This window comes from Pelophylax lessonae (genome assembly GCF_965119305.1).
Source record: "Pelophylax lessonae genome assembly, chromosome: 5".
In the NCBI taxonomy this organism is placed as follows: Eukaryota; Metazoa; Chordata; class Amphibia; order Anura; family Ranidae; genus Pelophylax; species Pelophylax lessonae.
Window position 1 is genome coordinate 466,757,275 of NC_138772.1, and position 121,896 is coordinate 466,879,170.

Here is a 121,896-nt window from a genome sequence, read left to right on the forward strand (position 1 = left end):
GAGGCCATGATGTCGGCCCTGCAGTCACTTGTGTCAAAGTTTGATATGGCTCTCCAAAGGGCGGCCTAGCAAGAAGCATCTCCCGCCTTCACCTGTATCCTCTGCCGCCTCAGAGTCTGAGGTGGATTTGGCCCCCGCCGACGTGAGTCAGCCCACTGGGTCTGCATCCACTCACCCTGAGTGCTCTAACAGTGAGGATGAATCCCCCTCCTCTGCAACCGCGCATGAAAAAGCGCTGGTGGAGGCATTGATTGTGTCAGTGCGGGAAACATTAAAGTTGGAGGACTTAGCTGATACTAAGTCGGCGTCGCAGGTGCAGTTTGGCACCGCAGATTTTTCAAGGTGACTAAGGTGTTCCCCTTTCCTGCCTATTTTGACGAGATTGTAACTAGTCAGTGGGGTTCCCCGAAACACATTGTTGGAATACCTAAGCGTTTCGCTTGGAGATATCCTTTTGAGGAGTCTCTCCTGAAGAAACTGACGGTTTTGCCATCCTTTAGGGTCCTGTGGACAAGGCAGCTGAGGCTCTGGACCTTTTCACTGTGGCAGTTTCAATGTTGAGGTTGGTGTTTGCTATCTCCTTGGTATCTCAGACCTTAACGGAATGGGCAAAAATTTTACACCAGGATCTGGCAGGGGGTCAACACCCTCCTGAGCTGGTGGATCAGTTGATTCAGGGGCTACAGTACATCTGTGATGTACTTTGGATGCAGCCCTCTTGGCCTGGCAGGGTATCCGTGACGGCCTTGATTCTTCGCCGCATAATTTGGTTGAAGAACTGGTCGGCTGACCAGGCTTCTAAAAAGGTGTTGACTGTTCTACCTTTTGTAGGTGACCATTTGGTCGATGCCTCTATGGAAGAGATCATCAAGGGCCTTATGGGAGGTAAGAGTACTTTACTTCTGCAGGTGGCTAAGTCAAGGAACCTCGTCGTAAAACATAGTCCTTTTTTCTCAGCTCATAAGCGGCCTTTTTGTCCACCTGGATCGCAGGAAAAGGGCTCGAGAGCCACCCGTAACTTCACAGGAGGCTCCAAGAGACCCTGGAATGGTAAGTCAAAAGCGGGCACTACTGGTTCCGCAGACAAGCCTTCTCCAGCCTGAAGGGGCGCCCTCACAGGCAAGGTTCTGAACCAAATTTGTTCCCGTCCAAAAGCTTTGTAGCGTGGCAGCGGTCGGCGTGCGTTCCACTGCCTGACAGGAAATGGCGTCGCTGGTTTAGGATGTCTGGGCAATGCTTAGACAACATTGCATTTCGCACTAATGCGTCATCCGGAAGTCTAGGCATCTACCCGCCCGGCGAATTGATATACAGCTCCCGCTAATCTGATTGGCTGGATAATCACAGTTTATCCTCTAGCGGGCATAGATGTAGTTTAATCACCACTCCATGACACAAATTCAAAATTCTATGTTAATGTATAGCAATACGGGTAAGTGGATGGAAAGGTGGTTACCGCCCCCCAGCGTCATCACGGGCATGCGGCCCTCCAGTGACTATGCGCTTCACCGCTGCCTCGATCAGAAGTGAGTCCCTGATTGGTTCTATAGTGTCATCTCTCGGCTGCTGCTCTCCAGAGTCAGGGAAAAACCGCGGACCTGGAAGGACGCCTACCTCTTATGCAGATAGACGCTTACACCATGTAAAAGGTGTCAATAAAATTATTAAGCATCTGCTCCACAGTGGCACCTTTCTGTCTTTTCTGCCTGGCTTCGGCCTACAAAGAGTAAGCGCCGCATATTTGTGCAATCTGTGCCATCCACCAGTCTGGCTGCACCTTCATGACTGCCTGAACTGAAGCTTTATCCCCAAGCAGGAGCGCCCATTAATCTTCTTTCTCCAGTATATTGGTCAACTTACAATAGTTAACTTTATGGGGGTAACGCAGTTTCAGCTAATGTTAGTGTGTAGCAATGCCAGGGAAATTCAGCTTTAGGCCCCTTTCACACATTACGGTCCGCCGCCGGACTCCGTTTATCTCAGCGGAGGGATCGATCCGCCGATCCCCCGCTGAGCAGGCAGATGGCAGCTGTGTCTCCACGCTGTGTGCGGAGACAGAGCTGTCAGGTCCCGCTGTTCTCTATGGGGAAATCGGATGGGAACGGACCGTCTGTCCGTTCTCATCTGATCCGCTGGACGGATGGAAAATAGGGTTTCCATCCATCAAGATTTGACGGATCGTATCGGATCGGATGTCAGCGGACATGTCTCCGACTAACATCCGATGCCCTATAGAGATGCATGGGGCATCTCTTCAGATCCGCCAAAAAAACGGACAGGAGGTCTGAACGGTCCGCCTGTCTGAAAGGTGCCTTAAAAATGTATAGCTTCATGATGAAAAGTATGAGAGTGGCTGGAGAAAGATCAGGACCCGGGACGGGCTAAATGTACACTGTCGTAAAACGTTTGACATTTCGAAAAAGGGAGAGGCAGCGCTGTCTAGCCGAGCTAAAGGTGCAAAGCACCAGTCTGCAGCTGCGTGCTCGACAGCTTCCAATCCGATTGCTGGCTTTTTCGCCCGTGCGCCTGAAGTGACACCGTCTCCCAGCTTACTTAAAGTCATGGAAGAGTCATGGAATTTTATTAGTAAAAATGTGTATGAACCCTGGTATTTGCGTTGGTTGCAAAGTGAAGGATCTGTGTATTTGCTCTGATTGCACAGTGAAGAATGTGTGTTTGCACTAATTACACAGTGAAGGATCTGTGTATTTGTGGTGGTTGCACTTTGAAGGAACTGTGTACTTGCACTGATTTCACAGTGAAGGAACTGTATAAGACCTCATTCACACCTTTGTGCATGTAATCGGCTCTGAATGCAGACAGAATGCGTTCAGGGCTGTGCCTGCACGCCTGTCAACTTAGGACAAGCAACTGTGTCCGTGGAGCCCCTGCGTCCTTTATGACCTGAATGGGCTGCCTGCGCACAGCATCTGGCTGCTTCAGCTGCATAAACAAATGGCTGATTCATGGTGTAAAGTAATTGAGGCCTGATTGTGCTGGTTAAACAGTAAAGGAGACTGTACTATTGCGCTTGTTTAGTGGCAAAGAAACAGTGTCATTGTTTTTGTCACACTATTATCATACAATATAAAATAGTATTTACCAATGTGCAAGTGTACATTGGGAAAAGAAGGGAGGGCTTACTATTTTATATGATAACCGGGATGGAGGTATCAATGAAATAACTTTTTAAACACAACCTTTCGATAATATATTATCATACAATAGTTAAAATAATTTGTGATCTTAGAATTTTTAGCACACCAGCCCAGCATGGGTTATATTTGAAAAAATGCTAAAACTAACTTTTTTTTCTGTTTATCTCTTCTAGAACTAAGGGACCTCAGATTGCCTATGAACGCAGTTTTCGGTGGAAGCTTGCCCACTTTCGTTATTTGTGTCAGGTAATCATTTTTTTAAAGTCTGTTGAGGATTACAAATCTTAAGAAGTTTGATTGACAGAATTGTGCTTCTTTCTGAAATGTGCTGCTGCTGGAAGGTGCTGGCACTGATAAGGAAGATGTCTTCCTTGTAATCCTCTCTGTTAGGTTATTTAAATATGTTCTTCTGTCTGCATCCATCTTACCAAACCTGCTCATACTGACTTGACTGTGCATTTATTTGCAGTCGAATGCATTGCCGAGCCATGTCAAGATAACTGTGTCCAGGCAGACGCTATTTGAAGACTCCTTTCAACAGGTATATCAGCATTTCCTTTTATAAATTGGGCATTAACAAAGAAATCTGTCTGTTTTTTGTAAGATTCAGTGGGAAGCAATAAAACCTCACTCAGGAAATTACTGCATCTGTTCACTGACCATAACTTACCCTAACCTCCTGTCCTGGTGACAGAGACAGAGAAAAAAGTAATATCATGAAAAGCATAACAAGCTACTTAAAGCAGTTCTCCACTCTGGAAAAAAAAAAAATTAAAAGTAGGGAACAACCGATATAGTTTTCTGAGGGCCAATACCGATTTTCTGGCTACCTTTCAGGCCGATAGCCGGTATTAGGTGATGATATTCTGCACATTTAAAGTTTTTATTTTTACACTGTCCTTTAAATTTTTTTTTTTTGATCGTTTTTATTGCTGTAACAAGGAATGGAAACATCCCTTGTGACAAGTACTCTTTATGGACGGATCTGGGGTCTTAGACCCCAAACCTCTCCTCTGCACTAAAAAGCTTTCAAAACGCCAAGTGGTTTTAGGGCTCCAGTAACCGGAAGTGATGTGATGACATTGCTTCTGGGTTACTACATCGGAGACCCCAATCGAAGCTGATTCCGGCTTTGTTCGGGTCTTCTGCCAGCTGGCTGGTTGCTCGGGCCTCCCGGAGGAAGGGAGACCCGGACGGAGTGTCAGGAGGAGGGGGGCGTCCCCTCCCGCTGCTTGTAATAACAGTCGAGCTGCTGCTTGGCTGCGTCGGTTGTTATTACAAGAAAGCTGACCATCCGCTCTAAAAAACTGTACCAGTAGTTGCAGACATCGCTCTGGTACAACCACTTGAAGCAATATCGGCCATATCGGAAAGTTTGTGGCCGATACCAATACTTAAAAAAAAAAGTGAACATCGGCCTCACTGATAATCGTTCGATCTCTAATTAAAAGTCAGCAGCTTGTAGCTGCTTACTTTAAATACCAGGACACTTACCTGTCCAGGGATCCAGCGCCGCCCTCTCTCTCGGGCTAGGTCAACATTAGCCTTCGGATTCCCGGCGCTGGCATCCTAATTGTGTGCAGCTTGCTGTCACAGCCGCCTGCCCACTTCACAAGCCATGCTGTGCATTGTGAATGGTCCCATAGTTTTCTGGGACCTGTGATGTGTCCCAAAAGACGGAGAGGAGAACTGTTTGACGGAGAACGGGCTCAGGTAAGTTATAAGGGAGGGCGGGGAGCTGCAGATGTTTTTTTTTTTTTTTTTTTTTTTTACCTTAATGCAAAGAATCCTCTTACCTTTACAACCACTTCAACATTTCCCCACTTGCCCTATTTTAGTGGCAACTGTGAAGACAAATGGGGTGAATCTCCTCAGCGGGGATGCAGACAGCAATAAAAACCTGACAGGGGTTTGATCGATTCATCAACTTGGGTATAACCAGCCTGTTGGATATTACCTGTGATGTTTGCTAGCAGCTAGCGGCAATCACTGTGACACTGCAGGAGAGAGAATTGTTGATGGGGGAATCAAGCGACTTTCTTTCCTGTAACCTGTGGTTTCAGGTATGTTGTTGGTATGACCAGCTTACATGTCTATACAAACACAAGCCTATGTATGATAAAGATCATGTAATTCATAAAAACTTCATTACCAATTAATGAAGGTCTGATGGTTCGTTAACTGCAGTTTGGTGCTATTTCTGGAAATAATACTCTGAGGAAAGCTGGTGCTTTGTGACAAAGGATTGCTGTTCACATCATGTCCCGGGGAGGGTAGCACTTAATGGGATTGTTGTCTGTCATTAAGCAGCAGAAGTCTATTTACAGTAAATATGAATAGATAAATGTCCTTGGTACTGATTAAACATGGATATTTTCTCCCTGGTTTATGAATAATTGTCCCCTTGATTAGCATTGATAGCTAGGATTGTTTGTAGTGTGTGACACAGAGGTCATTGACATGTAAAGTGACCCAAAGTGCAGTGTAGCAAGGATATCACTTAATTTCTCTTTGTATGCTTGTGTTGTAGTTAACGGCATTCCAGGGACTTGTCCACATTTGAAAATGAGCTAATATTTTTCTTAAAACGCTAACATACAGAAGATATTGAACTATGTCCAGATTGAACGCTGTAAGTTCTTTGATGTGTATGGAGGAGAGTTTACCACAAAAGTTTATCTCACTTTACAGACTTGAAACTTTTTATGGTTTAGAGCATCAGATGCAGCCAACAAATTTCGGGGGGAGAAGGCCTCTCCCTTCTTCAGGGCTTAAGCAGTCGATGTTAATAAAATCATGACAGAATGCACTGAGGGACCTGTGTTCAGGCTTGATGAAAACTAGTGTCTTTTGACAGCTCTAAAGACTGACTTTAGCACTGTCAGTAGCCTCAACATGGGCTTTCCTGTAGAAATGATCTGAGCGGCCCTATAGCTGCACCATCACGTCTAAAGGGTGCAGAAGAAACCCTCCCCCGTCCAGTTGGCTGAACACAGAGGAAAGGCAGCTACGTCCGTCCGTACCCATCCCCCATCTGTTACGTCGGAAACCAAAAGCGACTAGGATTTCATCACTCCCGGTTTCGGTTTGTTTACAAGCTGTTATCAGCTTGTAAAGCATCTGTTCCAACCAATCTAATTTTCATCAGATACTTTTGAGGGCAAAGGAGACATCTGGGGTCTAACAGACCTCCGATCTCTCAGTAAAGACTACCTGTTACTGCCCATACTATCACAAGTAAAATACAACCATTAAAAAAATAAAAGTAAAGCTCTCCCCCCCTTCTCCGTGCATGCACAGAAATGTAACACCTATATAGGGACCACGTCACACCACACGTGAGGTATTGCCACAAATGTCAGTGTGAGAGCAATAATTCTAGCGCTAGACATCCTGCGAACTCTAACTGGCAAACCTGTAAAGACCTTTAAAGTGTCGCCTTGTAATGATTTACTGTGGCTTGGTTTGTCGCCATTCAACAGGGATTCAATTTTAAAGTGTGACATGTTAGGTATCTCTTTATTCAGTGTAAAGTCATCTTTTAGATTTTACTGAAAATTTGGCATTATTTTGTGTTTGTATTCACTAAAATTTAACATGTATTTTTCCACAAAAATGTATATTTGATAAATGGCTTTGCAAATATTTTTTAACATAAAATATGTTTGGGGATTCAAAGTAATTGTTTAGCAAAAAATGGGGGGGGGGGGGGGTAGTGCTCTGTCTCCTTTCTACATCAGGTGTAGGGTACTTACAGGTTGCTCTGGGAACTGTGTTAAAAAATAATAAATCCTTTTGCATTTAAATTCACGTGACTGCATCTGTGATTGTATAGTACTTCTGGCCATGTTCCATATTTCTGTCATTTTAATTGAGGCCTCCAGTTTTAACTTTAACCATGCAGTGGTGCTTCGGCTGTGGCAGATGGTGGCTTTACTGAGAGGCTCCTTTTTAATTTCCTGGGTGTAAGCTTCTTAAAGTATCTGAACCCAAAATACAAATTTCAACATGTTGCAGCTTACCAGTCCTTATATGTTGTGGCCGCATTTGTTTTATTTTTTTCAGGCTTTTTTTTCTCCTTTATTTTCACCCTTGTAATATTACAAATACCACACGTAATGTTCTTTTGCACACTCATTTTTTCCACTGTATCTATGGAAGAAGGTCAAACAGCCTGTAGTAGTTTACACAAAGAAGATAATGTTTTATGTGCTTTTTTTTTTCAACTCACAGGAGGTGACAGACGATGGCGAAGGCAAGATCAACATGTATTTTCTGTACTTGCTGAAAATGTTCTTACCCTTAAAAAAGAAAGCAAATGCACCCATTGCATCTAAGGACTAATGAGCTGTAGTAATTTAGTTTTAGGTTTAGATATGCTTTAAAGCGGAGTTCCACCCTGGAATTTTTTTTTTTTTTTAAACACCCCCGGGACAGTCAGGGCTAGTGCATTCCACAATGGCTAGCCTCTGATCTGTCCCGGGTTGCACTTACCTGTTAGGACAAATACTTACCCTGAAAAAGTCTTGTCCAGCGCTGCCATCTCGGATGTGGGCAGCTTGAAGCCAGCGCGATCCTCTTCGGAGTCCTCTTCCGCCGCCTTCGGCTCCACGATGCCCTGCGCCGGCCCCGCCGTCACTTCCGGGCGCACGGCCCAGAAACTGTTTAGAAGGGGATGACGCGCGCGCCCCGGAACTGACGTCGGGGCCGGTGCAGGCGCAATGATTCCTGGGAGCTATGACGTTCAGCTCCCAGGAATCATTGCAGAGCCAGGAAGTGATGACGGTCCGCGGCCGAGGAAGAAGGAAGTAAGGTAAGTATATTTTCTTCGCTACGAGGTAAGTAAAAAAAAAAAAAAATGCGATTAGCCATTTGTTTTTCAGGTGACTCGGAGCGGGAAGATGGAGGTAAGTATAAAATTAGGGTGGAACTCCACTTTAAAGGCACAAAAGGAGTTTTTGTTGCCTAGTTTCTGGCCAGTGCTAGAGCCTCCTGCTCCTACAGTTCTCCTCTCCGTCTTTTGGGACACATCACAGGTCCCAGAAAACTATGGGACTCCACTTAGCATTGCTCAGTACAGGTTAAGGCCTGTACACACTTGGTGGAAATCGGACTAAATATCCTCCGATTTTTCTCTTTTGTTCAGCGTTCATACCTGTTTTTAGTTGACAGTGCATAAATGTTCACGAAATTTCTCGTCTGATTTTTTTTTTTTTTTTGGGACATTTGTTCCTAGACTTCCGGGTCGTCGGCAACTTCAGATCATGCGCGGTCTTTCGTATCTGATTTTTGAAAGTTGTGTACACACTAGCCCAAAATCGTACGATTTTACCTCGGATGGGAATTTTCGGCGGATTTTATACTAGTGTGTACCCCACTTTAGTCATGTCATTGTTGGCAGGAATGCAGAGATGTGCCCTTTCCTGGACCTAGTACCACTCTTCGGATGCAGACGGTGGTGCCTTGTCTGTGGCAGATGAGAGCTATGCCCTGAGGCTCCTCTTTAATTACCTTGTTGTAATCTTCCCAATAAGCAAAAATGTGTTCATATCGGTGAATACTTTGTATGACAACAAGTCTTCTGTGAGAGTGTGAACATATAGTGGGAAAAGCTTAATCCACTTTTTTTTTTCACTGTATAGATTATGGCATTGAAGCCTTATGATTTAAGAAGACGATTGTATGTGATGTTCAGAGGGGAAGAAGGCTTGGATTATGGAGGCTTGGCCAGGTAATCATTTTCCTTTTATCTTCTACGTAAAAAGCAGCTTCACTTTCCTGGGAAGTTAGTAAACTCTTGTTGGAGGAATTTATTTGGAGGATGGGGGGGGGGGGGGTGTCAAATGTGCTTGAAGGTCCTCCTGCCTTCACCAAGACAGACATTGAAACATTGGACAGAACAAACTTCTCTTTTTTGAACACATACTCCTGCTCAAGACCCGTAGGAGCCTCCACTACTTTATTATATCTTTATCTACCTATGATACTTTGCTGCTGAGCACCCAAACAGATACTCTCTGAACAGTGTACAGGGACTTCCAGTAGATTTTATGCTGCAAACACTTTGTATTTCTTGACACAGAATTCATGACCAAAAAAATCTCCATGCACTGCAAACTACTAAATGCTTGTTTTGTTGGATTGTCTTATAGCTCTGGGTATTCAGTATACCTAGTTTACCAAACCAGATAATAAAGTGGTGATCTGTTATTGTTGTGATTTGAAATAAACTTTATAATTAAACTGGATTATTCTGTACTTATGCTGTACTGCCACGCCCAACTATATTGGCCCTAAAATCCCAATCAATCATTCATTTTAAATGCATTCCAGGGGCTTACAAACAAGAGGCATACAAAGTTTGTTTTCTTTAGAAAGCAGTCATAGTCTGAGTAGAAAAGCTTGCCCCCCTGCCAGCATGTTAAATGCTAAAAAAAAAGAAGTCTTGCTCTCTGTGTGGAAGCAGCCGTCTCTCTGCATAGATCTGAGACATACACCCCGTACTGAGTTATGGGTCATGCTCCAAATAGCAAAGCTTGGGAAGGAGAAGGAAGAGTAATAATAATTAAAAAAAAAAAACAACCAGTAACTTTGGCGCCTTGGTTGTTGAAGCCTAAGTCCTGAGGGACAAGGGTTTTGCGGACTCCATAATTTGTACATTTGCTGAAGTCCAGAAAGCCCTCTTCTCTGTTAACCAATGCACATGGAAAGCAAACTTTGCTGCCTTGTTTGTGTTGCCTCCTGAAAGGGATGGGCTGCCCTCCCAATCCACAATTTCTAGGTAGATTCAACAGATCATCACAGGCGTGCAACCTGGTCCTCTACTTATATACACGCTTTAGGTATTTCTAAGTGAATGTTCAGGCCATGGCGGATGCCAACCTCAGTTGGAAGGCGTACTTGTAGGTGCCTTCTCAGTTATTCTTCTTCTTGTCTTGGTAATTTGATAGTTCCTGTTGGCCTGTTAGCCTTTGTTTGCTATTGCCTGCCCCTCATGAGATTGCCTTTGGACATCCCAATAGGAAGAAACTCAAGTATTAACTCTCCTAAATCATGTGGTGTATGATTAAGAAAATGGAAAATTTTACTTCCCTGTAAAACCTCTTTTTTGGAGTACATCACAGGACAAAGGGCCCTCCTCTCTGGTTTCACTCCAAGGTTGCTTGCTATAAGAAAAGCTGAGGCAATGCTGGGAAAAGGAGGGTTTGTGTTGGGTGCTGTCAAGCTTTCTGCTATATTTCCAATTTACAATCATCTGGAGTTGGAGCATAACATGGAGATCTTAGAACGAACTCCTCTTTGTCCAGTGATGGATTCCAAGAAAGCGATTTGTAAACTGAATACTGAATAGAAGTTGAGGGGAATTAATTTGTGGGGACACCTGTTCTGGTAACCAGTATCAGAGGATTTCCCCCCGATTTGAATAGATTGCCTTAGTATGGTGTCGTGTCCCAAGGACAGTAAGGTGCAAGGAAATCTCCCCAATTTGACGCAAATTCATAAAAATACAAGGTGTCTCCTGAATGGCATTCAGGACGACTCAACGGGAAGTGTCTTGTACTGCTGCGGGAAACATCATATCTAGTAGCTAATGTTACTACAGTATAATACAGCACACAAAAAGGCTACGTCCCTTGGGCCGGTTTGGCCTTAACAAAACTTTGTAAGGTGAAAGTGACATGCAAAAATCCAGGATATTGCTGCACTCCTTGGTAGCTTTTTTTTGAAGCATTAAAATCTCATCACAGGTATGACAGGAACATAAAAGTTAACGCGTTTCGCGCTAAAGCCAGTGCTTACTCAAACCTTATGTACACATACATTGCGTGAAATATATATATGTATGATACAAGTGAGCATAATAAATTAAAGATGCACTCCCACTACACTGAGAGCCTATGCTCCTTGCCTTCCCATATTAACATGTTATATAACACACAAATCAAAAAAGAAAAAAATCACAATCTCCTCCAACCCATCACTCACCAACACAGGCCCAGCGGTAACCACTGCTTGATGACCGTGCAGGAGAGCACATGGAAGGAGATAGCCAGCCAACTATGTAGGGTGACACGAAACATGGAATTCGGCAACAATCATTTCCTACTCTTATCTGAGTAATAAAAAAAAATGTTTTTGCCTTAGATAAAATTTAAAATATTTCCACAGGCTTCCACTTTATGCATCCTGATCATAAAAAGGTAACTGCAAAGGTGATGTGGAATTCACGTATGCAGTGATTATAGGGGGCAAATTCCAACACTCCAGTAATTTTTTTGATCTTCAAACTAAAAATGTTGCGGTGCCAAATGTAGCTGCTTCACTTTTTGTGATCCTGGACAATCTGCAGTTAGTTACAGAACACCATTGTATCTCTTGTGTCTCTGGGTAAACAGACACCCCAAGCTGGTCTTTTTCTGGGGAATTGGTGATTAGTCTGCCTGGAATTTCTTTAAATTGCTATTTCCCTATAGATCATATCAAGGTTGGGGATGTCTGCCAGCCCCCCCTCCTCTAAAGGTGTACTCTCATTTAATCCAAGTGCACATGGTTTAGATCTTCAGGGCATCTACAACTAAAATACACTCATTCTTTTCATTCCTCCTTTCAGAGAATGGTTCTTCCTGCTCTCTCATGAAGTGCTCAATCCAATGTACTGTTTGTTTGAATATGCTGGCAAAAGCAATTATTGTCTACAGATTAACCCAGCTTCTACTATTAACCCTGATCACCTGTCATATTTCTGCTTCATCGGACGCTTCATTGCTATGGTGAGTTTTCATGTTTCCAATGTGGTACTGTCAGACTGGGATGTACAGAAAATAAAATAAGCTTTACGCTATACAATATATGCATAAAAATGTCTTACTAGCCCAAGGTTACCCTCCAGTGTGGTGGTAATTTTTTTGTAATGTAGTCTTTTATAAAATGTTAATGAAACACTGAACAGACTGAAATGCCATTTAGAAAATTACCTATATACAGTGCCTTGAAAAAGTATTCACACTCCTTGAAATTTTCCACATTTTGTCGTGGTACAGCCAAAAATGTAAATATATTTTATTGGGATTTTATGTAAAAAACCAACACAAAGTGGCATGTAACTGTAAAGTAGAAGGAAAATTATAAATGGTTTTCACATTTTTACAAATATCTGAAAAGTGTGGCATGCATTTGTATTCAGCCCCTTTTACTCTTATACCCCTAACTAAAATCTAGTGGAACCAATTGCCTTCAGAAGTCACCTAATTAGTAAATAGAGTCCACCTGTGTGTAATTTAATCTCAGTATAAAAACATCTGTTCTGTGAAGCCCTCAGAGCTTTGTTAGAGAACCTTAGTGAACAAACAGCATCATGAATGCCAAGGAACACCCCCCGGACAGGTAAGGGATAAAGTTTTGGAGAAGTTTAAAGCAGGGTTAGGTTATAAAAAAAAAATATCCCAAGCTTGAAACATCTCAGAGCACTGTTCAATCCATCATCCGAAAATGGAAAGAGTATGGCACAACTGCAAACCTACCAAGACATGGCCGTCCACCTAAACTGACAGGCCGGGCAAGGAGAGCATTATTCGGGGAAGCCCTTAGTAACTCTGGAGGAGCTGCAGCGATCCACAGATCAGGTGGGAGAATCTGTCCATAGGACAACTATTACTCCACACTCCACAAATCTGGCCTTTATGGAAGAGTGGCAAGAAGAAAGCCATTATTAAAAGAATGCAATAAGAAGTCCTGTTTGCAGTTTGTGAGAAGCCATGTGGGGGACACAGCAAACATGTGGAAGATGGTGCTCTGGTCAGATGAGACCAAATTTGAACTTTTGCCTAAAAGCAAAACGCTATGTGTGGCTGAAAACAAACACTGCATATCACCCTGAATACACCATCCCCACTGTGAAACGTGGTGGTGGCAGCAGCATGTTGTGGGGATGCTTTTCTTCAGCAGGGACAGGGAAGCTGGTCAGAGTTGATGGGAAGATGAATGGAACCAAATACAGGGCAATCTTAGAAGAAAACCTGTTAGATTCTGCAAAAGATTTGAGACTGAGGCAGGGTTCACCTTCCAGCGGGACAATGACCCTAAACATACAGTCAGAGTTACAATAGAATGGGTTAAATCAAAGCGTATTCATGTGTTAAAATGGCCCAGTCAAAGTCCAGACCTAAATCCAATTGAGAATCTGTGGCAAGACTTGAAAATTGCTGTTCAGACGTTCTTCATCCCATCTGACAGAGCTTGAGCTATTGATACAGGGGACTGAATATAAATGCACGCCACACTTTTCACAAATTTTTTTTGTAAAAAATGTTGAAACCATTTATCATTTTCCTTTCACTTCACAATTATGTGCCACTTTGTGCTGGTTTATCACATAAAAGCCCAATAAAATAAATTTTTGTATTTGATTGTAACATGACAAAATGTGGAAAATTTCAAGGAGTATGAATACTTTTTCAAGGCACTGTACTACTGTGTTTATGAAAAAGGCTGTGTTATGTGTGAACATCTGTGAGTAAAAGGGTGTGAAGCCTTATCTTCTACACCCAGACTCACATACAGTACAGTACTGCTGCTGTCAGCGAGGAGCAAATATACTGCTAGTGAGTCATAAAAACAATTGGCTGTTGTACTGGAGGTACAGTGGGTACGGAAAGTATTCAGACCCCCTTAAATTTTTCACTCTTTGTTATATTGCAGCCATTTGCTAAAATCATTTAAGTTCATTCTTCTTCCTCATGAATGTACACATAGCACCCCATACTGACAGAAAAACACAGAATTGTTGACATTGTTGATTTATTAAAAAAGAAAAACTGAAATATCACATGGTCCTAAGTATTCAGACCCTTTGCTCAGTATTTAGTAGAAGCCCCCTTTTGATCTAATACAGCCAGGAGTCTTTTTGGGAAAGATGCAACAAGTCTTTCACACCTGGATTTGGGGATCCTCTGCCATTCCTCCTTGCAGATCCTCTCCAGTTCTGTCAGGTTGGATGGTAAACGTTGGTGGACAGCCATTTTTAGGTCTCTCCAGAGATGCTCAATTGGGTTTAAGTCAGGGCTCTGGCTGGGCCATTCAAGAACAGTCACGGAGTTGTTGTGAAGCCACTCCTTCATTATTTTAGCTGTGTGCTTAGGGTCATTGTCTTGTTGGAAGGTAAACCTTCGGCCCAGTCTGAGGTCCAGAGCACTCTGGAGAAGGTTTTTGTCCAGGATATCCCTGTACTTGGCCGCATTCATCTTTCCCTCGATTGCAACCAGTCGTCCTGTCCCTGCAGCTGAAAAACACCCCCACAGCATGATGCTGCCACCACCATGCTTCACTGTTGGGACTGTATTGGACAGGTGATGAGCAGTGCCTGGTTTTCTCCACACATACCGCTTAGAATTAAGGCCAAAAAGTTCTATTTTGGTCTCATCAGACCAGAGAATCTTATTTCTCACCATCTTGGAGTCCTTCAGGTGTTTTTTTTAGCAAACTCCATGCGGGCTTTCATGTGTCTTACACTGAGGAGAGGCTTCCGTCGGGCCACTCTGCCATAAAGCCCCGACTGGTGGAGGGCTGCAGTGATGGTTGACTTTCTACAACTTTCTCCCATCTCCTGACTGCATCTCTGGAGCTCAGCCACAGTGATCTTTGGGTTCTTCTTTACCTCTCTCACCAAGGCTCTTCTCCCCCGATAGCTCAGTTTGGCCGGACGGCCAGCTCTAGGAAGGGTTCTGGTCGTCCCAAACGTCTTCCATTTGAGGATTATGGAGGCCACTGTGCTCTTAGGAACCTTAAGTGCAGCAGAAATCTTTTTGTAACCTTGGCCAGATCTGTGCCTTGCCACAATTCTGTCTCTGAGCTCTTCAGGCAGTTCCTTTGACCTCATGATTCTCATTTGCTCTGACATGCATTGTGATCTGGAAGGTCTTATATAGACAGGTGTGTGGCTTTCCTAAACGAGTCCAATCAGTATAATCAAACACAGCTGGACTCAAATGAAGGTGTAGAACCATCTCAAGGATGATCAGAAGAAATGGAAAGCACCTGAGTTAAATATATGAGTGTCACAGCAAAGGGTCTGAATACTTAGGACCATGTGATATTTCAGTTTTTCTTTTTTAATAAATCTGCAACAATGTCAACAATTCTGTGTTTTTCTGTCAGTATGGGGTGCTGTGTGTACATTCATGAGGAAGAAGAATGAACTTAAATGATTTTAGCAAATGGCTGCAATATAACAAAGAGTGAAAAATTTAAGGGGGTCTGAATACTTTCCGTACCCACTGTATGTGGTTGGGCACAAGATGATCTCTCTATGGCTGGTAACATGCAGCCATGGACAGTAAAGTGGGGTTTTCCTCCAGCCTCTGCACTGCAGTGATGCTATATAATAAAATTGGCTTATCAGGGTGACACATAAATACTTGAGCAAAGGAAGGACTATTGCATAGTAATCAATCAGATTTCACTTGTCATTCTCTCAATTTCTAAAGTAAGAGTTAATAGAGGTTTTCTCTGATAACAGTGGATGTAGGGATCTCCCCCGCCGTGCCACTGTGATCTGACAGCAGGGACTCCCCCTTCAGAATACACAGATCAGTGTTGTAGCCATTGGCTGCATGTGCTGATCAAATTATGTTTTTCAAGAAGGACCGTTGGTTTTTAGATTGGCCTCTGTTGAACAGATAGCAGTACACATGTATTGAAATTTGGCCGGTTCCTGCTGAACCAGCCAAATTTTGGTATGTATACCCAGCCCAGCTTTAGTTTGCCAGAAATCCCCATGGTATATGTGTGAGTAGAGATGACAGCTAAGTGTTTCCTTTCCAGGCTTTATTCCACGGTAAATTCATTGATACCGGCTTTTCTCTGCCATTCTACAAGCGCATGTTGAGCAAAAAACTCACCATCAAAGACCTGGAGTCTATTGATCCTGAATTCTATAACTCACTAATATGGATCCGGTAAGTGAAATTTGTGCTCAACTGCTTTACAAAAATGTCATCAAAAGCACTTTAATCACCTGAGTAAAGTGTTGATCACAGCATCCAATAAATGTACTAATGTGTCAGATTGTAAGGTAATGCCTACTCCACCAGATTCTCACACTTTCAGATCTGGGGGGGGGGGGGGGGGGGGGTGATGAATGCTTTAAATAAATTGCTTATTCCAAGAGTAGATAAGGGTGGTGATAAATGGCAGGTATACAGTGCATGGGGGAACACCCACATCAGCAGCATTCCTAATTGTGCTCAATAGAGAATAATCATAGTTAAGAGGTTTGTGCTATTTCTTTTATACACTGAACAACTGTTTAGAAAGCTTACACTTTGGAGACTCAGTTCATTCCCATGCAGCTGCTGCAAATAGTGAATTTTAATACCAAAAACAGGCACTAGGAACTGTATCTGCATAGGGGGACCACAACTAAGTATATTGTAGTTTAATTTAATGCACCGGTATTCCTTCTCCTTTAAGAAGAGAGAGCTGCATATGCTACAATTTTATTTCTCTAATTCTCAAGTTAACATAAGTAAACTGACAGGAGGAATAAGTATTAGGAAGTCAGCAAATGACGTAAACTGTGTTGCATGAAGTACACACTGCATTTTAAACCAAAAAAAGAAAACATTTATTATATTGCAGGTTACTAATTCTTAGGCTGCATTTGTTTTCTTTTTAAGGCTTTCTTTCCCTTATTTTCACCTAGTATTCTTGTTAGCAAGTTTGTTTACAAAAGAGCAAGCTCTCTTGTAGAGGGCTGAGACAAACCATTAACCCCTGACAGGAGTGCTTACAATGATCAGCTTTTATTTATGTAAAACCTTTATCCCAAAAGGAAAACTGTAACTGCTTATAGAGTGTGAGCTGGAATTCGGCTTCAATTTGTTAGTGTATCTAAATCTGCTAGTATATTTATCACTGCCCTCCCCTCAGATAACAATGCTGCTGTCCAAAAATTCCCCCTGTGCTCCTTCATCCAAAGTGAAGGCACTCTGGTAATACAGGAGCTGTGTTATTGACCAGATCATCAGGTGAAAACCGGGAAAAAGCCCAAAAATGAAAACAAATGCAGCCACCACATCTAATGATTAGTAAGCTGCAATACTGTATCTTACATTTTTTGATTTTGCGTTTAATACAGCTTTAAGCTTGTAGTTCTTGGTTTGATATTTTAAATCGAAGAGTGCCAATTCTAGCAACATTCATATTTCTCTTTCGTCCACCGACGGACATAGCTGCTGCTTTAAATCATAGACGGATGGGTAATAAGCCCCTCCCACTAGCAGTGTCCAGGTTGAGCCAAAGGCTTTGACACACCCGGGGGGGGGGGGGGGGGCGCAGGGTCCCTGGGTTATTACCCCTGGCCTCACCGTTGCATCTTCAGTTTTAGCTGCCTGGTCTTAGGAGCACTCTACCTAGGCATTTGTCTGTACGTACATTCACAGAGTGGATGTGTTAGCATCCTAGGATGCGTCCTTTGGCCGCAAAGTTTTGCAGGCCGCCATTTAAGGAGCAGTCTACTTTTCCTTCTCCTTTATGGTTTTGCTACAATTGAGCCCCAGTTGTTGCTTATTGGGCTCCATGTTATATAGTTGGCTATGTTAGCTGTGGGAATTGCATTCTTTTAAGTTTGTTCTTTCCCCACACCTCAGTGGTTACTGCTTTTGGACGTCCCATCCGTCTATGATTTAAAGCAGAAGCTACGTCCGTCGGTGGACAAAAGAGAAAATTGGGTTTCTTACTTACCGTAAAATCCATTTCTCTGAGTCCACCGACGGACGTAGTTCCCACCCCTCTTTTCTCTGAAGAGTTTGGTTTTGGTAACCCAGGTACCCCTCCCCCCTGGGCATATCAAAGCCTTTGGCTCTACCTGATCACTCCTAGTGGGAGGGGCTTATTACCCATCCGTCTATGATTTAAAGCAGCAGCTATGTTCTGTCGGTGGACTCGGAGAAATGGATTTTACGGTAAATAAAAAATCCAATTTTTTCATGTAATCAATCATCCTGAATATCTTCAGCTCCCTTAATTACCTTTGATTTCTCAAATGGATTGTGTAAGGATGTGTACCCCACCGTGTGTGTGTGTGTGTAGGACTGCACTTCCCAGAATTCTTTGTGCCTAACTCCTTTTAAAAATGGTACCAGTAGACTTCATACTGTCTACGGATGTAACTTGTCCTCCATCAATATGGTTCATGGTTTACAATTACACAAACTGCCAAAAATGCAGTGTCCCAAAGCAGGCCAGGAGGGCAGACATGATTTTATCCAAATTCCATTGTATACAGTATGTTCTCTAAGAGACGTACGAGTTGTATAAAAAAAAAAAAAACTTGCATACTCATTACGATGCTGCATCTGTCCCCCGCTGCCTCTAACACAAAACTGAGCGATCACATGACCGCTTGATAGCTCAGACTTCAGTGGATGGATTTCGATTTTTTTCATGTGTTTAGATACATTTTAATATGTCTTATGAAGAAAAACTTTTTTTTTTTTATTTCTTTGTGAATTTAGAAGTGCAAACAAATTCTTTGTGAATTTAGAAGTGCAAACAAATTATGTGTTCATGTGTACTTTACGGATGCTTTTCTTGTGGTGTCTTTTTCCAGAGATAATAACATTGAAGAATGTAACTTGGAGATGTACTTTTCTGTTGACATGGAGATACTGGGAAAAGTCACATCCCATGACCTCAAACCTGAAGGATCTAACATTCTTGTTACTGAGGAGAACAAGGAAGAATACATTGGGTAAGACCACTATACAAATGAGCTTAATACATACTGAAGGGAAAACAATAGTGTGTTTCATTGTGTCACTGACATCTTGTTGTATCATATTTCTGTTACAGATTTTGTAGATTCTGCCTTTTGTCATTATATGTAAGCATGACTGGTAGACTTGCAGGGAGACAGAGAAACTATAGAGCACAATCATTGCGCAGGACTACTAAGCAGCAAGCAGAGCCTGCATACAACTGCAAACTATATGTATAAAGTAGTGTTTAAAAAAATAGACATAATCATTACAGGTTTCTCCATTAAACTGATCACTTTGGCTATAGCTGCTAGCAATAATCACTGTGATCTCCCGGCAGGGACAGCTTCCCATGCGCCACAACCCCCTCCACTGGAACAGCACAATAGCTCCACGGGGGAGAATCAGTCATTGTTGATAGGGGAATCAAGCAATTTTCTTTTCTGCAACTCATTGTTCCCGGAAAAAAGATTGCATCATCTATGGCCAGATTTATAGCATATATCTGTAAAGTTTCTCATTTATTCAGGTCATGGTATAGCTAGTAGTTGTTGGTCAAATCTAGTTTCATCTTTGTTATATTCCTCCTCCTTTATGAAGGCATATGTTGTGATTTTGTTCTGTAATGTTTAAATAGAGTTGTAGGTTATCCAAACCAGAATCTACCATCTCTGAACAGGGGGTGGGAAATTCAACGCTATACGTCTTCCACATATAATGCTGTTTTAACATCTCTTCCTCAGTGATTTGACAACTATTTACACCTTTAGTCATGTAGAAGAAATTAACATCTATTCAGACTTCCGACACCAAGGATAGGATTATGCAATTATAAGAGGGTGGTTCCTTGTCTTTCACTCCTCCCATCCCACCTCCATTGTATTCTGACAGCTCAACTGACAATTTTCCAACTGGCTCCTTAGGTGGGCCACTGATCTATGGCCTGCCCTTAATTTTTCAGTTGAAGGATTTGGGGCAGAGTGATCCTGACAGGGCCACCCACTAATCAATTTCCAGCTGGTTCATTGGAAATTAGTGTATAGCCAGCCTCATAACCCTTTTTTGGAGATTACATGGTCATTTTCAAATATATATATATATATATATATATATACTGAAAGGTACAGTATCTCACAAAAGTGAGTGCACGCCTCATTTTTTTTGTAAATGTTTTCTTATTTTTTTTCATGTGACAACACTGAAGAAATTACACTTTGCTACAATGCAAAGTAGTGAGTGTACAGCTTGTATAGCAGTGTAAATTTGCTGTCACCTCAAAATAACTCAACACACAGCCATTAATGTCTAAACCGCTGGCAACAAAAGTGAGTACACCCCTAAGTGAAAATGTCCAAATTGGGCCCAATTAGCCATTTTCCCTCCCCAGTGTCATGTGACTCGTTAGTGTTAAAAGATCTCAGGTGTAAATGGGGAGCAGGTGTGTTAAATTTGGTGTTATCGCTCTCACTCTCTCACACTGGTCACTTGAAGATTAACATGGCACCTCATGGCAAAGATCTCTCTGAAGATCTGGAAAAAAAAATTGTTGCTCTACATAAAGATGGCCTACGCTATAAGAAGATTGCCAAGACCCTGAAACTGAGCTGCAGAACAGTGTCCAAGACCATACAGCGGCTTACCAGGAGAGTTTCTTCGCAATGGTTGACCCAAGAAGTTGAGTGCACATGCTCAGCGTCATATCCAGAGGTTGTCTTTGGGAAATAGACATATGAGTGCTGCCAGCATTGCTGCAGAGGTTGAAGGGGTGGGGGGGGGGGGGGTCAGCCCGTCAGTGCTTAGACCATATGCCGCACACTGCATCAAATTGGTCTGCATGGCTGTCATCCCAGAAGGAAGCCTCTTCTAAAGAAGATGCACAAGAAAACCCGCAAACAGTTTGCTGAAGGCAAGCAGACTAAGGACATGGATTACTGGAACCATGTCCTGTGGGTTGATGAGACCAAGATAACGTATTTGGTTCAGATAGTGTCAAGCGTTTTTGGCGGCAACCAGGTGAGGAGTACAAAGACGAGTGTGTATTACCTACAGCCAAGCATGGTGGTGGGAGTGTCATGGTCTGGGGCTGCATGAGTGCTGCCGGCACTGGGGAACTAAATTTCATTGAGGGAACCATGAATGCCAACATGCACTGTTACATACTGAATCAGAGCATGATCCCCTCCCTTCGGAGACTGGGCTGCAGGGCAGTATTCCAACATAACGACCCCAAGCACACTTCCAAGACGACCACTGCCTTGCTAAAGAAGCTGAGGGTAAAGGTGATGGACTTTTCCAAGCATGTCTCCAGACCTAAACCCTATTGAGCATCTGTGGGGCATCCTTAACCACTTTACCACCGGAGGATTTTGCGGTCTTACTTCTGGGCCACTTTTTGCGATTCGGCACTGTGCGACTTTAACTGACAATTGCGCGGTCATGCAACGCCGTACCCAAACAAAATTTACGTCCTTTTTTCCCACAAACAAAGCTTTCTTTTGGTGGTATTTGATCACCTGTGCGATTTTTACTTTTTGCGCTATAAACAAAAAAATAGCGTAAATTTTGAAAAAATAACAATATTTTTCACATTTTTTTTATATGAAATTCCCCCCCAAAAAAATCAAAATATTTTACATTTTTGGCCAATTTGTTTTCTGCTACCTATGTTTGGTAAGAAAAAAATCACAATAAGTGTATTTTGATGGGTTTGCGCGAAAGTTATTGCGTTTACTAACTAAGGGAAAGATTTCTGTCCTTTTTGGTGTTTTTTTTTTTTAACGAGTAATAGCGGCGATCTGCGTTTTTTTTTTTTTTTTGCGGGACTGCGACATTGCGGCGGACAGATCGGACCCTTGACTGACATTTTTTACACTTTTGGGGGTACCAGTGACATTACTACAGTAATCAGTGCTATACATATGCACTGTTACTGTAAAAATGACACTGGCAGGGAAGCGGTTAATTTTATTGGAGAGGGAGGGGTTAATGTATGCCTGGTGCTTACTGACGTGTGGGGGGAGGTGACTTAGTGACACAAGGACAGATCGCAGGTTCAGCTATGCTGAACCCTGCAATCTGACCCTGCCTGTCACTTAGGAGATCCGCCCGCTCTGTTTACACAAGCGGGCGGATCTCCAGACTCGATTCCCCGACGATCGGGGAAGAGCAGCAGCGATTGCCGCTGCTCCTTTCCTGGCCCGACTCCCGCTGTGACTGAATACAGCGGGAGCGAGCCTCCGGCGGCGCGCGTGCCGCCGAGAAAGGGGAGTGTCTGGCGACGTAGGTCTACGTCGCCAGACGATAACGAACCACTTTGCCGCAGTAGAGCTCTAGTGAGAAGACAGCAAGTGGTTAAACGGAAAGTGGAGAATACACCAGCTTCGTGATGTAGTAATGGAGGAATGGAAGAGGACTCCAGTGGCAACCTGTGAAGCTCTGGTGAACTCCATGCCCAAGAGGGTTAAGGCAATGCTGGAAAATAATGGTGGCCACACAAAATATTGACTCTTTGGTCCCAATTTGTACATGTTCACTTAGGGGTGTACTCACTTTTGTTGCCAGCGGTTTAGACAGTAATGGTAGTGTGTTCAGTTATTTTGAGGGGACAGCAAATTTACACTGTTATACAAGCTGTACACTCATTACTTTACATTGTAGCATAGTGTAATTTCTGTAAAGATATAATAAAATATTTACAAAAATGTGAGGGGTGTACTCACTTTTGTGAGATACTGTAAATGCAGGTGTTAAACATGTAAACCACAAGCTAGGAGCAAATGATTTTTAATAAAGTGTATATATTGAGTGTATTGCAGTTTATTTCTTATAGATCTTGTGAGCAGCATGCTAACCATCGATTAGATTTTTAGTGTTGCTATCAATACCAGCTCCTACTGTTCACCAGTTAGATAGTGGCAAGTTCAGGTTATCTCTGCAGACAAGCTTGCACTTGTCCAGTAAAGGGAGCCTGCCCTAATACCTCACTAATCCAGTACTTTGATAGGGAACGAACGTTTAGTTTACCGTCCTTATTAAGCTGGCCATACATTATACAATTTTCTTCGATTTCCTTTATATTGACCTTAAATTATATGGGGCAGGGGCCTACCTGATTGCATACAAATTGAACGTGTTTAGATTTGATTTCATTTTGTGGTTTTGGCAAATGTAGAGGAAAATTGTATGATGGATGCAGTCTGCCCTGTTACTGGTTACTGATGAGCAGCACACGGTTATCTTAGATTTGTGCTGAATCTGTAGTTTCTGCTTCCACTGTTAAGCCGGCCATAGACGGCTCGCTTTTCTTTCCTGCAACCACGGGTTGCTTGATTCCCTCCCGCGGAGTCATTGTGCTCTCCTGGTGACGGGGCTGGGGAAGCCATCCCTGCCCAGGAAAACACAGTGATTTTTGCTAGCAGCTATAACAGCAGCTTGCAATAATTGAATGCACAATCTGACAGGCTAGTTCTACTCAAGCTGATTAATCAACTTGTGTACGTTTAGTCTGTCCATACATGGTTCGAATCTTTGCCGGTTCCTGCTACATTCGCAAACAAATGAAATTGTGGCCTCATGCAAGCTATGGATCTGCAAATGCTCCTGGTTTATAAGTGTTGACAAATGATGTTACTGAGCTCATGGACAGCTGTCTGCGACAGTTTACCAAATATCTGTAGCAAATAGTTAGGCACATTTTTATGGTGGCACAGGCCGGATGAGCTTTGCTATTTAAGTTGTGATCTTTTATATTTCTCCTCCTGTTTTATTCTCCCTTGCTGTTACAAACTGAGAAATCTCTCCCAGTGTATTTACTGATCCTCCATCCTTCTCCTTATAGGCTGATGGCCGAATGGAGATTTTCACGAGGGGTAGAAGAACAAACCAAAGCATTTCTGGATGGCTTTAATGCAGTTGTCCCTCTCCAATGGCTGCAGTATTTTGATGAAAAAGAGTTAGAGGTTCGACTTGTACAAATGTACATATTTAAATATATACTTGTGTTACTGTGGCCTGAATTGTTTAATGTCAATGAAATTTATGTTTTGTTTTTTTTTTTTTTTTTACTTTTGATGTGCTTAGCAATGTTAGTCCAGATTAATAGTTTGAAATTCTCAGATAGTAATTTCAGGGCCCCTGAAGCAGCGAATGGGATGTGCTTTAGACCTGAAAATTTTTGTCAGTCCTCATTAAAACAGATACATCTTAAATGGATTTTCTCTTTTGTTCATTTACACACAGCTTCAGATCTTCATAACCGTTGGGTTATAATGCCCCTACAGGAGTAGGACACTAAGCAGAAAAAAAAAGTCTGGCTTCGCCCATGGGCAGTCTCAAGGGGTATACTCCCTCTCTCTGCTATAGGCACTTTTTCTGCCTAGTCAGGAGTAAGGACCTAGTTCCTTGCTGGGATCTTTGGTCCTGGCAATTTTTTCTTTTTAGATAGAAATGGTTTCTCCTGGATTTTTTCATGTGAGATCTACAATCAACTGTCAGACTGGGCGACGGGCTGGATAATCTAGATCCAGTGGTCACCCCAGTCTGGCCAGCCAGCGCGTGCAGACCTCAGCTCCGCACTAGGTTGGCCGCGACATTGCCCCACTGGACGGGGGCTGGCCTGCGAGTTAAACGCCTCGTGAGATTGCATAAGATTGGGTCTCAGCTCGAGTTGCAGCGTTCCTCCTGGCCGACAGCCCCCTATTTCGATAGAGAGGGGTTTTGTCTAGAGCGGTGCCCGTCTGATTCCTAGTATGGTGAGTAGCTGTCCCCCCTCTCCCCCGGAGGGTTTTGGGCTGGACGTGGGCCCCTTCTTGGAATGGTCAGACCCCCGGGTTCCCCTCCTTCCCGTCAGGCACCCAACCCCCTGTCATCTGTCCCCCATCCTACCCCCCTCCCCCTCCACATATGTTGGCACTGTTTGGTCCATATTTCTGGGGTGGGGGCAGGGCATTATGCTGGCGATAGGGGGGTGCGGGGGAGTGCACCGCTGGTGACTGGACGATTGACTGGGCGGGGGGGGGACTGTACCTAGTGGGAGCTCTTGCCAGGGCCCCCCGTCCTGCTTGGGTCTGTCCTTGAGACCTGGGTTGCCTCCCAGGTCCCTGTAAGCCTCATGGTGCCGCACTGGGCTGCCATTTTGTTGTAGCCTGTGTGTTTCTATACAAGACAGCCATGTTTGTGTAGTCCGGTTGCCATTTTGCGGGGGTTTGCCATTGAAAACAGCGGTGGCCATGCCAGTGGAGCCCTGTGGATGGCAATTTCCCCTCCTCATCCCCTGGTGCGGACTCTTGGGTCCTTTCACTTCCTGATCGCCATACGTGGATTGGAGATTATCCTGGTAGCTGTAGATGCCTGTTTCTGCTGGGTGATGAATCTGGTGGGGTTCTCTCCCTCTCTGCTGAGGATCGCTTGGTGCTTGTGTCTTGCGACCGGACGGTGCTGCCAGCGCGATGGGGGTTGTCCCTTGCAGTGTTTTACATTTTTTCTGGGGTCCCCCTGGTGACTCATGGAGTCTTTGGAGCACATCACCCACCCGATCCCCTCTCTAAAGGGGCCCTCCGGATCCCAGCCATCCATCGATGCACTGACAGTGGTCCTGGAGTCCTTTGTGTCCCGGGTGGAGGTGGTCTTCGAGCGACGGGCTAGCAAAAAGCGCCCCCTGCTTCATCTGTCTCATCAGATCCTGAATCTGATTTGGCCACCACGGTCGTGGGTCACCCTGCTGGGTCTGTAACCACACGCCTGGAATCCTCTGATAGTGAGGATGATTCCTCCATGCCTGCAACCGTGCATGAAAAGTCACTGGTGGAAGCACTGGTTGTATGTGTGTGTGAGACCTTGAAGATGGAGGATGCAGCTGCGACGGAGGCGCAGATTCCCTTTTGGCACTCACAAGCCATTCAGAGCAGTAAAGGTTGTTCCTTTCCCCGCCTATTTTGACAGAATTGTCACTAAAGAGTGGGGCAACCAAAGCGTCCCCTTGGGGTTCCTAATTGATTTTCTAGACGATACCCCTATGAGGAGTCCCTTATTAAGAAGTGGACTGTTCCACCAGTGGTGGATCTTCCGGTTTCCAGATTGAGCAAGGCAACCATGATTCCGTGTGAAGAGTCCCCGGCCTTTAAAGATCCGGCTGACAGGAAGGCGGCGGCTGTGGCCACAATATGTACACTCTGGCTGGTTCGGCACTGTGGCTGGCATTCACCATTGCCCTGGTGTCGCAAACTCTGACCGAGCGGGCTAAGCTTTTACGCCGTGACCTGGAGGGGGAACAGCCCCCCCCTGCTTTTGCTGAGCTGGTGGACCAGCTGGTCCGGGGGCTGCAGTTTTTCTGTGATCCCTCTTTTGGATGTGGCTTCCCTAGTGGCTCGGCTCTCTGTTTTGGCAGTGGTCCTTTGGTGTGTCTTTTGGCTCAAATGCTGGCCTGTGGACCAGACTTCCAAAAAGGCAATGACTGATCTTCCCTTTCTAGGAGATTGCCTGTTTGGAGCTACCCTGAATGACATCATAAAAGGTCTCACAGGGGGAAGAGTACCTTTCTTCCGCAGGCTACTAAGGGCTAGCAACCTTGTCGTAGACGTGGGCCTTCCATTTCGGCTCGAAGCCTTTTATGGCCTCCTCTGTAGGATCCAAAAAAACCTGGTCTGGCAAGCCAAGAGCGGGCTTCTCCAGACCTGCGGACAAGGCTCCGCCCTCACCCATACCTGGGGTGGGGGGGTGTGTCTTCGCTTGTTTCCAGACCTCTGAGCTTCCTTGGTGCAAGACAAGTGGGTCCACAAAGTCATTCAGTCCGGCTACAAAATCGAGTTTCACCCTTGCCCCCTGGCAGGGTTCTTTCCTTCCAACTTGTGTCTGTTCCTGGACTGCTTAAAGGGTCTGTTTGGAGGGTACAAGACCTGTTATATTAAGGGGTGATTGTTCCGGTTCTGACTTCGGAACATTTTCAGGGTTTTTACTTAAACCTGTTTACAGTTCCCAGGAAGGAAGGCAAAGCACGTCCAATCCTGGACCTCAAGGCGCTGAACTGCTTTGTGTGGTGCAGAAGTTCAGAATGGAGTCTATTCGCACAGTGGTGGCATCCCTCTGTCAGGAGAATTTACTCGCCTCTTTGGACATCAGGGATGCTTTCCTTCATATTCCAATATGTGCCAGTCACCAGCGCTTCCTCAGCTTTGCTGTGGGAGAGGAGCATTATCAGTTTGTGGCATTACAAGAGAAAGGTGCAGAGGTTTGTGGCTCGGTCAAGGGATTCTCTGGCTGATGCCACAGATGCGCTGGTGGCCCCATGATGTCAGTATCGTCTGATTTACGCCTTCCCTCCTCTCAAGCTTCTGTCCATACTTTTACGCAGGATCGAGGCAGAAGGGATTCCGGTCATCTGGACTGGCCTTGCCGGGCTTGGTACGCCGATCTGATGCGGCTGGTCACCAACGTTTTTTGGAGGCTTCCTCTCAAGGAGGATCTGCTGTCCCAAGGAGCAATCTTCCATCCTGCTTTACAGTCGCTGGCTTTGACGGCTTGGCTGTTGAACACCAGGTGCTGAAGAATAGGGGTTTATCTGAGTCTGTGATTCTTACACTGTTCAAAAGCTAGGAAATTTACTTCTAGGTGGATCTACCATCATACGTGGAAGATGTACATTGTGTGGTGTAAGTCTCTTGGGGCTCATCCTCGCTGCTGCTCTGTGGCTCGGATCTTGACCTTCCTTAAATGGGGGGGGGGGGGGGGTTGAATACAAATTGGGCTTGAGTACCATCAAGGGCCAGGTGTCGGCTTTGGTGGTCTCCTTTCCCTGTTAAGGCACACTCTACTCGGCGCTTAGTCTCTCCTGGGCTTTCGGTCATCAGTGGCACAGGTTTGCAAGGCAGCCACTTGGTCGTGGGTGCACACTTTCACAAAGTTTTATAAAGTGGATGTGTGGGCATCTGCGGATGCTTCTTCGGGCGGCAAGGTTTTGCAGTCTGCGGTTGTGAGCACCTGATCCTCTTCGAGGGTGTATTGTTTTTTTTCAGGTGGGCTCTAGTTGTTTTGGTTAAGCTCCTGTTGCCTGGTTGGCTATTGTTTAGCCTTGGGAATTTCTTTACTGTTCCCACCCCTCATGTTTAACACTGCTTTGGGACGTCCCAACAGTTATGAAGACCGGAAGCACGGACAGACACAGCACCCACCCCTCTATGGAGTTGTAATACTTCTGACACTGCTTGTAATAAACTGAGTGCCTATAGCAGAGAGAGGAAGTATACACCATGGGCGTAGCCAGACTTTTTTTTTGCCTAGTGTCCTACTCTTGTAGGGGGCAGTATAACCCAACGGTTATGAAGATCTGAAGCTGTGTCCGTCAATGAACATCAGAGAGATGGATTTTATGGTAAGTCAAAAATCCAATTTTTCGATTATTTTATCTTATTGGTACAGTACACTGCACAGGAGTTGATTCTTAGATCATGCCGCTACCTATGTGATTGGACACTGGCAAAAGTTTTGCTGGGAACCCACTCCCCCTCCCCTTTTTTTTATTTTTCTTTTCACATTAGGATTTGCCCTTGTGCGGGGGGGAGAGGGAGGACATATATTAACATTTGCTCTATATTAGGCAGACATCCTGGCCTTTTTATTAACTCTTCCGGTATAAAAAGAAGCTCTATTGCTGCCTCTCTGCTGTTTTTCTGTGCTAAATGTTTTTTTGCTGTTTCACAAGGCAGACTTTTTTTTTTTTTTTTCTTAAACCTCTTTGCAGCTTATGTTTACAAGGGGGTAGTTCTCTCCTTCCCTCTTGAGGAGGATATAAAGGATTTTACAAATATTGCACAGTGACCCCTATCTACTCAACAATACAAGCCCCATCATGCCCCCAAGATTATAATTTACTGCAGTAACCAGCCTCCTGGCTGGTTTTCTGTACACTTGCCTCTATAGACTGCACACTGCCTGGTCTTCTATAGACATACCACAGTGTCCCTCTAAGATCTTCTAACTTTATAGCAACCATAATAGGATGAGGTTCTACTCTCTTCATACTTCAATGTAGTTTATATATTCACCACATCATGTGGTGCAATATCATTAGACTCTTAACCAGACCCTGAGCCTTCATGTGGCAGGGTGTCTTGGAGTCTTTTTTTTTTTTTTTTTTTTTTTTGTTTTAGGAAAAAAAATTATAAAAAAAATTAGATAAAAAAAAAAAAGGTCCTGAGCCAGCTCTTTGCCAATAGGCCCAAACACTGATGCTCTTACTTCCCCCTGCAGGTGACTGCACACCCTTCTGGTCTTGACTCCGGTTTACTTCTTCGCCGACCTAGTGTTATAAAAGGATGCAATGTTGTTGTCCTCAAAACTATTAACATATTCTACATGTGGTCTGTAGATACCTGGGCATTTGTCTGCCCATCTCACCAACCACAATCAGTTATGTGACTCTTGTTTAGAGATAGCATCTCTATTATTTGTTAATAAGGGGATTCAAGATTTGAACCGCATATTTCTACGGTGCATAGATGCCAGGTTTCTTTGCTACCCTAGGGCTGACATGTCAAAAACTTACCATAAACTTTATGGAAGGGACCTGTTGCTACAATTGTCGCTGCTTTGTTGCACACCCTTCAATTCTTTGCTTGGGATCGTCCCATGGTTTAAAAATTAATACCCATGTCCTGTACTGTACGATTAAGATAATAGGAATTTTGACATACTAGTAAATTCCATATCTTGGCATACAGTACAGGACACAGGTACCTCCCCCCTTTTTCTGTGCTCTTCCTATTGCTTGCTAAAATTAACCTCGCTACTCATGAAATAGGCAGGGTTATATGGGTACACAGGTGCGGTTTCCAGAAAGGCTTTTGACGGTGTCCAATCACCAGCAGGAGAAAGTACACGTTTTTTTTTTTTTTTTTTTATTCTAAGCCAGAAAAAAAAGAGGTGCAGGAGTGCCTGACAAATAATATTTAAAGGCACATAATTTTAAAATTGTTACTGGTTTAATTGTAATCAGAGAAGCCAGTGCATCTTGGGTGTTTATAGATGAACCACCATCTTTGTGACCTTGAAAAGCTACATCCTCTCTATATAGAAAGTGTGCTATCAAAACTGAAAAAAAGAAATAAAACTACTGCAGGTATAGAGTGCAGAAAACTTCAGGAGCATACACATACCCGCGCCACCCTCCCAAACTCCTGTCCTGGATAAATCCCTGTCTGCTGGGACAGTCAAATCTTGGGAACTTACTGATGGCACCAAAGCTTGTCCCACCACTTACTGCCTTCTGCACATTCCTTTCGGCAAATGAGACAGTCCATCTTAGTTTTGGGACTTAATGGCAAACTTTGCCTGTCAGAACAGGTTGATTCAGCAGTGATGCAGCGGGGGTTTAGGCTAATGCAGGTTCCGCTAGGTAGCCACAGTAGTTTCCATTTTGGCATTTTTGACCGTTTCTTTAAGAAGGTGCTGTAGCAAAGTGGAATTCCACTTATCAGGCTGGTTCAAAGTAGAGGTAAGGAAGGTTGCTGTGTTGAATGACAAACTGGTGCTCAAGTTTTTTGATCATATTGTTTGCACTTTTGAGGCTAATCTGGCTTTTGGTAGGGAAGCACTGATCAGTACACAGGAGGATGGACAGAAATGTACATTATAGAGGATCGGGATATCTGACTAAACAAGCTGCTGTCTTGGATTCACCTACAGGTGATGTTAGATTGCAGCTCCGGGTCTTTTGAAAGTCTGACAGCCCCAGGAAGGAGTGATGCTCCATTTCTCACGTTCCTACACTTGGGCATTACTAATAAAGTACTGTTCTTTATGCTGTTTAATCTATCAACTAATATAACTATCGGAATCTTTACATACTGAATGTTGGGGATCTTACAGAAGTAAACCTGAGCCCAAAAAAATACACTTTTATACAGTCACCCAAAACTATTGGTGTTCTAAGTTCAGGATGATCACATGCATGCATTTTACATGGGAAATGAAACCACTGCTTATATAAGGTACTTTATTTAAAGAGGAAGTAAACCCTCCTCGGGAAGTTGTACCTATAGGTAAGCCTATGATAAGGCTTACCTATAGGTACTGTAAATATCTCCTAAACTTGTACCGTTTAGGAGATATTTACCTTTAATGCAGCCAGTGACGTCACTGGCGCATGCGCTCTGAAGGAACGGCTGATCGTGCCGTTCCTTCAGAGCCCCGTGCCGTGACCGTCGGCTCCCGCGCGCGTGCGCGGGAGTGACGTCACCGCGGCTCCGGCCAATCAGATGGCCGGATGCCACGATCCCGGAAGACTGGCGACTGAACATGTCGCTCGTCATACAGGTGAGTGAGCGGCACGGCGAGGGCTCGTTCTAAGGTAAGTATTGCATAATGAGCTAGTATGCGATGCATACTAGCTCATTATGTCTTTCTCTTGCAGGTTGTAAAAAAAAAAAAAAAATTTATACGAGTTTACAACCTCTTTAATGATGCCCTGTTTTGATTTTTCTGTAATATGTGTAGCTATCAGTGGATTGTGGTATCTGTATCTGCCAATTAATGAAATACCAGAACTTAATAACACCGTGTTCATTAAAGATGCTCCTGGCCACTTTACTAGAATCTGAAGTTGTCATTGCTAAGTGGCCTTTTACTGTAGAAAATTGTCAGGCAAGACCCTCAAATGTGATTTAGCATGAGGTGTGTATGGGGAGGTCCTGCTCTTGCCTATTTTTACTAGATGTCATTGTAGGATAGCTTTCTGCACCCATACCTAAACATAGTATCTGTCAAAAAGATAAGGATTTTGGTACTCTGACCAATTACCACATGTATGAAACTAACTTGGTGTACAGAAAGAAAAATTTTTTAAAAAATATGCAGGATATCTTTGCAGTACTTTATTATCTCTTTAAAAACAAGTACGGAAAAATCCCATTGATCTGCCAGAAATGCACTCCGCTCCTAATTTCTTGTGTGCTGAATACACACCATTTTTGTGGACTAAGTAGTGCCAGCCCTGTCCAGTTTTCCCTTGATAAACTACTGCAACCCTCCTGCGCTCCATCTCTACAATATAGACATATTCTTTAGTCCAAGATAAGAACTAGGAAGCTTCTTGAGATAACAAAGTATGTGCTCACAAGACATAGGACAGCTTTACATTTCTGGCTGGTTCACAGATTTTTTATTTTTGTGTACCTGTAACAAAACAATTTCAGTGGTATTTAGAAAGTTGAACTCCAGGTGTGGCCTTTATTGCATACTTACCAATGTAAATATGCATAAAGAATTATATATATAAATGAATGAGAGCTGCCGCTGGTACCAGAACCTTTATACCTGATAGTAGCTTTTTCTTTTGTCAGACTTGCTACAAAGTAATACTTTGGAATTAAAATACCTAGTCAGATTAGATGGAAGACATATTTATTGGTGCCCCTCTTGCAGTGCTCATGCCATAACCTTCTGAAATAGCTAAATATTTTTTGGCATGCTGAAAGGGGAATTAAGGCTAGTACTGGCTTTATCTGTTAGGTGCAAGTGTTACAAATAAGCAGGAAAATCCTGCCTGTAGCTGTGATTATCCACTGAGAACAGTAACTTTAGTGGCTCCAGGAGTTGGAAATGTAGGATATAAGAGCTAAGCTTGGTGTCCCAATGTTTCTGAAGTCCATTGTTAGAGGTTACTGTCTGTTTTGCAGGTGATGCTCTGTGGGATGCAGGAAGTGGACCTGTCAGACTGGCAGCGGAACACCGTTTATCGCCATTACACAAGAAACAGCAAGCAGATCATCTGGTTCTGGCAGGTAATTTACACTCTCCTCTTGGAAATGAAAGCTGAAATGGTAGAATAGCATTGCTTTGTTCAGTAGTCCTCTAATTTTATTAATAGATCCATACAGATGTTTAGTAATCATTTATTTATTACAGGTATTTATATGGTGCTGACAATTTACACATCTCTTTACATATTGTTCATTTATCTTATTCCCTGCCCCTAAGACGCTTGCAATCTAAGATATTTACCTGACATGCATATATCCAGTTACTAAAGGCCAATTTAACCCCTTCTCACCGCCTTCTAGCCCTTTAAGAGGTTTTAAATGCCGGGGGGTGGGCGTTTCGATTATGTGACCGCGGTGATTTGCTGTCAAAGCGGTCACATGATTGAAAAGCTGCCGATCACAAGTATGCATCAGGAGCTTTCCAGTACCCGCCAGTTACCATGCAGGGTAAATTGTTTACACAGGCTCCTATATATACGGCTGCTCACCTTTGTAGGGGCATAGGAGAAAAACGATGTACTCTGAGCAAACCCACACAAGCTCAGGAAAAGCATACAAACTCTAGGAAGTTAGTGTTCAGGTTGGGAAGTGAACACATTAGCCTTGCACTGCAAGGCAGAAGTGGTGACCACTAAGCCACTGTGTAATTAAAGGTTCACCCTAATAAGACTTGACAGCTGCTTATGCACACAATGCATCTGTGAACGCATGCGTGGTTCATTTTTGTAATTTATTGTGGGGCATTTCACGTGTTGGATTTTGGGGGGGTTTGCCTTGATTTTCCTTGCAGTGTGTTGCGTTTATTTGCATTTGTGTGCATTTGAACACATTGTGTTGCACTGAAAAAAAGTAGTGCATGCCTTTTTTTTTTTTGCGCTGGGCAAATGAAACGCAACATAACCTGCAGATTTGAACTGCATTCATAGGGAGCCACTATTTATTAATTTTGTTGCCATGCGTTGGGAATGCGCTCACAAACACACCCCAGTGCATCTGGTGAGAAAGAACCCTGCAAATGTAGCATGCAGGCGATTATGTTGGGTTCATGCGAGCTACACAGAGCTTTTGTTTTGCTTTAAACAGACTCCTGACATCTCTCCTTTGAGACAGAGAAAGTAATTGAGGACACAGATTCTTCAATTCCTTTCTCTGCAGCCTTAGTTGCACTGAAGATGAATGAACAGAAACGGAGGCTTCTATTCATTCATAAGCTGAAGCATAGTAAACTGTTATAGTTTACTATGCTCAGTTATTAATAGTCACAGGGGCGATCGGTACCGGATTGCTCAATGTGTCCAATTCAGAAAAGGAAGGGGCCGGTAAATTACATATTTACTGGCCCCTTCCCCCCACTCCATCCCTGTGTGTACCCACAGCAGCTGGCAGGAGAGGGAATCCGGAAGCGGTGCGGGGGTCGGGTCAGTGCACACAGTGGAATCAGACGTGGGCAGCACATGAAGGAGGATTGGTTCGGCGGGACACAAGGACAATTACAGAACGATGCACTGTGCCTGTGTGAAAGCCAGCTGGAGGGGGAGACACAGACACAATGCATTGTTCTGTAATTGTCCTTTCCCACCACTCTGGGGCCCTGTGTGCCCGGGCCCACTACAGGAGGCCCAGTGGTACCCCTCTGTCGGCAGCCCTGCCCCTGATCATTTAGAGTGTGCTCATCTGCCCTCCTCTGCAGAGACGTGAAGGGTTTAGAGAGGCAGAATGCAGAAAATGATTGTCAAGAGACTGCGGTACAGAAAACATAAAGACAAACCGCATTCAATTGCAACTTAGAATAACTTCTACTTCCTAGTTTTTTGGATAGCATTAACAGCATAATGAAGATTTTTGTAAAGTTGGGACCATTGTGTTATCTGCAGCCCTCAGCAAGGTACCATCCTTTAAAACAGTTGTAGAATCAGCTTTGCTAAGAAGAACTGGTTTGTTTGTAGCCCCACTCCTAATACCCATCAATGTATTTGTATCAGTACTTCCCCTAACAGCCACTCCACCTCACCATTGCCGATATCAGAGCCAGACTCATACCTCACACAGCCCTCAAATGATCTGAAAGATGCAAATTACGGAATTGTCTCCACCCCTCCTGGACAACCACCCATACTCCTGTTAGTAATTTAGGTACACAGCCCAGCTGTCATACCTTCCATCTGTATTGTAAAACTCACTATCCTTTATTTTGTTGCAGTTTGTGAAGGAGATGGACAATGAAGTGCGGCTGCGTTTGCTGCAGTTTGTGACCGGGACCTGCAGATTACCACTTGGCGGATTTGCAGAACTAATGGGTAATTGTCTATTGCCACAACCCTGCCAAAAGTATCACATGTACAGAAACACATATTAACGTTTATTGTTTTTGCAGGAAGTAACGGTCCTCAGAAGTTCTGCATTGAGAAAGTCGGTAAAGAGACCTGGCTGCCTAGAAGTCATACATGGTAAGTATAAAACATATAATGCCAGCTGACAACAGGGACATTCTAGTTCTCTCTCACTCCTCTCCTCCCAACCACACACACTTTTCTGTCCTCCCTTTTTTTTTTTCTCCGCCTGGCTTGCTATCCCATCACTTCTACTGACTGAATGTATAAGGAGATTTGTGTTACTGCATAGATCAAGGAAAACCCTTTAGAAAGACACACAGCATAAGGAAAGGGTTCCTGATGGCTTGTCAGGTCCTTCTGGGGTTCCAATCCTTTTAGATGTAAAGTCATGAAAGTAGCAGAGTTGCACTAGAAGCAGGCTGGCTGACAGGAGATCAGTGGGAGCTTGCTTTCATCCCAGCAGCAGAAGCCACACCGAGTACTGCAATGCAGCTGAATAATCCTCACCCCATGGCACACCTTTCTTCCACAGCTTCAATCGTCTGGATTTACCACCATACAAAAGCTACGAACAGTTAAAAGAGAAGCTGCTTTTTGCCATTGAAGAAACAGAAGGATTTGGCCAAGAATGAGAAATCTGCCGTACGCGGAAGAGAAAAGAGCTATTATGGACATCTGTTTAATGCCCAGCCAAGTAAAATTGCACACTCAAATTGTATATATGCTGTTTAGTCTGTACAGTGATCTTTCTGAAACTAATGCGTAGATATTTCTGTTCTTCCACATAGATATGCAAAACACTTTAGCCTTTTCTATTTTTATTTATTTTCCCTTCAAATGACTGAATAGAAAAACAAAATAACTTTAATTTTAAATGCTGACTGAAGACTTTATTTTAAAATTTATATATCTATGTGTATGTATGGAGAACTCTAGTTTTATAGAGTTTCATGTATACAGATCATCACAGAGCCATTTAAGGAGGCCTGGACATTGCTTTATTCAGTAAAATCCTCTTCACAAACGGTGGAAGTTCCATATAACATCTTTGACCTCAAATGTTTGTTGCATGGCTGCCAACCAAGCTGTTGAAGGCTAATGCCAAAAAATATAAGATGTACAAGAAAAAAAAAAACTGCTGCTGGCTTTTTAAAAATGGCAGAATCTGCACAGTTCTCTGCCAGTTTCATTTATTTCAGTGTGGTAGCCAATAAATCTTTTTATTTTTTTCTGAATGGTGAAATTGTAGCCAAGGCAGAGACTGGAGCCTCTACTTGCATAGTTAGTTTTGTTATGATTCTTAACCTTTAATACAGGGGGGGTGTCATTGGCACGTTGTTCAGCAGCGTTCAGTAATTGGCACCTGGAGCTGAAAGTATTAGACAGAGAACAATCAGTGTGTGCCGCCACAGGCAGGCTTTTAGACAGAAACATTTCTTGCGTGAAGATTCGAAGTACATTGCATAATTTTCAAAACGAAATGAATAAATTTTTAACCTAACGTCATTCTTTGTGTTTTTTTTATGATGTGGTTTTACGATTTCTGACATTATAGTATGCATAATACAAGGTGGTACTATTGGGCTGAGCTGCTTAAATAGGTAATAAATTGTGTGAATTTTTCCTTCAATTATCCAATTATGTGAAAAGTAAAGTCCTATTCACTTTGAATACCCAGTCATGTGCAGATGAAATAAGTAAACCAGAATTTGCTTTTCGCAATTGGATTTAAACTGAATATTCATATAGTGTGATGGAAAACCACTGCTTACAGAGCAGGTTAAAGAGTGTTATATACCTTTGTGAATGAAGCATTTAGAGATATGTAAGATACAGATATCAAGAAACGAATAGCGAAGCAAGGAAAAAACTGATTTGTGAATTGAGCTTTTGATCATCTAGCCCACTGGTCTCCAAACTGTGTCCCTTTTCTTGATTTTTTTTTCTAGCCCTTGGGACACTATGCCTCCCCACTGACACCACCAGTGTTGGGGCACTATGCCTGCCCACTGACACCACCAGTGTTGGGGCACTCTGCCTCCCCACTGACACCACCAGTGTTGGGGCACTCTGCCTCCCCACTGACACCAGTGTTGGGGCACTCTGCCTCCCCACTGACACCAGTGTTGGGGCACTCTGCCTCCCCACTGACACCAGTGTTGGGGCACTGTGCCTCCCCACAGACACCAGTGTTGGGGCACTGTGCCTCCCCACAGACACCAGTGTTGGGGCACTGTGCCTCCCCACAGACACCAGTGTTGGGGCACTGTGCCTCCCCACAGACACCAGTGTTGGGGCACTGTGCCTCCCCACAGACACCAGTGTTGGGGCACTGTGCCTCCCCACAGACACCAGTGTTGGGGCACTGTGCCTCCCCACAGACACCAGTGTTGGGGCACTGTGCCTCCCCACAGACACCAGCCTGAAGGACAGTAAACTGGCACTTTGTTTAGAAAGTTTGGAGACCTAGCCCATTTACAAATATAAACGTTCTTGTCAAGCCACACAGGAAGTTTTTAACCTTCAGGTTAAAGACTTCCATAGGCTGTTGCTGCTGTTTGCAGAGAGCCACATGGAACTTAGATCTGTTTCTGCTGCCCACCTACAGTGCTGTTGATCATCTCCAGCCATCTGTTCCTCAGCTGCTACCAGCGGTTTTGAGTTTGTGAGCACCTAAGGCCCCCTAGCCCTGGACCTAGCCATTGCCTTACCACATGGGTGCAACATGTCTGACTCTGTAAACTGGGTCACCAAGTTCCACAGGACTGTCCTCTGTGTCTATTCTACCAATGGTGCTGGGAGCTGCTTGCAGTGTGCCTTCTGATGGTGCCAGTGTCTTTTAGCCTGCAATCATGTTATCCTCTGCTCTTAGAGTTTCATCTTCAGAGTCCTCCTTAGCTCTGTCAGGTGAGACTAGGCCATCTCCTCTCTCAGCTGAAGTTTACTATGCTCATGCCAGGTTTTATTGACCCAAATTACCAATTTATTTAAACTGGAGAATGCAAAATCTGGTGCAGCCTTCAATTTTAGTAAATCACTCCTACTGTGTCTATCTAGTCTTTGGCTGAGGACCTTGCCCTGAGGGGTCACAGTCTACTGCTATTACTCCCAAATGCCCAGAAACAGCTCGGAGTACTAACAATACGTCACTTCTGGTTTTGGGGAGAGTGCATAGGCACAGCTAGTGACGGGACTTAGCTTCTTGTTTCACATTGCAATTGGACTTGTAACCTCACAGAGCCTCCCCAGCAGGATTGGCCACCTGACGAGGGGGTCCTTGGGCTCATCTCAGCACTAGGGAGCTGCCAGAAGGATATGTAAGAGTGCCTAATTTCTGTTCACACATAAGTGATTTCATGCTTGTCAATAAAGTGGACGCCTTTATTTAATCTATTGAAACTCTGTGGCCCTTCTTTGTTGGAGCACACTTGTAGATGCATGATTGTTGTAGGCATCATAGACTGTGTACATTCAGAAGCTTTCACTTGTTACATTAGCTGATGCTTTTGGAGACCTTGTCATTGCTTATATCAAATCTGTGTGCAAGAATTATCCTTTTTGGAGTTTTATATTACCTACATCCTAGGACGAGAAGCCCTTTTCTCTATCGCTCATTGACAGACGTAGTCCTCGGTGATACAGCACCTTCGGGTTATGTTGCCTCCACAGGAGCAGGACTAGACAGGAAATTAAAATGCTCTGGCCACACCCTAATGGCAGTCCCAGAGGGTATATCCTCTCTCTCTCTGCCTCAGCAAATCAGTTATTTTCTGTCTAGTTAGGAGTAAGGACCTAGATACCTTGCTGGGATCTTCGGTCCTGGCAAGATTTTTTTCTTAAAAAGATTTTTTAGACCGCTTTTTTCTCCAGTGTTCCTGTGAGATCTTCAAGCAAGAAAGCTGAACTGGGCGACGGGCTGGATGTTGAGATCCGGTGGTCACCCCAGTTCAGCCTACGAGCGCGTGCAGGCCATAGCTCCGCGCTGGGTCGGCCGCGACAAAGTCCCATTAACCACTTGCCGACCGCCGCACGACTATCTACGGCGGCGGTCAGCCCCTCACAGGCAAAGTGACGTAGGTCTACGTCGCTCGCCTGTGAGGGTTTAGGGAGCGAGCGCGCGCCGCCGGAGGCGCGCTCCCGCTCCCGCGTGGTCACGGACCCCCCCGCGCGTGTGACCGGCGGACCCGATCGCCGCCGGCCACTCTGCGATCGGCGGGGGAGAGGGAGAAAGTCAGGCAGCTTGTGTAAACAAGCTGCCTGTCATTCTCCTCTCTGTATGAGAGCTGATCACATGGATCTACTATGTAGATCCATTGATCACTCTGCATACAGTTGAAGCCACAGCCAATCACAGTTAGAATCACGCCCCTAGGGACACACACAGCCCCTCCCTCTCAAATAAAGTTAACCCCTTCACTACCAGTGTATTTTTACAGTAACAGTGCATATATATAGCACTGATTACTGTAGAAATGTCACTGGTAACCCCAAAAGTGTCAAAAATGTCAGTCAAGGGTCCGATCTTTCCGCCGCAATGTCGCAGTACCGCAAAAAAAATCGCAGATCGCCGCCATTACGCGTTAAAAAAAAAAAAACAACAAAAATGACAAAAATCTTTCCCTTTGTTAGTAAACGCAATAACTTTTGCGCAAACCAATCAAAATACGCTTTTTGCGATTTTTTTTTACCAAACATAGGTAGCATAAAACAAATTGGCCGAAAATATTAAAAAATTTTGATTTTTACATTTTTTTTTGGGGGAATTTCATATAAAAAAAAGGGAAAAATATTGCTATTTTTGCAAAATTTACGCTCTTTTTTTGTTTATAGCGCGTGATCAAAAAATCGCACAAGTGATCAAATACCGCCAAAAGAAAGCTCTGTTTGTGGGAAAAAAAGGACGCCAAATTCGTTTAGGTACAGCGTCGCACGACCGCGCAATTGTCCGTTAAAGTCACGCAGTGCCGAATCGCAAAATACCCTCTGGTCGTTTAGCAGCCAAATCCTCCGGGGCTTAAGTGGTTAAGGGACTGACCCCGCGAGTTAAACGTCTCGCTGAAACGCCAAAGACCATGAGTCACGGCGTCCGTATTGGTCGACAGCCCTCCCGCCCCGGTGGAGAGGGGTACTGTCAGGAGTTGGTGCCCGCCTGGTTCCGGTATGGTGAGTAGTATGTTCCCCCTTTTCCCCCTGACGGGTCTTGTGGTGAACGCGGGCCCCTCTCTGTATGGTAAGATAGAGTCCCCCTCTATCCTATAACATGGCACAGATCCCCCTACTTTGAGTGTGATTTTATGTGCAAAAAGCCAGGAGGCTTGGTTTGGGAGCTAACAATCTAATTGTATACATGTTTAAAAGATTGTAATCAGTGGCAGTCTGGGAATCTTACTGTGATAAGAATAAGGTACCTACCAGTCAGAAGCCACGGACATGTAGACTGCCTTCCTAGTCAAATCTCCAGCTATAGCAGGCCTTCCGAACGGCCATGAGGTCCGCCTGGGCCGGTACCGCCAACCACGCAAAAAATCCCCATGCAGAGATAGTGTTGTGTGCCCTGCAACACACCGCTATTTGGTAGAGGCCGCCGCCATTTTTTTTGCTGGATTGCACGAGCCGCCATTTTGGCGTAGCCTCGTGTCTCCAGCATGGGGGCGGCCATGTTTGAGGTGATCCAAACACCTCGTGGAGCTAGGGGAGGCGCCGGAAGGCGTGCAGAGGGGCGGAGCCGCCTCCTTTCTTCCTGGGCAGCCAGCCAAAAGACTTCCTGTTTGTCAAGACAGCGCTGTAACCTGTTGCAGTTAAACTCTGAGCATCAAGTGGTGAGCCTGGGGGTCTATCTCTCTCTCTCTCGATCGATAGGGATCCCTAGCAGGTAACACTAAGGGGCTTTTGTGGCGCTGGGGGTCTGTGAAAAAAAAAAATTTTTTGTTTTTGAATTATATTATCCGGGAAGTTACTGGAATAATCATGGACCCTGCCACACAAATTCCCCCACCTGTTTCCCTCGAGGGGGCCACGGGACCCGCCGGTGCACAGAGTGTAGAGGCATTTACAGCAATTTTGGAGTCTATGGTGGCTCGGGTGGAGGCGGCCTGTCAGGGACGAGGGTCAAGGAAGCGACCCCCGCCTACCCCTATATTATCTGACACCTCTGACTCAGATTCAGAGATGGTCACTGCAGTTGCAGGTCCCTCTGCAAGGGCTGTTACCTCAGGTAAAGCTCCCTCAGACAGTGAGGAGGACGTTTCTTCTCCCGCTATAATTCAGGAAGAAGCATTGGTGGACGCACTAGTTGTGGCAGTGCAGGAAACCTTAAAACTTGAGGTTTTACCGGCAGAAGCAACTGATACAGAGATTCCTTTTGGTACTAACAAGCCCATCAAAACGGTGAAGGTTTTTCCTGTACCCAAGTGTTTTGGTAATAAGATTAAAGGAGAATGGGAGCATTCTAAACGTACCTTTACTATTTCCAAGCGTATTGCTAGACGCTATCCGTTTGAGGAATCCATCATTAAGAAATGGACGGTACCACCAGTGGTGGATCCACCTATTTCCAGGCTGAATAAAGCCACGGTTATCCCAGTGGAGGACACTTCGTCCTTTAAGGATCCGGTGGATCGAAAGATGGAAGCAGAGTCCCGCACCATCTTCTCTCTGATAGGGTCAGCATTTAGACCAGTAATTGTTATTGGTCTAGTTTCCCAGACACTTACGGAATGGGCGAGATTGGTACGCCAAGACCTTAGGGGAAAAGATATTCCCCAGGAAACATCTGATTTGATGGAACAGATTATATACAAGGGCTACAGTTTATCTGTGACGCAGCCTTGGACACTACTCCCCTATTAGGGCATGCATCTATGTCAGCGGTAATCCTCAGACGTGTGCTGTGGTTAAAATGCTGGTCAGCTGACCTAGGTTCCAAAAAGACCTTGACAAATCTCCCTTTTCAGGGGAATCGTCTATTTGGGGCCACCCTAGATGAAATCATTAAGGATGCCACTGGGGGCAAGAGCACTTTTTTGCCACAGGCTGCTAAAGCTAAAGGACCTCGCAACAAGCGAGGACCTTTCTTTACCGCCCATAAAGGGTTCGCACGCCCGGCTGGAACAAGCGGGAAAGGCAAGACTCCTCCAGGAGGGTTCAAGAAAGGCTGGCCGGACAAACAGAGGACCAACTCAGCCAAACCCGAAGCAAAGGAGTACACAGCCTGAAGGTGCGCCCCCACCCGGTTTGAGGGTGGGGGGACGTTTTCACCGGTATTCAGGACATTAGATCGAGCATCAACTACTACTACCGGTGTGATTCTTCCCTTCCAACATTTAAGTACTACAGGGAGCGGTAGTCACCGTTCCCTGAATAGATCTTTTCCTTTACCTTTTCCTAAGATTAGTCTCAATTCCCCACAGGAATCGGATCTGGTTGACCAGACAGGCCAAGAAGCCTCTAGCCGGGTGACTTCGGTCCCTGAGGTTCAACCAGAAAAGATCACCCTTCCTGATAGCAATCAAGTATCTGATAAATGTGTGGGAACAGAAAACGACCAGACTTTCTCGGATGGTCGGGGCCAGATAGCTCTAGGGACGCCTGGTTCAGATCCAGTCAGCACCAGTGGTCCTAGAAATTCTAGGCTGGCCTCGTCAAGCCGGCCTGGCCGACTTGGACAGGCTAGTCGCAGACGTTCCGTGGGAACTTCGTCTCAGGGAGTGTCTGTGGTCTCAAGGACCAATTTACCATCGTGCTTTACAGTCGCTGGTTTTAATGGCCTGGCCATTGAGACCCAAGTACTGAAGGACAGAGGTTTGTCAGCATCAGTCATTCCTACCCTTATTAAAGCAAGGAAAGCGACTTCCAGCAAGGTCTATTATCACACATGGAAGACTTATATTGCGTGGTGCGAATCTTTAGGATTTCCTCCACGTACCTATTCGGTGACTCGAATATTGGCTTTTTTGCAAAAAGGGGTTGAGCAGAAACTAGCCTTGAGCACCATCAAGGGTCAAGTTTCAGCATTAGCAATCTTCTTTCAGAAACCTTTAGCTACCAAGTCCTTGGTGCGGAATTTCATCCAGGGGGTGCGGCACCTGGCTCCACCAGTCCGCGCGCCCTTACCGCCCTGGGATCTTAATTTAGTTTTGTCGGTTCTACAGAAACCTCCCTTTGAAAACATCAGGGAGATTCCCTTGTTTACTTTATCCCAGAAGGTGGCCTTCTTGGTGGCTATCACTTCTGCTCGCAGGGTGTCAGAACTGGCTGCATTATCATGCCAGTCCCCATACCTAGTGATTCATAGGGATAAGGTAGTACTTCATCCTAAGCCATCCTTTCTTCCTAAGGTGGTTTCAGATTTTCATCTGAATGAAGATATTGTACTACCTTCCTTGTGTCCTCAGCCCAAGCATCATCGGGAACATGCGTTGCATTCCTTGGATGTGGTTCGGGCAATCAGAGTATACCTGAAAGCTATGGAATCATTCCGTAAGACGGATTCACTTTTTGTGATCACGGATGGCCCCAGAAAGGGTTTGCCTGCATCTGCCGCGACCATTGCCAAATGGATTAGACAGACGGTGGTACAGGCTTATTCTATTAAGGGTCAGAGTCCTCCGTTCCCTGTTAGGGCGCACTCCACTCGAGCGCTCAGTACTTCCTGGGCCTTTCGCCATCAGGCGTCAGTGGTCCAGGTATGTAAGGCGGCCACCTGGTCGTCGGTACATACCTTTACAAAATTCTATAAAATTGATGTGACGGCATCGGCGGATGCCTCATTTGGCCGCAAAGTTTTGCAGGCCGCAATTTGAGGAGACCGGTGGTCTACCTCGAGAGTTTTTTCTGTTTGAAAAATTTCTTTTTTGTTGAGTCTCATCATTAAGGATGAGCATTGTAAACTTCTAGTTGGCACCGGTTGGGCCTTCTAGATTGGGATTTGATTTCCATTTTCCCACCCCTCATTTGTGATACTGCTCTGGGACGTCCCGAAGATGCTGTATCACCCAGGTCTACGTCTGTCAATGAGCGATAGAGAAAAATGGATTTTTGTAAAATCTTACCGTAAAATCCTTTTCTCTTAGCTCATTGACAGACGTAGTCCCCGCCCCTCTGTTTTGGAGTTGGGTTGGGTTAAAATCTCTAAAGACTGCTTTTTGACATAACTGATTTGCTGAGGCAGAGAGAGAGAGGATATACCCTCTGGGACTGCCCCTAGGGTGTGGCCAGAGCATTTTAATTTCCTGTCTAGTCCTGCTCCTGTGGAGGCAACATAACCCGAAGGTGCTGTATCACCGAGGACTACGTCTGTCAATGAGCTAAGAGAAAAGGATTTTACGGTAAGATTTTACAAAAATCCATTTTTTTGAGCTTTGTTGCTGGTGACAAAGTCCCCTAGCGCTGACTGACTTTGTCACACCTCTTTTAAACAAGATGTAACTGCTGAGGTTAAAAACTGTTAACCCCTACCCTACTTTATTACCATATTTGGCTGGCCTAATGCAGTATAAAGGCTTGTTGACATACTTACTTATTCATACATTGTGCCAGCAATGACACTTCAGTTTGCATATCTGCTGTCACAGCTTATTGACCTTATCAGATCCTATTAGGACTCAGTCCTGAAGATGTGAAAGTGATAATTTAGATGTTCTGGGGCGGGAGCCAGCATCTATCTACACGTTTGTTTACCACTAAGCGCCAGCCTGCTTAAAAGAAAACACAATTTTCTGGAATTCATTTGCCATATAAAGTGGACACCCCTGAGCCAACCAAAGGTCTATTTTTTATATATATATATATATATATATATATATATATATATATTTTTAGCAGAGCCCTAGAGAATAAAATCGTGAGTTTTGCAATTTCGAACACAAATTTTTTGAAAACAGATACTTAAATTTTAATGCACAAACACAATATAATACCCATTTTTTTTGGTAAAATATAAAAGATGATGTTACACCCAGTAAATAGATACAAAACAGGTAACGCATTTAAATTTTGCATGCTGGTGGAATCATGCCAAAAATCTCCATAAGTGATGCTTTAAAAGCCTTCACAGGTTACCCGTTCAGAGTTGCAAGGAGACGTCTGGTGCTAGAATTATTGCTCTTGAAATACCGCACATGTGTGGTGCAATTTTTTTTGCTGTCACAAGGAATGTAAACATCCCTAGTGACAGGTAATCTTTATGGCATTGGTTCTCAACTCTAACCGACCAGGTCTGCAAGACGACAAATACATCACAGGTGATGGCATTTGCTGCTCAGTGATTGCAGTATTCTAGTCTGCATCTCCCCAAGGTAATACTTAAAAAATGCCCTGTTAGTGGGTCCTGAGGAAAGGAGTTGAGAACCACTGCTTTATGGAGAGATCTGGGGTCAGATACCTTCTCAGCCGTTAGAGGCATCTTATCACACACCAAGATCGGTGTGATCAGATGCTTTCACAATTTAAAAATACCACTGTTTACATCCAGGGAAACCGAAGTGAAAAAATACTAGCCACTTCCAGTTTCCTATACCATAGAGCTCATCCAGGAGTTTCCGGTCCTCAATCAGCCATCTGGTTCCGCCGGCTTCATTCCCAGTTCGCCGGTGGGACAGTAGAGGCAGGAGGTGGAGGAGCAACCCCTCCCGCCACCTTAAAAGCATTCCAGCAGTTAATTGTACACACAGGCCGAATGTCAGGTGGCATCCGCTGCTTCAATAGAAACCGGTCAACATTTTGGCCTGTGTGTACTGCGGATGGTTCAGGTGGCTTCTGTCAATGGGGTATGACTGAAAAAGGTCTGCCAATTAGAGCTCTCAGCCACTGAGCCCCTGTCAGAAAACAATCGCACAGCAGGGGAGATCGCTGTACTAACATTGCATAGTTAGTGCGGTGGCTCCGATTTGAGCTGTCAGTTTTTTTTCATTCCGCCCACTGGGTTGAAAAAAAAAAACTATTAGTGTGTATGAGGCTTTAGAGGTTCTGGCCTTTTAAAAAGGTTTCTACAACCCCAAAAAAGTTGACTCTGTGTAAAATCTACATAAAACCAAATGCAATGATTTGCAAATCATATAAACCCATATTCTATTCACAATTGAAAGTGTATCAAATGCAACTAATTAGGTTAATTATCAACAGGTCAGTAAAACAATTGGGTATAAAAAGGGCATCTTAGAGGGTCAAGATGGGCAGAGGTTCTGTGAAAAGCTGCTAAAACTGTCAAACACTTGCAGACAAATGTTCCTCAATGTAGTTACAAAGACTTTAAATCTATCATAATGCACAGTGGTACTTAATATTCAGATAAGCTGGAAAAATGCAATATTGGATGCCTGTGATCTTCGGGCTCTTAGACAGCACTGCATAAAAAGCCTGCATGGTTCTCTGATGGATTTCACTGCATGGGCTTGGGAATACTTCCACAAAATCATTGACTGTGAACACAGTTTACTGTGCCATCCAAAAATGCAAGGTAAAGCTCTATCATGCAAAGAAGAAGCCATATCTGAACAGGAGCTCATTTGAAATGGTCTGCTGCAAAGTGGAAAACTGTTCTGTGGTCAGACGAATTAAAACGCTCTTCACCATATATCTTAGCATGCAAGAAAACATAGCGACCCTGCGGGTCTGAGCACAGGTTACATAATTCAAAATGCAGGGACTTGGTTACGAGTAATGACACCCCTCTTGCGTGTGTGGTATAAACTGAGTGATATGCCCATCCAATCCAGGGGCGTCTAAGGGTCAGCTGTAAGCAGCCATGTAAATGAGTCCCAACAAGAACTATGATGTCAGCCCTTTGCTTTTTAATGTAGTATAGGACAGCTGTGTGTTTGACCCTGTCTCCCAACCCTCTAACGTTCCAAGTTAGGAATTTCAGAGACGTCATGGTGGAGTGTGATGTAAGGAACGTAGGATTGTGATCATGTAGTACCCTAAAGTCACACAAGTGTGAAAGCCCTCTAGGTACCAAAACAAATAGAAATACACTAAAAATACATTCTTCAAAGTATAACATTTGTACTTGATACATTGTACTTTTGATAAAACACTCCCCCCTACCTCCCACCCAACCCAACTGGTGTAGGCATATTCCCATAACAAAACAGTAACTTGTATGTGAAGTGGATCAAACACTTCATTCAAGTGCAAGAGTAACAAAGAGAAAACCTGGATCTGTGCCCCAAGTGATAAAGGGTAATGTGGCAATACAGTTCTGTAACCATACCACACAGGATGTGTTGTAGTAGGCCTCTTGCGGCATGGTGGGGCGGATTCCAGAACAAGCCTAAATCCGCAATCCAGGTCCCTCTGGAAGTGCAAGGGGGGCGAAACTTCACTGAATCAGTCTCGCATATTGTAAGACTTTTGTGACTCCCAGTAGTATTTCTCTGTTTGTGTAGGGGAATGTTTATTCTGTTTGCGTCCTTGGCCTAAGTGGTTTGTGCATCCCGGGCCATAACACTCAAGAAGTCACTTTTTAGCCCCCAATCGAGGCAGCATTGGTTTAGAGTATCTTTGATGGGGAGGTGTGCATGACACCGAATGTTGCAATTCAACAAGTGATAAACGTTGAGGAAGGTAATGGGGTAAAAGCAAACCAGGGGTGGGTAATGCAAATGGTAATCTGAAATTATTGAAAGGGAGGCCCGATAGGAAAGGCACAGTACCTGAGAAAAGGTGTAGTCAGGGAGACTTGTAATCCTCGGTAGCAGTACACTTCGCATTGTGGGTAGTATCTGTTAAAGGTGAATCCAGGGCCAGGATGGTTTGCAGGCCGGACGGGCGGGAGTAGCAAGATGGCCACGGACCTATAGGACTAGGCCGAAGCCGCAGTCTCGCCTATAAATGGTAGCAGCTCAGGGGAACGCCACTCTGTTCGGGCCACCGTCCGGCAGGACATTTTGTGAGGTCTTGGCTGGCTGTGAGCAGGGTACTCGGTGGGGGGGGGGGAGGGAATCTATCATGCTGGCACAGGAGGCAGTTGGAGCACAGGATTAATGGATAGATGGAGCTCAAGCTACACACAACCTACTCCATGCTGCATCAGGCCATGCCTCCAGAATTAAAACGCTCTTAAGCAACCTTGGGGACAGCGCATCTTCTGGACAAAAGAGGAGAGGGACCTTCAGGCTTGTTAAAGTTTAAAAGCCAGCATCTCTAAAGATATGGGGATGTATGGAAGAGGCAGCTTGCACATCTGGAAAGACACCATCAATTCTGAATATAGCCAGGTTTTAGAGCAGCAAAGGCTTCAGACTTTTTTTTTTTTTTTTTTTTTTTAAAGGGAAGGCCTTGCATATTTCAGCAGTACAATGCTAAACTGCATACTGCAGCTATAACGTAGTAGAAGAGTACAGGTGTTTAACTGGCCTGCATGCAGTCCAGACCTTTCACCAATTAAAAAAATTTGACACATCTTGAAAAGAAAAAGGTGACCTACGACTGCTTAGCAGTTAGAACCCTATATCAGGCAAGAAGGGACTATATTCCTCTCCCAAAACTCCAGCAACTGGTCTCCTCAGTTCCCAGACATGTAAAGAGTGTTAAAAGAGGGGATTCTACACTGTGATAAACATGGCCCTGTCCCTACTTTTTGGGATGTGTTGCTACTATCAATTAAAAAATTAACTTATGTTTTTCTTTCTGGTCCATTTGATATTTTCTATTGTATATAAAATCTGGGTTAATGAGATTTGCAAGTCATTGAATTCTCTTGCTGCTACACAGTGGGGTTTATTTACTAAACCTGGAGAGTGCAAAATCAGGCTCACTTCTGCATAGAAGCCAATCAGCTTACAGGTTTTATTGTATAAGCTGTGGTCAGAAGCTAATTGGCTACCATGCACAGCTGCACCAGATTCAAAATTTCCCAGTTTTAGTAAATCTACCCTAGTGATATTTAACCCCCTAAGGAGTTTATATAGCGCTTGCTAGTTTACACTAATAAGAGTGAGCAATTTCTTTTTCACACATCTAAGTGATCAGTGGTATAATGAGGGAGTATTGCTATTCCCTAAAGTTAATAATAGGTGTATTAAAGTGCAAAATATGCTGAATAAGTAATGAATTTAAATGACTATAAAGCTGAGTACAAATTTAAAATTAATAACAAATAAATATATAAAGTGCAAACTTTTACTATATATAAAATGCAAATTTGATCAGAAATTCTGTGCAGTGATATGTCAAGTCCCACAAGGTGATTTGTGCACAAAAAAATTTTAATTTTCTAAGGGAGAGCTAGGTGACCAGTCAAGGCATAAAGGATCGATCCCTATTACAGGAGTGGAGGATTACAGTGCACCTGCAGTTACCTTAGGCTTTGCAAGCCACAAGTTTGGAAGGTCTTGTTGCCATACGGCAGTCAGGACCCATCAAACCCGGTGAGTTTGCACCCTTTATGATTGAAGTTTTTTGCCTGTTGTCACCAGCAATTGGAACATTAAAGAAATCATACTAGGACTTTTTTTGCACAAATCACCTTGTGGGACTTGACTTATCACTGCACAGAATTTCTGATCAAATTTGCACTTTATATATAGTAAAAGTTTGCACTTTATATATTTATTTGTTATTCATTTTAAATTTGTACTCAGCTTTATAGTCATTTAAATTCATTACTTATTCAGCATATTTTGCACTTTAATACACCTATTAACTTTAGGGAAACGCAATACTCCCTCATTATACCACTGATCACTTAGATGTGTGAACAAGAAATTGCTCACTCTTAGTGTAAACTAGCAAGCGCTATATAAACTCCTTAGGGGGTTAAATATCTCTATATCCTTTCAATTATAGCAGCTGCTTTAGAATGTTTTACACTTGACACTATATTATTTATTTAATTATTTATTTATTTAATTTTAAAAATAAATTTTTTTTAATGATTATATTAATTTAACCTAGATTTTTCCAGAGGCACGAGGTTATATACTATTTTTAGTATATATTTTACTCTCAAATCTACCCTAGTGTCACAACTTTTTTTGGAATTGGGGGGTTGTATTTGGAGGCAAATGTAACAATGAACTACTCAACCTTCTACTGGCTGGTGTCATTTAGGTATTTCTATGACACTCAAAAAACGCATTCCTAAAATACCATGGAGGCATTAAACACACTTGTATATTGTTTTGCATTTTGATTTGCATTGAATCAGTGCCAGGAGTGATATGCCTCAACACCCAGGAGTTTAGTGTAGTCCCACCAATGACTGCTTTGTCATGAGTTATCTGCACATGGTTCTTTGCTTTACGATTGTGAATTAGCATTTAGGACATTTTAAAGTGAATGCAAACTAAGCACAAAACTGCATATATAGTCCTAATATAGGGCTCCCCAGCTGATTAACCACCTAACGTCTAGCCACATAGACCTGCATGGTTGTACTGGGGGTGATGGCTCTCGCTAGAGGCATCATCCTGGTACTGTTTTTTAGAGCCGGCGGTCGGCTTTCCGGTGGTAACGACTGATGCAGCTCGGAAGCCGCTCGATCGTTACCCCAGCGAGTGGGAGGGGATGCCCCCCCCCCCTGTGGCTTTGCCCGGGTATCCCGTCCCACCGGGAGACCCAAGCACCCAGCCATCACGTCCGCCGGCTGGATGGAATCCCAATCAAAGTCGGAAGCGGCTTAGATCGGGTCTCTGATGACGTAACCTGGAGGAGGCGTCCATGACGTCACGTCCGGGTTACTCTGCTGCTAATGGCGGCAGATTCAAAAAGTGACAGTATTCAAAAATGCAGTTTTCAGCGTTTTGAATACATGGAAGTGTAGTGGAGGGGTCTAAGGTCTTTTAGACCCTCAATCCCTCCATAGAGTACCTGTCACTGCATATTGCTGTCACAAGGGATGTATACATTGCTTGCTTGTGAAAGCAATAAAAGTGATCAGATTTTTTTTTAAAAAACGTGTTAAAATTAAAAAATAAATAAATAGGGGGAAAAAAAAATTTAGCTTGCGCACGAAAGAAAACGTATATAATGGAAGTCACTCCGCAAATTAAATTGCTGTTCAAACAACACATGTGAGGTATCGCCGCGATCGCCAGAGCGTGAGCAATAATTTAAAAAAAAGAGCTACACTCAACTCTAAACTGGTAGCCCTTAAAAATGTTTAAAGCGTCGCCTATGGAGATTTTTACTGACCATAGTTTGTCGCCATTCTGCGGATGTGCGCAATTTTGGGTATCTATTTACTCGGCGTAACATCATCTTTCACAATATACAAAAAAAAATGGGCTAACTTTACTGTTTAGTTTTTTAAATGCAGTGAAATATGATTTTTTGTAATTTTTCCAAAAAAATGGCGTTTGAAAGACCACGTGACAAAAAATATTGCAATGACTGCCATTGCTAAAAAAATATATATGTAATGTTTGGGGGTTTTAAGTAGTTTTCTAGCAAAATATACTGATTTAAACTTGTAAACAAAAAGTGTCAAAAATAGGCTTAGTGGTAAAGTGGATAAAGCCTAAATGGATAGAATGTGCAACTAAATCCCAAGGCAGTCATTGGCCACTTCCCCTTAAAGGAGTATTAAAGTTGAAAATTAAAAAAAACACTTACAGGCAGGGTTGGTCTCTTGTACCATAAAAGTTTATTCCTGCCTGTCAAATGGTAATGTACACAGAACAGAGCATGTGCCGCTCAGAATACATTACGGCACCCCTCTATGCCATGGCAATGTGACTCCCATAAGTTGGTTTCCGTTCATAAAGTGGAATCATCCTATTTAGCAGATACATCCAGTATCAGACTTTTTCTCCTAACGTCTTCAGAAGATCAGTGGCATCTTTGTGGACCTGTAATAAAATGCATACAGTAAACATAACATTTTGTTAGAAATGAATATATATGTAATGGATCAATGTGCATAATCTTATATTTATTATTGGCACTTATATAGCGCCGTTAATTTACGCAGTGCCCTCACGGAGCTTACAATGATTTTGTTATTCTACTTCTCATGTGATTGTACTTGACTGGTACTACTTCTTAAGCCTCATGCACACAGAATGTATTGCAAACTCCTAGAAGCCTTTCCTCCTTGCAGCAGCGTCAGAAAAACCACCTGACGCTTGTGTTTAACCAGTTCCTGCACGGGCTCTAGCAAGATGACAGCCGAGCGGGAATTTCTTTAATCCGGGTGGACATGGTATGACGTCCTCTTGGGCCATACTGTGGTGCAATCTGTCGACAGCTGTGTCTAACCCTATAACGCCAAACGTATCATATATGATACATGGGTTTTTGAGCCCTCCCACATGAGCGGTGTGACAATATTTTCCCTGAAAAACCCGATGTATACAATTATATACATGCAGTACACGGATAATCTACCAGGGGGCAGTAATCGGCTCACTAGACAGCTTTCCAGCCATGCTACAAGACTGCCATTAACCAAGAAATGGACACATCTGGTATTTGCAGAAGAACTTTGCCAATTTTGAAAAGGTTAAGGTAAGAAAAAAAAAAAATTTCTCTGTCGCTCATTGACAGACGCAGATTCCATATCTTGATATCAGTAGGGTATTACTGCCCCCTACAGGAGTAGGACACTAGGCAGAAAAAAAGTTCTAGCTACACCTATGGGCAGTCCCAGGGGGTATACCCTCTCTTTCCCTGCTATAGGATGTCAGTTTTTTTCTGCCTAGTCAGGAGTAAGGACCTAAGTTCCTTGCTGGGATCTCTGGTCCTGGCAAGCTTTTTTAGATGATTCTTTTTTTTAGCTAGCTTTTTTTCTCCGGTTTGTTTCTGTGAGATCTACAAGCAATTATGCCGGATCTGGGTGACGGGCTGGATGTTGAGATCCAGTGGTCACCCCAGCCGGCCTACGAGTGCGTGCAGGCCCTAGCTCTGCTCTGGGTAGGCCGCGACATAGTCCCACTGGACGGGGACTGGCCCACGGGTTAAACGTCCCGCCAGGTCGCATACGACCGGTCTGCGATCGAGTCGCAGCATTATTTTTGGCCGACATCCCCCCCCCCCCCCACTGAGCGGCGAGGTTTTTTTGTCAGGAGTGGCGCCTGCACTGTTCCGGTATGGTGAGTAAATGTTCCCACCCTTTTCTTCATGTCAGGCTCTGGGGTGGACGCAGGCCCCTCCCTGGGGCGGTCGGACCCCTTTTCTCTGGGTTCACCTCTGTTCCCCTGTGCACCCACCACCTGTGGTGCCCCTCTTCCCCCCCATCCTCTAACCCTCCCCCCTCGGGGGGGGGGGGGGCATCTGTCGCTATGTGTGGGGTGGCTGGCTGTTCATGCAGGCCGTTGAGGGGGTGGGGGGTCCCCGACGGTGCGGAAGGCCGTTGTGCGGGGGGGCTTCCCTCCTGGCTCCCCAGGGCCTACCTGCCGATCGATCGTCAGTCAGTTTGGAGGGGGGGTCACCGGGGACCCCCTTTCCCGCCGCAGTGCGCGGGGCCACCATTTTCCTGTAGCCTCCTCGTGTTGTACATAGCAGCGGCTATCTTGGTACACCCAGTTCGTTCTTTCCCTCAGAGCTGGGCTTCAGTGGGAGTTCCTGGAGGCATGTAAAGGGGTGGAGCCCCTCCCTAGACCCGGGCACATCGCTCCACAGGCCTTTCTTTTCGTGCAGACAGCGCTGCTGAGCAGACATCTGGGACACTTCTGGTGCAGTTTTTGTGGATGGTGAGCCTTTGGGGGTCTCCATTTCTCTCTCTGCGGGGGTCTCTAGGCACGCTGCCTGGTCACTGGGGACACTGTAGCGCTGGGAGACATTTGAAAAAAAAAAAATTTCCATTTTGTCAAAGTTTGTTGACGAGTTCCTCTGGTGTACCATGAACCCTGCTGCTCACGTGTCCCCACCTGATCCCCTCGAGGTGGCCGCAGGGCCCTCCGGTTCCCAGCTCACCATTGATGCACTTTCGGCAATCCTGGAGTCCTTTGTGTCCCGGGTGGAGGAGGCCTTTCAGGGGCGGGGGGCTAAAAAATGACCTCTGCCTACCCCTGTCTCGTCTGATGCCTCAGATTCTGATTCTGAGCCAGTCGCTGCTGACGCAGGTCTCCCCTCTGGGGCTGCTGTCTCGCGCCCCGTCTCCTCTGATAGTGAGGATGACCTTTCTGCCACCGCTGTCGCGCAAGACTAGGCGATGGTGGACGCGTTGATTGTGTCTGTCTGGGAGACCCTGAAGCAGGAGGATGCGGATGCGACTGATATGCAGGTTGCTTTTGGCACTCGCAAGCCCTCCAGGGTGACAAAGGTTTTTCCTTTTCCCACATGCTTTGACGATATCATTAAAAAAGAGTGGGTCTGTCCGAAACGCCCCCCTGGGATGCCTAAACGGATTGCTAGGCGCTACCCGTTTGAAGAGTCCCTCCTTAAGAAATGGACGGTGCCGCCTTAGGTGGATCCGCCGGTCTCCAGGCTAAATAAGGCTACTGTGATCCCCGTGGAGGATTCCCCGTCCTTTAGGGATCCAGTTGATCATAGGGCGGAGTGTTTGTCCCGCACTATGTTCACCCTGGCAGGGTCGGCTTTCAGACCAGTGTTTACCATTGCTCTGGTTTCGCAAACATTGACGGAATGGGCCAAGTTGTTACGCCGTGACCTGGAGGGGAGAAGCCTCCCCCCTGCCGTGGCGGAGTTGCTGGACCAGATGGTGCAGGGGCTGCAGTTTGTTTGTGACGCCGCGCTGGATACTGCTCCATTGCTGGGACGTTTGTCGTTTTCAGCGATGGTCCTCCGGCGCATGCTATGGCTGAAGTGCTGGTTGGCGGATCAGGCTTCTATAAAAAGCCTTGACTGATCTCCCTTTTCAGGGGGATCGCCTGTTTGGTGCTACCTTGGATGATATTATCAAAGGTCTCACTGGGGGTAAGAGCACCTTTCTCCCACAGGCTGCCAAGGGTAAGGAACCTCGTCGCAGACGGGGACCCTCCTTTTCAGCCCACAAGAAGTTTTTTCGTTCCTCCGGGGCGGGCGAAAAGGCGAAGCCCTTCAAGGCTCCCTTGGGGGGGTTCCAAGAGACCCTGGTCTGGTAAGCAGAAATCCGGTTCCTCCAGACCTGAGGACAAGTCCGCTTCGGCCTGAAGGTGCGCCCCCACCCGTGTCAGGGGTGGGGGGACGTCTTTGCCGGTTACCGGACCCGTGGCTCTCCAGGATTAAAGACAAATGGGTTCACGAGGTCATACGGCCGGGATACAAGATCGAGTTTCGGTCAGTTCCACCGGTAAGGTTCTCCCCTTCCAATGTGCGACTGTCCCCAGATCGACTAAGGGCTCTGTTGGGGGCAGTACTGGACTTGGTACAACAGGGAGTAATAGTTCCAGTTCCCTGCGGGGAACGTTTTCGGGGCTTTTACTCTAATCTGTTCATGGTGCCCAGGAAGGAGGGCAAGGTGCGTCCAATTCTGGACTTAAAGGCGCTCAATTGTTTTTTCGGGGTGCAAAAATTCAAGATGGAGTCCATTCGCACGGTGGTGGCTTCCCTGCATCAGGGGGACTTTCTGGCCTCCATTGACATCAAGGATGCCTATCTTCACATTCCCATTGACACAGGACACCAACTTTTTCTGCGCTTTGTTGTGGGAGAGGACCATTATCAGTTTGTGGCGTTACCCTTTGGTCTCGCCTCTGCTCCCCAGGTATTCACAAAGGTTTTGGCTCCAGTTCTGGCGCTGTTGCGGCAACAGGGCATGGCGCAGGCTCTGTTGTCAAATTTGGAGATCGCCATTACTTCTTTGGAAGAGTTCGGGTGGCTTGTGAACCTGCAGAAGTCATCCCTGGTTCCCTCCAGGAGACTGGACTATCTGGGCCTGACTTTGGATGCGCCCTTGGCCAAGGTGTTTCTCCAGAAAATACAATCAGCGACTCAGCTGTTGCTGTCCGCCAACTGGTTGTCTCTTTGGACCTGCATGAGGGTTCTGGGACTGAAGGTGGTGTCTTTTCAAGGCAGTACCTTTTGTTCAGTTTCATACGAGGACCCTCCAAAAGGAGATCCTTCTCAAATGGAACCGGAATCCCAATTCCCTGGACAATCGGATCCAGCTGAGCGAGCGGACCAGGGAGTCCCTGGTTTGGTGGCTTCGGTCTCCGATGCTCCGTCAGAGGAAGTAATTTCTTCCGATCTATTGGACGATTGACAGTCTATCGGGGTGGGGAGGGGTTCTCTGCAGGTTTTCTGCTGAGGGACTCTTGTCCCTGGAAGAATCCAGGTTGCCGATAAATGTATTGGAACTGAGAGCGATCAGGCTTTGCCTGGTTCACTGAACCGAGTGTCTTCGGGGCTGTCCAGTGCGGATTCAATCGGAAAATGCCACGGCCGTGGCTTATGTCAATCACCAGGGGGGCACCAAGAGTGTTCTGGCGGCCGTGGAAGTGGCCGGTGTCCTTCGTTGGGCGGAACGTTTAGTTCCGGCCCTCTCCGCGGGTTCTCATTCCAGGCGGATTTTCTTAGCCGTCAGACCTTGGATCAAGGGGAATGGTCTCTTCACCAGTTGTGCCTTCGTTGGGGCACCCCGGATGTGGATCTGTTGGTGTCTCGGCTCAATAGGAAGGTGCAGAGGTTTGTAGCCCGCTCCCGAGATCCTCTGGCGGACCCCACAGACGCGCTGGTTGCCCCGTGGGGGCAGTATCAGCTGCTGTATGCCTTGCCTCCTCTCAAGTTGCTGCCGAGACTTCTTCGCAGGATAGAGGCGGAAGGGATTCCGGTCATTCTCGTGGCTCCGACTGGCCTCGTCAGGCCTGGTACGCCGACGTTCCTTGGTGGCTTCCTCTCAGGGTGGATCTGCTGTCTCAGGGGCCGATCTTCGATCCTGCTTTACGGTCGCTGGCTTTGACGGCTTGGCTGTTGAGAGCCAGGTGCTGAAGGATAGGGGGTTGTCTGCTTCAGTTATTCCTACTATGCTTAAAGCGACTTCTAGAAAGATCTATCATCTTACGTGGAAGTCTTATATTGCGTGGTGTGAGTCCCTCGGGGTTCCTCCACGCTCTTACGCGGTGGCTCGGGTCTTGGCCTTCCTTCAACGGGGGGTTGAGCAGAAGCTGGCCTTGAGCACTATCAAGGGTCAGTTTTCGGCCTTGGTGGTTTTCTTCCAGAGGCCACTGGCCACTCATTCCCTGGTGCGGTATTTCATCCAGGGCGTGCAGCACCTGGTTCCTCCGGTGCGCTCGCCCTTACCGCCCTGGGACCTTAATTTAGGTTGTCTGTTCTCCAGAAACCTCCCTTTGAAAATATTATGGAGATTCCCCTGCTTACCTTGTCTCAGAAGGTGACCTTTTTGGTGGCTATCACTTCTGCGTGCAGGGTGTCGAAACTGGCTGCGTTGTCCTGTCGTTCCCCCTATCTGGTGGTTCATAGGGATAAGGTGGTTCTTCGTCCGGATCCGTCCTTCCTTCCTAAGGTGGTTTCCGGTTTTCACTTGAATGAAGATATTGTGTTACATTCACTGTGTCCTAAGCCCAGTCATCCTCTGGAGTTTGCGTTGCACTCCTTGGATGTGGTTCGGGCAATCCGGGTGTACTTGGCTACTACTGACTCCTTTCGTAAGCCTAATTCGCTTTTTGTGATCACGGACAGCCCTAAGAAAAGGGTTACCTGCGTCTGCCACGACCATTTCCAGATGGATCAGGCAGACGGTGGTGCAGGCTTATTCTATTAAGGGTCAGGTTCCTCCGTTCCCTGTTAAGGCGCACTCTACTCTGGCTCTTAGTGCTTCCTGGGCTTTCCGCCATCAGGCGTCGGTGCTTCAAGTTTGCAAGGCGGCTACCTGGTCGTCTGTTCATACCTTTACTAAATTTTATAAGGTTGATGTGATGGCATCGGCGGATGCCTCTTTTGGCCGCAAGGATTTGCTGGCTGCTGTTTGAGTGGACCCTTGGTCTACCTCGGGGATCTGTTTTTTTTTCAGGTGGGTCTCATCTTGTTTCGATGAGTCCTCTGTTCTTTCTGGTTGGCTCTGTTTTGGCCTTCTGGATTGGTTTCTTCAGTTATCCCAACCCTCATTTATGGCACTGCTTTGGGACGTCCCTATGGATATCAAGATATGGAATCTGCGTCTATCAATGAGCGACAGAGAAAATTGGATTTTTGACTTGCCACAAAATTCTTTTCTCTTAAGCTCATTGACAGACGCAGTACCCGCCCCTCTATTTTGAGCTGGTATGGTTTTTTTCTGACACTGCTTTGTTACACAACTGACATCCTATAGCAGGGAGAGAGAGGGTATACCCCCTGAGACTGCCCATAGGTGTAGCCAGAACTTTTTTTCTGCCTAGTGTCCTACTCCTGTAGGGGTCAGTAATACCCTACGGATATCAAGTTATGGAATTTGCGTTTGTCAATGAGCTTAAGAGAAAAGGATTTTAGCTTAAGAGAAAAGGATTTTACGGTAAGTCAAAAATCCATTTTTTTTTTTTTTTTTGAAACATCAATAGGAACAGTTACTGGGTTGATGCAATGTGAAATTACTTAATATTTCATAATCTATGGTTTAGTAAAACCGTATTTAAATAACGTATCAAATTTGATACAGCGTGTGTACAGTGCTTTGCGAAAGTATTCGGCCCACTTGAACTTTTGCCACATTTCAGGCTTCAAACCTAAAGATATAAAACTGTAATTTTTTGTGAAGAATCAACAAGTGGGACACAATCATGAAGTGGAACGAAATTTATTGGATATTTCAAACCTTTTTAACAAACAAAAAACTGAGTCACTTGGGGTATGTCTCTATCAGTTTTGCACATTGAGAGACTGAAATTTTTGCCAATTCCTCCTTGCAAAACAGCTCGAGCCCAGTGAGGTTGGATGGAGAGCGTTTGTGAACAGCAGTTTTCATTTCTTTCCACAGATTCTCGATTGGATTCAGGTCTGGACTTTGACTTGGCCATTCTAACACTTGGATATGTTTATTTGTGAACCATTCCATTGTAAATTTTGCTTTATGTTTTGGATCATTGTCTTGTTGGAAGACAAATCTCTGTCCCAGTCTCAGGTTTTTTTGCAGACTCCATCAGGTTTTCTTCCAGAATGGTCCTGTATTTGGCTCCATCCATCTTCCCATCAATTTTAACCATCTTCCCTGTCCCTGCTGAAGAAAAGCAGGCCCAAACCATGATACTGCCACCACTATGTTTGACAGTGGGGATGGTGTGTTCAGAGTGATGAGCTGTGTTTTGCATTGTTGCCAAAAAGTTTGATTTTGGTTTCACCTTCTTCCACATGTTTGATGTGTCTCCCAGGTGGCTTGTGGCAAACTTTAAACGACACTTTTTCTGGATATCTTTAAGAAATGGCTTTCTTCTTGCCACTCTTCCATAAAGGCTAGATTTGTGCAGTATATGACTGATTATTTTTCCTATGGACAGAGTCTTCCACCTCAGCTGTAGATCTCTGCAGTTCATCCAGAGTGATCATCGGCCTCTTGGCTGCATCTCTGATCAGTCTTCTCCTTGTATGAGCTGAAAGTTTAGAGGGAAGGCCAGGTCTTCGTAGATTTGCAGTGGTCTGATACTCCTTCCATTTCAATATTATCACTTGCACAGTGCTCCTTGGGATGTTTAAAACTTGGGAAATCTTTTTGTATCCAAATCCGGCTTTAAAATTCTCCACAACAGTATCTCGGACCTGCCTGGTGTGTTCCTTGTTCTTCATGATGCTCTCTGCGCTTTAAACGGACCTCTGAGACTATCACAGTGCAGGTGCATTTATACGGAGACTTGATTAAACACAGGTGGATTCTATTTATCATCATTAGTCATTTAGGTCCACATTGGATTATTCAGAGATCCTCACTGAACTTCTGGAGAGAGTTTGCTGCACTGAAAGTAAAGGGGCTGAATAATTTTGCACGCCCAATTTTTCAGTTTTTTATTTAACAAAGTTTGAAATATCCAATAAATTTCGTTCCACTTCATGATTGTGTCCCACTTGTTGTTGATTCTTCACAAAAAAATTACAGTTTTATATATTTATGTTTGAAGACTGAAATGTGGCAAAAAGTCGCAAAGTTCAAGGGGGCCGAATACTTTCGCAAGGCACTGTATAAGGTCATGTAACTCTAATAAGAGCCCATTCACACTAGCACGACTTGTGAGGTGACTTGTGTAGCCCCAGGTCGCTTGACATAACAAAAGCAATGTTAATCAATCAGTGCCGTCTTAATTGGCACTACTGAAGTTGCTCCGACTTCAGAAAAGGATTCTGTACTACTTTGAGGCGACCTGTGATCCAACTTGTCCCATATACTTCAATGGGAGTGGCCTCCTTATCTTAATTGAAGCGACTTGTTATCAGACTTTCCAAGAAGAAGAAAGAGATTAGCCAGGCATTCCCCACAAAGTCGCCTGTCCCTTCAAAGTAGTGCACAAGTCTCTTCCAAGTCTCTAAACAAGTCTCTTCAAGTCACGGGGCGACTTTCTGGTCGTGGTAGTATGAACCGGCTCTAAATCAGTCAATTATTATTGTATTTCATGTATTATAAATAACATCAAGCAACATACAGTCTTTTTATTTTTCAAGTAAACAAATTAAATGTTTAACCACTTGCCTACAGTGCACTTTTACCCCCTTCCTTCCCAGACCGATTTTCAGTGCTCTCACACTTTGAATGACAATTATTCAGTCGTGCAACACTGTACCCATAAAAAAAAATTGTGTCTTTTTTTTTTTTTCACACAAATAGAGCTTTCTTTTGATGGTATTTAATCACTACTGGGTTTTTTATTTTTTGTGCTATAAATAAAAGACTGAAAATATTGTGAAAAAACGCATTCTCTTTGTTTGTCATAAAATTTGGAAAATTAGTAATTTTTCTTCACAAACTTTGGCCAAAATTTATACTGCTATTAATCTTTGGTAAAATAACCCAAATAATTGTATATTATTTGGTCTTTGTGAAAGTTATAGAGTCCACAAATGATGGCACTAATCATTGAAACTTGATCACACCTGATGTACTGAAGGAGTATCTCATTTCTTGAGACACTAAAAAGTCAGGAAAGTACAAATACCCCCCAAATGACCCCTTTTTGGAAAGTAGACATTCCAAGGTATTTAATAAGGGGCATGGTGAGTTTTTGAAGTTGTAATTTGTTTCCCACAATTCTTTGCAAAATTATTATTTTTTTTTTTTACAAATTGACGTATTAACAGGTTATTACTTTCACACAACATATGTATACTTGCAACTACACCCCAAAACACATTCTACTACTCCTCCTGAGTATGGCAATACCACATGTGTGGCCTAAGCAGGAAGGGTGTAAAAGTGCCCTTTACTGAAGTGGTTAACACGTTTAGTCGCATTGACAGGCATCAAGCGCTTTAATTGAGCAAAATAATTTATTCTGGCTATTGAAATGAATTAATGCTTAAACACATGTTTATATAAGAAATCCGCTCTATGGTATGCTTACCTGGCTGCAGCCTACCTCTAATGTAATCCCAATGTAAGGATACAGTGTAGTAAAAAGAAAAGGTGACCATGTGCAAAATTAAAGAAGATAAAAAATCCACAAAATATATATGTCCAGGTTTTCTTTTTTTTTTGCCCAAAAAAAAAACAAAAAAACTCTGCTGCTCCTGGGCACACTGACGGGGGTGGGGGGTGGTTGGGGGGAGTTTTGCCTCTAAAAGCACCTGCCACAAAACACTGCTAAAAGTCTATGGGGTTTATTTACTAAAGGCAAATCCACTGTGCGCTTCCAAGTGCAGTCGCTGTAGATCTGAGGGGGAAGATCTAAAATGAGGGAACGCTCTGCTGATTTCTATCATCCAAGCATGTGCAAGCACAAATGCTGGTTTTTTTTTTATTTTCCTTGCATGTCTCCCTTTAGATCTACAGCGACTGCACTTCCAAGCGCACTTGTATTTCACTGTGGATTTGCCTTTAGTAAATAAACCCCAATATGTGCATGGACACAAACTAACATGAAGGGGAGTTTAGAAGCAGAAAAAAAAAAAAAAGCCTGACCTCCCTAGAAGCAACTGCAAAAACGTCCAGTGTGCATGAGACCTTAATGAGTATTTTCCTAATGCACTCATTTGACATATATTTTTTAAGCTGATTACCATTGGATTGTAATGTAAAATGCTCTTAAAAAAATCTTGGTGTTTTTTAATTGAACATCATTGTACACTACTATGGACTATATATAAATATATAACAAACTACCAAACACACAGGACTTTATAGCTCCTTGGGTGTGGTACAGATAATATAGTGGTATATAAAATCAAGAGGTTGTTTTTTTTCCCAATGTATAACAGACATTTAAAAGAATAATTAAAATTGCATGCAAAGTTATTCATTCATATGGCCTTGAGAACCACTTTAAAGAGTCAACGCGTTTCGTGGGAAACCTAGCTTCCTCAGGACCTCTGATCTTTGTACAAGGATACCGAGAGATGGTACTCCTAATCTAAGTGTTTGCATATGGCTGCTGGGCCTGTTGATAAAAACCAAAACGCTCCAAATCGAACATAAGGGTTGGTATATAAATCTAGAACAGCTACCTTTATATCAAGGATATGTTTACACCCAGAAATAGACATTGTTTAGACTATGGAGGCCGGGGGTCTAATGCCCAGAATGTGTTCACAATGGCGTACCCTAAGGACTATAGAACACCAGATTTGAGCCCATGTGGACATCTACATTACACATTTACAATAGAATTTGAAGGGAGACATAGAAGTTAACTAATTAAACAAAGTTCAATTCAGCTTTAATACATTCCACGTACATCAAAACAAAAACATATGCAAAGTCACAATTTGTTTTCTTTATAAAGCAGACACAGCCTGAGTGTGTAAAATCTGTACCCTGCCAGCTGCTGCAAAGTAGGACCCTTGCTCTCCATGGGATAGTAGTGCAGAGATCCGACATGCCATACCTACAGAGTCAGACTTCTAGCTCTGCAATCAGTAAAGCTCCTCTCTGCAAAGCTGTGGCTCTGAATAAGCAGGAACCACATCAGAGACATTTAAAATAAAAAATCACTGCTTCTCCACAGAGAGTAAGGGTCCCACTCTGCAGCGTGCTAGCTGGTTACTGCTTTTTGTAATCATGCGGTGGCTGCTTTTTAACTGTAGGACTGCCCACCTTTTGGGTTTTGATTCACCTTAAATGTACCCTGCACAAAAAAAATGTAGGGAACACTTTTTAATCTGGGTATAGCATCAAGTCAATTAAACTGGGATGTTGATATGGTCAGTTACGTAGCAGAGGAGCTTGTTATTCTGTTTCAACTGCTTTGGTGTTAATGAAAATCAACAGGGGCACTAAATGGGCAACAATGAGACTGCCTCCAAAACAGGAATAGTTTTACATGTGGAGGCCACTGAAATTATTTCCCCTACTCATCTTTTCTGACTGTTTTTTCACTAGTTTCCCATTTGGCTTGGCTAGTGTCACTACTGGTAGCATGAGGCAATACCTGGACACTATAGAGGTTGCGCAGGCATTCCAACTCCTCCAGGATGGCACATCAATACGTACCATTGCCAGAAGGTTTGCTGTGTCTCCCACCAGTCTCAAGAACATGGAAGAGATTCCAGGAGACAGTTACTCTATGAGAGCTGGATAGAGCTGTAGAAGGTCCTTATCTAATCAGCAGGACCAGTATTTTCCTTTGTGGAAGGAGGAACAGGATGAGCACTGCCAGAGCCCTACAAAATGACCTCCAGCAGGCCACTGGTGTGAAGGTCTCTGACCAAACAATAAGAAACCGTGGAGCTTGATTGGCATTTGTCATTGAACACCAGAACCGGCAGGTCCACCACTGGTTCCCTTTGATTTTCACAGATGAGAGCATTTTCAACCTGACAACATGGGATAGATGTGAAAGGGTCTGGAGAAATTGTGGAGAACGTTATGCTGCCTGTAACATTGTTCAGCATGACCAGTTTTGTGGTGGGTCAGTGATAGTCTGGGGAGGCATATCCATGGAGGGACGCACACAGACCTCTACCGGCTAGACAATGGCACTCTGACTGCCATTAGGTATTGGGATTAAATCTTTGGACCCATTATCAGACCCTACGCTGGTGCAGTGCGTCCTGGGTTCCTCCTGGTGCACGACAATGCCCGGCCTCATGTGGGGAGAATATGCAGCCAGTTCCTGGGAGGATGAAAGAATGGATACCATTGAATGGCCCCCACGCTTGCCTAACCTAATTCCAATGGAACACCTCAAGAACATTAGGTTTAGATCCATTCGACACCGCCAAGTTGCACCTCAGTCTGTTTGGGAGCTTAATGATGCCCTGGTCCAGATCTGGGAGGAAATACCTCAGGAGACCCTCGTCTCAAAAGGAGCATGCCCAGACGTTGTCTGGCATGCATACAAGCACGTGGGGGCCATACAAACAACGGAGTACCATTTTGAGTGGCTGCAATGAAATTTCAGTAAAATGGAATAGCTGGCTTCATCATTTTTTCACTTTGATTTTCGGGGTGTCTTTGAATTCAGCCCTCTGTTTGATGGAAATAAAAATTATCACCCTACAATGTGGCATCCTTTCCTTCCTAACTCATTACCCAGTCCATATCAGTATGGATATCCAGCATGATATTTTTCCCCAGAAAAGAGATCTGATGTGTTTTCAAAGTGATCCTTTAATTTTTTGGGAAGTGTATTTAGCCAATTTGATCTGTAAGTTTAATTGAGCTGTAAAGGGTAACTCCACTTTAGGGGGGGGGGGGGGGGGAAATATATTGCTTGTGTGATTGGCTCACCAATTTTCCCAGAAGTTTGCCTAAGATACCAGTCAAATTTCTGGCATCCCCTGCAACAAAAATTTAATTTTTGGTGAGATACTCCCGATAGGAACACGTCTAAAGGGATGCAGACCCAGTAGCTTTCCTCATTAGAGCCCTGCAGCTGCCACAGCTGATAATTATGAAACCACTCCCATTTGTCCCACTCAACAGAGAGGAGCAAACGATTTCTTCAGAACAACAAAAAGGTAGGAGTCTGCAACATTTGTTAAATACTTGCAATGTACATAGATCACCCTGAGGGGAATGTCCTGCTCAATGCACCATCCAGCCTCTCAGAGTTTTAAAGACTAATGGCACAGGGGCTGGACTGTGCTCCTGTGCCTTCCACTGGCAGCTAAACACCAGAATTTCATGCACCAGGCTGAACACTCAATGTAGGAGGAGTTATGCTTCCCATATCACTTTTTTTCCTGCATGTTCTGGCTTTTAAGCAGGTTTAGCAATATGCATTAAAAGTGTCTAACTGGATCCCGCACACACAGAATTCAATCTTTTTCTAGACAGTGCTAAACGTTCAGTGTGAATGGCACCATTGAAAAATCAATACATGCATTTATACGTGTTTATAAATGTCCTATAAAACACAGGTTTGACAGTGCCGGTGTGAATGAGGCTCAATCATTGTCTGAAGCATGAAACAAATTACCTAGATAAATCAGAGGTGTGATGAAACAAAAAAAAAGACTTCTTTTGTTATCTTACCTAAATGTAAGTTTTGTAAGAAAGAAGAAAAGCGGAAGACTTCATTCAACAAAAGAACACCAATTGTTATGTTTTGGGTTGAATAGAATATGCTGTGGGATGTGATTGCCTCCCTAAGTATCAAGTTTTGGAGGCTAAGGTACAGCCATCCATAAAGATATAGAATTGGGATATTCCAATGATCATTATCATTAAAAGGCCTCAAAATAAAAAATTTGATTACTTCAAGAAATGACTTATCTGAGGAAGAGAGAGACTGTTAGCCAGATACATGAAATGCTCAGCAGCTATAAATTGTGCCAAAGAGGGCGTTACCAACCAATGACTGACAGAATGGCCCCAAACATTTTCACACTTTTTTTTTTTAATCACTTCCCGCCCGTCCTATAGCAAAATAATGGCCGCAAAGTGGTTGTTCTATCCTGGCTGGGCGTCATATCACTGACACACCGCATCTCTGATCCCCGTAAAGAGCATAGGACGTAGGCTCTTTAACATGTGACCAGCTGTGTCCAATCACAGCTGGTTACATAGTAAATAGGAAGAGCCGTTGATCTGCCTTCCTCAGTTCGTGCCTGACAGGCGCGAGTAGAGGAGAGACAAATCGGCGGCTCTCCTGACGGGGGGGGGGGTCTGTGCTGGTAATCAGAGCATTGATTACCAGTGCAGACCCTTGGGGGACGCCACCAGGGATTTCCCACCCATGGCCACCAGGGATGCCCATCAGTGCTCAGGGAGCCTGTCAATGCCCTCCTCATCAGTGCTGCCCACCAGTGCCCAGTGCCACATATGTGTGCGCACCAATGCTGCCTATCAGTGTGCATCAATGCAGGAAACAACGTATTTGTTTAAAAAAATTTATAACAAATAAAAAAAGACCGAAAAGTTTGAAAAACATTTTTTTTATTTGTTTAGCAAAAAAGAAAAAAACCTTGCGGTGATCAAATACCACCAAAAGAAAGCTCTATTTGTGGGGAAGAAATTAGATTAATTTAGTTTAGGTACAGTGTTGCATGACCACGCAATTGTCATTCAAAATGCAACAGCGTTAAAAGCTGAAAATTAGCCTGGGCAGGAAGGGGGTGAAAGTGCCGGTATTGAAGTAGTTAAACTGGTAAAAATGGCTAATAATTAACAACTGTGCAAGAGCATCTGCGTATTCATGCAGAACTGTAGACTCATTTATACATTCACAGTTGCCAAGAGAAATGTATTAATCCACACTCGCAATAATATTTCCAAGTGACTACATGCAAACATGTTTAAGGTAGTGTGCAGGTCAGCAAGAGCAAGGAAGCACTAGGACTTCCAAGGTGACAAAGTTCCCTGCAGTCCTGCTTTCCAAAGGTGTGAGCAGGCAGGCTTTTAAATGCAGAAGAGGCATGCAATGCAGCTCAGCTTATATTCTGGCACAGAGCCTGTGTGCTGCATTCCCAGGAGTGACCTCATCCAGTGCCGGCCAATGAAGACAGCAGCCTGGCACTTGGAAGAAGTCGGGTAGAAGATGCCAGCGAGGCACGTTGGGCTATTGAAATAGGTTTAAGTATAGTGGAGTTTAGCTCCGCTTTAGTGACAGGTACATCCTCTATCGGAATGGGAAGTGCTCTGCTAAGGTGGGACACAACTGGATCCAGAGTGGAATCCAGTGAAAATAGTTTGGAGAGCAAAATTACACATCACTTTTTACAAGCAGGAGCAGCAGCAGAGAGGTGCTTCCTCAAACTGTACAGCAGGAAAGCTAGCACAGAGCACACAACACTCCACCCAGCTGATGACAGTGCTCAGTACCACAGTAATATGCCCTTCTGTGGCAAAACAATAAAGGCACCCAGCAACTAAAATAACACAGGTAGCTAAAGGTGCTCAGCTTGACTGGCCTACTCATCAAGTGAGTCTTCAGAGACAGGGCAAGCTCTAGGGCAGTGCTAACAACTCTGGACCTGACAAGCGATCCACAGTTTTATCAGAAAGGAGTTTTGAAAAGCACTCAAAGCAGTGTCCAGTGCCCAATGGTCACTTCCAGGCTATCAGTACAAGTCCAGGATAGTGGGGTTCAGATGTAGTGCTCCAAAAGCCAAGCTGAAAATACCCACGCTGTAAAGCTGCAATCAAAAAGAATAAATTCCAGCAGAGATACAGTGCCTTGAAAAACTGGATTTTTGTCTTACCGCAAAATCCTTTTCTCTGAGGTTCACTGACAGACACAGCTTTAATTCTGCAAACCAGTGGGCTTAGCTGCACTCTCTTCAGGAGTATGACTAGGCGGAAACCTTTTTGGTAACGCCACTGGGGCAGTCCCAGAGGGTATACCATCACAGGATTTTACGGTAAGACAAAAATCCAGTTTTCTCTTTTGTTCACTGACAGACACTGATTCAATTCTTCAGATCAGTGAGATGCCCCAAAGCAGTGTCAACATGAGGGGTGGGAAAAAACACAGCAAACGCAGAATTCCCAACAAGGCTAAACACAGCCAACCAGGTAACAACAGGAGCTCAACTAGGAACAACTGGAGCTCACCACCAGGAAAAATTTTCACCCTCAAGAAGCGGAAGCCCCGCAACCGCAGCCTGCAAAACTTTGCGGCCAAATGCTGCATCCCAAGATGCAAGTACATCCATCTTATAAAAGGTGTAGCCACCTTGCACACTTGAACCACTGACGCCTGATGACGAAAGGCCCAGGAGGCACTAAGTGCCCTCATAGAATGTGCTTTAACAGGGAAAGGAGGAACCTGACACTTAATGGAGTAGGCCTGCACCACCGTCTGCCTGGTCCACTTGAAAATGGTCGCAGCAGATGCGGCTTGCCCCTTACGAGGTCCATCTGTAAGAACAAAGAATCGGATTTCCTAATCGGTTCTGTCACTGCCAGGTACACCCAAATCGCCCTTACCACATCTAAAGAATGCAAGGCAATTTACTTAGGATGTTTTGATTTAGGACATAGGGACTGTAGCACAATGTCTTCATTCAAATGAACCCCTGAGACATCCTTAGGAAGGAACACCTGACAGGGTCACAACACCACCTTGTCCCTATGAATCACCAAGTAAGGTGACCGACAGGACAACGCAGCCAACTCTGCCACACGACGTGCGGAATAGCTACTAAGAATGCCACCTTCTGCGACAGAGTGAGCAGAGGAATTTCTCCAATATTTTCAAAGGGAGGCCTTTGAAGCACCGACAGAACCAACTTGAGATCCCACAGAGGTACCAGGGATCGCACCAGAAGAGCTAGATGGCGAACTCATTGCACAAAGATGAGAACCAAGGACTTCACTGCCAATGGCCTTTGGAAAAAATAGCCAAGGTGGAAATCTGGCCCTTGATGGTGCCCAGAGCCAAATGTTGACCTACACCCAATTATAGAAACTCCAACAGGCGAGACACAGAAAAGGAGCAGGGAGGCCAGGGCACTCTTTGTGCCCCCTTGATGATTGACATATGCCACAGCATTGTTCAAATGTATCCGCACAGGGCATCCCTGCAGATGATCCATCCATTGAAACAGCCAAAGTCTGATCACCCGAATTTCCAGGATATTGATTGGCAACCTGGATTCTTCCCGAGTCCAGACACCTTGGACAGAACACACTCCCAAGACACCTCCCCATCCGGACAGACTGGCATTCGTGGTGATTACAGTCCAATACAGGGGAAGAAAGGACGTAAAGCCGGGGAGCAGAGCCACCATAGAAGACTCCCTCAAACCCAGACTCAACAGAATCAGATCCTGCAGAGTTCGCACCGTAACATCAAGTCGGCTTCTAGAGCTGAGGAAGACTCTGCACGCAGAAGTGCAGGTAACCTAGTACCGCAATCCCCTTCTGCCGTAACAAGGCCAACACTGGAGCAAAAACCTTTGTGAACACTCGAGGAGCTGAAACGAGACCAAAGGGTAAATTACACTAACTGAAAGTGCTCCTCGCCCACGGCAAAACGAAGAGAACGCCGATGCCCGACATATATTGGAATATGAAGGTAGGCGTCCTGGAGATCAATAGACGCCAGCAGATCTCCTTGATGCAGGAAAGCTACTACTGTGCTGATGGACTCCATCTGCAAATTTCTGAACCCGCAAAGTGGTTCAGAGCATTGGGATCTAAGATCAGATGAACCTTGCCTTCCTTCCTGGGAACTGTAAACCGATTTGAATAAAAACCTTGGAAACATTCCGACTCTGGAACAGGCACAATAACTCCTTTGCTAACAGGTCCTGCACTGCTCCCTAGAGGCCCTGTAGCTGCTCTGGAGACAGGCGTAAGTTTGAAGGAAAGAACCTTGTCTGAGGCAAAGACCAAAACTCGATCTGGTAACCGAACCAAATCAGTTTGTGGACCCATTTGTCCTGAATGAGAAGGTCCACGGATCCAGAAAGAAGCTAAGAGGTCCCCCCACCCCAGATGCGGGTGAGGGCGCTCCATCAATCTGGGGAAGGCTTGTCTGCGGTACCAGAAGCGCCCACTTTTGGACTTACCATTCCAGGGTCTCTTGGAGCATCTCAAGCCCTTTTCCTGCAAGCCAGCTGGACAAAAGGGCTGCTTGTGAGCTGAAAAGAAGGTTCCCCGCTTACGGCAAGATTCCTTGACCTTAGCAGTCTGTGGAAGCAACGTACTCTTGCCTTCTGTAAGGCCCCTAATGATCTCTTCCATAGAGGTACCGAACAGACGGTCACACACAAAAGGAAGATCAGTCAGTACCTTTTTAGAAGCCTGGTCAGCTGACCAGTACTTTAACCAGATCATGTGGCGAAGAATCTCACCGCCGTTACAGAAACCCTGCAGGCCAAGAGGGCTGCATCCAGAGGTGCATCACAAATATACTGTAATCCTTGGATCAACTGATCCGCTAGGTCCGCCAGCTCAGAAGGGTGGTGACTAGGGGAGTCAACACCATTCTGAGCTGGCGGATCCTGGCGCAAAATCTTAGCCCATTCCGTTAAGGTCTGGGATACCAAGGTGATAGCAAACAGCGGTCTTAAAATTAAACCAGCCACGGTGAAGAGGTACTGGACCAGAGCCCCAGCTCTTTTGTCCATGGGGTCCTTAGCCAGTTCTGGACCGGAAGGATTTGCCCCCTCAATGACCAGGCCCTATTTTGCGATTCGGCACTGCGTTATTTTTAACGGACAATTGAGCGGTCGTGCGACGCTGTACCCAAAAGAAAATTACGTCCTTTTTTCCCGCAAATAGAGCTTTCTTTTAGTGGTATTTGATCACTTGTGCGATTTTTATTTTTTGCGTTATAAACAAAAACAGGGATAATTTTGAAAAAAAAAAAAAAATTCACTTTCTGCTATACAACATTCCCCCACCCCAAAAAAAATCAAAATTTTATTACATTTTAGGCAAATTTGTTTTCTACATATTTTTGGTAAAAAAAAATTGCAGTAAGCGTATTTTGATTGTTTGCGCAAAAGTTATTGTGTCTATTAACTACGGGAAAGATTTATGTAATTTTTTATTGTTTTTTTTTTTTTTTTTTTTTTTACTAGTATTGGCGGTGATCTGCGATTTTTTGCGGGACAGTTACATTGCGGCGGACAGATCGGACCCCTGACTAACATTTTTGACACTTTTGGGGGTACCAGTGATATTACTACAGTAATCAGTACTAAAAATATACACTGTTACTGTAATAATGACACTGCCAGGGAAGGGGTTAACAGTATAGGTGATCAAGGGGTTAAATGTGACCCTAGGGGAGTGATTCTAACGGTGGGGGGGCGTGGCTTCTGAGATGACCACAGAGACCTGTGATCCTATATAGCAGGATCACATGAGCTCTGCGATCATCCCAGGGAGAAGGACGGTCAGCTGTGTTTACAACAGGTCTACAGGTAGGTTTACGTCGTTCTGCCTGTACGAGCCACCCTGCCGCAGTAAAAAGGCGGCGGGTGGTCAGGAACTGGTTAAAAGAGGGAGACTCTTCCACCGGCAAAAGTGTGGCCTTATTAAGCCTGGAAACCTGAGAGTCCACCGACGGTGGAATTGTTAGTTTCTTCAGAAGAGATCCCTCAAAGGGATATCTCCTTGCAAAATTCTTAGGTATGCCAATCATGCATTTCGGGGAACCCCACTGATTAGTGACAATCTCGTCAAAATAGGCAGAAAAGGGAAACACCTTGGTCACCTTGGAAGATTTAGCAGTAACTGACTCAGCAGTAACCGAGAGCTCCAACTTTAAAGTTTCCCGCACTGATTTAATCAGGGCCTCCACCAGTGCTTTTTCATGTGTGGCTGCAGAGGGAAAGGACTCATCCTCACTATTAGAGCACTCAGCGTGCGTGGACGCAGACCCAGTGGGCTGACTCCCGTCCGCAGCAGCCAAATTCACCTCAGAATCTGAGGAAGCAGAGGATACAGGTGAAGGCGGAGGGCGCTTTTTTACCAGGTCTCCTTTGCAGGACCACATCTACTTTGGCTACTAGCAACTGCAGGGCTGCCGTCATGGCTGCCAGTACAGACTAAGACCCAGAGGGTCCCGTGGCTTACAGGAGTGGATGGGGTGGTGAAACGTGCTCCATAGGATCTGTGACCATAAAGGGTTTGCTCAGCAAAGAAAATAAATAATTTTTTTTGAGGGGTGGGGGAAATACGGGAGGTCCCTCCCCCCTGTGCACCGCTGAGGCACTACAAGAATCAGTGCACCCGCGGCACTGTATACAGCAGAGGAAGCCTATATACCCCCAGAGACTCACCATCCGAGCTGGAGAGCGCCAAAACGGTCTGCTGCACTGCAGGAAGAGGAAACGCTGACCTGACACTAGAGGCCCCCGCAACCTCAGCACTGCATCAGACTACAGGAAACCAAAAACATGACCGCTGGACTGCACAAACATGGACACCAAAGTCGGGAATAAAGAGACCACGACAAAATGGTGGCAACACGCGGCGCTGCACGGGACCCTGGACCCCAGAGAAAAGTTCACAGACCCCAGGAGGGGACCCCTCCGCCGCACCCTGGTACAGACAACCCCTACAGGGGGCTGACCGCAGCATCACCCACCGGTCCTCCAGCCCAGTACAATGGAGCCCCTCAACCCAATATCATCCATGCCCCTAAAAGGGGTGGGGGCACAGGGGACAGATGAGGGCACCAACTTAGGGGGGAACCCCACAAAGGACAAGGGGGAGGAAGGACATAGGAGGGGCCTGCCAGGGATGGGGCACGCGACCACCCCAGCAGTTTTGCAGGAAAGGCGGGGGGACACTACTCACCATACCCACAGTCACCAGGCGGGCGCCACTCCCAGCTGTCCACCGCACCATCTTGGAAAGGGGGTGCTGCAGCCTGAGGCATGCTGCAACTTTGGCCGTGACTGTTGTCGTGACCAGGGCTATGCGACCTCGCGAGGGGTTTCACTTGCCGGTCAGCCCCCGTCCAGTGGGGCTATGTTGCGGCCAACCTTGCGCAGAGCTAATAGTTGGGTCGCACTCGTAGGCCAGACTGGGAAGACCGTAAGGATCTAGGATATCCAGTGCATCGCCCAGTCCAGCTGTTGATTGTAGTTCACACAGGAACAAAAATAAATAAAAAGTAAAAAATTTAATTGAAATAAGAAAAAATGCCAGGGCCACAGATCCCAGCAAAGAGTCACGTCCTTACTCCTAACTAGGCAGAAAAAAAACTGGAGTCCTACAGCAGGAAGTGATGGTATACCCTCTGGGACTGCCCCAGGGGCATAACCAAAAAGGTTTCCACCTAGTCATACTTCTGAAGAGAGAGCAGCTAAGCCCACTGGTCTGAAGAACTGAAGCTGTGTCTGTCAGTAAACGAAAGAAAAAAGTATTTATACCCCTTAAAATTTTCCACATTGTCATGCTACAACCAAAAACGTAAATGTATTTTATTGGGATTTTATGTGATAGATCAACACAAAGTGGCATATAATTGTGAAGTGGAAGGAAAATGATAAATGGTTTTTCAATTTTTTTTACAAATTAATACATGAAAAGTGTGGCGTGCATTTGTATTCAGCCCCCTTTACCCTGCCACCCCTAACTAAAAATCTAGAGGACCTAATTGCCTTCAGAAGTCACATAATTAGTAAAAAGGAGTCCACCTGTGTTGTAATTTAATCCTTTCGCTGTCAGGCCCTGTGCTCCACTTTTAAACTTAGCTGGCCAGGCCATTTTTGGCAATTTTTCCTTTGCTTTTTTATTTGTCCCTAACAGCTTTCAGAGTTTGCTAAAGACCCCCCAAACCATATATTTTCTGAAAGCACATAACCAGTAAAATACAAATAAGGTGCTACTGATTTTTAGGGCACAATGATATTTGGGAAAATGTTTATCAAAACAATATTTTTGCTAAAAATGCACTAAAATGATTAGTAGCAGATAAAACACAGCACATTTTACAAAATTCCTGCTAAATATAAAAGCTAACCTGTATTGAGTTAATAACCACTATTTGTAAATTTTAGATTGCGACTTTTTGCAAAATGGTGAAAATCCAACATAAGCAAAAATGAAAGTATCCAAACTTCTCAAAAAATATAGAGGTTTTCGTTGTTCCCTTACAGCTTTCAGAGTTTAAGACTCCCATCCCCCAACCATATATTTTCTGAAAGCACATGACCTGTAAAATAAAAAGAAGGTGCTACTGATTTTAAACGCCCTGCGATATTTGTGCAAATGTTTATCAAATCTATATATTCGCTAAAAAAAATCTCTAAATTTATATTTAGCAGATATAAAGATGGCAAATTTCACAAAATTCCTGTTAAATTCCTACTAAATATAAAAGCTTAACCTGTATTGAGGTAATAAATGTTTTTAATTTTTAAATTACACCTTTTTGCAAAATGGTGAAAACTGAACGTACGCAAAAATGTAAAGAACCAAAAATCTAAAGGTTTTCATTGTTCCCTTACAGCTTTCAGGGTTTGTTAAAGACCCCCTAAACCATATATTTTCTGAAAGCATAAAACCACCAGAATAAAAGGAAGGTGCTATTGATTTTTAAGACCCCACGATATTTGTGCATATGTTTACCAAATCAATATTTCCGCTAAAAGTACACTAAAATCATTTATAGCAGATACAAACACTGCTAATTTACAACATTCCTGCTAAATTCCTACTAAATATAAAAGCTTAACCTGTATTGAGTTAATAACAAATATTTGTAAATGTTTAATTGCACCTTTTTGCGAAATGGTGAAAACTGAATGTACACAAAACTGTAAATAACCAAATTTCTCAACAAATCTGGAGGTTTCCATTTTTCACATTCAGCTTTCAGAGTTTTTAAAAGACACCCCCAAACTATACATTTTCTGAAAGAAAAGAGCCAGTAGAATAAATGGAAGGTGCTACTGATTTTTAAGGCCCCGGAATATTTGCACAAATGTTTGCCAAAAATTTTCGCAAAAAATGCACTAAAATCATTATTAGCAGATACAAACACAGCAAATTTTACAAATCCCTGCCAAGTTCCTTCTCAATATAAAGACCTGTATTAAGGTAATAATTATTTGTACATTTTAAATTGCGCCTTTTTGAGAAATAGTGAAAAATCGGACAAACGCAAAAATTTCTCTAAAAATCTGGAGGTGGTTTTCCTTTTTCACTTACAGAGTTTATAAAAGACCCCCCAAACCATATATTTTCTGAAAGCACATGGCCAGTAAATAAAAAGAAGGCGCTACAGATTTTTAGGGCACCGCGATATTTGCGCAAATGTTTATCAAACCAATATTTTTTGCTAAAAAGACACTAAAATCATAGTGGATTCATACATGGCAAAATGTACAAAATTCCTACTAAATATAAAAGTTAAAATTGTATTGAGTTAATAAATTACAAAAATTTGTACATTTAAATTGTACCTTTTTGTGAAATGGTGAAAACTGAATGTACGCAAAACTGTAAAATAAAAACAATTTACTCAAAAAATCCAGGAGGTTAACATTTTTCACTTACAGCTTTCAGAATTTGAAAAGTCCCCTCAGGCTTAGTTCACACTGGTGCGATGCGGGAAACCCTGCAAATCAAGTGCGGGTTCCCGTATCGCACCTGAATCACTGGCAGTTTACACTGCCCTCTTCCAACTTGCTACGGGTGTCAATACAAAGTTAATGACACCCCAGATCGGTTTGCAGATCTCAGTGCGAACTGTGATTTTTGGACAGGTATCGAATTGCATGAGTGTGAACACCCATGCGATCAAATTCTGGTGCAGACAAAAGGGTCCTGCATGAGTTTCGTCCGAATGCGATGCGAATTCAGCCATACAGTTTTTATGGCTGAATTTGCATTGCACAGACATTGCATGTGATCAGCATAGCAATGCGGTGCAAATCACATGCAATTTCTGGCATTGCACCAGTGTGAACCGGTCCTCAAACCAGACATTTTCTGAAAACACATGACCTGTAGAATAAAAAAAAGTGCTACTGATTTTTTGGGCCCTGCAATAATTGCGCAAATGTTCATATCACTATTTTCACTCAAATCATTAATAGTGCACAAACACAACATACCTTGCAAAATTCCTGCTAAATTACTACTAAAGCATCGTTCACATGTGACATACTAAAGTGTATGCCTATGGAGGGCCATGTTTACCCACACAGGGATGCACAGGTGTTCCGTGCATCCCTGTACAGGCAGTCTTATTTATGTCAATTGGGATGCATGGCTGCACAGGCATAACTGCTGTTCCCAATCGGACATCGGTGCATGACCCCCGAAGGCAGACAGTGTGAGCTCAGGGACATGCACGCGTACCTACATGGATGTCAAATTGGGAGCAACTGCTCTATTTGTACAGTTGCTACATCCCAAATGACATCAATGGGACTGCCTGCACAGCGATGCACTAACACCTGTGCATCCCTGTAAAGGCATGTTCTGTATGCCTGGTGTAAACAAGGCCTTAGGCCCTTTTCCAAAAGCAGACCAATTGGGTCTGCCTGTCTGTTTTTCAAGCGGGCCCAATCAGACCACCCATTTTCTATGGAGAGGCTGCTGTAAATGGACATATGTCCGTTTACACCTGCCTGCATCTGATCCGGTCCACTAAAAACAGACGGATGGGGATCCTATTCCCCATTTATCTAGCAGATCGGGTGGAAATGGACAGGTGGCCTGTTTCAATCTGACCGCCCCATACAGAACAGCGGGCTGTGTCCGTTCTGCATCAGCAGAGCGGACGTGGACCTGTCATCCGCCTGCTCAGCGGTAATCAGCAGAGAGATCCCTCAGTGAGCGGATGGATCTGCCTGACAGAGTCCACTCCATGTTTTTATTTTACAATTATAATTTTTTTTTTTTTTTTGGGGGGGGGGGGGTCTATGGTGAGTTATCAGAGGTTTAAACAGAGCCCCATATCTCTAACAGCACCCTTTCTTTGCAGCACTTTACATGAATGAATGAGGAGTCTGTATAGAGAGACTACTTATCCATTCATAAACTGTCAGTGACACATAGTAAGCCGAGAGTTTACTATGTGATCAGCTGAGCTGTCAGTGGACACAGGAGCCATCGGTAAAATAAAATATCCCAAGCTAGGAACATCTCACGGAGCACTGTTAAATCCATCATCTGAAAATGGAAAGAGTATGGCACATCTGCAAAACTACCAATACATCGCTGTCCACCTAAACTGACAAGGCCGGGCAAGGAGAGCATTAATAACAGAAGCAGCCAAGAGGCCCATGGTAACCATGCAGGAGCTCCAGAGATCCACAGCTCGGATGGAAGAATCTGTCCACAGGACAACAATTAGTTGTGCACTCCACAAATTTGGCCTTTATGGAAGAGTGGCAAGAAGAAAGCCATTGTTGAAAGAAAGCCATAAAAAGTCCCATTTGCAGTTTGCGAGAAGCCATGTGGAAGAAGGTGCTCTGCTCAGATGACACCAAAATTGAACTTTTTGGCCTAAAAGCAAAACACTATATGTGGCGGAAAACTAACACTGCACATGTTGTAGGGATGCTTTTCTTCAGCAGTGACAGGGAAGCTGGTCAGAGTTGATGGGAAGATGGTTGGAGCCAAATACAGGGCAATCTAATGCCCCATACACACGTGCAGATTATCTGAAGACTTTTGTCTTCAGATTTACCTTTTCTATGTAGTGCAAGGGCCTGCCGGATTGCATACAAATTGAAAGTGTTTAGGTTTGACCTCATATTATATGGTTTTGGTAAGTCTGCAGACAAAAGTCTTCAGATAATCTGCACGTGTGTATGGGGTATGAAGAAAACCTGTTGGAGTCTGCAATACACTTGAAACTGAGGCGGAGGTTCATCTTCCAGCAGAATGACCCTAAACATACAGCCAGAGCTACAATGGAACAGTTTAGATTAAAGCTAATTTATATGTTAGAATGGCACAGTCAGAGTCCAGACCTAAACCAATTGAGAATCTGTGTCAAGACTTGAAAATTGCTGTTCACAGATGCTCTCCATCCAATATGACAGAGCTTGGGCTATTTTGCAAAGAGGAATGGGCAAAAATTCCACTTTCTAGATGTACAAAGCTGGTAGAGACATACCAAAAGAGACTTGCAGCTGTAATTGAAGGAAAGGTTGTTCTACAAAGTATTGACTTGGGGGGGGGGGGGTGAATACAAATGCACGCCATACTTTTCATATATTTGTAAAAAATTTTGAAAACCATTTATCATTTGCCTTCTATTTCACAATTAGGTGCCACTTTGTGTTGGTCTATTACAGGGGTCTTCAAACTATGGCCCTCAGTTGTTCAGGAACTACAATTCCCATCATGCCTATTCATGTCTGTGAATGTCAGAGTTTTACAATGCCTCATGGGATATGTAGTTCTGCAACAGCTGGAAGGGCATAGTTTGAGGATCCCTGGTCTATCACAAAATCCCAATAAAATACATTTACATTTTTGGTTGTAACTTGACAAAATGTGGAACATTTCAAGGGGTACGAATACTTTTTCAAGGCACCCTATAGGGAAAAGCCTTAATGCAGGAAAAATAAAAATCTAAGAAAAAAAAGTACTGGAAAATAAATGTTCGCATTAACAAATCAGAGCTGTAGAAAAGACATCCATCCTCCTAAGTTCCAAAAACACAGAAGCATGCTGGTAGTGGGAGGGGATATCCTGAACAGGTTTTTAGTTTACCAGTGTACAATGCTCCACACTGGCCGTAATATGACCAGTGGTGCACAAACTAAACCTCTACACAGAGATGGCATTTATAACTGCAAACATTTTTGTATCTGTGTGTGGTATGCACTGTTGCTATCACAAGCAGTATTTTGGCATCAAACACGTCATACCTCTTTGTCTTCTTCCGTTCTTACAGGATAATCTCTAGCTCTACGCAGCCAATGTAAGGCTAGTTCATTATTCTTCAGCTGTAAGAAAGTCTTGCCCAGGTAAAGCAGGTTTTTGCTGTAGAAGTTTGGATCAACTGTAATAAAATTGAAGACAATATTATGAAACAAATTCTTGGATGCATTTTGTATAGTGATGCATTCAAGGAGAGAATCATTTCATTTATTAAAGGCTGAGAGAAATGTAAAACAGTGCAAGGTCTCCGATAAGAAATGATATGTTAACTTCCTCTACAGGAAAAGAATATTGTGTGCTATATAAATAATTACAGGTATACCTTACTTTATATACTGTAAATTCACATCAGGCCATGCCCTCAAGGAGCTTAAAATCTAAAGTCACTATGCAACATACACACAAATATACTATGGCCAGTTTAGACAGAAGCCAAATACTACCAATGTGTCTTTGGAGTGTAGGAGAAAGCCCACACAAGTAAATGAAGAACATGCAGATTCCATGCAGATAGACTCCCAGCTGGGATTAAAATCAAGAACCCAGTGCTGCAAGGCAGACATGCTAACCAGTAAGCCACTGTACTGCCCATACTTTTTTATTTATTTCTACATAAAGGAAGTTGATGTCCAGGTATGACATTTTTCCAGCTTAGGGCGAACCAGTGATATTGCAAATGGAATTTCAGTGTGCTTGAAGTTAGTTTTGAAAGGGGTGGAGAAGGGTTAAAACTTTTTTTTATTGCTGTGTCCCCACTGGAAAGATTTTACTTCCTTCCTGTCACAGATGTCATCAGAACAGGAAGTACGGGTAAAGCTCCTTCGTGAAGATACAGCCAACATTAAAAATATGTACCTTGTAGATACATTTCTCCTTTCAAGCATTAAAAACATCTGAGGTTTCAACCCTTACTTACCCCAAAACTAAAGTTATTCATAGACTTCTCCTTTAACAGTTACTATTAATTTACACACAATTACATACCTCCCATCATTTTAAAATGGTGCTACATTTCCTCTCCTAGTGCCATTTTTAAACTGAGCCTGGTGCAAACAAATGTGGTTTTTCCCTGCAGGAACTTGTTGGAAAAGCTGGGTGTCAGTAAGGAAGATTTCACAGGGGCGGCAAACACACCCCAAGCACCTACCTGCAAAATAAGGTGGCCGCTCAGGTCCCTACACGTTGCCATGGCTGCTATGCTTTGTGCTGCAGCAACTTTTGCAATTGCAAACGTGTGAAGAAAGTGCTGTCATACCACTTTACTGTAAATCACAAATTTATCAAGTCCAAGTCGCCTGACAAGTCGGAGTAGTGTGAACCGGCACTAAGCTAATGATTTTTTGTAAATCTGTTGCAAAGTTTGTTATGCATTTCCTGTTGCAGGCTGACAACACTAAGCCACTACCTCTCAATTAGCACCAGCACTGTCAGTCTGCTGTGCTCATCCCTTCATCTGGCCATTGGTCTTTCAGGGGTGTGAAAACTTAAGGGCAGCCAAACTGAGCTTTACAATATCAGCACTACTGCATTTAAAAGAAAATAAACACATTTTTTAAGTATATAGTTTACCTTCTTCAGCCTTCTCAAAGTATACCAAGGCCTGAAAGGAAAAGAAGAAAATTGTTAACCTCAAAAGACATGTTATTCCTCATGCTAGAACGTGCCAATAACATTTTAAATTGTGATTATAGAAGAATTCTGCCCAACAGGATCGGTTTTGGTTTGAGTTGTGGAGGGCCATCTTATCCCTGTTGAAGAGACTTCTCCTCACTTCTTGTCCAGATGAAAACATAGGTGGCTTGAAGATCTTCCCAAAAGAGGGACAGAGATCGCAACACGAAGCAAAAAAAGGTTTCTTCCCCATCTACTATATACTGTAAAGTGATGGATCCGGCAGACCACATCCCTTGATCCGTCAGAGTCGGTAGGTCGGGGACCTGGGGCTCGATGGACCCTGTCGAACTGGAGTCTGGTCGGATACCGATCGCCCAGAATTATCTTAAATATGTCTTTTGCGACTTCTGCTAGGTTTTCCGACACTATAGCCTCCGGTAGACCTCTCAAACGCACATTATTACGTCGGCTTCTGTCCTCTAGCTCCTCCATGCGGAGCTGCAAGGACATCTCTGCTTCCAAATGTGTCTTGGTATGGGTTTCCAGATCCCCCACTCGCCTTTCCAAAGAGGTAAGAGTCGACTCACCCGCCGTCACCCTCTGTGTTACTGCCTGCATCTCCTCTCTCACCTCTGCTATGGCGGCCTGTTGTTTTTCCTCCATCCGGGTCACCAATGCCTCAATATCTGCCTTAGTAGGCAAAGCTTGCAAAAGGGCACGTAATTCAGCATCCGCCCTCAGTGACAGGACCCCTTCCCCCATCCTGGGGTCGGCCGGGTGGTCCGGGTGTGTTTCAAGTATCTCCGACATGGCCAGGGATCCTGCAAGAGAACTCGCAATACAAGCCGGGTCCGCCACTGTAGTCTGCCGACCACGCTGCGACGACATCTTAGATCCAGATGAACCAGGGACTGCCGCAGGGAAAAACTGTGAGATCTCCCCTTCTGTTCTGCTTGATCTCGTTCTCTGCACTGAGCCTTTAGTTTTACGCTTCTTAGTCAGAGTCATGTCCGCTGTAATGTTCCAAACATGCCGGTTAGGTTAGGGTCGGAGAGAGAGCCGGGAGCTCAGTAGATGCGTGTCTCTACTCCGCCATGGCTTAGCCACGCCCCAGACAGCTATTTTCATTTTTTCTTTTGCATTTTTATTTTTATTTTATTTAATCCCATTTTTTCGCACACATATATATTGACCATGCCCCTTACTTCGCCTGCTTCCATATATTCTAGTAGAGGTACAATTGTGTATTTATTTATTCTTCTGTAGCGATTATTTTTCTGAAGTGTGTTTTTTACCCAAATATATTTTATCTCACTCAATGCATATAATTCTATATCCCCCAATGCATATAATTTGATATATTGTTATATTATATATTAGATGTCCTTTAATCTCCTGTTATTGCCAGTTATACAGGTACTCTTGCTTGATTACTATTATCCAAGGACTGTGTTACCTGCCAGCTGTGTGCTTTCTTCCTCGTTAGTCTGCATATCAATGACCGTCTGTTTTTCCTATTTAAACTCCCTGAATACTACGGCTCTCCAGCACCTGATGAAAGAGCGCACATGTCCGATTGGGAACCTGCGCATGCTCAGAAACGCACGTCGTGCATGCCGATCATACCAAGCATTCCAGCTCCCTGGTGACGTGGCCGCATTCTTCTCTCCTTCATCTCCACACCGCAGTTGCCTCTCCGGACGCCGCTAAGAGATAGCCGGCTCTCTTCCTCCCATGCGACGGACGGTGTTTCAAAATATACTGCCTGTAGTGTGGATAGATGGCACCACCTAGAGGAGCTTCATATAATATTTGATGCAAAAAAGCCTGAATACCGTGGCATCTTGTGAGTTGCAAAAGCTATTGTTCTTATTTTACAATAAAATTGTCTGCACTTAGAGAGCTTTTCTTTTTGTCTCTTTCCCAGCATGGAACTTGGTCCTTACTCCTAACTAGGCAGATTGAAACTGACATCCTATGCAGGGAGAGAGAGGGTATACCCCCTGGGACTGCCCATAGGCGTAGCCAGAACTTTTTTTCTGCCTAGTGTCCTACTCCTGTAGGGGGCAGTATAACCCTACTGATATGCATCAGAGACTGCGTCTGTCAATGAACGATAGAGAAAAAACGCTTTACAATCACTTTAGGCAGCTTGTAAAAATACTTATTAGCAGTGTTACAGACTTGTTAATGTTCTAAGCAAAGTTACCTCTTTGAATGTTGAAGATGGTGGAGATGCAAACAGTGCTGCAGCAATTTTAGCCTGATACCAGGGCAGTTCAGCAAAACCGTAACACCTGAAAAAGGTACAAAGTCATATTACACATGTACAAGAACTAAGCAAGTGTTCAGCAATACATTTCTTGGTCCAGTAACTTAAAGACTAAAAGACTAAATCAGTGTATAAAAAATATGGGGGGGGGGGGGCTGGGAACAGTTTACTTCTATGGCTTAAAGCTAGGTTCACACTGGGGCAGTGCAATTTTCATCCGACTTTCAATGCAACTGCAGTGCATTTTTGATAAATTTCTAATGTGTGTTTTACTACCACAACTCATCCCTGCTATCAGCCAGCAGGGATGAGTAATTGGTTAAGGAGCTGGCACCCACCAGTGTCCCAACAACTATGAGTCATCCCTGCTGTCAGCGGGCGATTCCCCTCTGACAACAAAATGTAAACAAAAGCAGACATTAACCACTTCAGTTCTGGAAGGTTTGCCCCCCTTCATAACCAGGCCATTTTTTGCAATACGGCACTGCGTTACATTAACTGACAATTGCATGGTCGTGCAACACTGTACCCAAGAAAACGTTATGTCCTTTTGGTGGTATTTGATCACCTCTGCGGTTTTTATTTTTTGCTCTACAAACAAAAAAAACACCGACAAATTTGAAAAAAATAAACAATTTTTTTTTACTTTCTGCTATAAAAACATATCCAATAAAAAATTTAAAAAAATCTAAATTTCTTAATCAATTTAGGCCAATATGTATTCTGCTACATATTTATATATACATATATATTCTGTGCAAAAGTTATAGTGTCTACAAACTAGGGCATAGATTTAAGGAATTTTTATTTTTTTTAATAGTATTGGTGGCGATCAGTGACTTATAGCGGAACTGCAACATTACGGACAAATCGGACAATAACTGACACTTTCTGGGGACCAGTGACATTATTAGTTATCAATGCTAAAAATGTGCACTGTCACTGTACTAATGACACTGGCAGGAAAGGGGTTAACATCAGGGGCAATCAAAGGGTTGAATGTGTTCCTAAGGAGTGCTTGCTAACTCTGTGGGGAGGAGCTTTTACTGTGGGAAGGCAGAGATCCGTGTATTTTGTAGGAACACAGGATAACAGCCTTCCCTTGTCTCAGAACGGCGATCTGCCTCGTTTACATAGACAGATCGCCATTCTGCCCGTCTCCCGAACGATCGCCAGCTGTCGTCAGACATCGAGTCCGCCGCCACCGCTGATTGGCTCCCGCTGTGTCCAATCACAGGGGGGAGCAGGTGCTCGGTGGCGCACCCCAGACATGCAAAATCAGGTACAGATACGTGACTAAGAGGAACCACAAAAAAAAAAAAAGGCATGGGGTAAAATTAATCTCAGACCCTTACCTAAGCATGCAACCCCGTCAACCAGAAAGGATTAGGGGGGAGGGAGAAGAGAGCAGCCCCCCCCCCTCCTGAACCATACCAAGCCACATGCCCTCAACGTGTGGGGTAGGGACCCTTTGCCAGGGAGGGGGACCCCTGGAAAAGCACCTTGTCCCCTGGCCTGGTGGTTATGAGATGGAGAGGGTGGCCTATCAGAATCTGAAAGCCCCCATACTCAATCACCAAAAAAAAATGTCAAAAAGTAAATAAAAAAACAAGACCATTTTTGACAAGTCCTTTAAATTAAAAAAAAAAAAATATATATATATATATATATATATATATATATATATATATATATATATTTTATTTTTTTTATTTATATCTATATCCCTCACTGTAAATACAGCATCAATTACAATGAACAACCGGCTGCCGACCCGCATGAAAATAAAATAAAAAATAAAACCCCGACACCCACCAAAAACAGTAGTGTCTGCTTCCACATTGCTGACAACATAGCAATATGGCAGCGGGCATGTCATTGTGATTGAAGAAAGAACCCAACCCATGTCCACGCTGCATATCTGTGGGTACTGCTTTCTATCGGTCTTCGGGAACAAAATCTGCTGCTACTATGCGATAGCCTGGGAGGTGGAACAAGTTCTTACTCTAACTTCCTGAGTTTTTGTAAAATATGGTATGTTATACTAAACCTAACGAATCTAAAACCAGCATTAATCAGATAGTATTTATTTCAAAATCATTGTAAAGTGCAGGTTTAAATCCATTCCTATGCTGTACCACACAAAGCCTACCAAGGAAGTAAATGCTTACGGGCTGACGTAACGGAGTATAGGGGGCGGAGCCTGCATGCCTGACGTCATATCCTCTCAAGACTAGTGTCCTGGATTGTTTGATACCGAATCTTTTATGCTGATTTTATCATTCACTCATGTAAGTGCAACTTTAATACCTGGATATATTTACCATATGGAGAGCACTAGATTTGTTCCTTTATCTCTCTATGCATGTATTGGACAGATTTTGGATCTGAGCAATCTTCCATACATCCATTGATGTTACCATCTCGTGCATACCCCATTAGAGGGAACAAGCTGTTTTAGACCCTTGGTGATGCGGGGGTCTAAATGTGAGGTGAGAGGCCACATTTACTGGTGAGGGGTTGGTGTCAAGCACTGAAGATTTTTTTCACTGATTTTTTGTGGACTCTTTATTTTTTCACCTGGAAGCACTTCTTACCACTTTGTATTTAATTGTTATTATAGATTTGGCACAACACGCTTTTGTTTTTTCTTTTTTTTTCTGTACCACACAAAGGCCTGCAGATTGGCAAAAATGTAAATAACTCAATTGAGAATGTTCACAGAAAATCACATACCAAAGTCCCATGAGATGAATGGTTGTGGCATCTTTTGGGTTAAGCTCAATGGCCCTCTGCAAAGAACATTAACATGGTTACAATGCAATTCATCAACCTGAATTTACCCTTTTGAATATGCTAAACAAAAAAATGGTGTGCAAAAAAACAATGGACTATATTAAATTAAAATGTAAACTTCAGACATTTTATTTTCAAAGTAATGACCAGCAGATGTAGGGATTTAATCCAGTGACGATCACAATAGGTTATCATTTGAAGCTCAATACTACTCCGTGTGGATGTGCCTGCACACAGTAATCCAAAAATGTACAAATTATCATCATGCATATGCACATAGTAAGCAAGAAAAATACTGTTGCAAACACAAGTCTTATGCCTTAGGGCTCTTTCAGACGGCCGCTCCGCTGTTCTTGTCCGCTGCGGGACTTTTTTTTTTTTTCCGTTTGCGGATGATATGCGGACATAATGTAAGTCTATGGGCATTGCGGATGTCAGCGGATGACACCGCTGACATCCGATTTTCCTTCCTTTCCGTTTTTTGAACGGAACAAAAATAGGGTTCTGTTCCGTTCCAAAAAACGGAACAGAACTGAAAGGAAGAAAATCGGATGTCAGAGGATGGTATTCCGCTGACATCCGCAATGCCATTGACTTACATTATGTCCGCAAATCATCCGCAAAAAAATAGGATGATTTGCGGACATACGGAGCGCCCGTGTGAAAGGGCCCTTAGAAGAATTTAGAAAGCACTTGCAGCACTTTTTTTACTGACTCAAATTGGGGATTTGAAGCTTTTGCTAAATGTTACAGACAGGCTCAAAATGAACATGGAGCAATGCAAACAGGCTGAGAATTTTTAAAGTGTATTAGACAGTAAAATATTTAAAGAACAAACATTGGTTTTGGAAAGCTTTTTTTATTTGAACCAAACTGTTCTATACACCCATGTGAGGCCTTTATAAGCTCAACTGTCTTCAACTACATGCTTGAAGGATACATTTATTATAAAAAAAAATAAAAAATCACTCAATGTTCCTGTGTGATCATGCAGAATGAGTACAAATATAACTTGTAATTATGCAAAACCTTAATAAATGTAAACACAGAATAAATTAAGTGAAAAAATGTGATAGCGCTGCTCTATAATAAATGTGCTAATTAACCATACCAGTAACAGTGATCTTGTGAATTAAATTGTCCATCTTGAAACATATCAGCTGAACCACAACAAGTGAAAAGAGTACATGAAGTGAAATAAAACAGAGAATCTTCACACAAAATATAAATTGTAATTCTTCTTAGACTTGTGTAATAGAAAAGTCTGTGATATATAAATAGTGATTCCCAAAAGAACAGGTAATGTGCTTCCACTGCTCAATTTTGTGCTCCAACCACCAGGTGCAAATGTTTTCTTTCCCCCAGATGTAGCCACGTGCGTTAGTGGCATAACACGTAGAGGTGGAGCCTTGCGGTGGGACCTCATGGATGGAACACGTGAGAGCAATGTAGGATTTTAACTGCTTGTAATTTTTTAATAAATGCGAGTGCTTTTTTTGAAGTTGGGAATGTTTGTGGTTTCTTTTTATCTGGGTACTGCACTATTGGGAGCCTTGTTTTTCCTTTTCATGGGCAGTTTTGGAGCGTTAAGTGCCTAATGTTGGAGTTTCCAGAGAAGTGAAGCATTATCACACCCAAGGAACTATTACCTTAGTGGTCGTCCCAGTCATGTTGTTCTGACCCCTTGATAGCAGCAGCTGTTTTTCTTTTTTTTTTAGGTTTATGTCCTTAAGGCCCCGTTCACACTGGGGCGACGCTACTTTGCCGGGCGACCTCATAGGTCGCGGCGCGCTGCTCGCCCTGCGACCTCGGAGCGGCCGGCACAGACTTCATAACATTGAAGTCTATGCAGGTCGCTCCGGGTCGCCCCAAAGAAGCTCCGGACACTTTTTCTAAGTCGGAGCGACTTGTGTCGCTCCTATTAGAACGGGTCCGCAGCTTCTCTATGGAAGGCGACCTGTCAGGCAACCAGGTCGCCTGACAGGTCGCCCCAGTGTGAACGGGGGCTTACTGAGTGGCAGAGCACAATTGTTTCTATATATTTGTTTACAGATTAAATTAAGCAAATATATTTTTTCTCTATCTTTACTTTGATCTATAGGTGTGAGATAGAGAGTTCTTTGAAAGAAAAAATTCCACTGACAATTCACTGAAAATTAAAAGTGTAAAAAATAGGATTTTTGTAAAATCCTTTTCTCTGAGTTCATTGACAGACACAGCTCCATATTCTTCACCATAGGGTTATGCTGCCCTCCACAGGAGTAGGACTAGGCAGACAACACAAAAGCTTGGCTACGCCCTGTGGGCCGTCCTCAGCTGGCATAACCCCGCTTTCTGCTTAGAGATACTAAGTTTTGTAACAAGCAACAGAAGCATATAAACTTCTTAGAGGGGTGTGTGCTGTGTCTGTCAATGAACTCAGAGAAAAGAATTTGACGGCGAGTACAAAAATCCTTTTTTCTCTTCTGTTCATTGACGGACAAAGCTCTATATTCTTCACCATAGGGACATCTCAAATTAGTGCCGAACATGAGGGGTGGGAATAACAAACCCAAGGCTAAACACAAGCCAATCCAGGTAATAGTAGCTCAACTAGAACAGGAGCCTAACCTGAAATATACCCTCAAGAGGGAAAAACAGACCCTCTAAATTGCAGCCTGCAAAAACTGTGCAGCCAAGAGAGGCAACGGCAGAGGCCAAAACTTCCATATTGTAGAACTTTGAAAAAGTACGCACCGACGACCAAATGGCCGTCATGCAAACCTGCGCCACTGACGCCTGATGACAGAGGGCCCAAGTAGCACTAAGTATCCGAGTAGAATGTGCCTTCACAGGGAAAGGGGGGGAACATGGCCCATAAGCGAATAAGCCTGGGTCTGTCTGATCCATCTGGAAAAGATCGCAGAGGAAGCAAGAATCCCCTTCCGCGGCCCATCCATAATCACCAAGGGAGGAGAGGTGCCTGGAGTTCCTATGCTGCCGGATTGCTGCAAAACCACACTACAACTACAAACTGTAAGTTCCTTTGGAGGAGATCCCTTCACTATCTCCTACCAAAGAACCAACGGTGAACTTAGCCGTTTTCTTCAGAAAGTCACTCATTTCTGTACAAATTTATCACTATATTGAACAAAATTGATATGGATAATGACTTTCTAAAATACCATTATGTACAACTAATTTACAGATGGTTCTAACCTCTGTGGAAACGCTGACATTAACATGAACCCCATCGGATCCCTGGATCAAATCTCCAAATCCAGAAAGTAAATACTATTATTTACTCATACTTTGACACCTCCATTTTTATTGAACATCCACCAATTCATTTATTTACTCCACACAGCATATAGTTCCTGTAGCATCTGGAGAAACACTGGGAAGGCACAATTACAAGGAAGTGGATATTAAACATGTATGTAAACAGTATACAAATAAAAATTCTAGCAGAATTTTCTCTGTATATATATTATGTTACTGATTATACTATACCTTATTATTTATAGAATCGGTGATACACCCTTGACAAAGGCCACAACTGGCCGAAACGCGTCGGATTACGGATTGGACACCTCTTCTGAACTAATCCCTGTCATTTGATACAAGGAACAGCAGAGCAGGATTGTCCCCATAATATACTGAAAGTCACTTATTTCTCACGTGTAATACACACTGTTTACCTCTCTCTCACCAGCACTTAATGGGCCTTTACCCATTCACTCTCAAATTTTTGTATATATTATACTGTTTTTAATAAACCATTTACGTTACTTACTACCATCTACATCCTTTACTCCTGCCCTTAAAATCCCCAAACTTGACTTGAGGCATCACAAACTACACACGATTTTTGGGATGGTGGCAGAAACTACTATTACCCTCCAATATAAGATCCACAATTCTAACGTTTTCAACTGACTACATCCGCTATTTCACTTCATTGATAGCAACCTGAAGGAGTGGATCCCTATAACCGCCAAACTGTCAATTTGAAATAATTGACCTAAGCTGTCCCGAATGGAACAATCACTGCAGTGCTTTTAAAGAGCTCTATTTACAGGCAGTCCTCGGATTACATGGAAGATAGGGACTGTAGGTTTGTTCTTAAGTTGAATTTGTAAGTCGGAACAGGTAAATTTTGTATGTACAAGTGTAGCTCCAGCCAAAATAATAATTTTTAGGTTTTTTGGATCCCTGTAACATTTGTTTCGCTGTCTGTGCCCCTGTTTAGAAGATTTCACCTCACTTTCTGTTCCTGTGACAATTGAATTTTGAAAATTTTGGGTTGCTGTGGAAACAAGAATTGGTGATACAGCTCCAGTGGAGACACTTTTTTCCCATGATAACTCTTTTGCAAATTTCCCTTCCTAGGGGCATATTTCCTCCTACTTACAAACGCAGGGAGACAACAGGAAGTGAGAGTCGTTTGTAAGTAGGATGTTTGTAACCTTGGAACCGCCTGTATTGGCCATGGGTTTACTGTACCTGAAAGTGGTCCCTTATAATGTATGAATTTCCGATTTTCGCTTTTATGCCTTCGTAATCCCCCACATCACTGAGGCATATGCCATACCACTGCAACAGAAAGATAAATATATTTAACAAAATTAATAGTTAGGAAAGAGGTGGGAGGAAAAAATTTTATAAAACTGCCAGTCATCATATCATTTCTTAAAACACATCCGACTGACTAGCTATATTCTACATGAATACAATATGTTAGAACAGACATTCAGCCATAAATAAGAGCAAGGCTTCTTGAACTGGGGGCTTAACCACTTTCCCACCGCTCACATTGCTGCTACTGCAGCAATGTGGCTCGTTATCGTCCAGCGACGTAGACCTACGTCACTGGACTCCTCCCCCTGTAGGCGGCGGCGTGCTCCCGCTGTATTCAGTCACAGCGGGAGTCGGGCCAGGGGAGGAGCGGCGGCGATCGCCGCTGCTCTTCCCCGATCGTCGGGGAATCGAGTGAGGAGATCCGCCCGCTTGTGTAAACAGAGCGGGCGGATCTCCTAAGTGACAGGCAGGGACAGATCGGAGTGTTCAGCATAGCTGAACATCCGATCTGTCCTTGTGTCACACAGTCACCTCCCCCCCACACGTCAGTAAGCACCAGGCATACATTAACCCCTCCCTCTCCAATAAAATTAACCCCTTCCCTGCCAGTGTCATTTTTACAGTAAGAGTGCATATATATATAGCACTGATTACTGCAGTAATGTCACTGGTACCCCCAAAAGTGTCAAAAATGTCAGTCAAGGGTCCATTCTGTCCGCCGCAATGCCGCAGTCCCGAAAAAAAAAAAAAAAAAAAAAAATCGCAGATCGCCGCCATTACGCGTTAAAAAAAAAACACACCAAAAATGACAGAAATCTTTCCCTTAGTAAACGCAATAACTTTTGCTCAAACCAATCAAAATACGCTTATCGTGATTTTTTTTACCAAACATAGGTAGCAGAAAACAAATTGGCCAAAAATTAAAAAAAAAATAGATTTTTTACATTTTTTGGGGGGGAATTTCATATAAAAAAAAAAGTTAAAAATATTGTTATTTTTTCAAAATAAACGCGTTTTTTTTTGTTTATAGCGCATGATCAAGAAATCGCACAGGTGATCAAATACCACCAAAAGAAAGCTCTGTTTGTGGGAAAAAAAAGGGCGTAAATTTTGTTTGGGTACGGCGTCGCACGACCGCGCAATTGTCAGTTAAAGTCACACAGCGCCGAATCGCAAAAAGTGGCCTGGACATAAGACCGCAAAATCCTCCGGTGGTAAAGTGGTTAAAGGTTCAAGTTACAACTCTGCTGACAGCTTTAAAAAGTTTGTACTTAACACTACAATATGTGACATTTATACAATCACTACACATTGCCTTCCCTCCAACTCTTGTGCCACATCAGACTGAGCCTGGGTTCACACATATGCGATGTCAGACATCGCATGTGATTCGCACCGCATTGCTGTGCAAATTACATGCGATGTCTGTGCAGTTGTATGGCTGAACTCGCATTGGATTCTCACAGAAAAGGTGCGGGAACCTTTTTTCCCTAGATTGCACTAGATTCGGATAGCATGGGTGTGAACCAAAAAAAAGAAGAAAGAAAGAAAAAAACAAAAAGAAAAACAAAGTGAATGTAAAGAAAAACCTTTTGTGGTATTTGTGGTGCCTCAAGTCAAAGTGGGATTTTAAGGGCAGGAGTAAAGGGGGTAAGCGGTAGTAATGTAATAGATAAAATTTATTAGTATAAATGATATTAAAATTTATACAAACTTTCAAGGTGAAAAAATGGGTAAAGGCCCATTGTGCCAGTGAGAGAGGAAAGATTTTTTTTTTTGGGATGGTGGCAGATACGACTATCAACCTTCCAATGTAAGATCCAAATTAAAAAAAAAAAAAATTTCCGTAAAGAAAAACCTTGTTTAATTTTTTTTAAAACATAGTTGAAAGTGAAAAACAACTTAATGACTAATCCCCTAAACGCAGGACATAAGCAGCAAGACAAATCGAATGATTTGTCTAACATATTGTATATCACTATTAAAAAAGAAAGGGACTGCATAAATGCATTCCCTCAAGTATTATGCAGCAATCTTCATGCAACAGTATTTTTCAGAAGCTGGAAGGTGTAGATAAAGAACCTTGAAAATCAATTATATATATATATATATATATATAGTAGCTAGAAACTAGCCAATAAATTAAAAGTCTAAGTCCCTGGTGTCACTTCCATGAGCAATGGATAGGGCATGGCCATAGGAAAATGGTGAGGGGTTGCAGTGCAAAAACATCTGATTAGATTTATAAATTAGGGGAGCGACAGGCATCGACCACAAGGTTTGCTCTTGGATACGGAACTGGTTAAAGGGGCGTGTCCAAAGGGTGGTAATAACGCATACTCGGACTGGTCTGGGGTGGTAAGTGGAGTCCCCCAAGGCTCAGTTCTGGGACCAATTTTGTTCAATTTATTCATAAAAAGCATTGAGGACTGGATCAGTAGCTCAATCTCAGTTTTTGCAGATGACACAAAATTGAGCAGGGCAATAACTGCACATCGTGAGGCAGAAATCTTACAGAATGACCTGAACAAAATAACAGAGTGGGAAACTACATGGCAAATGAGGTTTAATGTGGATAAGTGCAAGGTATCGCACTTAGGGACCAATAACATAATAGCAATATACAAGCTAGGGGGGAACCTCTGGGGGTATCAAAAATGGAGAAAGATCTGGGGGTCTTAGCGGAAGATAGATTAGGCAATAGCATGCGATGTCAAGCTGCAGCTGCCAAAGCCGGCAGAATTTTGGCATGCATATGGAAGGGGATGTATTCCAGAGATAAAACTATAATCCTACCACTTTATAAAACTCCGGTCCGACCCCATCTGGAGTATTCTGTCCAGTTCTGGACGCCAGTACAGAGTACAGAGAAGGGCAACAAAACTTATTAGGGGATTAGAAGACCTTAATTACGAAGAGCGTTTAGAAACACTAGATTTATTCTCCCTGGAGAAGAGACGCCTGGGAGGGGACATGATAGCGATAGCGTAGAAAAAAAAACTATTCAGTCGCAAGGAATGCATGAGGACACGGGGTCATACAATGCGTTTAGAGGAGAAGAGATTTAAAGCGGAGTTCCGGGCACAAAAACAATATTTTTTTTTTGTGCCCATCCGCTAGTTCAGCCTAACCTGAAAAGGAATTGGATAGTTAGATTTTTTTTTTTTAAAAACTCACCTTGTAATTGACGATCGTAAATACTCACCTCAGGGTACTTCCTCCCTTGGAGCCGCGGCTCACCCCGTCACTTCCTGCACTGCGATGATTCCTGGGAGCTAAACGCCATCGCTCCCAGGAATCAATGCGACGTCACCGGCCCCGCTCGTCACTTCCGGGCGACGCCGCATTCCCCTGCTAAACAGCTTCTGGGCATGCCCAGAAGCTGTTTAGGAATGCGGCGTCGCACCGGAAGTGACGAAAGGGGCCGGTGCGGCGCATTCTGGGAGAAGAAGACGCGGAAGAAGACGCAGAAGAGGACCGCGCCGGCTTCAGCTGCCCACAAGAAAGATGGAAACGCTGTGGAAGAAATTTTATAAGTAAGTATTTCTTCTAAAAGGTAAGTGCGAACCGGGACAGATCAGAGGCTAGCCATTGTGAAATGTGCTAGCCCTGACTGTCCCGGGGGTATGTTCATTAATAAATGACATCTGTGCCCGGAACTCCGCTTTAACCTCAGACTAAGCAGGGGGTTCTTTACTGTAAGGGCTACAAGACTGTGGAATTCCCTGCCACAAATGGTAGTAACTGTGGGGAGTATGGCTACTTTTAAAAGACTCTTGGACGTACATCTTAAGGATCGAAACATTCAGGGGTATGAGAAATGAATAGGTCCACACACACCTACACAGGCTGAACTGGATGGCCTATTGTCTTTATTCAACCTCACATACTATGCAACTCTGTAACCATGTTAGAACCAAGAGGTGCCAGATGTAATGCTTTGAGCATCTTATACAGGTTCTGTATGAACCTCTACTGGGAATTTTTTCAAGCATGCCCAACTGGGAGAAGTTCCAAAGCCCGCTGGCATGGTTCTATCCCCCAGCTGGTCAAGGAAAACCTTGCAGTCTTCCAAGAAAAGTCTGTAATGGAGCTAAGGTAAGTAAAGACAGACCTGTTTTTTCCAAAACTACTTACATGATTAATCTGAAAATAATAATGAAAGGAGCAACTTAGCAGATACGTTTGGCAGGATTGCAGGCAAAGGTCAACTGTCTTTTACAGTATTTTACTTTAAGTTTAAAATGTAAATCTGACAGGTGACAATTTACAAAGGAATAAATGGATAACAAAATTACTTATATATACATTTAACATTATATAGTTTAGACCAACTTTGTGAGCTGGTGAGCAGGACTCGTTCAGCTCCAATGCCTTCTTAGCCAAGTCTCGGGACTCATACACCAGACGTTTTTTTACATCAGGGGCAGTTTTGCTGAGCTGAGCTAGATCTCGAGAAGCCCGGGCAAGTCTCCATAGAAGTTCAGGATCTTCACTGAAAAAACAGAGGCGAGTATTTCAAAACGGAAAATCACAATAGTTGAATTGCATGCACCAGCTGAAAAAAATATTTTCACATCATCAAAACAATATTAACAAACGGAACAGTGTTAGAGGTCTGTTATTAGAGGTCATACAAACAGCTCAGCTTGGACCAATTTAAATATGCACAGGGGTTGGGCAAAATTATGGAAATGCCAGATAAAAGTACAAAATCGTTTCCCAATATGGTGTTGGACCACCTTTGGCATCCAAGACTGCCTGAACTCTCCTGGGAATTGACAAATATAAAAGTCTTGGATGGTGGATAATGGAAGCAGATACCACTCTTCATGCAAAAATTTGTCCCAGTTCTCGCAGAGGTGCCAGAGCAGGAAAACTAGCCTGAATTTTGTTCTCCAAAATTGACCATAGCAGTTCAATGATATTAAGGTCCAGCCACTGCAGCGCCCACAGAAAGTGCAAGACTTTGTCTGCATGCTGTTCAAAAGTCGTCTGCATGCTCATCTTGGTAAAATGTCTGCATCATGGGGTGCACATGGTCGGCCAAACTTTGTACATAGTCGCTGGCAGTGATTATACCTTTGAAGTTGATGATGGGGCCTGCAAATTACCAAGATATGGCTGCCTAAACCACGACTGCACCACCACCAGACAGTCCTGGTCGTAAGCTTGGGAGGTAGATCGCCACATGTAAAACACACCTGATGGTTGGGAACAGTGTGAAGCTTGATTTATTAGACCATAACCACTTAAGGACCGCCCGCCGCATATTTACGGCGGCAGGCAGTCCTTCCTGCGCAAACCGACGTAGCTTTACGTTGGTTGCGCGCCTGCCGCTAGGGGGCGAGCACGCACCGCTGGCAGTGCACTCCCGCCCCCACTCGGCAGCAGGGACTCCGGAGCCGCCGGGCACCCACGATCATTCCCCGCTGACAGAGAAGGACTGTCAGCTGTTTTAAACACAGCTGACCGTTCTTCTCTCTGGAATGATCACAGAGCGCCTGTGATCCTTCTATGTAGGATCACAGGTCTATGTGATCATTTCAAAAGTCCAACCCCCATACAGTTAGAAACAATCCCCTAGGCTTACATTTAACCCCTTGATAGCCCACTGTTTTAACCCCTTTCCTGCCAGTGTAATTATTACATTAACAGTGCATATTTTTCAGTGCATATTTTTAGCACTTATTACTGTAGTAATGTCACTGGTCCCCCCAAAAGTGTAAAAAATATCAGTTACGGGTCCGATCTGTCAGCCGCAATGTCGCAGTCCCGCTAAAAATCGCAGATCGCCGCCATTACTAGTAAAAAATAAAAAACATTAAAAATGACAAATCTTTCCCGTAGTTAGTAGACGCGATAGCTTTTGTGCAAACCAATCAAAAAATACGCTTATTGCTATTTTTTTTACCAAAAATATGTAGCAGAAAACAAATTGGTCTAAAATGTTAAAAAAATTTAGATTTTCCGAGGATTCTGCCTTCTTCTTGCTCCATTGTATGCCAATGTCTCTTAACCACTTAAGCCCCGGAAGATTTTACCCCCTTCCTGACCAGGGCCTATTTTGCGATTCGGCACTGTGTGACTTTAACGGACAATTGCGTGGTCGTGCGACGCTGTACCTAAACGAATTTGATGTCCTTTTTTTCCCACAAACAGAGCTTTCTTTTGGTGGTATTTGATCACCTGTGCGATCATGCGCTATAAACAAAAAAAAGCGTCAATTTTGCAAAAATAACAATATTTTCCCCAAAAAAAAATGTAAAAATCAAAATTTTTTAACATTTTAGGCCAATTTGTTTTATGCTACCTATGTTAGTTAAAAAAAAAAAAATCGCAAAAAGCGTATTTTGATTGGTTTGCGCAAAAGTTATTGCGTTTACTAAGGGAAAGATTTTTGTCATTTTTGTTGTTTTTTTTTTTTTTTTTACGCGTAATGGCGGCGATCTGCGATTTTTTTGCGGTACTGCGACATTGCGGCGGACAGATCGGACCCTTGACTGACATTTTTGGGGTTACCAGTGACATTAGTACAGTAATCAGTGCTATACATATGCAATGCTACTGTAAAATGACACTGGCAGTGAAGGGGTTAACTTTTTTGAGAGGGAGGGGTTAAGTGTGTCCCTAGGGGCGTGATTCTAACTGTGATTGGCTGTGGCTTGAGGTGTAGGAACAGTGATCAACAGTCCTACATAGTAGAACCGTATGATCACTATTCTTACACGGGAGAATGACAGGCGGCTTGTTTACATTAGCCGCCTGCCTTTCTCCTGCTCTAACGGACGATCGCGAGTGACCGGCGGACATTGGGTCCGCCGGGCACAGGCGCGGGAAGGGGGGTCCGGTGGCGCGCGCTCGCTCCCTAGACCCTCACAGGCTAGCGATGACAAGCGGTTAAGAAATACAAAAAATCTATTCTATGTCACTTGGTCCTGTATTTCCCTATGCTGGAAAAGCCCTAACCCGCCCACCATTGCTATGTGGCTTGAGATCGATCAATACCCTAGAAGAGCTGGTACGAACTTCCCAAAATAGATGGGAACAATACACGAAAACCTGGGCGCTCTGGGATATGTTTATCTACTCCGATGAGGGCAAAGCCTTGATAGGCGACTAAACGGGTCAATCCTAGGCCGAGCGCATACCCGGGTGCACCCTTCACACATCCTTCACCTCCCCTTTTTTCCCCCCCCCTTCTTACCTCTTATTCTACCTCCCCTTTTTGCTCCTCCCCCCCACACTGTGCCCCTATTCACCCTTCTCCCCCCTCCCCTTGCTACCAGTTGATCCGCCTCCCGTTCTTTGTACGGGATCCGGAATCTTTGCCTTTAAAATATGAACTCAGACTTCAGCTAATGATCTCTCACGGTGTTTTATTGTGTACCTCAAGCAGCATGACTGATTCTACCTTATACTCTTCATACAGTTGGCTGTTGTGTTTCTACTGTTGGCTGTTGCCTTGTTGTCCGTATGATGTTTCTTAAATAAAGAATTTGAAAAAACAAAAACATTTTTATTTTTAAATATTATATATTATAATATATTTTTTTTGGGAATGTTCTATAGCAGAATGTGAAAAATATTGTTTTTCTTTTCAGAATTGTCGCTCTTTTTTGTTTATAGCGCAAAAAATAAAAAAAATCGCAGAGGTGATTAAATACCACCAAAAATTTGTGGGGAAAAAAAGGACATCAATTTTATTTAAGGACAGCGTCGCACGACCACGCAATTGTCCAGTAAAGTAAGGCAGTGCCGAATCGCAAAAACTGGCCTGGTCATTAAGGGGGCAAATCCTGCCGGTCCAGAACTGGATAATACAGTCTTCCATTGATTGATAGTCCACGATTTAAGGGTGTTACACCACGGTTTCCTCTGAATTAATGCAAAGCGTTCTCTGATCGGATGAGGTGAAGAGTGTGACATAACCACTCTCAGCCTCATCCAATCAGAAAATACTTTGCATTCATAGCACTTTCTGAATGGTGCCCGTGTCAAGCAGACAACCTCCTGTATGCAGGATGCAGGAGCAGCCACTTGGCGTGGGACCGGAAACAAGTGGAGATCACTGATGTAACTGTTCATAACTTACCGATGCCTGAAATTAATCTTTAAAAGTGAACCTGAACTCAGAAAGGGAAGATTTGCTCTGTTATAGGGAATAAATAGATTTTTTAAATGTGCCTAAGCAATAGTCAGAAAATTCCATTTCATATTGAATTATATCCTGATAAATAGCAGTGCACTTCCTGGTATTGGAAAGTGCCTATGCAAAACTGTGCCTACAGCTTCATAACTGTATACAGCTGCATCTAATAAAATTAGAATATCATCAAAAAGTTATTTCAATAATTCAATTCAAAAAGTGAAACCCATATTTTATATAGAGTTTTATAGATACAGACTGATATATTTCAAGCATTCCTCTCTTAATTTTGATTATAGCTTACAGCTGGTGAAAACCCAAAATTCAATATCTCAGAAAATTAGATTACTACATAAGACCAATAAAAAAAGGATTTTTATACAGAAATGTTGACTAACTGAAAAGTGTGTCCATGTACAGTATAGTATGCACTCAATACTTAGTCAGGGCTCCTTTTGAATGAATTGCTGCATCAATGAGATGTGGCATGGAGGCGATCAGCCTAGTGCATTGCCGATATGTCAGCCCATCTGCATTGTTGGGCCTGGTGTTTTATCTTCCTCTTGACAATACCCCACTGATTCTTTATGGGGTTTAGATCAGACGAGTTTGCTGGCCAATCAAGCACAGTGATACCATGATCATTAAAGGAGTTCTAAGTCAGAAGTTTTTTTTTATCTTAACCCATTCTATGCATTAAGATAAAAAGCCTTCTGTGTGCAGCAGCACACCTAAGCCCCCCTAATACTTACCTGAGCCCCCTCTCTATCCAGCGATGTCCATGAGTCCCTCCACCGTTCGGGACTCTCCCTTCCGATAGGCTGAGACACAGAAGCGGTGCCACTGGCTCCCACTGCAGTCGAAGTCAGTTAGCCAATCAGGAGAGAGAAGGGGTGGGGCGGAATGGCAGCTCCGTGTCTGAATGGAAAAACTGAGCAGCAGCTCGACTTGGGTGCCCCCATAGCAAGCTGCTTGCTGTGGGAGCACTGGACAGGAGGGAGGGACAAGGAGCAGTTAAGAGGGACCCGAGGAGGATCCAGGCTGCCCTGTGCAAAAATAAGAGGAGGGAAGTATAACATGTTTGTTATTTTAAAAAAAACACACGTGACTTTACAATCACTTTAAACCAGGTATTGGTACAAGTACAGGGATACCATGATCATTACACCAGGTATTGGTTCATTTGACAGTGTGGGCAGGTGCCAAGTCCTCCTGGAATATGAAATCTGATCAGCAGAGAGAAGCCTTGGACCTGATAAAACACAGTGGACCAACACCAGCAGATGACATGGCTCCCCCAAATCATCAATGTTAAAAATGTTGCACTTCATTTGGAAATCAAAGTCCCAGAGTCTGGAGGAAGAGTGGAGAGGCACAGAATCCAAGTTGCAGGAGGTCCAGTGTGAAGTTTCCACAGTCAGTGATGATTTGGGGAGTCATGTCATCTGCTGGTGTTGGTCCACTGTGTTTTATCAAGTCTAAAGTTAGCGCGCAGTCCTCTACCAGGGAATTCTACAGCACTTCATGCTTCTCTCTGATGACCAGCTTTATGGAGATGCTGATTTCATTTTCCAGCAGGACTTGGCACCTGCCCACACTGCCAAATGTACCAATACCTGGTGTAATGATCATGGTATCACTGCTTGTACCAATAGCTGGTTTAATGATCATGGTATCACTGTGCTTGATTGGCCAGCAAACTCGCCTGACCTTAACCCCATAGAGAACTTGTGGGGTTTTGCCAAGAGGAAGATGAGAGACGCCAGACCCAACAATGCAGAAGGGCTGAAGGCTGCTATCAAAGAAACCTGGACTACCATAACACCTCAGCAGCGCCACAGGCTGATCCCCTCCATGTCACGCCGCAGTAATTTATGCAAAAGGAGCCCCAACCAAGTATTGAGTGCATACTATACTGTATACCATGTTTATTTACAAAAAAAAATGTTACAAATCACTTTAGGGTAAAAAACCCTCTGTACATGGGGATCTCCCCTAAATACTTACTTGGGCCCAATCTCAATCCAACACTGTGCCCGAGAGAAGATCAACTGACTCCACAAACCATACCATGCTATACAACGTGGATATAGGAATCTTCACTGCCAGCTATTGTATTCAGCAGCACTAGCCTAAATACAGTGGAGCTGGTAAAAAGTGTTTGCATTTGATAGGATGCAGCCACTGTTAGGCCTATAATTCTCCACTTGTCTCAGTTCATTTTTCAATCAATCCCTGCCAGGTGGTGCTCGCAGGACCCCCCAATGTTTGAATTTTTGCCAAATCAGCAGAATAAACCAAAATTTAGCCCGTCTATAGCCAGCCTTACAAAAGGGCGACAACAATGATAATTCAGAAAGATTGAGATCGACTTCGTACAAGAACAGCACTGATTATCCAATATAGCATCTTACATTTGGTTGGTTACTATGAGCAACATGTCCCCTCCCCTTTCATGCAGATTTTTGAAACCCATTCTGGAATCGATTTGAACCTTTTCGCTTCCAGAGCCGTTTTTGTATTTTTGCACATGATTAAAAATCATTTTCGGCCTGAAGATTACACAAAACCCCAAAACTTTATATATTTTCTGAAAGCAGACACCCTAGAGAATAAATTGTGGTAGTTCAATTTTTTTATGTCGCATGATATTACCGCAAAGGTCTAGGGAATGCAAAATTTCAGTAAAAAACAGAGTAAAGTGAATTCTAGTGCAAACAAAACGCAATAAACTATTTTTTGGTAAAATATAAAAGATGAGGTTGAACCAAATAAATAGATACCCAACATGTCTGACCTTAACCACTTGCCCCATGCAGATTTACTGCAGCAGGGCAGCTCGGGTGTGCATAATCACGTAGATCTATGGGATTATGTGCACGAGGTCACAAAAAAGATTGTGTTTTTTTCAAAATTGTCACTTTTTTGTTTATAGCACAAAAATCTAAAAACCGCAGAGGTGATCAAATACCACCAAAAGAAAGCTCTATTTGTGGGGAAAAAAAGAATGTCAATTGCATTTGTGTACAGCACCCCACAACCACGCAATTGTCAAAGTAACACAGTGCAGAATCGCAAAAAATGGCCTGGTCATTAAGGGGGGTAAAATCTTCCGGAGCTGAAGTGGTTACATTTCTGTTCCCCCGTGAAATGGCGACAAACTTCAGTATGCTATATTTTCTATAGGTGACGATTCGAGAGCCCCCTATAGGTATTAGCGTTACAGAGGAGGTCTTGTGTTAGAATTATTGCTCTCCCTCTGGCGTGCGTGGCGATATGTAACATGTATTGTAATCAACGTTTTCACGTGTAGGCGCCCCTGATGCATGCGTTTACATTTGTAAGTGCATTAAGTACCTGAAATAAATAAATATATGTGGGGGTGGGGATTTTACGTGCTCGGATGCAACTTTATTTATTTTTTTTAAAACACAAGTCATACCGGGCGCCGGTACCGGGGGGGGCGTGTTCCGCCCGATTGCTTTCACCTGACAGGCAGGAGGCTGCCTGTCAGTTTCACACACAATGCGGCCACCGGATTGTGTGTGAAACTCCCCACTGGCACCACCGTACAACGTACGGACCTAGCAGCAAAAGGGTTAAACAAGTTATTCTTTTACCCCAATTTTACATTTAAATTCTTTAGAACACCATGGTATGCCGTTATACTGTGCCCCATATGAAAAGCGCCTTGCATAAATCATACGTACCTGTTTTTGAACTGGCTCAGAAGTTCATAAAGCTTCTCAGTTTCTCCGCTGTCGTATAAATAATCTGCTTGCTCCTTCATGTCTTCAACTTAAAAATAAAAAAAGCAAACAATTAGGCCAGTGCAATCAAAAAAGACATTTTACTTTGTAATACAAAAAGATAAGCATATATTTATTAGTATTAAATAATTTTATAGGCCACAGCCACGATCTTGCAATACTGGAGTTTACACGGTGCCAGCTTTCTGTAAGGTCACCCCAGACACTGGCTGGTTGGTTGTCCAGAATCATAACCAATGACTCCAGTTTACATTGCACTCTAGATAATCACCTCCCCTTTACCCAAGTAGCTGAAAAATTGGATTTTTGATTTACCGTAAAAACCATTTCTCTGATGTTCATTGACGGACACAGCTCCTGATCTTCTTAACCATTGGGTTATACTGCCCCCATACAGGAGTAGGACACTAGGCATAAAAAAAAGTCTGGATACGCCTATGGGCAACTCCCAGAGGGTATACTCCCCCTCTCAGCTATAGGTACTCAGTTTTGTTACAATCAGTGTCAGAAGAATTACAACTCCACAGAGGGGTGGGTGCTGTGCAGTCAATCAACATCAAAGAAACTGATTTTACAGTTAAGTTAAAAATCCCATTTTCACTTTTGTTTATTGACCGACACAGCTCCTGATCTTCTCAACCATTGGGACGTCCCAAAGCAGTGTTAAGCATGAGGGGTGGGAACAGCGCAAAAGAACAACGCTAAACAATAGCCAACCAGGTAAACAGGAGCTCAACCAAAACAACTGGAGCCCATCCAAAAAGAACAATACACCCTCTCAAAGAGGATCAGGTCCTCTAAACAGCAGCCTGCAAAACTTTGCGGCCAAAGGAAGCAACTGCAGATGCCAACACATCCCAGTAGCATCAGGTCCAGGACCCGCATGCAAGTCCAGAGGGAGGACCATCTGCTGGACAGCAGGAGACCAACTGCAGCCTGCAGTATCTGGAGTTTGTCCAGAGGAAGAAGCACTCCGGTTAAGGCTGAGTCTAGAGTCAGACCCAAATAGTCCAGCTTTGAGGACGGAACCAGAGCAGCCTTCTGAAAATTCAGAGGAATTCCCTCAGAGTTTGTATGGTAATTTCCAGGTTTTCCACCAGAGCCGTAGGAGACCCCACTCGCAGAAAGAGGTTGTTTAAGTAGCCCAGTACCACTATCCCTCATTGGCGTAACAATGCTAGCACCGGGGTTACCACTTTTGTGAAGACCCGAGGAGCAGAGGCGAGGCCAAAAGGTAACTCGCCACAAACTAATAATGCTCCTCTCCCATGGCAAAGCAGAGGAAGCGCTGGTGACCAGCACATATTGGAACGTGAAGGTAAGCACCCTTGGCGTCGATAGAGGTGAGAAAATCCTCCTAATGCAGGGATGCCACCACCGTGCAAACAGACTCCATTCTGAATTTCTGCACCCACACAAAGCAGTTCAGCGCCTTGAGGGCCAGGATTGGATGCACCTTGCCTTCCTTCCTGGGAACTGTAAACAGGTTTGAGTAAAAACCATGAACAGCTTTGCGATGTCAGAACCGGGACAATAACCCCTTGAAGTAACAGGTCTTGTACTGCCCCAAGCAGACCCTGTAAGCGTTCCGGAGACAGGCGCAAGTTGGAAGGAAAGAACCTTGCCGGGGAGTAAGAGTGAAACTATCTAGTAGCCGGACCGCATGACTTCGTGGACCCACTTGTCTTGTACCAGGGAAGTCCACGGGTCCAGAAACCAGTGAAAACATCCCCCCCACCCTTGATACGGGTGAGAGCACACCTTCATGCTGAAGTAGCCTTGTCCGTGGATCTGGATAAGCCCACTCTCGACTTGCCAGACCAAGTTAGCGTGGATCCACTAGAGGCTCTGAACAACTTTGATCCCTTGTCAGTCGCCCCTGAGGGACCAAAAAACTTCTTATGAGACGAGAAGGATGGTCCACGTCTATGACAAGGGTCCTTGCCCTTACTAGTCTGCAGAAGAAAGGTACTCTTCCCCCCCGTGAGACCCTTAATGATGTCACCCAGTGTAGCTCCAAACAGGCGATCGCCTTGAAAATGAAGATCAGTCAAGGCCTTTTTAGAAGGCATCACAGAAAAACTGCAGCCCTTTGACCAACTGGTCTGCCAGCTCAGCAAAGGCAGGGAGGAGCTGCTCCCCCTCCATGTCACAGCATAAAAGCTTAGCCCACTCAGAGTTTGCGACACCAGTGCAATAGTAAATACTGGTCTCAGTGCCGAACAAACCAGGGTGTACATATTGCGGGCAACAGCCTCTGCCTTCCTGTCAGCCGGGTCCTTAAAGGCAGGGGACTCCTCAACAGGAACCATGGTTGCTTTATTCAATCTGGAGACTGGAGGGTCCATCACAGGTGGAACAGTCTACTTCTTAACCAGTTTACAACCGCCCGCCGCAGATGTACTGCGGCAAGCAGCCGCTCCCAGGCAGATCGCCATACATGTACGGCGCTCGCCCCCGCTCGTCAGTGGGGAAGCCGATGCAGCGGGCAGGCGGCTCCGATTGCCACCTGACACCCGCGATCGTTCCCTGCTGAGAGGGAAGGACGGGCAGCTCCTTAATATAAGATCACATGTCTCTATGGTCATGTCAGTTAGGGGTCCGATCTGTCCGCCGCAATGTCGCAGTCCCCGCCATTATCGCAGATTGCCGCCATTACTAGTAAAAAAAAAGAAAAAAAAAAAGCAAACAATAAAAATTACATAAATCTTTCCTGTAGTTAGTAGACGCGATAACTTTTGCGTAAACCAATCAAAATACGTTTATTGTGATTTAACCAAAAATATGTAACAGAAAACAAATTGGCCTAAAATTTTGATTTTTTTTTTTTTTTAGAATGTCATATAGCAGAATGTGAAAAATATTTTTTTTTTTTTTCAAAATTGTCGCTATTTTTTTTGTTTATTGTGCAAAAAAATAAAAAAATCGCACAGGTGATCAAATGCCACCAAAAGAAAGCTCTATTTGTGGGGAAAAAAGGACATCAATTATATTTGGGTAAAGTGTCGCACAACCGCGCAATTGTCCGTTAAAGTAACAGTGCCGAATCAGGAAATGGGCAAATCCTTCCGGTCTTAAAGTGGTTAAGAAGGGACTCATCGTGGTACCGCATAGCAAATTCACTTAGGGACCACAAAGGGACGTTTTGGCTGTTCCCACTCTTTAGAGACAATTTTGACAAAAAAGGTGGGGAAAGGAAACACCTTTGCCGTTCTGGATGGCCTGTAAGTGCCAAAGGGAACCAACGCCTCCGTCGCAGCTTTAGCTGCGTCCTCCATTTTTAAGATCTCATGCACAGATACAATCAGTGCATCCACCAGCGCCTTTTTGTGCGCAGTTGCTGAAGTGGAGGAATCATGCTCACTATCTGAAAACTCAGGGCGCGCGGTCGCAGACCCAGTAGAGTGACCCACGTCTGCTTTTTTGCTAGTCTGTCATCCAAAAACCACCTTCACCCGGGACACAAGGGCTCCAGGACCGCCATCGGTGCATGGATGGGACCCAGGGGACTCTGCAGCCTCTGAGAGGGGATAAGGTGGGGAAATGTGCTCCAAAGACTCATGGGTCAATAGGGGGACCCCACAAAAAAAGGTTTAAAAAAAAAAAAACACTGCTAAGGGACACCCCCACCGCTCCGGAAGCACCACTCGGTTGCCAGTAACAGGGTACCTAATCAGTCCTCAGCAGAGAGGGAGAGGACCCCACCAGACTCACCACCCACCACCCAGCCACCAGGATAATCTGCACTCCACGTGCGACAATCAGAAAGTGAAAAGATCCAGGAGTCAGCGCGATGAGGAGGAGCTCCAACCGCCAAAATAGTCGCCCACAGGGCTCCACTGTAATGCGCACCGCTATTTTAAATGGCAAACCACCGTAAAATAGCTGCCAGACTACACAAACATGGTCGCTGTGCCTTGAGTACACAGGCTACAGTAAAATGGCCACCATGCGTGGCACCACAAGGCTCCCAGGGACCCAGGAAGGAACTCTAGGCCTCAGAATATGGGACAGGCAGGAAGGGGGGCCCCTGGCAGGAGCCCCCACCAGGTACAGCCCCACAGCCGATCGCCCGGTCGCCAGCAGCGCACCTCTACCCCCCCCCCGCCCCCAGCACACCACCCTGCCCCCACCCCAGGTGGTGGGCCCAGCCACCCCACAGCCCCAGTGTCAGGGGAAGGGAAGGGATATGGGGGGGGGGCGATATGGCCCACAGGGACCACCAGACCGATGAGGGGGTGCCTAACAGGAAGGAGGGGAAACCAGGGGTCCGACCGTCCCAAGGAGGGGGCCATGACCATCCCAAAACCCTCCAGGGGGAGAGGGGGGGGGGACAGTTACTTACCATACCAGGAATCAGGCAGGCACCATTCCAGACAGAATCTCCTCTCCGTCAAAATGGGGGGGGGGCTGTCGGCCAGGAGGAATGCTGTGACCCAGGCCGAGACACGCTGGGCAGACTGGGATTACCACTGGATCTAGATTATTAAAGCCCGACGCACAGTCCAGCAGTCGATTGTAGATCTCACAGGAAAAAAAAACAGGAGGAAAAAAAAAATCTATCTAAAAAGAAAAAATTTACAGGACCAGAGATCCCAGCAAGGAACTAGGTCCTTACTCCTGACTAGGTAGAAAAAGGCAGAAAAAAAAACTGAGTACCAATAGCAGAGAGAGGGAGTATATTCCTGGGACTGCCCATAGGCGTAGTCAGTCTTTTTTGCCTAGTGTCTTACTCCTGTAAGAAGCAGTAAAACTCAATGGCTAAGAAGATCAGGAGCTGTGTCCGTCAATGAACGAAAGAGAAAATACTTTTATCCCTCTGGATAATTTCTTTTAAATATCCCAGTAATATCCTTTGTGAGAATAAATACCTAAAAGTTATAACACCTTGCTAAAATCACAAAAGAAAAAAAAAAATCACCATATAAAAATAGAATTTTTGTAAAATCTTACCGTAAAAGTCTTTTCTCAGTCCTCTGACAGTCGTCGCCGCTCTTAATTCATTACGATTGGGTAATGGCTGTGCACTCTAGGAGTAAGCTAGGCAGTTATTAAACAGTTAATAACAACAGGTTTTTTTAACCAGACACACCTCTAGGGGGCTGTCCTACAGACATTATCCCTCAGCTACTTCCTGTATCTAATCAGTTTCATAGCAAGCAGTACCGCAAGGAAAACACAACCCCATATCTCTAAAAATACACACCAGAGGGGCGAGGGCGACGACTGTCAGAGGACTCAGAGAAAATAATTTTACGGTAAGATTTTACAAAAATTCTATTTTCTCTTACGTCCACTGACAGTCATAGCCACTCTTAATTCATTACAATTGGGATGTCCCAAAGCAGTACCATGTGTGAGGGGTGGGGAAAAAATGCAACCATCAAGAGGTAACGAAGGCCACCCTAGGCAAAAAACATTGCCCTTAAAAAGGAACTGGAAAAAAAACAGGACCACAAAAAACCAAAGTAGAGCCAAAAAACTCTTCAAACAACTGCCGCACTTAAAACCTTTGTGGCCAAAAGAAGCATCCGAGGATGCCAAAACATCAAGTTTGTAAACTTTGCAAAGGTGTGCACAGACGACCAAGTCGCCGCCTTAGACACCTGAGCCACAGAAGCCCGACGGCGAAAAGCCCAAGAGGCACCGATGGCCCGAGTGGAATGAGCCTTTACAGGGAAAGGAGGAACCTGACCCTTAACGGAATAGGCCTGAACCACAATATGTCTGATCCATTTTGAAATGGTCGCTGCGGACGCAGCTAAGCACTTCCGAGTTCCCTCAGGAAGAACAAACAAGGAATCAGATTTTCTGATAGACTCCGTAACAGATAGGTAAAACCCAATAGCCCGTACCACAGCTAAAGAATGCAAGGCCACTTCTTTAGGATGCTCAGGCTTAGCACAGAGCGAAGGCAGAACAATATCTGCATTAAGGTGGAAGGAAGAGACCACCTTGGGCTAAAAACGACTAGTTTAGTCGCAAGACTACCTTGACCCTATGTAGCACCAGGTAAGGTGAACGGCAAGACAAGGCTGCCATCTCGGACACTCTGCGAGCAGAGTCCCCTTCTGGGATAAAACAGGCAGAGGAATATCTCTGACGTCCTCAAAAGGAGGTCGTTGCAAAACTGACAACACCAAATGCAAGACCCAAGGAGGCACCGGAGCCTTCCTTGGGGGAGCCAAATGACGCACCCCCTGAATGAAAGTGCGAAGCAACGGATTGGTCGCCAGGGGGCGCTGGAAAAGGACGGCCAAAGCCGACAACTGGCCCGCAATCCTGGCCAGCGTAAACGCTGATCTACCCCTTCCCGCAGGAAGGCCAAGACCTTCGCTACTGAGAAAACCCCGCAAATCACACCAAGCAAAATAGGCTTTCCAGGTGCGATAATAAATCTTCCCGGAAACCGCTATCTGAGCCTTCAGCAATACAGGGATGACCGCAGTCGGAACAGCCACGCCGGTAAAGCCAGTGACCATAAAGCAGGATGGAAGATCCGCCCCTGAGACAGAAGATCGTCTAGCAATGGTAGCCGCCAAAGGAGGTTTGACGGCCATTTGTATGATGTCTATGCACCACGACCGACGTGGCCAGTCTGGGGCCACCAGAACCACCGAGATTTGTTCCGAAGCCACTTGGCGAAGGACCCTGGATACCAGTTGAATCGGAGGGAAGGCATACATCACTCGATACTGATGCCAAGGAATCACCAACGCGTCCGTGGCGTCCGCCAGAGGATCGCGTGTTCTGGACACAAACCTTGTCAGTTTGTTGTTTGGCCGGGACGCAAACAGATCCACGTCCGGAGTCCCCCACCGGGTACACAGCAGCCGGAATACTTCTGGATGTAGGGACCATTCTCCCCAGTCCAGGGCTTGGCGGCACAGGTAGTCCGCCTGCCAATTCCCCACACCCAGAATGTGAGCGGCAGAAATTGCCGGGACATGCGTTTCGACCCAATTTTGAATCTCTATCACCTCTAAGGGCGCCAGGGCACTTCTGGCGCCCCCTTGGTGATTGATGTAAGCCACTGCCGTGGCGTTATCCATCTGTACTCGGACCGGACAGCCCCGAAGTTGGGAAGTCCACCAGAACAAGCAAAGCTTTGTCGCTCGAAGTTCCAACACGGTCAGTGGGAGTGAGGCCTCCCCATGGACCACCAACCTTGGGCAGACAACCTGCCCAGTACTCCACCCCAGCCCAAAAAGGCTGGCATCCGTGGTTACCACTGTCCATAGCATAGGCCGGAATAACCAGCCCTGAGTCAAGGCTTGTGATTTAAGCCACCACAAGAGGTCTAGTCTCACTTGATGACTGAGAACAAAAATATTCAGAGACCGAGGGGTAGTCATGGTACTCACCAGTCCAGCGAATGTGGGCACCACTCTGCGACAGGAAACCTCCCACCCTGAGTGGGGGTGCCGTCAGCCAAAGGGGATGCTAGCAACGCGCGGGCGTACCGCAGTTGAGATATCCCAGCGAAGATAGCAACTTTTCAGGCTCATCCCTGATGCCAGGGACACTGTCGTTTGCGAGGACTGGGCGTACCAATAACCTGCTAACGCTCGATGGCAGGCTGGGAGTCCGTAAGGTTCTATAACAACCAGTGCGAGGCCCAGATCTGAAAACGCTGTAGTCTTCTAAAGTCTGACTAACTAAGCGAAGGAGAAAATAAAAAGCTATCTTTTTAAAAGAAAAACACTTTTGTAGAGAGAAAACATAAAAAGAAGAAAAAAGCTGAGACCTAAGTCTCAGCCAGGGAAACCCAGCCTGCTCCTGAGCTAGGCAGCAGAAAACTGATTAGATACAAGAAGTAGCTGAGGGATCATGTCTGTAGGACAGCCCCCTAGAGGTGTGTCTGGTTAAAAAAACCTGTTATTAACTGTTTAATAACTGCCTAGCTTACTCCTAGAGTGCACAGCCATTACCCAATCATAATGAATTAAGAGCGGCGACGACTGTCAGAGGACGTAAGAGAAAACATTTTACAGTGATTGATGGACTTTTTGTTTATTAGGAATATATATATGGTTTAGGGTAGACGTTAAAGAATTTGTCTCACCTATGCGAGTTATTTGTGATTTGAGCGTGGTGTTATGACTTTTTTTTATTTTATTCTCATGAGGGATAGCCAAAATGATATTCGAAAGAACATGGTTGATGAATGCCCAAGAAAAGGAATTGTCGTTAGCAGGTTAACCATATTTGTTTTGGAATGGGCAAGGGGATTCCACTAGCCAAGCTCTCTTTGCCTGATCACAGTAGTAGAAGAACCTATTTTACAGGAACAATCTGCAATGTGCAGTAACTTACAGCAGCCAGTCCAGATTCACCTCTCACAGATCGGACTACAATTAACTAAAATCCAACTGGTTGCCATAAATAACTGCACTTTGTACTTAATCACTGTTCTCTGCTTTGCCCTGTCTAAACCTATTAGTGTGCCATTAGGAAAAAAAAAAATGGAAGGTTTTAAAAAAGTGAAACGATAAGAGGAATGATGCATTGTTGCGTGCTTCATTGACTGCTATGGGGTTCTTCTTGGCAAGTGGATCTTAAGACGAAATTATTTCAAGTTTGGGCAAACACCAGGTTTTCTAGTCAAGTTTAGTCTATTGAGAAGGTAATTGCCATATTTGTGTACTGAAACCTGATAACACGACGTCTGCTCATTGTTCAAATTCCCACAAATAAAATACCTTTAATGCTGGCGTATACAACGGCATGCTTGCACTTCCATCGGTATGATTCAATGGCCAGGAACGAGAGAGATGACACAACCAGGCCTTTCTCCAACAAGGTCAACTTTGCTGGGATCTGTTGTGGAAGACAAAATGAATCAACCAATATCATGTCCCAATTTCCCATAACTTTAAAGAGAGTAGACACTAATGGGTAGCTGAAATCAGAATCTATATTGCTGGATGGTTATTTTTAGCACAGCCTTTACTTTCAGGGAAAACCTGTTTTGGGAGTTTGTTTTTTGTTTTTTTGCTTTTTAATTTACTTATAAAAACGGACAAGACAGCCCCCATTGAAGCCTGAAGGCCATACACTGCTGACATTCTGTCCATTTCCTGCTGGATTGGATGAAATGTGAGCACCGTTTGGCCCTGCTGGCACTGTTAAGCAGTTCACAGTTCAACAAAAGCTCAATCAACTTTGGTTGAAGGAGTCAGTAAAAAAAAAAAAACTGTCAGCTGAACAGGGTCTGCATCCAATCAGATGCAGGCACTATTCAGGTATTCTGACAGCCTGCACCGCTTGTAGCCTGGTGGGTGGATTTGTCCATCCACAAGGTTAACGTAATTGGTGGATCTGTTCGATTTTAGCTGAACAAAAAAAATATAAGTCCAGTTTAACAGTAACCTATTGCGACAAGGAGATAATAACTAAACAAAAGTGCAGCTTTGTGTCCCAGGTTTGGGGGTGAATTATAAGATCCTAACTGCCTAAATGCCTGTTCCTGGCTGCTTCTCTTTAAAGAACCTTAACATGAAAACAAATCCCCAGTAAATTTACATAATGGTACATGGTATTTCTTTTATGGATTGTAAATAAAATATACAATGTACGCAACAATACATTTGCATTTTCCTGTGTTTTTGCCCTTTATTAAAGCCAATGTTTCCTGTCACTTTAACCACCTCAGTACCGCACTATAGCCGTGGACATCCTCCCAGAGCACACTGCCCAGGTGCACTCTGTCACCACTGTGTCCTTAGGACACAGCTGATCACAGATCAAGGTAAAGGGCCAATCACAGCCTCCCTTTACCATGTGATCAGCTGTGTCCAATCAAAGCTGACCACATGTAAACAAAGTTGCCAGTTATTAGCATTCCTTTCCTCATGCGCAGTCACTGTGTGAGGAATGGAGAGCCGATAAGCAACAAGGCTGACAGGGCACATTTTACACTGATAATCAGTGCCTTGATGACCAGTGCCACCCAGTCAGTGCAGTCTCGTCAGTGCCTCCTCACCAGTGCCCATCAGTGCAGCCTCATCAGCGCACATCAGTAAAGAAAATTTACTGATTTGCAAAACAAAGTAAGAAAAACTTTTCTTCTACAGAATTTTTAGTGTTTTTCCTTTTGTTTAGCAAAAAAAAAAAAAAAAAAAAAAACCCAGTGGTGATTATTTACTAGGAATTAAAAGGAAGCTCTACTGTATAGGTCGCAAAAAAAAAAATGATTAAAATGTTATACGGGTACAGTGTTACATGGCCGCGCAATTGTCATTCACTGTGACACCACTGAAAATTGGCCTGGGCAGGAAGGGGGGTGAATGTACTCAGTATTGAAGTGGTTAAACAGTTCATCTGGACCGAGCTGTACAGTACACAGTGCTGGGTTCCATCTGTGGAAGAGCCTTCCCCTCACACAGCCCAAACAAAATAAAGTCGGTATTTTGTGAATGAATACAAAGCATCCTCTGATAGTTAAGGCAGAGGGATGTCATGGCTCTGACTCAGCCAATCCGAAGAGGCTTTGTATTCATTCACATAGAGGCTCAGCCTCTGACTGTGCTGCTGATAGCCTGAGCCAGCCGCTCCTGCCCCCTCCAGCCTGGCACTCCAGTGGGCACTGGAGGGGCAGAACAGAGAGCCAGTGACTGACAGTCACCGCACTCTGCCCAGTGAAGAGTGAGTATGGAGCGATAAGCGGTCATGTAATCACTTAGTTCTCAGTCTTAGAGGCAATAGGGGACAGATGCAGCATTGAATTAATGTTGCATCCACCTTTTTTCGAAACCTATACATCTGTTTTGATTTGTGCATTGCCTTACACTTTAGGGTCCTGGAATGTAGTGAACTATTTTATTGTGGAAATCAATAAAAGTCAGACACAGGTTAAAAGCAGAAGAAGTTTGTACGTATGGTATTTCTACAGGATTCTGTGTTTTGGCTGGAGCTCTGCTTTAAGTGATTATATTCCAATACGGTTTTCTTAACACGAAGATCTAAGTTCCACACATACCAGACATGCAGCATGCGGAACTGCAAGAAATTTGTTACACAAAACAGAATACTTTGAGATAGGGGTGAGTATGGAATTTAAAAAGATCAGCCTGTACAAGATAAAGAGGTTTATAGAGCAGGGTATCCCATTTTATACATGTTCCTCCTATTTATATTGTAGCATGTACATTTGTTTCCCCCTAAATTAAAGCCAACATGTGGACAGTATTGAAACAATAAATGATGCCCTCCACACTCAACAAATGATAAAAGCTCTAACTCCAGACTGTATAACAACCATGGCTGCCCCATACATACAATGGAGAAATGAGTGTAGACACAAAGTGACAGGAAGAGGTTAGTGGCAGAATCACCAAGTAAACAAAGGGTAAAAAGTCTTAAAGAAATACTCCTCCACATCCAGGGACTGGCAAATACATTTTTGGTTTTGTGTTTAGATAAACTTTAGGTTTAGTTAGCCAGTCAGGGACTATGCCTAAACACAGATTCACGCCATCAGCAAACATGTGAGTTATGCCTGGACAGTCAGTGACACACGATCTCTGACTGGTTACTATGTGCCAATACTGGGGAATCCATCTATTGGTCATCACTACTGAAATATCGCTGACAGATAGTTTGTAAAAACCTATTACCTAGTAAATCATTATGTTTGAAGATGTCAGATCCTCCATTATAAAAGGCACAGGATAGTGATTCCCCTTACTTTTCCAAACTAAGTTTGCCTAGAGCGACGTTTAGGAGCAGAGGGTCATGGTAAAGGGTCGCCATGTTCTGTGTCATACATTACTAGATTGCTCTTCTATGCTTATCTCTTGTTATCAGGGGAACCTTTAAACTTCAAAGATGCTCCAAAGATAACAGAGGTTACAGCATGCAACTTCTGACAATACTGACTTTTTAGGCATTTAAAGTCATATCCACACTCCAAAAATAAAATTAGCAGCTTATCAGTTCCTAAATGTAGCGGCTGCAGGTTTCCTTTTTTCAGGCTTTTCTCTTTTTAACCTGGCACTCCTGCAGATAACACTGTCCTGTCCACTGTGTTTATGGGGAGATTCATAGTTGTCAACAAGGATAGACTTCAAACAAGTCTACCTTTCTTCATCACCATTACATAGAGGATTGATGGAATTAAAGCAGAGTTCCGGCCTCTGAAACTATTTTTCACTAAAAATACCCCCGGGACAGTCAGGGCTAGTGCATTCCACAATGGATAGCCTCTGAACTGTCCCGGGTCGCACTTACCTTTTAGAAGAAATACTTTCCTTGAAAATTTCTTCTCCAGCGCTGCTATCTCAGGTGTGGGCAGCTGAAGCCAGCGCGTCCTCGTCTGCGTCCTGTTCGGTCCCACAATGCCCTGCACCGGCCCCGCTCGTCACTTCCGGGGCAGGCGTGTCATCCCTGCACAGCTTCTAGGCATGCCCAGAAGCAGTTTAGCAGGGAATGACGCACCTGCACCCGAACTGACGAGCGGGGCCGGTGCAGGCGCATTGATTCCTGGGAGCGATGACGTTCAGCTCCCAAGCAGGAAGTGACGGCGCGGGCCGGGGCCACAGAGGGAGAAAGTAGAAGAAAGGTGAGTATATTTTCTTCAATATCAAGGTAATTAATTGAAAAAATAAAAAAAAAAAATCGGGACTATCCATTGTTTTTTTTTTAGGTGACAACTGAGCAAGCGGATGGCCCAAAGTGTATTTTGAGATACTTTCTGTACATGCCGAAAATGTTTAGTTTAGCTGGTGACACTTTCCAGTAGCATCCATATTTAATCACCAAGGATTTCTATACTTCTGCATAGGAGGATGGAATTGGAATGCAACCTTTGCCTGTCTACCCAATGCACCCTCATTGACATTAACTGAAAATCTGACAAGCAGTCCATTTTCAGCTGGATATGATGTAATAATTATGAGGCACTACTGACCGAGGGTAAAGAGATTGTAAAGTCTCGTCTTTTTCCTAAAAAAGTGACTAACATGTTATATTTATTTGCTTTGTTGCAGTGGATTTGCTTAGAGCAGCCTGGATCCTCCTCTTCTCAGGTCCCCGCTTCTGTGCTCCTGGGCCCTCCCCCCTGGTGAGTGTCCCCATAGCAAGCTCTTGCTATGGGGGCACCCGAGCAGAGTCACAGCTCCCTGTGTCCATTCAGACACGGAGCCCCAACCCAGCCCTGCCCCCTCTCTCCCCTGATTGGCTAGCTGACTTTGATTGACAGCAGTGGAAGCCAATCAGGAGAGAGAATCTCAGACAGCTGAGACACTCGTGGATATCGCTGGACAGAGAGGGACCTTAGGTAAGTATTAGGGGGGGCTGCTGTACACAGAAGGCTTTTTATCTTCATGCATAGAATGCATGAAGATAAAAAGAAACTTTTGCCTTTACAACTCATTTAATCATGGGGAAAGTGATTGGAAAACCTTATCCTATTGGTTTTGTTTTTGTCTCTGATTAAGTCAGCAATTGAAGCAACATGCCTTCCCCACCCAACCCCCGGGCCATGAGGTAAAATGATTGGTCTCACTGTGCTGGAGGCTGCTGTCATTATTCCCAGAGGGCAGTTGAATAGTGGCGCCCAGTGTCTGGGAGAATCACATATACAAGAAAGTGGCCTGCAAAAACAAGCTTAAAAAAGATAATAATTGTTACAAAAGATTTTGTAGATAAAAGGTGGCCAGAACAACAAATTGTTGAGCTGGAATTTTTTTTTAGGATGTTCTCCGCCACAAATTTTTGCAGATTTTTTATGTAAGAAAATCGGGGGTAGGAGGTGGGTGCTTAGCAACATGTTACAACCTAAATACAACCAATTAACATGTTCCTGAAGGTGAACTTAAAGCGTTTGTTACCCCAACACTTCATATTTCTGATACGTGCCTGCTGTACCATGTACTTCTATGAAAAAGTATCCTTTGCGTGAAATCCCGGGTGATCCCGCCACAGTCCCTCTGCTTTCCTATGAAAACTCACCACACTAAGCAGGAGAGCACAGCGTGGTCAGTACTCTAGCTATGCTGGGAAATCAGTGTACTCTCCTCCAATGATCAGACTTCTCCTGACACGCCCCCACTGCACAGCTATTTACTGGGAAGCTCAGTGTGCTGCTGCTTCTTCTCCCCCCATCTCTTATGCAGCTGTGAACAGAGGGAATGTAATCACTTATTAAAAAAAGGGGAAAAGGTATTTAAAATAGAAATGAAAGGTAAAACATTGTATAGATATATTTAAAAAAAACATTATGAATTGAATAGGTTGCTTACAAGGTGATTGTTTACAATCGGTTTATAAGGCCCGGTTTGCGTTTTTCAGCCCATAAAATGCTCATCTGTAAAAATCCAAAACGCCCAACAATCAAAATCCCAATCATTTCAATGGCCCCTGTTCACATCTGAGCGTTTTGTCCCCTGAAGCAAAACGCCTGTAGCTCAAAAAAAGTACAGGAGCTTCTTTTTGGGCTGTTAAAGAGCTGTTCTGGTCCCATAGGAAAGCATTTAAATGCCGTTATCGGCGTTTCACTGGCGTTTTTCAAACACACAGGTGTTCTCCACCCCTTTTACCACACCCATTTTTTTACATAAATCAAAATGGCTGCAAAAAATGCCCCAAAAAAATGCTCATAAAACGCCCAACAAACACCAGAGAAACGCCCAAAAAACGCTCTAAAATAGGCCTACAAAAACGCCCCAAAAAACGCCTGAAACCGATACGCTCAGGTGTGAATGCCTGATAGTTACATTGTTTCAGCTTTGACCAATGTAAACATGTAAATCTCATACCTGAACTCCTGCTGTGTAAGATGCAAATGACTGCAGTAATGGGCACTACCACAGTGATAGCAGTGAGCTTCTGGGTCCTGTGCTAAGGGGCTTAACGTCTGTAAAGTAACCACAGGGGGGTCATTCGCTCGGCACTGCTGCCATTTACAGAACGCCTTGTACTTTTTCAATGAATACAAGTCGTTCTTTGATTGGAGGAGGTGGAGATCAGGACATCACTACCTACTATGCAGAGGAGAAGCCACTTGGCACACAAGATCGCTGCTATAACTGTAGTAGAGCTTACACAACGATCGCTCAGGTATAAGAGCTACATACTGTGCTTACATTGGTCCAAGCTGGAACAATGAAACTATGCAATAAAAATCATACCTAGAGTTCAGCTCTAAATATTTCTGTGCTATATGCCCATTTCTACGTTTCTCTCCCCCCCCCCCCCCCCCACCACTTTTCCTGAGCTCCTCTGTCTGATCGTGGACCATGGCAGAGCTGCAGCCAGTTGCAAGGGTGGCAATACACAGAGAGAGAGAAACTGAGAGAAACGTGTTCCTCCCTCTCTGTGACCCCGGAAGCGACAAGGATTTCATCACTTCCGTTTTCAGCTCTTTTTCTACCTGGCCATTAGCGCCAGGAAAGCAGCCAATTAGACCGATCTGTGTCTGTGATCTGTGTGGAGGCCAGAGGAGAGATTTGGGGTCTAATAGACCTCCCATCTCTCCACAAAAAGAGGACCTTTCATGGCCCCGGCTGTCACAAGGGATGTTGCTCATCCCTTGTGACAGCATTAAAAGTACAAAAAAAAAAAAAAACCATTAACCACTTGCCGACCGCCGAAAGAGTATTTACTGCGGCAGTCAGCCCCCTACAGGCAAAACGACGTAGGGCTAAGTCGCTCACCTATGAGCCTCTAGGGGGCAAGCACGCACCGCCGGAAGGCGCGCTCCCGCCCCTACTCGTTCACTAACATCCCCGCGTGAGTGACCGGTGGCTGTCATTCTCCCTGATGTACTGCAGAGATCATACGATCCTGCTATGTAGGATCGTATGTCTCTGTGGTTACATTACAAGCCACGCACCCCCACAGTTAGAAACAGGGATACATTTAACCCACGGATCACCAATAAAATTAACCCCTTCCCTGCCAGTGTCATTTTTTACAGTAACAGTGCATATTTATAGCACTGATTACTGTAGTAATGTCACTCACTGGTACCCCCAAAAGTGTCAGTTAAGGGTCCGATCTGTCCGCCACAATGTCGCAGTCCCGCAAACAAAAAAATAAATAAATAAATATCGCAGATCGCCGCCTTTACTAGTAAAAAAAAATAAATAAATAAATAAAAATGACAAATCTTTCCCGTAGTTAGTAGACACAATAACTTTTGCGCAAACCAATTAAAATACGCTTATTGCAATTTTTTTTACCAAACATATGTAGCAGAAAACAAATTGGCCTAAAATGTTTAAAAATTTTGATTTTTACATTTTTTTGGGGGGGGGGGGGGATTTCATATAAAAAAAAAATTTAAAAATATTGTTATTTTTTCAAAATTGTCACTTAAGTGGTTAAACGGTATACAAAAAAAAAAAAAAAAATACTTTAATTGTGCAGAATATCGGCACCTAATATCAGCTATCGGCCCTGAATAAACAATATTGGTCGATCCCTAGTTTTAGATAAAATAAATAATAATAAAAGAAAAAAAAATGTAAAGTGCCCCCATGCTTATGCACAAATGAGAACACAAAAGTCCTGCACCTCCAGACCTAAACCCTATTGAGCATCTGTGGGGCAACCTCAAATGGAAGGTGGAGGAGCACAAGGTCTCAAACGTCCAACAGCTTTGTGATGTCGTCATGGAGGAGTGGAAGAGGACTCCAGTGGCAACCTGTGAAGTTCTGATGAACTCCATCCCCAAGAGGGTTAAGGCAGTGCTGGAAAATAATGGTGGCCACACAAAATATTGACACTTTGGGCCCAGTTTGGACATTTTTCACTTAGGGGTGTACTCACTTTCGTTAGCCAGAAGTTTAGAAATGAATGGCTGTGTGCTGAGTTATTTTGAGGGGACTGTAAAGTTACACTGTTATACAAGCTGTACACTCACTACTTTACATTGTAGCAAAGTGTCATTTCTTCAGTGTTGTCACATGAAAAGCTATAATAAAATATTTACAAAAATGTGAAGGGTGTACTTACTTTTGTAAAATACTGTATGTAAAGGGTGATCACACCACGCTTGTGAGGTATGGTCACGAATGTCAGAGCAAGAGCAGGAATTCTAGTGCCAGACTTCCTGTATATCTCTAAACTGGTAACCAGTAAAGGCATTTAAAGTGTTGCCTATGGAGAATTTTAGGTACCGTAGTTTGGCACCATTCAATGAGTGTACGCAGTTATAAAGCGTGACATGTTAGGCATCTATTTACTTGGCGTAAAATTTTTCATATTTTATCAAAAAGTTAGGTATTATATTGTTTGTGTTTGCAATAAAATGTATTAACCAGTTACGGACCGCCCGTCGCATTTATACTGCAGCAGGCAGCCCCTTCTGCACGAACCGACATCGGTCGCATGTCTGGTGCTGGGAGGGGGGGGGGGGGAGCAGCTGGGCCAGGGGCTGCGATTGCCGTCGGCCATCCGCGATCGCTCCCCACTGAGAGAGACGGACGGACAGCTGTTGTAAACACAGCTGACCGTTGTTCTCTCTGAAATGATCACAGAGTGCCTGTGATCCTTCTATATAGGGTGTCACGCCGAGTAAATAGATACCCAACATGTTACGGTTTAAAATTGCGCACACCCGTGGGATGGCGACAAACTACGGTCAATAGAAATCTCAATAGGTGACGCTTTAAAAATTTTTAACGGTTACCAGTTTAGAGTGTAGCTCTTTTTTTTTTTTTTTAATTATTGCTCACACTCTGGCGATCGCGGCGATACCTCACATATGTGGTTTGAACAGCGATTTAATTTGCGGCTCGACTTCCATATGCGTTTTCTTTCGTGCGCGAGCTAACGGCAAAAAAATTTTTTTTTTCTATTTTATTTTATTAATTTAAAAAAAAAAAAATCTGATCACTTTTATTGCTGTTACAAGCAATGTAAACATCCAGTGTGACACCAATATGCAGTGACAGGTACTCTTTATGGAGGGATCTGGGGTGTAAAAGACCCTAGACCCCTCTTCTACACTTCCATGTATTCAAAACACCGCAAACGGCATTTTTGAATTTGCTGCCTTTAGCAGCAGAGTAACATGGACGCCGCCTCCGGGTTACGTCATCGGAGACCCGATCAAAGCCGCTTCCGGCTTTGATCAGGACTCCATCCAGCCCGCGGACGACCCGGCTGGGTGCTTGGGTCTCCTGGTGGGACAGGAGACACGGGCAAAGCCGCGGAAGGCGGTGGGGGGGGGGGGGAACGTCCCCTCCCGCTCGCCGGGGTAATGACTGAGCTGGAAAGCCGAGCGCCGGCTCTAAACAACGGTACTGGGGTGATGCCTCTAGCTAGAGTCATCACCCCGGTATAACACCGCAGTCAGCCGACGTACCCCTACGTCACTTTGCGGTAAGTGGTTTTGGTAATGCACTAGGTGAGTGCGCCTTGTCCGTTTGTTTTTGTAGTATCACATTGGATTACCCAATTTGGGGTTGCTGCTGTTCATCTTCCATCTAACGACAGAGGACCTCACAGCGCTGGAAGCGACTGCTTGCTTTGGTGTAACTACGTTTTTGACTGGAGTTCTACTTTAATGATGGTTTATTCCAGTATATACCGTATACACCAGAGTTTGTAGCACTTGCACACAAATTAATTCATACACTTATGGGTGGGGGTTCACCAAAGACATGTAGAGCACATTTTGGCCTAAATTTATTAAGAGATTTATTATGTTACTGGAAATGTGTTATAGCAGAAAAAAAATTATATTTTTATATATATATATATATATATACACACACACATTTTTTTTTTCGGTCTTTTTTCATTTGCAAAGAATAAAAAAAATTGGAGAGGTGACCAAGTACCAACAAATGAAAGCTACATTTGTGTAAAAAAGAAAATGTTTTATTTGTGTACAGTGTTGCATGACGGCGCCATTTAAAGTAGCGCAGTGCTGAATAGCAATAAATGGACGGGTCATGAAGGGGTTGATCACTATACGTGAGGGTTGTCACCTCGTCCCTTTAATCCAGGACACACAATAATCACACAGGTTCTGTGGCTGATTAAGGTGGTAATTAAACTCACTTGGTGCCTTATGTGTATTATATCACCCTCACAACCTGTGTATTTATATGTGTCCTGAGGTGACAAGGATGAGGTGACAACCCTACTATACAGTCCTCGTATTACACTGAGGGGGTCCGGTGATAGGATGGTATTGCTGTGGATGTAGTGCTGGGAGCTCCCTCATATCTGTTCTATACTCACTACCAACCCATAACACCCGCACCGAGCCCGCTCACCTGGGTGTGTGCAGCCCTGGAGTAGCTCCTGCCGGTGGACCGGGTGAGCGGAGTGTGAAGGCTCTGTCTCCAGCTCCGCACAAAGCTCCTCAACCCGGCTGCCATCGTCCTGTCACTCTGCTACCTACAAACTATACTCACTTCAAATTCAACTCTCATTCTCTGCTACACTGTAACTCATATCCCCGCCCTCTTCCGCAACTCATTCCCCACTTCCGTCCGGGCTGCCAGCCGCGTCTGTCTTTATTTCCGCCACACATTTCCTCACTTCCGCCGGGAGGCCAACCAGTTGAGTCATTTCCAACACACAGCCAACCACATCCATCATTTCCGCTGTCCTGCCTGGTGTTCTGTGTCGGACCCGTGAAAAAATCGGACCTCGTCACTTCCGGTCATGGGAGTCTCAAGTGCGCATGCGCACCAGACATTATCTTGGTTTGGTAAACTTATAACACAGAGCGACCAGTTGAATGAGAGGAGGCGGGGCTGAGGTGGGACGGAAGACACCGCCGCGTCATCTGCAGAGCTGAATAGAGGAGGCGGGACGGAGGTGCGACCGTGTAATATATGCAGGACTTTAGCGACTCCTTCTGTTTTATTATCTTTACTAATTATCGTATTATTTACCCTTAGGATTTCATTACATTTAGTATTTCTTATTTTGCATTATAGAAATACTAAATGTCATGAAATCCGAAGGATAAATAATACGATAATTACTAAAGATAATAAAACAGAAGGAGTCGCTTAAGCCCTGCATATATTACACGGCCGCACCTCCGTCCCGCCTCCTCC

General features: G+C 44.2%; 2 protein-coding genes across 4 annotated transcripts in view; one reads left to right on the forward strand and one right to left on the reverse strand.

Annotated features, from left to right (window-relative positions):
* WWP1 (WW domain containing E3 ubiquitin protein ligase 1) overlaps positions 1-36,498 on the forward strand; it is a 320,828-nt gene extending 284,330 nt beyond the window's left edge. For all 3 annotated transcript variants that reach the window (XM_082258087.1, XM_082258088.1, XM_082258089.1), the window contains exons 14-24: positions 3,332-3,404; positions 3,628-3,699; positions 8,801-8,889; positions 11,770-11,929; positions 15,978-16,111; positions 18,766-18,906; positions 23,751-23,871; positions 32,581-32,685; positions 34,865-34,961; positions 35,039-35,111; positions 35,530-36,498. In XM_082258087.1, the coding sequence (XP_082114213.1) occupies positions 3,332-3,404; positions 3,628-3,699; positions 8,801-8,889; positions 11,770-11,929; positions 15,978-16,111; positions 18,766-18,906; positions 23,751-23,871; positions 32,581-32,685; positions 34,865-34,961; positions 35,039-35,111; positions 35,530-35,629 (1,165 nt within the window). In that variant the 3' untranslated portion in view covers positions 35,630-36,498. The remainder of the gene's footprint in view (positions 1-3,331; positions 3,405-3,627; positions 3,700-8,800; positions 8,890-11,769; positions 11,930-15,977; positions 16,112-18,765; positions 18,907-23,750; positions 23,872-32,580; positions 32,686-34,864; positions 34,962-35,038; positions 35,112-35,529) is intronic.
* Positions 36,499-51,570: 15,072 nt separating this feature from the next.
* RMDN1 (regulator of microtubule dynamics 1) lies at positions 51,571-121,339 on the reverse strand. The gene is made up of 10 exons (XM_082257450.1): positions 121,102-121,339; positions 110,572-110,689; positions 101,810-101,897; positions 94,286-94,445; positions 89,876-89,965; positions 85,331-85,386; positions 82,532-82,619; positions 80,278-80,308; positions 78,696-78,829; positions 51,571-51,787 (listed from the first exon to the last, which is right to left on the reverse strand). The coding sequence occupies exons 1-10, from the start codon at positions 121,204-121,206 to the stop codon at positions 51,737-51,739; spliced, it is 921 nt and encodes a 306-aa protein (XP_082113576.1). The 5' UTR covers positions 121,207-121,339; the 3' UTR covers positions 51,571-51,736.
* Positions 121,340-121,896: the final 557 nt, after the last annotated feature.

Bases quoted from the DNA above. Each gene is read 5' to 3' on its own strand.
- RMDN1 (XM_082257450.1), bottom strand. From the start codon at position 121,206: ATGGCAGCCGGGTTGAGGAGCTTTGTGCGGAGCTGGAGACAGAGCCTT. The intron at 82,620-85,330 runs GTATGTGATTTT...TACCTTTTTCAG, and splicing joins ATTCATCTCATGGGACTTTG to GTGTTACGGTTTTGCTGAAC. The intron at 80,309-82,531 runs GTAACTTTGCTT...TTTTCCTTTCAG, and splicing joins CATCTTCAACATTCAAAGAG to GCCTTGGTATACTTTGAGAA.